We start from the raw sequence: 144179 nt of genomic DNA on the forward strand, positions 1-144179 counted from the left end.
TGTTAAGTAGGCTACAAGGATGTTACATTCTCTTCAGATAGGCCCCTGTGGTGACCACTGTGATGCAATGCAGTTAACCCCACCATAAGTGAACATGCACATAAAGCAATATGGCTATGAGTGACAGTTTTGTGCATGGTACATTGCATGGCCTTCACATGCCTGACGTATTTAGCAAACTACAACAGAGCAATTCCATACTCACCAGCTTCAGGCTGCCATCCCACATACAGACCAGATGGACCTAGGTAGCTGTGGGAGGGAAGTATTGTCAGCAGATTCACATGTGGCATTGGTACAGGATGGATGCAGCATGTCTGCACATTTACTGTACAACTCCCAATACTACACAATTTTCTGTCCTTCACCATAGATGTGCACTTCTGTGCATTAGAAAACCCCATCCACAACTGCAATCTGACCAGACACATGCATGTAGATACTCTACAAATACAAGTATGTCTGCTACACAAGTCTAGTAATCTCCACTGGGGCCTTACCTCACACTCCTTGTCCATTGTCTGGGTACCACCCACCTTCAGCATGTGGGGGGTCTGTACCCTAATGTTGTACTGGGATGGGTGCCCCAAGGTTGCCGAGGAGCTCCTCAGTGGGTGTCAGTGGGGGCTGCATGGCTGGGCCCCCACCTGTGGCTGTGTGGTCCCTGGCCACTGTAGCGGCCCTTTGCCAGGCATGGCATATGAGGTCATTTGCACGATGCTGGATGTGCTCGTATGTATGTGCATGCAGGCTGACATCATTTACCCTGTAGACTAGGTTGTCCCACAGGCCAGTCCTCTCCCGCAGAGATTGCTGTCTCCAGCCAAACATTATGACATGGTTCTGTAGTATGGCTTCTATGATTATATTTTCTCAGCCGCTGAGAAAGTAGACTTTTGCTGATGTGACATTGCACCTGGAAGACATAAAAAGGGAAACACATCACAGGACCTCATACATTTGGCAACAGTATGTACAGAACCTGCACAGCTACATTGAATACCAGTAGCCACCCCTCACAACCACAACATACCCCTGTAATCTATCAGCACTGTATCTGCTTGCATTGCACTGCTGGTCCTGATGTGTCATATTCCCAATAATGAGGGCTAGTTAATTTCATAATCCTCTACTCCTCATTCATGTCTGTGTAGAGGGATGACATTGGTCATCTTCAATGTGGATGGGGTGTGCATGTTGCTAAGGCTTGGTGTGACTACAGTGTGTAATGGAGCTGGGAGCACATGCCTGAGTTCATGTAGGATGCGGACAGGTATGTTATCAGGTCCCATGGATACTTATGTTTGTTGCCTTTCAGTAGGCAATATGTACCTGTATGCTGTGCATATCCACCTATAGTGATGCTGAGCCAAAGGGTGATGCTTGCCCTAAACCTATCTTCAGCAGGTTGTCTGTAGCTATGTTGTGTGTGTATGTGGTCTGATTGACCACCATTACAGGGTGGCTTGGTTTGTTGCCTGTGAGACTGCAGACATATATGAAGATGGCCTTGTGATTGGCCTTCGTGGATTTGTCCAATTGTTACTCATAGTTAGCTTTACAGTACTCCACATGTGACTTTATATGCTTGAACAGACAAAGGCTAATTTGATGCCAAGTTGGTGCCAGCTCCTAATTTGCCCTGTCCAGCCAATATAGGGACCAAGTCTGTGGTTTGTGTATTGCTGCTGTCCAGCAAAGGGGGTTACTCTACTTTGGTGGAGGTAGGTTATACGAGTAAGGTATTGCTGAGTCCATACAGCTATGTTGGTGTTCATATAGGTGTTTGTAGTAGGCATGGACACACAGTCATAACACAGCTGTATACCTCTCCAATTTCAAACAGATACTCATGCTTATTGTAGTACCCATGGCTGTGTCAGGGCAATGCAACAACCAGTAGCTGTAGAAATGTCACTCATTTGGATGCACAGTAACTAAGATTACACGTGTACAACATGTGCAGCTTATTTAACTGACATTTTGCATCCCATGCCTGTTGTTATGAGGTGGCCAGATACACCTACTCATAATGGCATGTACACAGGCAATACCTGATATACATTTCTGTTCTATGTCAGTATGGCACACTGTATTTACACTCTTGCTGCCCAGTCATCCCTCTCAACCTGTTAGAGCAGAACATCTGTTGGACTCCACTCATACAAGGGGGCAATGGGACAAAATTAATGACACTGTCTTAATATTGCTGTAACACACTTGAGTCATTCAATAGCACAGTAGCCTTTGCACTAACAGACATACTCTGGAGGATGTCCAACACTCATATAGCAGGAAGAGAGGAGAAAGGCTAGGAGTGTGGTAGTGAGGGCAAGAACTTGGCAGTATGACTGGTATAGGGACAGAGCTAGCTGATATGATGGCCATAGGAAGGTGGATATATTCTGTGTGCAAGAGACCAGATGAAAGGGGAGAATGGCTAGGTGTATTGGAATCAGGTCACAATTGTTCTATCAGGGTGTAGATGGGAGGGAAAAGGGAGTAGGGGTTATCCTGATGGAACAGTATGCCAAGGGTGTTTTTGGAGAATGACAAGTGTCTGATATAGTGATGTTTATGAATCTGGAAATGGATGGTGTAATGATGAATTTTGTTAGTGCATATGCTATGCAAGTTGCTTGTGTGATGGATGAGAAATAGAAATGTATAGTCAATTGGATAACGTGGTGATGACTGTACCTGAGGGTGAGAGAGTAGTGATTGCAGCAGATTTCGATGGCCATGTTAATGCAGGGAAGAGAGGGGATGAGGAAGGAATGGGTATGTATGGTGTTAAACAAAGGAATGCAGACATTGAGATGGTAGTGGATTTTGCAAAAAGGATGGATATGGCTGTGGTGAATACATACTATAATGAGAGGGAGGAGCATAGGATGAAATACAAGAGTGGAGGGAGATGCACACAGGTGGAATATATCCAAGGGCCAGTTTGAAGGATATCGGAGACTGTAAAGTGGTGACAGGGGAAAGTGTAGTTAGGCAGCAGAGACTGTTGGTCTGTAAGATGACGTTGATGATCAAGAAGAGGAGGAGTGAGAGGGCAGCACCAAGGATCAGATGGTGGGAACTGGAAAAGGGTGATTGTGAGGTGGAGTTCAGGGAAGAGTTAAGACAGGCACTGGGTGGCAGTGCCGATTTACCAAATATCTGGGTAAGTACAGCAGAGCTAGTAAGGGAGACAGCTAGAAAGGTGCTTGATGTGACTTGTGGCTGGATGAAGGAGTACAAGGACACCTGGTAGTGGACTGAGGAAGTACAAGACAGTATACAGAGAAAGAGGTTGGGGATGAAGAAGTGGAATTGTCAGAGAGATGAGGAAAATAGAGAGGAGTATGAGGAGATGAGGTGCATGGCAAAGAGAGAGGTGGCAAAGCCTAAAGATGAGGAATATGATGACTTCTATGACAGGTTGGACACTAAGGAGGAATGACAGGACTTGTACCGGTTGACTAGACAGAGGGACTGAGCTAGGAAAGCTGTGCATCAGATAAGGGTGATAAAGGATAATGAGGGAAACATACTTACAAGTGAGGAGAGTGTGTTGAGAAGATGGACAGAGTACTTTGAGAGGCAGATGAATGAAGAGAATGAGAGAGAGAGAGTTGGGTGATGTGGGTATGGTGAATCAGGAAGTGCAATGGCTTACCAAGGAGAAACTAATGATACCTATTAAGATATAAACACTGGAAAGCCTGTTGGTCCACATGACATACCTGTGGTAGTATGGAGGTGTTTAGGGGAAATGGCAGTGGTGTTTTTCACCAGATTGTTTAATGATATCTTGGAAAGTGAGATGTTGCATGTGGAGTGGAGAGAAAGTGTTTATGTACCATTTTAAGAAAAAGGTTGATGTGCAGAGCTGTAATAACTACAGAGGGATAATGTTAATTAGTCACAGCATGAAGTAATGAGAAAGAGTAGTGGAAGCTAGGTTAAGCAGGGTGGTGATGAGTGGTGGTCAGCAGTATGTTGTCATGTCAGGTAAGGGCACTACAGATGCGATGTTTGCTCTGAGAGTGTTGATTGAGTAGTACAGAGAAGGTTAGGAGTTGCTTTGTGTCTTTCTGGATGTAGAGAAAGCATATGACAGGATGCCTAGAGGGGAGCTATGGTATTGTATGAGGAAGTCATGAGTGGCAGAGATATATGTAAGACTGGTACAGGATATGTACAAGGGTGGTGTGACAGCAGTGAGGTATGCGGCGGGAGTGACAGATGCATTTAAGGTGGAGGTGGGATGACATCAGGAATCAGCTGTGAGCCCTTTCTTATTTGCAATGGTGATAGACAGGTTGAAAAACAAGATCATACAGGAGTCCCTGTTGACTGTGATGTTTGCAGATGACATTGTGATCTGTACTGAGAGTAGGGTACAGATTTAGGAGACCCTGTATAGGTGGAGATATGTCCTAGAGAGGAGAGGAATGAAGGTCAGCAGGAAAAGACAGAATATCTGTGTGTGAATGAGAGGGAGGGTAGTGGAATGTTGAGGATGCAAGGAGTAGAGTTGGCAATGGGGGATGAGTATAAATGATTGGGATCAACATTTCAGAGTAATGATGATTGTAGAGGACAGGTGAAGAAGAGACAGGCAAGATGGAGAAGGTGGAGAAGAGTGTCAGTACTGATTTGTGACAGACGAGTACCAGTAACAGTGAAAGGGAAGGTCTATAACAGGGGCATTAGACCACCTATGTTATATGGGTTGGGGACAGTGTCATTGACAAAAAGGCAGGAGTCACAATTGGACATGGCAGAGTTACAAATGTTATGATTTGTACTGGTTGTGACGACAGTGGACAGGATTAGCAATGTTTATATGACAGTCAGCCCATGTTGGATGGTTTTGAGACAAAGCCAGAAAGGCAGGATTACACCAGCTTGGACATGTGCTGCAGAGCGATGCTGAGTATATTGGGAAAAGGATGGTAAGGATGAAGCTGCCAGGTAAGAGGAAAAGAGGAAGGCCTCAGATAAGGTTCCTGGATGTGGTGAGAGAGGACATGCAGGTGGTTGGTCTGACAGAGCAGGATGCAGAAGACAGGCAGAAATGGCAATAGATGATCCACTGTGGTCACCCCTAGTGGGAACAGCCAGAAGAAAAAGAAGGAGATGTTGTAATGTCAGTCTTCACAGATTTGCCAGTGATTTGCCAGACATAACACAACTGTATGAGTAAATGACTACAAATATGAGGCACACATATGGTCAGTGTGCATAACACTGGACAGTTTAATGGTATGAGCTCAGTGTATCACATGAAGTTCAACACACACATGTGCAACAGTACTTTACTATGCAAATACCATGTATAGGTCTCTCACATTTCTGAGAAACCAAGTATATCATAGTTGTAGTCACAAGTAAGATATGGATATGTACGAAATCCCAGTAGCTGACCTAGATTGTCACAGTCAGTATTGTTCAACACACAATGCAGTAGTAGCCATATGTGAGCCATCCTTTCCTGGGGTGACTCAGGGGCCTGACTTATGATCTACGTCACTGCAGACAGACTCAGATGCTATGGCCATAGGTTCTGATCAGCAATATATTAGTACACTAAGTCGGGTCTATATTACATAGTTGAAGTTCCGTAACTTCGAATACCTAATGGTCGAACCATTATGTTCGAAGTTGCAGAACTTCGAGTATGTAAAAAAAAAAACTACACAACAGACAAAACAATAATTTGTTGTAAACGGGGGGGCAAGCCCCCCTGCACCCCCCACATGAGGAGGCTGCACCCCCCCACATCCCCCACTACTTAAATATACCAACTCCGAGATCGCACCACATTGAAGTGAATGGAAACCTCTGCTTATGGAGATTTCCGTTCAAACTCTCGAACTTTTACAAATTCGAATGTATGGTCTCGACCATATGTGGTTCAAACTTGTAAAAGTTCGACAACGCAATAGGAACCCTAGCAAGTCTTGTTGAGACATATATGCTACAGTTCCTATTTCCCATTCTTACATACCCCCTACTGCAGTCCATTACATGCTTTCTTGTTTGACATACCTGTTTGTTTTATTCAAGTGTAGGTGGTTATGTCCTGCTTGGTTTTTCTTTTTGCTGTTTCTCTCTCTCTCTCTCTCTCTCTGAAGGATGTATGGTGTACATATGTTTTGCATAGGCAGCAGCTTGCATTTTATAGGTAATGCTCATGAGCAGCTGATGGCCTGTGCACCAATTGGTGTCCCTCACTTTATAATTGCATGCAGGACAGCTGTGCTGTTATTCATATAGCCAATGGCATGGCAACACACTCCTATCATTGAGTATGTCATGTGAACGTTGGCCATACCTCCCAACCATACCGATTTACTCAGTTTATACTGAGTTTTGGGGTCCAAATGAAGGGGTGCCACGATTCCCGAGTGGCACCCCTTCAATTCCGATTTTTGTCTTTTTTTTTTCCCATTTTCAAATTTCGGCGCTTTCAGAGCTGACGTCATCACGTGCGCAATGACGTCAGCTCCATCAGGGCTATCAGCCAGTCGGAATTGAGCTTCCGGCTACAAATCTGCAAATGCGAGCGAGTGGGAAATCATATTTTAGCACTCAGTGTAGTAACAGTCAGGAAAGGTTTGCAAAGAAATTGGCTTGTTTGGCATTTGGGGACTTAACAGACGTGAAAGCTTTACAGGACTCGTTACAGCTGGGAAATCTTTACAGTAAGAAAATCGGATTGTTTGGTTTGATTTTGGTAAGTGTGCTTTTATGCTTCTGCCTCCCCAGTTATGATAACTGAATTTGAAACAGTTAGTAGTGCTGGGTGAGGGTTCTGATATAACTACTCATGCCATCTACAGCATTTTCAACGTAGATGTAACTATCATTGTTTTTTTTTTTTTTTTGCAAACTGTATTGATGGAGTATGTACAGTAAGTTCCGTGTTCCCTACTTGCAGTTCATAGTATTTATAAAGCAGCCAGTGTCAACCATAACCCATATAACTGAAACTCTGCAATCTGACCTAGTATGTTATCACCTTCTGACCACATCGACTCATCTGGCCATCAGCATCATGTGAAGTCAGCTCTGTTCTAGATTTCTGGACAGGAATATTTGTAATTGTCCACGCTTTAGCCACTAAAGCTAAATTATATTTTGAATGTAACAGGTAATAATGTATAATCTGAAAGCAGCTCGCAGTCGCAGAATGTGTATAAATCTATCGCATCTAGTAGCAGTGTGTGACATGAGCCATTAAGCTACAGAGTTATTGGGCTTACTTTTTTTTAGTGAGTGTTCAGGTGGTTTTCTGAAGGCCAGATGTCAAGTTTGTCTTACTAAGTTGGTTTAGTTCGTAAATGTAGTGCTTGACCTTTGTATCCACTTTAGTTGGCATGGCATATGCATTTTCTATTGAACTTTGAAGTTTTTCCCCTTCTCATTGGAACTTTTCTTCGCGAGCACTTCACTAAAAGGGTCATGGATTTCTTTCTGTGTTATGTGTAGGGTCTGCATATTAGAGACCAAATACTGCAAAGGGGGTGCAAAGGTGTGGATTACACAGATTTGAGTAATTTATTTCCAGTCCAGAAACACAAAAGAAGTGTGCAATTTTATGGTATAGTGATTGCTGGCAGCACCATATGAAAGCAGAAGACAATAGGTACAGAAGCACAGACACAACTGTGGACCTGCTAAACAAAAATGCAGCTGCATAAACCCATAGATTAGAAGCAAAGCTCCCACACTGTAGATATGGTGCAAGGTGCTGAGATTTGTATACATTTGCCCTAGGTAAGTAATAGCAACTAAACAGTTTGTAAAGCTTGGAACTAGGATACTAAATGGGAAAAGCTAAATAATGTCTACATTACCTCATTCTGTAGCCATTTAATGGAAATTCTTAACATTGTTTGTAACTTGTATGATTCAAAAGTTCCAGATCTTAGCCTGAGTCTTGAAGTATAATGAATCTTTGTGTCTGCTTTGCAAGACTGAGTTGGTATATATCCACACAGGCACAGAAAAGTTTGCCCCAAGGTCAACTTTCTTTGTTAGCAGTAAGATAAGTAAAGTATATTAGTAGTTTGTTATTTGCTGCACTTATTGCTATACTGAATGTAACTGCACAGTGTGAAGACACTTCAGCTTAAATGAGTAATATCTGGAGGACAGGTTAGGTGCAATCATTTTTCAAATTATTGATGTATGTACTGTTGCTATGAGGTAAGTCAGAACAGCAGTGAAATGATGCCACTCCATTCCCTATTACAATATTACTAGCTTATCTTTTTTTTTTATGTAACATAGGCAATTTATTTCTCAAGGACAAGAGGCACTTTATTTGTAGATAAAACAATGAAATATAAAGTTGTTTGCTAGCAACAACCTCTTAGTTAGTTACAGATCTCTTTAATATGGAATTATTTTGATGACTTTTACTTCTGCAGAGATTGTGCATTTTATTGATACTGGTGGATTGTAGATGTTTGAGCAGACTTTTATGTTGGAAATATTCTGAATTGGGCAGTTTTGTCATTATTGGTTCATGCATTTTGTTTCTCTGCTTACTGGAAAAATGTTCAAACAATAAATTTAAAATGTGCTCTAACAAGTGTGTTGTATTATACAAGGAATATAATTTAAAGTCAGGAAGGTGCATCAAAGAACACATGTATGTTTCTTGTTTTGTGTGCAAAGGGGCCTATGATTTGAAAACAGCACAAAATTAATCTTTATCTGCCACTGGCCAGATGCTGCATTTTTCTTTGGATGTGTGTTTCAAGTCTGTTAAAATTAATGTGAGTTTCAAGGGCAGAGAAGTTTTAATGCTAAGTCTATTTTCAATGTGAGACTGTATTGCTTTGTTTAGCAGACGTCTGTTAGTGTTTGTGCTATAAAATGTAAAATAAAATCCAAGTAATCATTGCAGAAGTAAAGCAGTATGTACATTAGTGTTTATGGTAAATGGAGCGAAATAGCCAGGTAATGGGACACTGGAATGGCTGCAGGGGGGCTCTGGGGCCATATTATGGTTGTCTCGTCTTCAGTTTGCATCTGAATGTTGGTATCCCACAATTCCTTTGGTGTGGGCTAGGTTACAAAATTATGTATGCAAATTTTATGTTAACCAGTGTACAGATTTGTACCTATTTTTCACGGGCCTTGTCCAGATTTTTGATGTTTCCAGGTTGAGAGGTATGACGTTGGCCCTTTTCCTTGCCAGTGAGGTCGGCTTCATGGAGGTGTGTGAACCACAGCATCAGAGAGGGTATTTGGAAATACCTCTTACAAACAAAACTGTGGAGACAGGCCAACAGAATGGGGGAGAATGTTCCAGACATAGGGACAGAATGAAAGTATTGCTGTTATACATTTGGATTAATGCTAGGGTTTGTGTGGACATGGAGTTCCTTTGTGATTTTAACTCTGACAATGTTATGTGTTTGACATAACTCTCACCTGTAGGGCTATCCCCAGAATGGCTAGAATTTGGACTCCTATGTTTGGTGTGTTCCTCAGACATTTTTTATCTTTGGAAAATCAGTAGTATACTCTGGGGATTGCAGTCAGTAACTGCTAACATCCATTTGTGTTTCTGACCTCCTATCCCTCAGAAAAGATATGATACAACTAACCCTGTTACAACAGCAACATTCTCAGTTTATAACAGCAATATTTCAAATTATGCCCCAGTTTTGGGGCTTCTGTCCCAGAATTATGTCAGGCTTTGGCCAGATGTCATGTAGTAAGAGGTTGATAGGTATGGTATATGATTATTTAGTGCCTACATTCCTGACATTATGCCAGTGATGTAGCAGACTGCCAGACATGTTATGTGGAAGAGGCCTTATATATGAGGGGAAAGCCTGGACATTCTGTGGGACTGTGTAAAGTTGAGAGGTTTGTGTATTTCTGGCAATTGTTGACAGACTTTCAGGATTGTGTAGCAGTGCATTCTGTCAATGTTATTTGGCCTGTATAGGGAGGGGCATGGATGTATGTGTTACGGCTCCTTTTCTGTTTGCCTGTGCATGCTGCTCCTGTTTCTGGTGGTCCATCAGCTGTATATGTTTGTAGAGGCAGACTGAGACATGTCCCATACCACAGTCAGCCATCATAGTACACTGTGAATTGGGCCAGTATATGTGGGGGCAGTGTGTAAATGGCAAACATGTTGAGTTGTTTTTGTTCACACAGTCCTTATACTGAACTGTTCCTTTGGCTTACTGGTATGTCACTGTGCCTGTGGTTGAATTGGTTGTGGGCATGCATTTTCACACTGGTGTCTGTTTTTCAGTGCTGTGACATCCCTTAAGTGCCTGATATATTTTCCAATACATGTGTAATTCCCCCTAACACATTTGGATTAGTGTTATGTCAGTCTGACTGTAGTTTGGACAGTGCTTGGTGACATGCTTAGCAGCCGAGTGTAGTTTCCCTAATGTGATATGTCCAGATATTTGTAGGGTGTAGTGCTGCCTGCCCCCCATAAGTGTTGTGTATTTCTGACACATCAGTGGGCTGATGTGAGGATTTCAGTCATTAACTAGTGGGAAGTAATTGAGTGTTAGACATGCTATTTCAGTCAATATATGTTAGGATAGACATGAGGGTGTTACTGCAGCAACTGTGACAGCTTATCTACTCCAGTATTTCAGATATGTCCCTATTTCCATGGCTTTCTCCTCACACTTTGTTAGGCTTGGCCCAGGTTCTTGGCACTAAGGGGTTCTGAGCCTACTTCAGGGCTCTCTGAATTGTTGCAGTATGTCCAGGTTTATTGCTCATATTTCTGGTCTGTTCAACAGATGCATTATTTTCATATCCCTAGTAAATAACTGTGAGGATCTAAGGGCTTCTGACAGTAAATGATGACATACATTTCAGTTTCAGAACTCACATCCTTCATAACATGTCTGCTGAAACAAACCCTGTCACTCTGGCAACATTTTACATTTATAAGAGCGATATTTGAAATATGTCCCTAGTTTTGTCTCATTGTCCCCCGATTTGGACAGCCTTGGGCCAGATTTCTTGCAGTAAGGGGTTGGTAGGTATGGTTCTGAGGTATGACTCCCCTACATGTTATGAGCTTATATATATATATATATATATATATATATATATGTGTGTGTGTGTGTGTGTGTGTGTGTGTGTGTGTGTGTATTTTAGATGTAAATCACTATTTATATTATGGATATATTTGTCCATATATATGCATTTCCATGCATATATACATGTGTATATGTATAAATATGAGGCCTGACTGATTCTACAAAATCTTTTCCCTACTGTTGAATGAGCATATGTTGGAAAAAGCATCAGCAATCCCTCCAACTCAAATGGTGTATTGGTGCATTGCTCTAGCTATGGTGTACAGAGCTGTAGGAACTGGGCAGCACTGGTAATTTTGTTGCACTTACTCCTGTTTATAACCGCTTACTCACACTTATACCTGCACTAATTCTTTAAAAGAAAAGAGAAAGGGGTGATAGGAAAGTGGTAGAAAAGTGGCATGCAAAGGGAAGAACAACATGGAAGATAGCTACAGATGTGCAGGATGGGTGTACAGAAGGTCCATAGCTGTCCATTTCTTATACAGCAACAGCTGTGCATTTGTACAGACTTTGGAGGTGAATTTGGACACTCAAACCCCATAGAGAGGGGTGAGGACAACAGAAATGTGTTGTTAAACTTGCTAAGCATAGCTGAGCATTGCTAACCGTTGCTCAAAGTTGATTTTCATAATATAACACACTAATGACTTCATTTAGTAAGTGTATATGATTTCCCTTACATGACATGGCTGTATGTGCTTTCATTACAGTAGCAAGGGGTGCAACTATACTGTATGGGACATGTGTATACATAGGTGTTTTCATGTTATATGCACTCATATATCCATTTTATACCAGCTACACTACCCTGGGTGACAAAAATAACTTACCACCTATTTTAATATGAACATAGCATTTTTAACACTGGTTTCCCATGTAAATTTGGATTGCCTGTTGTATTACTTGAACTGTGTACACCTGCATGTAAAGCTGGGACTCTGACCACTACACTATCTTGGTTTGGGGATTTGAGCTGTAAATTTTTATTTATTGCCTATTGGATATTAATATTATATTACTATATTAAATGGAGAGTATTGCAGTTTTTGGCCATGTCATTGAGGACTGCTGCCATGACATTATGGCATACATTTCAGTTTCAGACTTGTATCTTTCTGAACATTAATGCTAATGCATAACCTGTTTTTTATCAACTTTCTGTCTGTCCTCTGTGCAGATGGGAAGACACCAGTGTACAGGCTGTGGTTGACTACATTGCAGAATAGGTCTGAGAGCCCATGCCTGTGTTCATGTTGGATGCAGCCAGCAATGGTATCAAGCCTATGGAGACCTCTATGTGTTGCCTTTGAGTAGGCATTACAGACCTGCTTCCTAATCATGAGGGGAGGGGGGCAGGTACTGTACATGCACATGTGTACCTATAGGGGGACAAGGGGTGATGTTTACACTTCACCTGTCTGCAGCCGGTTGCCTATATCCATGGCATGTGTATGTGGTGTTATTGACCACCACTACAGAGCAGATATGTGTGTTGCCTCTGGAATTGCAGACACACATCTGGAAGATCTAGTGATTGGCATTGGTGGATGTCTCCAGTTTGCACTCAAAGACAGCCTTAGGATACATCACATGTGACCTTATTTGCTTGTGCAGAACAAGATGACATGGCTTCCAATGAAGCACCTGTTCCTTCTTGACCTGTCCTGCGATTATTTCCACCTATGATGGTAATTGTGTATTGCTGCTGTCCACTACAGGCATTCAGCCTATCTTGAGGGGGTTAATGTTGTCTTGTCAGGTATTTCTGAGGCCATAAAGCTATGTAGGTGCCCATATAGTATTGTGATGTGGGCCTGAACACTGCTGCTAGTTCCAACATATGGGATGCCCTTCATGTGGGCCTTGCCCATTTCCCTTGCCTGTGTGGGGGACATTATGGAGGTGTGGGGGCTACAGCTTCACAGACAGTAGGTGGAAATACCTCACAGGACAGGACATATGGAGACAGGCCAACAACATGGAGGACAAAGCTCCAGAATTGGGTACAGATTGTATGTCATTAGTGCTGTTATACACATGGAGAGTTACTAGATTGACAGGGTTAGTCTGGACCTGCATTTACTGGGTGACTTGACATCTGACAGTGGTATGCCTCTGACATACCTCTTAACTGGCATGTTGTCCATAGACTGGCCAGATGTTTTCCTGTTATGCTTGGTCTGTTCCTCAAACAATTTCTGTTTCTGTGGGGTTGGTAGGATAATATGAGAAATGTAGTCAGTAACTGTTGACATTCATTGGTGTTCCAGACATCATATCCTTCAGGGATGTTATGTTACAACAACACATGTAACATGAGCTACTGTTTCAGTTTGTAACACCATTATGTGTGATATGTCCCTCTTTCCAGCCCCCTGTACCACAAGTACATCATGCATTGTCCAGATGTCCTGCACTATGAGGTGCAGAGGTATGGTATATCATTAATTACCAACTGCACTCCAGTTATCATGCCAATGACCTGGCAGACTCCTGGCCATGGTATGCAGAGGTGGCCAGGATTATGGTTCCGCACCCTGACTGTCTGGTCATTGTGAACAGACTGCAAAGATTGTGTAGCATTGTTGTGTATAGATGTTTGTTGGGCTGGGTAGGGATAGTAGAATATGTGAGTGCTATACATCCTTTACCTATCTGACTCTGCGTTCTGCTACAGCTGCTGGTGGTCTATCATGTCTGTATGTTAGTAGGGGCTGACTGTGAAATGTCCTGTAACACTTCAGGATTCCCAGTACACTGTGAATTGGGCCAGTATATGTTGGTGTAGTGTGTAACTGGCAATCGGGATATGTTTGTTAAGACAGTCATTCTACTCTATTGTTCATTTTGGGTACTGGTATGTTGCTGTGACTGTGGTGCAAATGTTTTTGGGTGGACATTTTTGCACCACTCTCTGTTTTTCACTACAGTTCCATCCCTGTAATGCCTGCTATATTTGAATATGCATGGGTAATTGCCCAGAGGTGATGTGGAGGAGTGTCATGTTGGTCTTGCTGTGCTTCATAAGGTGCTGGGTGACATGTTTGGCAGCTGTCAGGGGATTTCCATTCTGTTACATCACTGTGGTCATACCTCATACTGTCCAGAGGCCTAGACCCTGTCCAGATGCATGGCTCATATGTTTGGTCTGTTCCCCAGACAGTTGTTGTCCTTGTCTAATCTATAGGATACTCTGGGTAATGCAGTCAGTAAATGCTAACATCCATTGGTGTTACTAACTTCATATCCCTCAGAAAAGATATGTTACAACAAAGCCAGTAACATCAGCAAGTGTCTACATTTATCACAGCAATATGTCCAATATTTATTTATTTATTATAAGTTTGATGACCGGGGATGTCCACTGAGCCACAAAGAGACCCTTTTCAGTGGAGGCCCAGGGAGAAAAGCTCCAAGACATTCCAAGTTAAATGTTACAAAAAAAATAACAAAGAGTTCATACAGAACAATTAAACATTCCAGAAGAATAATACATTATGTAATAAGCACTTAGAGAGTTAACACTGAAGAACATAAGGATTACTAGACCTTTGCAGGTTAGGTAAACTCAACATTAACAGAAGATCAAAACGTGACTTAAGCTCTAAGTGAGTTAACTTTTAAAACATAGCTACAATCCATTTGTGGTTCGATGAACCATTATTTATGAAAGAAGCACCAAAACTATTTGTTATTGAAAGTATAGTACATTAGATAACAGAGAAATTCAGTCCCAGATAGGGGATGAGAATGATTTAGGATGACAAGAGACAATAGTAGTGATAACAGGTGATGATTTCAGTGCAGGGATGAAAGAAAGGGTAGAGAGGGGTTTATGTTGGAGCGTGACATGGGCATTCCCATTTAACTGTTAGATGAAAGAGTAGCTGAGATTTGAAATTAGTATAGTTTGGTAGGTTGCATATGTGAGGGGGGAGAGAGTTCCACAGTTTAGCTAAGGAGTAGGAAATTAGTAGATGGCCAGGAGGTCATATGGGTTTGTGGAACAGGAGATTTTGGTTTGTGGGTCTCAGTGGATGGTTGGTTTTATAGGGCTTTAAGGATGTAGCAAGAGATGGGCAGTTTGTAGGTTTAAATGTTTGGGCCTCTGTCCCGCAGTTATGCCAGGCTTTGTCCAGATGTCATGCACTAAGAGGTTCAGAGGTATGTAGTATCATTATTTATTGCATTCATTCCTGCTACCATCCCAGTGATGTCATAGACCCCAGACATGTAACAAGGAAGCAGCCATAGATATCAGTCCTGTGCCTATACATTCTGTGGGAAACTGTACATTTGAGAGGTCTGTGTATATCTGCCCATTGTTAAAAGACTGTAAAAAAATTGTGTAGCAGTGTAATGTGTACATGTTATTTGGGCTGTGTAGGGGGGGGTACATGTGAGTGTCATGAGCCCTTTCTATCTGACTGTGTATGTTGTTCCAGTTTCTGTTTCCCTATTGCCTGTATATGTTTAGACATGCAGACCGTGGCATGTCCTGTAATACCTCATGAGTCCCAGTACACTGTGACTTGGGGCAGTATATGCAGGGGTAATGTGTGAGTGGCAAACGGGATTTTGTTGCTCACACAGTCATTATACTGTAGTGTTCAGTTTGCTTACTGGTATGTCGCTGTGACTGTGGTGCAATTTATTTGGGGGGTATGCACTTTCATACCAGTGTCTGTTTTCCGCTAGTGTTACATCCCTGTAGTGCCTGTTATATTTGCTAATACATGTGTACAGCCCCAGAGCTAGACTTGGGTAGTGTTATGTCAGTCTGATTGTCGTTTGGACATTGCTTGGTAGCTCAGTGTAGTTTCCCTACTGTTGTGTTATGTCCACATATTTGTAGGATGTCCAGGTGTCTGGCTGATATCTTTGGTCTGGTCCCCATAACTGTTGTGTATTCCTGACACATCAGTGGGATTATGTGTGGACTGAGGTCACTAACTAATGAGAAGCAATTGAGTCCTGGAATTGTGATATTTCAGTTAATATATGTTAGGACATACAGTGTTACTACATCAACTTTCTCAGCTTATCTACTGATGTACTTTGGATATGTCCCTATTTTTATGCCTTTGTCCCCCCACTTTGACAGGCTTGGTCCAAATTCTGTGCACTAAGGGGTTCTGAGCATACCTCTGCACTGCCAGGAGTTTCACAGAATGTTCGGATGTTTTGCCCATACTTTTGTTCAGTTCCACAATTTATTTGTATTTGTCTGGTAAATCACGGTGATGATCCAAGGATTTATGTCAGTAAATAATGACATAACATTTCAGTTTCCATCATCACATCCTTCAGTAACTGTCTGCTGAAATGCATCCTGTTGCTGGAGCAAATGTCTTCATTTGTAACAGCAATATTTGAAATATGTCCCTATATGTGGCCCATCCCCCCTTTACAGCCTTTGTACAGGTTTCTTGCACTAACAGGTTGAGAGGGATGGTTCTAAGGTATAACTGCACTGCATGTTATATACATACACACACACACACACACACACACACATATATATATATATATATATATATATATATATATATATATATATATATATATATATATATATATATATATATATATATATATATATATATATATATATATATATGAACATTTTTCCTTCTTTTATATTTTTATATATGTATATCTATATTATGGCTCTACTTTTTCATATATATATATATATATATATATATATATATATATATATATACATACACGTTTCATTTGTGTATGTGTGTGTGTGTGTGTGTGTGTGTGTGTGTGTGTGTGTGTGTATGTGTGTATGTGTGTGTGTGTGTGTCTATATACAGCACATGACTGGTTCCAAAAAGCTTTCTCCCTAATGTTGTATGCCTCTATTGCATGATATGTTTGAAAAAGCAACGTTACTTCTTACAGCTCAGATGATGTAGTGGTGCATTATTTTGACTATAGTGCCCAGGATCATGGGTTTGACACTTGGGACTGTTGTTTTTTCATTAATGTTAAATGACCAGAATGCATGATATGTTTGTTAAAGCATTGTAGGCTCTCACAGCTCAGATGGTGTAGTGATGTTTTCCTGTGATTGTAGAGGACAGCATCCTGGATTCAAGTCTTGGCAAGGCTGACTATTTTGTTGCTGGGCAGAACGAGGTCTGATGGATACAGAGTGATTAAGGCATGTTTAAGCATATTATACTTATAATTTTTTTATTATAAAATAATATTTATATACACATTATAATTTTACGTTTACCTTCCATGAATCCCCCTATGTGCTTTCCTTAAATTATATTCTTGTGTGACTATACTGTATGGGGCACTTGTGTTTATGTAGGAGTTTCACATCTTTTCTACACTGACATCTAACTTTTGGAACTGCTACACTACCCTGATTGACAAAAAAGTTACTACATAATTTAAGTTTACTAAAATAATTTTAACAATACTTTCACATAGGAAAATAAGTTGCCTGTCTTGGGGCTCAAACCATAAACACCTTCATGTAAAGTGGCATCTCTAACCACTACACTACCTCAGCTTAGAAATTTAGCTTGTCTATTTGCATTTAGCTCCTATGAGATGTTTAAGCTATGCTAAGTGGATGGGCCATAATGTGCATGCCCACTTAGCTACACTTAAACATTCCTTAGGCTACTGGAAAACAGTTATATATTATTATGATATTGTTAGGTTATATGGGTGTGTATTGTGGTATTCTGACATCTACTTTGGACTGCAATCATGAAATACTGGCATTGATTTGGCTTTCAGGCTTTTATCCTTCAGGGACTCCTGCTAATACATATCCTGTTATCTATCAACTTTCTAAGTGTGTGATGGCAATTTCTCAGGTGTGTCCCTAATGTAGTTTTACCCCCCCCCCATCATTTGTGCCTTTGTTAACATGAACTGCTGTGAGGGAATGTTGCCATACATTTGCTTTCAGACTTCTACCCTTACATGATTCATGCTGTTGTATGACCTGTTTTCCATCAACTTTCTATATTAGTGGGGCTCTGCTTGTGCTTTTTCAATTTTGGGGGATTTATCCCCCATTATTTGTGCATTTGCACACATTTACTGCTTTAGCAGGTTGCAAAAGTGTTGTATAGCACTTTAGCAATGCAGGGGGTATGTCACAGAACCTGTAACACACCCCCTACATTGCTTTCTTATTGCCATTTTTATTTCAGTGCCCACGGACACTGAATTGATCGTTTTATCATTTCAGTGCCCGTGGATACTGAAATACTGGCACAATATTAGAGCAAAGCTCTAATATTATGCCATTTTGGCTTAGAAAGTGCTGTATGGCACTTTCTGAGTGCAGGGGATGTGTTTAGTATCCGTGCACCACTCAGACACTCCCCCTGCACTTGTTCACAGTTTGTGTCCATATAGATTAAAGAGCAGCATGCCTTCATGCATATTCAAGGTGCACTGTTGTTCTAAACGGACATGAACCACTCTGTGCAAGAATAGTTTTATTCTTGCATGGAGTTTCGTGAATCAGGGGGATTAATATTGCAGAGAACTGGAGAGTGTTTGAGCAAGAGTACAACATTTTCATACAGGCTGAATTTATTCTGTTTAATTTAGCTGGGTCAGAAGCCATTGAAAGGGAGTGTTCATTTGTGTGTGTACCTGCTATCTTTGGAGGACAGGGGGAAAACCATCATATTGTTGTTCCAGCTGAGTCAAGGGAGGAACCTGAATGCTTAAAACATAAATTTAGATAAATGTGTAACCCCCAGACAAATGTTACAATGGAAAAGCCCTTATTTTATACAAGGCATCAAAAGTCTGGTAAAACATTTGCAGCACATATAACTGACTGGAGGAATAAGGCTAAAACATGCAGACTTGGTGATTTAATGGATGAGTTGATAAAAGACTTGTGTGTGGTATTAAAGATGATGCTGTGAGAAATATTTTACTTTGTGACAGAGATTTAACCTTGAATAAGGCCATTGAGATTTGTCAGATATATGAGCTCACAGAAGAGCACACAAATATGCTTACAAATGAGAGATGCATGCTTCCAGTAACTTCTAGGGCTTATGCTGACAGTATGCAGCACATGGTTAAAAGAAACAGGCCCAAACACATGGCAGCAACTGCAGCCCCTGCAGCACCCACTAGTAAACCCCAGAGCTTTCCAGCAAATTGCAGAGTTTGCGAGTCTCACTGAAGCATAAGAGCGAGTCAGCAAACTCAGAGCATGGGCCCCCACTCAGTTTCATTGTCAACTGTCATAATTGTGTTTGAAATCATGAATCTAAAAGGGAAAAATGTTTAGCTTTTTGGTCAGCAGTGCCACAAATGCAATAAGTGGAATCATTTCAAAAGGTTTTGTAAATCAAAAGGCCCACATTCTTTCATAAAAAGAGAACATTTTAAGAAATGAGTTGATCAGTTAGAAAGCTGCAACCCTACTCTTTATATTGATGGTGTGTCGGTGCTTTATGAAACAGTCAATGCAGTAGATTTAAGAGTAAAAAATGAAGTATTTTGTACTGTTCAGATAAATGGAAAACCAATAGAGCTCAAAGCTGACACAGGTTCCAAGTGCAATGTTATGCCAGCAGAAACATTTGTTAGAGTGTATCATGGTGAAAGGCTTGATTTGGGAAACTGTGTGAAGCTTATTGTTTATGGTGGTGAAGAAATTCAGACTGAAGGCTCGGTAGTAATTTCATGTTACTCTGCTGAGAGAAGTTACAACTTGTTATTTTTTGTGGTCAAGAGGCACGTCCAGTCATTATTAGGGCTCAGAGACAGTTTGAAAATGGGACTGCTTTCATTTAATAAGGAAGTCCATCATGTCAGCTTTAAAGACCACTACTCTAATTTTTCCCAGTATATTTTTTCTACCTATACTGATCTTTTTGAAGACAAACTAGGGAAGCTTCCAGTTGTGTACTCCATGAAGTTAGACCAAGATGTTAGTCCAGTTATCAGGCCACCTCAAAAAGTCAAAGTCGAGTTAGATAAAATGGTGTAACAAGGTGTGATTTGTCCAGTTAGTTCATCTACTCCTATTGAATGGGTATCTTCCATGGTGGTAGCTCATACGAAAAGCTCAGATGACATCAGAATATGTATTGATCCATGAGATTTGAACAAAGCCCTAAAAAGATCTCAACATCCAATGAGCACAGTCGAAGAAGTCACAGCTCTGATACCAAATGCCACTGTTTTTTTCTGTCTTAGATGCAAAGAGTTCATTTTGGCAAATTCAGCTTGACAAGAAATCATCATTGCTCACTACATTCAGTACTCCACTTGGCAGATATAGATTTTTGAGAATGCCATTTGGGATAAATTCTGCAACTGAAGTCTTTCAATGTGCAATGAAGAAAATTTTTTCTGGGTATCCTTGTGCTATTATAGTAGACGACATACTAGTAGGAGGTAATGGTGAAGCTAAGCATTACAGAAACCTCAGAAAAGTTCTTGACAGAGCACATCAAGTTAATCCTAAGCTCAATCCACAGAAATGCAAATTCAGACTACAAGAAGTTACTTATGTTGGTCATTTATTTACTAGTTCAAGCCTACAACCTGACCCCTCTAAACAAACAGCCATTCTCAAGATGTCATCTCCAGACAACGTTCAAGACCTGCAACGTTTTCTTGGCATGGTTAACTACATAGGCAAGTTCATTCTAGACTCAAGCCAAGTTTCAGCACTGCTTAGAGAGCTGACATGTAAAGATGTATCATGGCCTTGGTTAGAGCAATGCCAATGAGCATTTGATGTCTTGAAACAGAGAATTGCTAGTCCACCAACTCTCAGATATTATGATGTTCACAAGCCAGTTATTCTTTCATGTGATGCTACAAGATTTGGTCTAGGTGCAGTCATTGTACAAGAGGGTCAACCTGTTCCTATGCATCGAGAACGCTTACCCAAACTGAAATTCAGTATGCTCAGATCAAGAAAGAGCTTTTGGCAATTGTATTTGCATGTTTGAACTTTCATGATTATTTTTATGGTAGAACTATCCAGATCAAAACAGACCACCAAATTCTAGTCACTGTCTTGAGAAAGTTTATGCATACAGCTCCAGCCAGATTGCAACATATTATGTTGAGGTAGCAAAAGTATAATTTCACTCTTGTCTACAAGAAGGGCAAACTTCTTTATCTTGCTGATACATTGTCCAGATTGCCCAGAAACACCACTGAACAGCATGAGAATGAGAACCTTGATTTTGATTTTTGATTTTGAAGTCTTGGAAGTGAGAAATTTTTCTTCCACAAATTTTAATGAGTTGAGAGATCACACAGCCACAGGTCCAGTTTTCCAAAGGTTCAACCACTTTATCAATCAAGGATGGCCATCAAAGCAATCTAGTTTACCTAAAGAAGCGCAACCTTATTTTCCATACAGAGATGAGATTTTGTCTGACAAACGTATCATCATGAAATGTCCAAAAGTGATTGTTCCAAAGTCCTTGCAACAAGAGTACATTACTATCTTGCATCGAGGTCACCCAGGAACACAGTCTACCAAAAGAAGGGCGAGAGATCTAGTATTTTGGCCTTCTATGTCGTAAGACATTGACAGAGTACTTTCATCTTGTTCTGTGTGTAATAGTACAAAGCCACATCAACAGAAAAAAATACCACTTCAGCTAAACCAGATTCCTGAACTACCTTGGTCAACAGTAGCTACTGACATTTTTGACATTTATTTGGAATTAACAGACTTATTCTAATCGGTTCGAGATTGACCTACTTCCTAACCTAGTATCCAGTACTGTCATTACTAATATTAAGCATAATTTTGCAGTCCATGGTAGTCCGCACAAAGTTATTTCTGACGATGGCAAGCAGTTTACAAGGCAACAATTCAAAAGATTTGCTGAAGAGTGGGACTTTACTCATATCACGAGTAGCCCAGCAATCAAATTCTTTGACAAAACATGCAGTTCAAAGTGCAAAACAGTTACTCAAGAAGTCAAAATGAAACAATAGTGATGTTTTCTTGAATCTCTTGACTCTCAGAAGTATTCCTCATGATAAACAACTTGGTTCACCTGCTCAGAGACGTCTGTCAAGACAAACCAGAACCACGTTACCAATCAGTAGTTAATTGTTGGTTCCATGTGTTAAGAACAACAGGTCAGTGAAAAAGAATCTGTTGAAGACGCATTTTACCCAGAAGTCCTACTACGATAAGCCCAGCAAACCACTTAATCCATTACAAGAAGGAGAAGTGGTAAGGATGGAAATGTCCAAAAGTTATGATCAGATTAGAGTCATGAAGAATATTTACCCAGAGCTGAGATCATACATTGTAGAATCACAAGGAGTAGAGTTTAGGTGGAATCGGAAACATTTGATGCCGGTGTCCAAGCCTATATCACAGTACATAGCCTGTGAGAAAGACTCTATCTCAGAATGAGTCCAGTGTTCCAGTTCCAGAAGAAGTTCCAGAGAATATTCCCATGCCTGTGATGAATACAGACATTCCTGATACAAGTTATTTACCGAAGAATGTCCTTGTTGTTATACCCAGTCCAGATTGTTATGTTACCAGATCAGGTCGCATTTCCAGACCATGTTATAGATACATGGCAAGTTGGACATAAACATTGTGTTTGTTTCTAATGTGTATAATAATGCATGTCTAACTCCAATGTTATTTTTACTAAGGGCAACCTTTCTAAGAGGGAGGATGTAAATCAATGTGTGTGTATGTACCTTTAAGAAGCTATCCAAGGGCTTGCACAAGTGTATAAATATTGAGCACGTGCAAGTCTGACTACCATTTTGTAGTAAGCTGTTGCGATATAAGGTTCATCTGTTAATCATTTCATTTATATTTTATGTTGCTGCAATCCATCCTGATGTGTTTCTATGTAATAAAGCATCTAAACAAACTACCCCACCTGCTTGTCATCTATGTTAGAGAGGGACGGGTGACACTACAAATATAACAATCATCTTGATATGGTCAAACTTCTGTACACTGAGTATTTTGGCAGTTCAACTATGACTAAAAATGCAATACTAGCATTTCATAAACACCTGCTGATCACAGTTCCTGACAAGTTCGGGAATAAAAAAAAACAAGGTTATCACTTTGAAGACCAAATGAAAAAAATAAACTTTTCTGCTTAGAGTTCATAGCAAGCTGCTTGATTAAAAATAGTAAACAGCTTGCTACAATTGAAATAACTCATGCTGTCCCTTTTTTGCAAAATCCCTGATTGATTTTGCGTCATATTTATGCCCTGTCTCTCAAAGAAATTTTGATTTTTAATTTTCTGCTCGATTACTTTGGATTACAGTCAGACAATGATGGCAAACTTTAGGGTTATATACTTTGTATTGCTCAGAAAATGCATGTTGATGTAAAACCTGTTAATTGAGTTAACTTTTTAAGTGAATTGATATTAAATTGTAAGTTTAATTTAATTTTGATTTAATTTTAATTTCAATTTTAAGTGAATCAGTATTTAAGTGAGTAATATTTAATATTGTCCCCGATTCTGGAGATTTGTTTCCCCACAATTTTTGCCTTTGTTCAACATTCTTTATAAAGAAGTTGAGAGGTGCATCACAATGCAGTATCAGTATTCATAAATAAATGCCATACCACACCTCTCGACTGTCCATAAGGTAACAAAATGTCCAGATTTTTGTCTCTGATTTTCAGTCTGTTCCTTATAAAATTAGTGGTTTCCAGGCAAATCATTTGAAATTAAGGGGGTGGGGGGTAGGGTTGGGTGATGAGAGGGTTGTGCATATGTTTCCAGAATTTTCCAAAATATCTCTGATTTTGACTCCATGCAATGCCAGACTTTAGTGTTGTTCTATTAGCTTTTAAGTGAATTAGAGTAATATATTAAAGCTATCCCTGATCTTAGGCTTTTGCTCCCTCAACATTTTTCACTTTGTTCAGAATTCTTGAGCAAAGAAGTTAAGAGATCTGGTTGTAGCTTGTGGAGACCCTAGATATGTCGAAAATTGAGTCCAAAAGTTGCTAAGGCTGGCCCTGAAGAGGAGGATGCTCAGAAGGTAGCCAAAGGTGAAAAAAAGTTCAAACCATAGCAGAGGAGTAAAGAAGGGTAATCTGGAGTGTGTCTGAGTAGAATTACTTTGCAAAGCAAAGAACATGGGTAGGAAGATGGGGAGCTACAAACAGTGATGCCAGAATGGAGGCTGAGCATTGCTGACACCACAGAAACATGAAACAGTGTCAGCAGAGGGAGGACATAGAGGTGATTTGGTATAGGTTGTTCAAGAGTGATAGCAAAGGAAAAGAGAGACAGAAAGGTGGACAGACAATCTACATACATACAGGATATCAGAACATTCAGGCAGCTGTTTGACAAAGGCCACTGTGAGATGGTAGAGGATATGAGGTTTGCAAGAGAATGGAAGATCTTCATGGCAGAATATATGAGTTACAGATGGTAGTGAATTGGTTAATACGATAAGAAAGCAGAGAGTAGAACTGGATAGGAGAAGGAATCAGGAAGTTAGTATACAAAATGGGTTGAGAAAAAGCTATGAGAAGAATGACGAAGGACAGGTCGACATGAACAGAGGTTGTCAGAGCAGGACAGGCAAGTGTGCAAAACATAGTAAGATGACGGAGGAATATGGAAGGTTCAATCCCAACAGAAGATGAGGAGAAGCAAGCTAAGGGGGAAAGACAGGTGCCTAGTTTTTAGGGAAAGGAAAAAGAAGAAGATAAAACCAGAGAGGTCATGCAGAAGTCAGTACCACAAGGAAACTGATGGAAGTAGGCAGGGAGGGGCACTCGGCCAGATGAGAAGTACAGAGGGCAAAATAAACAAAACAGTAAAGAAGGTTTTCATGAAAAGTAGAAGTAGAACCAGAAAGGATTCTGATGCAACAGTGGAAAGAAGGCAAGCAGCAGAGAAAGAGAGAATATACAGAAGAGGTAGTGACATAGGAAAACAAATGAGAGAAGGAGACAACAGCAGTGTAGGAAGAAAGAGAAGAGGGTATTTGGTGCCTGAGGACTCAATAACAAAGTGAATTAAGAGTCTTGACAAGGGACAAAGAAGAGACTTAGGTTACAGTGAAACAAGTCTCAGGGTGTAGACTTAGTAAGACACGAGAGAAGGTGACCAAGGTGACTATCAAGGGTGGGTGGTTGATGTATGTTTCAGTGTACAGAAGTATCAATAACCTATCAAGCAGAACAACTGAAGTGGTAGCAATCAGGACCAAAGAGGTGTAGCAAGATGCCAGGATGGGGAGTGCTAGATAGAGTTTGTCTCTACTTTCTCAATTGCATATTGTCTCAATGTTACAAGTATCAAAACTACACACTCTATTGAAATGTGTTTTATTTATTTGATTTGTTTACCAAGTAGGTGGGCTGAGTTAAGAACCCTTTGCAACAGTGACCAGGGGAAAAAGGCAATAGAGTGCTAAAACTATACATTACACACAATTTTCAATATACATACAAATAAATTCCTGCATGTTTGCAGAATAATACATACAAATTAAACATCAATTATTGTTTGCTTGTTTATTTATTTATTTATTTATTTATTTATTTATTTATACATACATAAATTGTTGACCAGGGCAGAGAACTAATTTCAATGGACCATTTTCAGGATCATCCCAAGCTATCCAACTAAAAGAGAACACAGAAAACAAACAAATGCAATCATTTTGGGTTCACGATGGGTATGAGATATTTAGAATTGTAATAGTCTATAGTAAATTAACTCTGAAGGTTACACTATTGTTTTGGGGTATTTACTCTGAGCTGAATGGAAGTATTAAGGTATAAGCAAGATGCATAGGAGGTAGAAAGAGAGGAAAGGTGATACAACAAGAGTCAAAATGGGAGCAATCTGGAGATACAGAGTGAGAAGGGGTGATACAAAGGCATCACAAACAATGCAAATCTGCAATATTTACCTATACATATAGTCACAAATATTTACTAATATATATTGCTCACTCATATGTCACTCTCATTTGCATAAGTAAAGTAAAAATAATGAAGAAACAGATACATATAGGAAAGCTAATGTGAAGGATCAAACTAAGAAAGATAGTTATATCAACACTACCTGTGCTAGGAAACAAAGCACCTTCCCCCTTGCTTTCATTTAGGAAGATGGGAGTGAAGAGAGCAGTGACAATGAAAGGCATAAAGATAATCAGAAGGAGAAAGACTAGCTGCTTTCCGGTAAAACAACAATCTCCAAGGCAGCAACTAACCATAGATCATTGCCAAAAAGAACTCTCAAACAAACCCGATCCATTTTTTTGACTGGTTACAGGAACATCTGATCTGATAATACTGGCAAAGATGATCTACCTGGACTTCACAAAGGTCCTTAATGCAGTGCTAGCACATGGGCAGCTGCTGCACAAATTGGATGGGCTGGAGATGGGCACAGGATTAGAGAAGTGGACTGATGCATAGTTGAAGGACAAGATAGAGCAGGGTGTGTTTAGAGAGATGATGTCTGAAATTAAGAAAGTAGTTGTTGGAGTACTGCAGAAGTAAGTCAAGGTCCATTAATCTTAGTGTGTTTGTTTTAAATATATCCGAGAAAAGAAATAACAAGATCAGCCTCTTCAATGCTGGTAAATCAACAGATGCAGCAGTGAACAGGTTAAGTAAAGCCTAGGGAAGGATTTGGAAACGCTGACCAACTGAGCAAAAAGAATGTCAGGGAGGTTCATTGCATAGAAATGCAAAATAATTCACCAGAACCATAACAACCCTGTTGTGAAAGGCAAAAGCTGCCAAAAGAGTATATGTGATGAAGGGGAAAGGATATTATCAATGTCTAGATGAGCTGAAACTCTTCTTATTAGAGTGGATGGGGGTGGGGGGATGATATGGGTACACAATATGATGCCTGAGAGATATCAAGGGATCATCCTGAGCAAAAAGGTCAGAGGAAGGGAAGAGGTGCTGGCAGCTGATTTACAAAAATAAACTAATCCTTGGATTGGTCAGAATACTTCTCCTAGAAGAAGTTTGTGGACGCATGGAAATAATTATCAGATTGGTTGGTGGAGATGGAATCCATGGAAGCATTCAGGGCAGCACATGACAGAAGACAGTTAGAAAAAATGTAAGGTGGAAGGTAGGGAGAGAATGGCAGTAGAAATCTGAATACAATTAAAAAAGAGATTTTTTTGCAGTTTTTACTGAATGGTTTGCCTGTGTGGCTTTTTTACCATTTGTTTATTCCAGTCTCTACCTACACACACACACACACACACACACACACACACACATATATATATATATATATATATATATATATATATATATATATATATATATATATATATATATATATATATATATATATATATATATATATATATACCCCACTCCTCAACATAATTTCCCCCTCTAGGCACTCACTTTACCACTTCTACTACTGCTACTTCACATACCTACTACAACAACTCAATTATACCTTTTCAGGACAGTCACCTACTGCACGCACCCACTATCTCTCTGATATGAACTTTGTCTCGGGGAAAAAAATATATATATATATATATATATATATATATATATATATATATATATATATATATATATATATATATAATTATTACATCAGTCTTTTCATTTGTCTGTATAAATACTATGTTATCATATTCATTTTATTGTAAGTTAGTCTGTATTTCTCCGAAAATCAAGTGTATGATTTCACATTGTTTGTTTGCTGTATTTCAATGAAAATTTGATTGGAAGATTAATTTGCCGGGCCTCCACTGAAAATGGGCTCCCTAGTTACCAAATGGAAATAAAAAAAAAAATATATATATATATATATATATATATATATATATATATATATATATATGTATTTATATACATGTGTGTGTGTGTGTGTGTGTGTGTGTGTGTTTTCCTGTAACGTTTACTTCTTTATCAAGCTCATCCAAACCCACAGATGCCCTTCCTTTGTCATGAATGTCTGAATTTCTACTGGGATGGGAACTCTGCTGTCAATTGTTCCCTACCAGGGTGAGAATCCCCAAAGCCCATTCATTCTCCTATCATATGAGATCTAGCCAAGACACAACAACTGCCTAGGCAGCCACAAGAAGAGTTTCTAAATTTCCCTAACCCCTCTCTTTCTCTCTGTGATGAAGTGAGCACCTGCATCAAAGCAGGAGACACTTACATACTCTCTCATATATACACCCAGCAAGGGCTACCTTCCCCAGCTTGGGTGGTCATGCCCAACATCCTACCATGACCAGTGAGCTGATTCAAGCAACAGTTGATCGTCTCCACATTACAGTGACATATCTACTGGCCAGAAGCCACCAAATCCCTCCTACTTGGGTGTGCACCCCAGCTCTTCCAGTGCCTGTGCCACTATACAAATTCTAGTTATCTGGGGTCATAGTCAAAGCTTTATCACTTTGTGCCAGTGTTTTTTGTACTTTTTAAACATTATTTACTGATCAAAAACTATTATCTACCTGGCTTTTGCTTTTTTAAACCTTATTATTCATAAAGAGCTCGGAACGCAAATGATGGGAACTAACGTCGGGCGGCACGATGCTAGGGCACTTCTATGGGCTAGGCTTATAAAGGCTCCAGGGCCATTAGCCTAGTACACACCTATGAACCTATGAACCTATGTACATAGACTGCTAGAAGTATAATTTTCTATAGCTACAGAATATGAATAACTTATATGCAAGTCAATTTTTCGTCCATTCCGTCTCCATATTTCATGACTCGATAAAGCAGGTTCTGAAGCTAGTTTTATTGAAAATCAGAGGTAAGACCCCCCCTCATGCTACCCCATGAATGAAATAAAATATGAATTAAGGAAGTAACTCTTAAAGCAAAGTGAATTTGAAATAAAACTGGTATGAATATAAATCAGACACATGAGTGCATAAAACAGACAAGTGTGTAAAATCCAGCACTCAGTTTAGTTCAGTTGAACAATTCACAACAGTTCATTTATGAGGAAACAAAGAAAAGAAAACAGAATAATAAGGAAGACCATTCGTTCTAATACAATGATCTGTTTTTGAACTCTGATAATGCCACCTGACAAGTCATGCAGTGGTTGGTAAATTCCCAGCCCTAACAACTTAGACAGAATAGTTACACACCCAATGTATGTTAAATAAGGTGAAGCAAATGAGTAAGTAATAAAGCAAGTAAATAGCAACCAAAATTTAGATTATGACCCTCATATAAAATGATGCAATTGATGTTTTAGGATTAACTAGTCTATGCGTGGCAGTTTCACTCAGTTTATCACAGTGGAACCCAAATGCATAAGCTAATGACACTTTTCCACTGTACCATTAAACTACAGTGTGTCACTGACTATGTATAAATAGTTGTCTTCATTCTGTAGAAGAACTATTTAATGCAGAGAAATGTATAAAATAAATTATATTTTTTCATTAACAATTTAAAAATCGAGACTATTGTCTCCGGAAGTTTCCATTCAAAAATGCCAATAGATCAAGATGAACTTTGGAGGAACAAAGGGACTCTCTGTTTATTTAGTTACTTACTGATTTATAGTCGACCAGACCACAAGGAACATTAAAAAGTAATAAAAAGTTTAATATTAAGTGTACAATTGTAGAATTGCACTTTTCATCGAGTGGGACTCACTCAACTTCTTCAGATGAAAAAGATAAAATGACAACCATTTCCAAATACAAATGCCTTATATAGGTTTCAGGTGTAGTCACATGAGTAACCTAGTAACATTATAACCAGAAATCATTTAAAGGTATATGTGATCATACTCACAAATTGTGAGATAACAAAACGTTATACCAAAATATTATTTACATAAATATGTAGAAAAACATTGTTTATATATATAAGAAAAAACGCTGACTTAGTTACTCATCTGGCAGTAACAAAAAATATATGACCTTTACTGACTAAAACGTAAAATAACAGTTATTCTTACAAACTCATTTTAACTTACTCCCTCACAATGGTTCTCCCAAACTACGAACCACAATGAAAATTAGTGTGTAGTGTGTAGTAAACACAAGGGTAAGGATAACATCCATAAATGAAGAAACATCCATAAATGAAGAAACAGCCATAAATGGAGAAATATCCGTGATTGAGAAAACTACGAAAAGCCGAATACTTATCTTGTTAACACGAATGGTTTAACAAGATAAATATTCGGCTTTTTGTAGTTTTCTCAAGCTGTTTCTTCATTTATGAATATTTAGAAAGGAAGGGTAATAAATAAAAAAAGCACCTAGGTGCACAGGTCCCAAGATAAAAAAAAGTGCCCAGTCCTGGTGTATGCCATGGTGCCAGGACTAGAAAAGAAGACAGCATAGTATCCTCAGGACACAGAAACATTCCTTCAGTATGGGAACGCCAGGCTCAAGAGAAAGATGGCCGCCTGTTGTAAAAGGAAGTTGTAGTCCACAAAAAACACAAAAATTGACAGGCCAAAAAAGAGCCAATAAAGATGACAATGTGGACTATTGAGGATAAGAGAGAAGTTATGCATTGCTGCTATTACGCAAGAAGTCCAGAATTTCCAGATAGAAGATATTTAGAAAGATTAATAGAGAAATTAAAGGAAATGAAAATACTTGCACAAGAAAAACTGTTAAAGGCTTCAAAGGGAAATTTGTATTCAGTAGTACAAGTGATTTATAAAAAAACATTACACAGACAAAGGAAGTTTGGGATGCCTGGAAAAAGAAGCAACAGAGGATGTGTGGTGATATAAAGAACAAAACCCAGAAATTTTTGGAAAGTATAAAAAAATAAACATGGACATGAGAAAGAAAACAGACCTGGTATGGTTCAATATTTATGCAAAGGAGAAAGCTGAACTAATAAATACAAAAAAAAAACAGCTCCAAAGATACTTGAAGAGAAATACAGCCAAAGCCATCCAGATATGGAAAAGATCACAACGCAAAAAAATAAGAAAGCAAAGTGGGAATGTAGAAATGAAGATTAGTAAGGCAGGAATTAAACAAATAGAAATTAATGTTATGGATTATCTGCAAAAGTGAAGGATTTAGTGCGGAAAATCCAACACCGTCAATGCTGTAGCATGATGGGACTGCAGGTCCCCAGATTAAGGAGCAGCAGGTGGAGCAGGGGGATTCTGAAGATTTGCAACATGATTATGTCCTGGAGCCTTCTGTAGGAGAATGGCACAAAAGTTCCATTGAAGGTAGATAGCAAAGGGAGAAGCAGGAAACAGTGGTAACCCCAACACAAGTAATGCTGCAGAGTAATGGGCAAAAGGGTAGTCCCATGAAGGAGCAGCAAATGAAGCAGGGTGTATCAGAAGAGGATATGGTACAGGAAGATTGTCTGGGACTCACTGTAGAGTACTCACAGGGAACAGAGAGCAAAGAAGACACAGTCCAGAAGAAAATGATTTAAGGGAAGACCTATTTGATTTAATAACAATGGATAGACACAGTAAGACAAAGGAAGGAAAAAGATTACAGAAAGTAAATAAGGCCCAAAATGTTAGAGGACTGAAGAAACAGATGAACTCAGTAATTAAAACTATAAAGAAAACTTTTTGTGATATAACAGAAATAAATAGAATATCTTACTGCACAGCTACACTAATAACAGATAACGTGTTACCACAAAAGCATAGAGTAACAGAGGAAAGGGAGCAGGTAAAATACTACCATGGGATCATCAAATAGAGAAAACTATAAAGCAGTTAAGACAAGAAGTATCACTGTTAGAAGAATATAGAAGAGATAATAGATCATCAAAAGCAACACACAGTATCAACACAGATCAAGGTGTGTCATATACTATTGCTAATAATAAACTAAAACTATCAGTACAGGCAGAAAAACATAGAAGGTATACAGATAATATAAAGAAAAAGTACAAAATATGCAATTTGCGGATGATCCAAAAAGAGTTTAGGTAACCATTTGAAATGTTGGGAGCAGCTAGAGTGAGTCCTGAAACATGGAGACTGAATGGCTGAAAGAACAAACTTAAATATTCTAAGTCTGTGATGCCATTTCTCAAAATATTCCCTTTTCTCTGAGGTATGGTAATCTTGGAGTTGGTATATATATGTTTTGAGGGGGGGCTTGGCCCCCACATGGGTGGGATGCAGTGGGGCTTATACCCCCTGCAAAAAAAGTTTAAAGGAGAAGAATGATTTTTAAAATTTGCTCTTCTCCTGTGTTTTAGGTCTTTTTTTCGGCTTGTCAGCACTCAGCATTTTGAGTGCCCTCATTTCAATAGGGAGCCAAGGTTTTATAGGGAAATGGGAAACAAAGCAAAATGAATAGAAACATCACTTAAAAAAGAAGTGATAAGCACATTTTGAGGAAGTATTTATGAAGACCCTAATGAACATAACAAAAATACCGAATGGACAGAAGAATTAAAAAGAAAATAGTAAGGAGCACTAATGGAGAGCATTTGAAATTTGATGATCCCGTGGCCAGTAAAACTGAAACAAAATTAAGAAAAGCCCTTAAATGGAAAATACTAGGTCCAGATGCAGTACCTAACTTCTGGCTAAAAGCATTACTCAAATATTTTTCCCTGATTAACAATTACTTATGAACATATCCCAAATATATACCAAACCGGTTAACAACAGGAAAAAGCAATGCTTTTTCCTAAGAGTGAACCTGCAAGCCATTCCAAAAACTATAGACCAGTAACTTGCCTCCTAACAATGTACACATTTTTTTACTGGAATTGATGCAGACAAGGTTTATAGTCATTTAGAAAAAAAATCAGTTATGGCTAAAGAACAAAAGGGTAACAAAGGAAGGTCATATGGAGCAAAGGATGATTTTTTTTTTTTTTTTTTTTGCTAAATAAAGCCATAACAGATAATTGTGAAAAGAAAAAAAATCTAAGTATGGTATGGATAGATTACAAAAAAGCATTTGACAGCATTCTTCCTTCATGGATAAAGGAGTGCTTACAGATGTATGAGATATGCTCTACATTGCTCAGTTACTTTACAGTGTCCTTAAAACAGTGGCAGATCACTCTGCAGTTGAGCCATGACAAATAGCAAATTACTATCCCAGGGATAAAAATTCAAAGGGGGATATTCCAGGGTGATTCTCCGTTAGTGCTGCTGTTTTGCCTTGCACTTAACCCATTAGCTATTTTCTAAACAAATTATGTTATGATTACAATTTTGTTCCCAGAAACCAACTTTATTTAAAGACATCTCATCTACTTTTTGTGACTGACTTAAAATGATAAGGAGTTGAAAGCCCAACTACAAAAGGTTAACACTTTCTCGAATAATATAAGAATGTCATTTGGTCTTGACGAATGTGCAAAAGCAACTTTTAAAACAGGAATGCTGCAGCACCGAGAAAATATTAATCTAGGACAGGAATGTGATATAAAAGAACCTGAACAGGAGGGAGTGTGTAAATATTTGAGAATAGATAATCTGCAATAAAACATGACCAGATGAGAATAAAACTCAATAAAAAAATACATCAGAAGACTAAAAGTAATACTGAAAACTGATTTGACATCTAGCTGTAAACCAGTTTGCTCTTCCTTTTCTTACTTACAGTTTTGGGGTGACTGATTGTCCCCACAAAATATTGGATCAGTTGGACAGGCAAACATGAAAAATACTTCATGCTTATCAAATGTTATATAAAAATCAGTGTATACCAAGATTATATATTACCCGCTCTGTAGGAAGTATGAACCTCAAGAGAAATTAATTACACGTATAGATCTACATACATATATGCTGTCCTCACCAGATCCAAACATAATGACAGTTTTAAAACATGAGGAAAAGAAGTGTAAGATATCATCCTTGCTCCTTGCTTAGTTTAGTAGAAGCAGTCTGGTGTGAAATGAAAATGGAAATCAAAGTAGAATTAGACAAAAATCAAACAGCAACTGAATGTGCCAAAAAAAAACTTAAAAAAAGAAAGAATATAAGGAAAAGGATCAGATGAGAAGGAAATAAAATTGGAAAATCCTTAAATATAGTGGCAAGTACTGATATCTCCTGGAACAACCTCATGTTGACCAAGATTTGATGCAGAAATGGTTAAAGACAGGTGAATACAAACCAAAAGATGAAAGGCTAATGATGGCTGGCCAAGATAGTGGACTACATAAATGTTGGTTTACAAAATGTGTTGAACATGTGGGAGAAACAGACAAGTGCAGGTTATGTCAAGAAATAACTGGAAACAGTTGCATATCTTATTGCTGTATGTGAATCACTCATGGCAGAGGGACTATACACTGAAAGGCATAATAATGTGACAAGACTGTTGCACTGAGATTGTGCAAACACCACAATATCGAAGTAGCTGAGAAGCATTGGAAACATGGAACACAAATCATTATAGAGAGTTTATATCACGTGGGATCACCCATTACCAACAGTTCAAAAATAAATTTGAGAAAAACAGATGTAGTAGTCCACAAAAAGAAGACAAAACCCAGTGATTACAGTGTCTTAATTACAGAGAAACTCAAACTCATAAAATATCAAGATTTGCAACCAGAATGAAAGCAGTGTGGAAGAAAGATACCAAGAGAGCTCCAATAGTAGTAGGAGCAGCAGGCATAATAAAAAATAATTTGCAGTCGTTCTTAGATATGATACCCGTACATGTAACTCCATTTAAATTACAGAAGGAGTCAGTTCTGGGATAATTTTAGATGCTGAGAAGAGCACTTTTAGCTAACATCAAAGACTGAAACAATTCTAAGTTTATGAACTTTAATTGTACCAACTTGGGAATGGGATCCATTCTCATCATGGTATTAGAAAGAACTTTGAGAAGAAAACATACTGGAAGGAAATAAATATGCAAACAGAGATATAAACAAAATAAAAATGGACAGGAGTGACGAAATCACTGACAATCAGATTTTTTTGCATTTTGTAAATGCATTTTGTAAATTCAGCCATGTAGAATTGGGTCTATATCAGAACATCAAAGTTTTAAAACTTTGAATGTTCTAATACTGACCCGTTTTAATCGAACACTAAAAATAGCGAAGCTGCAGAACACCAAATTCTTTCCTAGGGAAATAATTTGGTTGGCTGGTTCTGTGGCTTTGCTATTTTCAGCACTGAGGTGGAGATTTACGGGTCGGGTTCAGGTAAATGTGCAATGGTTGTTAGGATTAGGGCACGGGTTAGGTGAGTTAGGGTTAGGGCGCGGGTTAGGTGACTGTGCGATAGTGACGGACCTTAGGGTTAGGGTTAGGGTTTGGGTTAAGGTAAGTGGATAGATAGTAGTGTATGTATAGTTTAGTGTAGGGTTAGTTGTAGGATTATAAGTGTATGTGTGTGTGTATTGATGTTTTTTAGGTGTGCTTGTGTTGTGTGGATGTGTTTCGGAATAGCGAATTTTTTCCAAAGGAAAAAATTTGCTGTTCTGAATGTTCGATATTATGTGGTTTAGATATTTTAGGTTCGATGAAATAGCGTTCGCTATTTTCATCTTTTGATAATGTGATATAAATGCGTAGAATTACTGTTTTTATCTAATGTTCTAATTGTTCTTAGGAACAAGAGTAACTGCTATTTGCACATTTTGCATGATCATATGACTAATTCAGTGAGATATCTAAGAATATATTTTTGAAGGCATAGATTGCTACTTATACTCTTCATCTTGGGGGAGACAGTCCCAGGTGTTACCTTCACAGTTTCTAAACATGGCATCATAATAAGTATTATTGCTTATTATATTTGTTATAAGGAGGTTACCTACTGACCTTAGTTTCCTAGGAGGACTGTATCATTCAGTGACATGATGGGTAGGAGTAGATAGTGCAAAGTGTAGAAACTGGCATGCTTTTGGTACCTGGTCACATCATAATTCCTAATAGCCTAGTACTCTCCATAGCATATATACTTCCAGTGATTATTGCTATACATTGAATGGTGGAACGTGTGCACACAACAAAATAGAATAAGTTAATTCCATTTTTGACTGTAAGTATCCATAACAGAGATATAAGTCCTTCAGATTAATAAGACTCACCACAACATGCATGTGTAAGATCCATATGCAAGTGTAAACTAACAGCGAAAAAGTGAACAAGACAGGTAATGGGTGGCAATAAATTATCAGGGAAGCACACACATAATCTTTTACAGGGATGCCTCCTCCTCATCAGATATATGCATATACCATGTCTTTTCAAACAAACAGAGGGAATGGGCTGCCAGGTGATCATCAGTTGGTGGTGAGTTGTGTCATATGGCTAGACCAGTGGCTACATAGACTTGCAAAGCCCAGAATGAAGTGAGGCTGTCCTAGGAATGCCTAGCTGATACTTCTGAGTGAAATGAATTCAACTCTTATTACAGAATAGATTTTTCTATACACCTAGGTAAGTCTTGGCTGTATAATCTAAATGGACTCTTTTCAAGATCTTGTTCAAGGTAGTGGTGATGAGCAATGACTAAAAGATGTTCTGTGTCTGTAAGCTACCATGTTAATGAAAAAAAAATACTTCTGTGCAATGCTAGCCACTGGGAGTGCTCCATATGCATTAGCAAGCCATGACGACAGCAGCTGTGGCAAGGAACTGAAGACCTAAGTGTGGAAGACATTTGGAGAGGTCATAAAGAATTACTTCTATACAGCCGTAAAAGAGGTCCTGGCAAATTGGACACAGGTGACAGAGGAGATGTAGGCAAGATATTTCCCAGACTGTTTTCAGCAAGGGAAGTGAAATGCTGACATCAACTGGTAGCCTTTGATGTAAGGTGGAAGGAAAGTTTCAGGAACTCCTTAATGCAGTGTGTATCCTGTCCCTTTCTCTGAAGGTGCAGTGCCAGAAGCAGATAATGAGACTGGATCCATCTGAAGGTGCAGTACAAAAATCAGATGATGAGAGTGGATCCATTTGAAGGTGCAGTGCCAGAAGCGGATGATGAGACTGGATCCATCTGAAGGTGCACTGCCAGAAGTGGATGATGAGACTGGAGCTATCTGAAGGTGCAGTGCCAGAAGCAGATGATGAGACTGGATCCATCTGAAGGTGCAGTGCCAGAAGTGATGATGAGTCTAGATACAATTTCTGTAGATGAGGTCACTGCAAAGTTAAATAGTTCTGTTGTGGCACAGGTGCATGACTGGGTAAGATCTGTCCAGAAATGTTGAAGGTACTGGATGCTGTTGAAGTATCATGATTAATATGCCTTTGCAATATTATGCAGAAAGTTGGGATAGGACTTCTGAGTCATCTAAATGGGGTAATAGTCCCCATTTTCAAAAAAGGGGAACAGGAGGCTGTGCTCCATTTAAAGACAGATCACACTTCTCATCCTCCTTGCAGAAAGCTTATGCCAAGGTGCTGTAAAGGAGACTATGTTCAACAGTCAAGCCTTTGATTCATGAAATGTAATGCGGTTTCCTGGCCATGGAACAGTAGATCAACTGTCATTACACAGATACTGGAGGATCATGGGAGGTTGTCAATACTGTCTACATATGTTTGGTGAACCCATCAAGGCATCTGACAGTTCACCTCAAAATGTCTTCTGCGAGGTGCTGTAAGACTAGGGGAGTAGGGATGCTGCCACATGCCATTTGGTCCATGTATAAGAAGGTGAAAGCTGTGTACACATCTCTGGCATTAAGATGAATATTTTCACAGTGGTATAGGAATTTACCAAGGGTGTGCCCTGCCTTCCTTATTACTTGTGATTTTGATGGGCTGGATAGCAAGACAGCCTGTTTTTAATTCCCATGATCAGGATATCAAGAAACAGTGATGGTCTGGAGAGTGTTCATTTTTGGATACAAAAAGGCTGCATCTTTGTGATTTCCAGGTGAGGTTGTCCACTTTGTCTTAATTCACATGATCCTCGATGTGTATTGCTGAGTGTGAAACAGCTGGCACATCCCAATCAAAGGTCATAGATTTCTTCCATGAAAGAGTAGATTTCAGATTAGGGGGAGACAGAGCAGCAATTCCCATGTACTGAAGTTTCTAATTATCTTAAGGTCTTATTCATACACAAAGGTAGAGGGGGATCAGGAGATTGGTCATAAGATGGGTACAATCGCAGCAATATCATAGGAGTTGTACTGCATTGTGGTAATTAAGGGAGAGACAAGTCATAATGTAAAACTTTCAGTTTACCTTTCAGTTTATATCCCACCCTAGCTGTTGGCAGTAACTGAAAGGATGGAATAGTAGATAAACAGATGATGGGGCTCCCTCTCCCTGATAAAGTGGGGAGCTCAGCAATCTGGCAGAGTATTACAGTACAGCCTCTGCTCCTCCAGATTGAAAGGATTCAGTAAATATGATCTGGGTACTCTGTGAAGATGCCCCATGGGGGCCTCCCACAGGAGGTGTACCTGGCAGAGCCCATTAAGAGGACAGCCTGGGGTAAACCAAGGGAATGTTGGAGGGATTACGTCTTTCAGCTGATCTGAGCACAGCTGGTTGCTCCACATGATGAGATGGAAACTGTAATTGTAGATAGGGGTGACTGGTTTACCATGTTCAGTTTGCTCTAATAAACACCCCTCAACATGGCAAGCTGTTTAGAAATGAACTGCCTATATAAACCATTCAGCTAGATCTTTCACTCTGTTACCAGTTAACACTGGTAACTTCAATAGCTTCATTTACAGAGTCATTTTAAATTATAAGGCAACACCCCAAGCTGTTAACAGAATACTGATGTCTGAATATTATTCCTTTACTGTTAAACTAAAGATTCCAGCAGCATTCCTTCAAAAATAATGCACATTACTCTGTGTGTTTCAAGCAGAGACAGGACATATCGACATACAACAGTTCATCCCTTTATTCAGTAATTCAGAACATCTGCTAGTGTTTTTTCTGTGTGTGTGTGTGTGTGTGTGTGTGTGTGTGTGTGTGTGTGTGTGTGTGTGTGTGTGTGTGTGTGTGTGTGTGTGTGTGTGTGTGTGTGTGTGTGTGTGTGTGTGTGTGTGTGTGTGTGTGTGTGTGTGTGTGTGTGTGCGCACGCGCGTGTGTGTGTGTGTGTGTGTGTGTGTGTGTGTGTGTGTGTGTGTGTGTGCGAGAGTTATATAAAATAAATAATTAAAACCTATTGCTAAGCAGCTATGATTGCAGCTTATGTCTAACATGAAAAAGCTTGGTGTGTAAAAAGGTGAGGAAAACTGTGTGTAACCTAACAATGAATTTTTACAGGTCAGTTATTATGCTTTAAAAAGTCCATATGGTATGGCTGCAGGAGGGAGGAGCATGGGAGTTTGATACTTCATTATATAGGATTGTTACCGCTTCCAAGACATCTTAAATATAATTTCTTACAGAAACACAATTATTCGCAGCAGTCTTTCAACTTGACTATGAGTGACGCCTCCAGGTGCATCTGCAGTTACCTCCTACTGCTCCTCTAGGCATCAAATGTTACTTGTTCATACTTGCATTAATAATTCCAAAATCATGCTACATACAAGGTATCAGAATATTTTATCTTAAAGAATACATGATGGCAAACATATCTGACCTCTGTCAGTGAGTATTTGTTAGAATTGTAAGGTGATAACTTCATTTTTAAAGGCTCAGGCCACCCCCACTAGGAGTTAAAGGTACACATTCAAAAGAGATGTACTGGAGGGAATGAGTTAAAGGACTTGCTTATTTTTTCAATGAAGACTTAATATTTCAGCACTTTAGGTGTTGCCAGTCTTCATCATATATAGGTTTCTCTTATATCTTAACCAATCAGCAGAAAACTAGAAACTGTTCCCATCACAAAAGTCCAAAGCCATATACCATTTCTTACATACCCCCCCCCCAAAATAAAATTAACTGTCTAAATCAGGATTGATGCCAGCTCTAGTTGTTCTAATTCATGCTTATGAAAAAAAAAATCAGTTTAAAACAAATATAGACTGAAAGTCTCAAATCAAAACTCAGTTCTCTTTCTGCTCATACAGATGCACACCAAGTGTATCCTGAAACCAGACACAGATATTATTGGAATTTCCAACCTTATGACAGTAAACAACCTCTGTTGGCTTCTAGGTCATGCTGTCATCATTTACCTACAACTGCCTTGACAATACGATGTATGGTTCCTATACTTGGGCTAATCCTCTTTGCACTGACTTTGCATCAACATCTTGCAATACTATTAGGTACTGTTTTACTAGCAGTATTGTCAGAAGATACATTAACAGTGCTGATGTTTGACAACAACTTTTATTTACTTTGTTCACCACAGTTTTCAGCTGTCCTAAGCTGCTCCTTCAAATGATAATTTCCTGATTACACATAAACATGAGAAAGCATTTACAGTCAGGATGCACAGCAATGACTGCAGACAAAATTAGATTTGATAAAGAATTTGATACCATTCCTTTTCTGACAAGTTTATTTATCCCAATTGCTTTTGTGGAATTAACCAGAAGCCCAATAGCTTCAGCTGCCAGCCTCACCTAAACCTGTAAATCCAGAATCCATCTGCTAGCCATACAGAGATAACCACATTCTCATTTGTGCTTGTGCATACATATGTGTACATGGTTCTACCTCACTTCAACGACACGCCGGAACATCGACACGGAAATCGCGAGCCCCAGAAGATCGACAGCGCAGAAGACCGACGCGACGGGACCTAGAAGATCGACAAGCAGAAGACCGACCCGACGGATGAAAGCACCGATGCCGAGGATGCCGAAATGGGAAAAGGCTGTGTAAGTATGCGGTAGTGACGGACGTTAGGGTGCGAGTAAGGTAAGTGTGGATAGGGGTGGGTTAAGTGAGTTAGGGTTAGGGACCGGGTCAGGTAAGTGTGCGGTAGTGATTGTGTTTGGGTTAGGGGCAGGATAAGTGAGTTAGGGTTAGGGAGCGGGTCAGGTAAGTGTGCGGTAGTGATTGTGTTTGGGTTAGGGGTGGGATAAGTGAGTTAGGGTTAGGAGCGGGTCAGGTAAGTGTCGGTAGTGACGGACCTTAGGGTTAGGGTTTGGGTTAGGGTTGTAGGTAGTTGTGTATGTGAGGTTTAGTGTGGGTTTGTAGGGATTTTGGTGTGCTTGTGTTGTGTATGTGGTTTTGGACGGGAATGTGTTTTGTGTGTTGATTGTGGTGTGTGAATTGTATGAGGTTTCGTGTTTGTGTACCGTCGGTTATTTCGTTGTCGGGCATGTGGAATGTCGTGGTTTTGTACTGTCGGTTATGTGGTTTCGGTGATTGCGTTGTCGGTGTTATGGTGTTTCGTTTATGTGAGGTAGAACCGTGTACATATATAAATATATATATATTTATATTTGTATATCTAGCTATATATCTATCTATCTATATATATATATATATATATATATATATATATATATATATATATATATACATATATAGATAGATAGATATATACATGGGAATGATACAGACTTGTAATATTAAATGCATTGTAATGCCAGTAGAAGTGAGTGAAAAGTCAAATGACTGTTGACTGTTGACATTACTTCATGGAATGTTGTGGTACAGCGAGTCCTGGGAATTTGCTCTTGCCCTGCTGTTGAACAATCTCGGATTGGTATATATTAATAGCAGGTGTGTATAGGGCACAAACTCCATGCAAAAAAAAAAAAACAAAACAAACAAAAAAAAAAAACAGTTTCTTTTTATATTTTGAGTTTCAGTCATTTTAGATTGATGATTTGGTGTTCAGATTTTTGGGTCTTCAATTTTTTGCAGTACGCTGCTCAGATATATATATATATATATATATATATATATATATGTGTGTGTGTGTGTGTGTGTGTGTGTGTATATATATATATATATATATATATATATATATATATATATATATATATATATATATATATATATATATATATACACACACATGCACAGATATATATATATATATATACAGACGCACACACATATATACAATTTGTAGTTCTTCTGAAAGGAATGGTGTATAACTACAGTAGTATGACCTTGAATGAAGTCCATAGATGAGGTATCCTGCCAATGGAGTATGAGGGTTGTGGCTATACCCAATAAGTGATGGTGGACCATAATACCCATCCAGATGCATGTGAGGTCTGTGTACCTCATGATGCCCTCCCCTACATGGTCATCCTGGTACATGCCCTCCCCTGACCTTGAGCAAAGCTGCCAGTCACTGCTTTGATGCTGTTACTGGTAATTCTTTGCATGCAGATGGACATGGCAGTGGTGTGTGACTTCATTAGACTAATCAGTACTGTGTCTCTGGCCTCCATGTTATCCAAGATGCCACTCAACACAACAATTAGGACAATTCTGTCCTGATTTTAAGTGAATTGGGGCCAAGTGATATTGTAAGAGATCTGTTGATCGACTCCCAAGTGCTGCCTGCATGTCATGGGCCACTTGTGGCATGTGACAGCTTCAGAAACCCTTGTGAGGCAGTAAAATAGTGGGTATCTGCATATCAGATGTTGTGTATGCATCTGCTGCAGCAATAGAAAGAGCATCTCTGGTGTTTGAAGACCCAGAGGAGTCATTCCCCACTGGAGGTGGTGCACACCTGTACTGTACAGAAACATTCTTGCGTGGATGAGGCAATACCTTCTGCCTCTATTGAAGCTGGATGCTCACTTAGGCTGGAACCAGTGCTACTGTGTCATCAGACTGTGCCTTGTATATCAGCATCTAATCATCATTATCAGCCCTGGCACATGTACCAAGATCAGCCTGTTGCTGCATCACTACATGTGTCACCATATCAGTGCCCCACCCTTTGAATGTACAACAAAATGGCCTAATGGTTAAGGTGTTTGCCTTGCAAACACAAGGTGCAGGGTTTGAGTCTCACAAAGGATTATTGGCTAGGCTTAAAATGGCTCGCAAGGGCAGTTAGCTTAGTACTAATCTATGAACCTAAAAGACACACGTGTGCCATTATTATGACTCTGCGACATGCATGCCAAGGGTGCCACAGCAAAATGTGCCACAGAAATCTGACATAGCTGTATGCCCGATACTCCTAAAGTAATACATAGCCAGCAGGTGCTCTGGTTAGCCTACAATGACAATGGGAAATACCACTGTATATAAATCTGGCATTAAAGGTACAAATCTGGTGCATCATCCACTGAGATATGAGAATAAGTCCATCCTGATGGCTGCAGAAGGAGTGGGAGGTGTGCACTGTTAAGTGCTTCAAAAGAGATGTTTAAGTACACCTGCTTAAAGGTGTAAATGGTTAGGCATCTTTTTGTCATCATGATTGCTTAGCTAGTATTGCTCCCATGTTGTATGTTCCTGCCAGTGTCTTCTTGCAGGGACACCAAAAACCTTCTCTACCTTTTTCAGCCTGTTGTCCTCAACTGCCCCCACTGCAGCTGATCTCTCAATGCTATAGGTAATGTCTTTGCCTTGGAATGGCATATTATGTCAGCAACATGCTTACAACACTGCTGTAAAATGTGCTTGCTTCCCTCCATGGCATTTATGCTATGGACCACTTTCTGCCACACCTGGTCATATAAAGGCTGGTCAGTACCCCCTTTCCCCAACAGACACCATCTATATGTCCTAAATACTTTTAATAAAAATAAATCATTTTCAGCTAGGACGAAAGTGTCCAGCCTCTTCTATCTACTTTGCCCTCTGGACATGTAAACACCTGTGAACACATGGCACACAGCTGTAGACTATGTGCTATTGGAACTGGTTGAATGACAGTTGCAGATAAAAGTATAAGCTGTTTAGGCCATGTTATAATGAAAGGACTGGTTGGGTAAGTATGCCATATGGCAGCTGTAGAGACATATAGGAATACATGCAGCAAGTGTGCATGCCAAAAGGTATGTCTAGGGTAAGGTATTATTCCTACTGCAGAAAGTTGGGGTCAACTTGGTAACATCCGGTGGCATGACTCTTATAGCACGTTGGGGTGTACATGTGTAGGCAATTGACTGCTGTGCTTGCCGCCATAGCCCAAAACATTAAGTAGACAAACCGTAAGGATATAGTAACACTGACATGCATGCACGGGGACATGTTGTCTTGATATTGTGAGCTACCTTGTTGTTAGTACCTTCTACAAACATGAGATATATGCAGGTAAATCTATAGCTGTTGCTAGACTTTGTACTGTGAATTTCAGAGGAAGGGTGCACATTCTTAGCAATGTGGCCAGAAACAGTTCAGCACACATTTATTCTTGTGTGCCACAAGTGACTATTATACATCCAAACAATGATGCTATTCCTCATAATCTTCTTCTTCTTTCGGCTTTTCCCAGTTAGGGGTCGCCACAGCGGATCATCTGTCCGCTCATGATTGGCAGTAGAGTTTTACGGTGTCGAGTTGCCAGCCCGGCACCCAGCCTTCCACAGAAGGCACACACACTCACACCTAGGGCCAATTTAAAGTGTCCAGTCCACCTACTGCATGTCTTTGGGATGTGGGAGGAAACCGGAGCACCCAGAGGAAACCCACGTGACCACAAGGAGGACAGGCAGACTCCACACAGAAGGCACCCCATCCAAGAATCGAACCAGAGAACCTCTTGCTGTGAGGCAGCAACATTAACCGCTGCACTACCGTGGCCACCTGATGCTATTCCTCATAATAATGATGCCCAAATATACAGTATTGCTTCCCTAATCTGTACAGCTTAGCCTAGAAAATGGTAGCATGTCTCTAAGGCTAATAAAGTTTCTGCTTGTGTACTACACAGGCAAATTAAGTGGGGATGTATGAATGTCTATGAATCACTATATTTTGCTACAGTGTGCACCTGTGGCATAAAGCACAGACTACTGTTAATGCTCAACTCAGACAGCTCATGTCCATGAGATAATACTGGAGTCCTGTATGTGCATGAGCATTATGCTGCTTCATAGGTAACTACACTGTAGAAATCCAATTGCAAGCATGATACACAGGCTGCCATTTTGTGTTGATGAGCTGATTCCTGTTGTATGGATGCAGGATTTAGATATTACTACCTTCATTTACCTACTGTGTGACACTGACCAAGTCACTTAACCAGAGAGTGCTTTAGCGCAATTGGGAATTAGGGCTTGGCTCCTTAATGGTCTCCAGGACTGCACGCCTAGTAAACATGAACTTGAACCTGTTAAACCTGTTCTTTGTGAAAGTGACTCCATTTTAGGGGGAATTCAGAAAAATGGCAGCTTCTGTTAGTGCTTGCCAGAGAGCACCTCCATGACACATGATTATGCTTTATTTCTTTCACAGACGTTTCAGGAAGCACATACAGGGTCCATATGATGGTACATTTGAAAAAGTGGATGCTTGTTATGACCTGTCTGAGGAACTGTCTGCAGCATTAAGCATAAACTTGATGTGTGAACAATGCAGACAAGTTTGAGAAACAGAAGCTAGGCAGGAAAAACCTGAGTGGTGTAGTAAATATGTATTATTATTGTTACTATTATTATTATTGCATTTTTTTATGTTTTCTCTTTTATCCTGTTGTATGTTTGGATGGTTTCTGTTGCTGGCAAGTATTTTTCAAGATCAACTTAGAAATGAGCTCTGTTACTCTCTGGATCTACCACATTAGGTGGTGCTGGCACTGCAAGTAATATGCCTGCTACATTTCATGTGGGTTTCTACTAGACCCTCTTCTGGGGTGGAATTATGCTGCACTGTGTTACAGTAACTGCACACTTCCAGGTTATATACCACTGTCATATTGTTTTTAGCATGCAGTAATGCCCAATGGAGTGGTTAGGTGTTATCAGGAAAATAACACTCTCCTAGGGGTGTTATGAGGCCCATTGCTGGTGCTGGGGGGGGCAGCATCACCCCTGGAAGGGCATTGTTTCTATGTTAATGCTCACCCTGAAGGGCATTATTGCTTAGAGAATGGGACAAATGTTAAATTGTTTTGTATTTTTTATTACTATATATCTTTTTGATGTAAAATAGTTCTTCCACCTAATGTTTCATACTTGCTGTAACATTTGTAATCATTGTTGGAGGAAGTATTTTACGTCCAAATTATAATGTATGCAAGTATTTAATCTCCAAACACACACACACACACACACACACACACACACACTCACATTCTGATGCACAATAAGTCAGACAGAAACACACATATACGTAGAAGCATACAGACACACGTGTGTGCCCAACAATTACATCCACTCTGTTGACTGAATATACCTCAGATGTTCCATTGTGATCAAATGAATTAAGAAAAAAAATCATACAAGCATTGCAACCCCCTTCTGCATGCCTCTTAACTCTCTCAGATTTTACTACATAGTTTTGTATTGTCCATCATACAATATTCAGTTTTTTGGTAAATATCTGAGAAGTACAGTTAGTCAAGAATGCCAAACTTTAAAGTTTCCTACTTCCTGATACAATGCATCCTAATAGAAAGCATCTTGCCATGGAAAATTAAGAGATATGCACTGTTTCTCTCTCTCACTGTCTCTTGCCTTCTCTCTCTCTCTCTCACACACACACACACCCACACACACACACACACACACACACACACACACACACACACACACACACACACACACACACACACACACACACACACACACACACACACACCACACACACACTCTCAGACACACAGAATTGCCTTACTTTTTTCTTTATTTTTTTTGTCTAGCTAAACCCAAGCCATGCTTAGTGATGGAAAACTAAAATGGCAAACTTTTAGAACTGCTAGTGCAGTTAGTTTTCCTAAGTTTTTATAGTGATTTATTGACCAATCACCTCTGTCACCTTTTGCCCCCCCCTTGGTTTGGCTCTGTCCACCAAATGACTTGCCATCCTAATGCATGCACGTCCAACCCTGCTTATCTGTCCTGTTCTGTTTTTGTATGTTTGCTTCAACACACTATCTTAACTCCCTTTACTACCCTGCTTTCCCCATTTTAGACTTCAATCTGTTCCATTCTCAATACATAAAGAAAAATATAGCCCTATACCCTCAAACATGTTGCCCTCCATTCCTGTATCATGCATACTCCCATATAGTTTAGAAGAGCTACAGTTTGTTACATAGTATTTAATGAGTCTCAAAACATCACAGAAAGATCACACGGTCTTTGTAACCATATTCTAGATGCTGGGCCTTCAGTTTTGGTTCACAGGACTTGGAAAGGAGCGAGGTGGTAAGTTTTATTTTTATGTTTCACCTTTTCCCTTTTCTCTGAGTTTATATGACATCAGAATTTGTTATATAAAGATGGGAGATGTGAGGGGTTGCCAGTGCATTGGAATGTACGGGGGGGGCTGCCCCCTACAAAAAAGAATTAGCTATAAGTGCTGTGTGACATTTGGTGTGTCACTGTTTGCAGTATGTAATGTATTAACTCATTAATACCTATGTGATGTGGAATGTCACACCTCTAGCAGCCTACACGTATCTTGCTTTCCACAGCATTTTCTAAAACTAAACTCAAAAAAGCATAAGATAAACAAGTGTCAATATTTTGTGAACAGTTAAAGCTATTAAAACTGTAGAAATAGCAATGCTATTAGTAAGAGGTATTCTTTATGGTGACAATGCGCACAAATCCCAAATTCAATTTTTTGTTAAACGTTTGCAAACAAATTACTATATCTTGGAAAATGTACTAGCTAGACATGCAAGCAATAATACCTGACAGGGTGTGTGTTAATGTGTAATTAATGCCTCCTCAGGGGTGTTCTGATGCCTGATGCTGCAGGTGGAGGGCCCCCACACCCCTGGAAGAGCATTAATTACACATTAACACACACCCTGGAGGGCATTATTGTGCTTAGAGAATGGGCATTCTGTAAAATTGTTGTTTTACTTATTTATATTTTTTCATTACTATATTTTTTTAAATATATTTTTGATGTAAAATACTTCCTCTGTCTAATGTTTCAAAGTTGCTGTAATATATGCAAATGGTGTTAGAGGAAGCATTTTACATCCAAAATATATGAAATGTTTTTTTTTTTTTTTTCTACATCTGATTTGGGACTTGGGCTTTCATTTTGGTGCTGATAGTGAGAAAAGGTGGCCAAACTCTAGCCTCCCAGTTTGATTGACAGCCTACTCCCATACTGATTATATCAGCCTCTTACATCATCCAACCCCACCCCTGCCCCTCTCTCAGGAGATTCGTTAACTGCCCTTCCACCTGATCCTGTCACTTTCCAGCCCATTAGCTAGCTAGACACAGAGCTATGTAGCCCTCTTTTGCACTAACTTTACCACGTGGAACCTGAATAGAGGAAGAATCTGAACAGAATAGACCTGACTTCGCCACCTGAAACCTGGAGAGAGGAAGAATCTGAACATAAGAACCCTCAGTAACTGCTATATTCAGGAAGAAGCTTGACAGTGAAGACCCCAGACTGGAGTACCATAAAACCATGCTCTAGGACCAGGAACATTCTACCTGTCACTACAGCTACCCCACAGCAACCAGGTATAGATTTTGTAGCCACTGGGCCTGCATTTAACAAAATTTCTATAATCAGCAGTACAATAAAAATTGTTATTCCAAGGCACCACTCCACATTGCTATATTTCTTACACCATAGGCACAATTTGCCTATGCTCAAAGATGATCTGAGATTCTTATACTTATTAAAAGTTTTTGTATATTCTGCAGTTTATCACATGAAAGATTTTTATTCTATGGGAACAGAAAGTCTATACAATAGGTTCTAAAGTCTCAAACTTTGCTTACTTTTGTCCTCCGAGTTGTGCACTTCCACAAGTTCTGTAAAAACTGACCCCTGTGACTTGTTTTACACTATATGCTATTTCTTTGGATGCATGCATTGTTCAAAAATGGGAAACACCTGGTGTAGCTTCAAGTGACTACCTCCCCCCTGCATATAAAAATGGCTGTCCTCATCATGAGGAAGAAGAGCGGGGACGGGTCACATTAATCACATAAATGAGCCTCTTATAAGCAGGCGCTGTAAACCTTTTTTTTATATATACAAGAGAATGTTAGCCTTTCATATTGTATGTCAGGAGATAATGAAAAGTGGGCACAGCCTCCCATATTACATGTGATAGACTGGAAAGAGATCTGTAATAAAGCTTTCATACTTGGCTCCAAGGAATATGAGTCCCACTGATGCAGACACAGCCTCTCATATTACATGTGATAGACTGGAAAGAGATCTGTAATAAAGCTTTCATACTTGGCTCCAAGGAATATGAGTTCCACTGATGCAGACACAGCCTCTCATATTACATGTGATAGACTGGAAAGAGATCTGTAAAAAAGCTTTCATACTTGGCTCCAAGGAATATGAGTCCCACTGATGCAGACACAGCCTCTCATATTACATGTGATAGACTGGAAAGAGATCTGTAATAAAGCTTTCATACTTGGCTCCAAGGAATATGAGTTCCACTGATGCAGACACAGCCTCTCATATTACATGTGATAGACTGGAAAGAGATCTGTAATAAAGCTTTCATACTTGGCTCCAAGGAATATGAGTTCCACTGATGCAGACACAGCCTCTCATATTACATGTGATAGACTGGAAAGAGATCTGTAATAAAGCTTTCATACTTGGCTCCAAGGAATATGAGTTCCACTGATGCAGACACAGCCTCTCATATTACATGTGATAGACTGGAAAGAGATCTGTAATAAAGCTTTCATACTTGGCTCCAAGGAATATGAGTTCCACTGATGCAGACACAGCCTCTCATATTACTTGTGATAGACTGGAAAGAGATCTATAATAAAGCTTTCATACTTGGCTCCAAGGAATATGAGTTCCACTGATGCAGACACAGCCTCTCATATTACATGTGATAGACTGGAAAGAGATCTGTAATAAAGCTTTCATACTTGGCTCCAAGGAATATGAGTTCCACTGATGCAGACACAGCCTCTCATATTACATGTGATAGACTGGAAAGAGATCTGTAATAAAGCTTTCATACTTGGCTCCAAGGAATATGAGTTCCACTGATGCAGACACAGCCTCTCATATTACATGTGATAGACTGGAAAGAGATCTGTAATAAAGCTTTCATACTTGGCTCCAAGGAATATGAGTTCCACTGATGCAGACACAGCCTCTCATATTACATGTGATAGACTGGAAAGAGATCTGTAATAAAGCTTTCATACTTGGCTCCAAGGAATATGAGTTCCACTGATGTAGACACAACCTCTCATTTTACATGCGTTACAAAACAGACTAAAGAGTCTGGTGATAGCCTAGTAAAAGCAGGCGTTTTCAATGTTCAAAGTGTAAAACACTCTATTAGATGGATCTGATAAACTCAGGCGAAACTGTTTTCTTAAATATAGCTCTACAGTTGTAAATCATAGTATGCTGTCATGTTTTGTTTGTCAGAAGTTAAAAATAAAAATAAAACCTTTTAACTAAGAATGAGATTCCACAGGCTACTGATCTGGTAAATCATTGAGTCTTTCAGGAATATTCAAATAAGGGACTAACCTCAAAGATCTGGGATTGGCTCCTTGTTTTTCCATCTCCCAGATTTTCTTCCAATCATCTCCCGTGGACCCTCCCCCCACGGTCTGTAGCTGCCTTTAAATAACTGACCTGTTGAATGTAACATATTAGAATAAGAACACTCATCCATCTACCTACTTAACTGAATAAACTGCTGGAAAAAAGAACAAGGTGTGTTTATTCCTTCATCACTGGGAGAGTATCAGAGACACAGTCTCCTAGATCTGCTAGCTAACGTGATTTTATCTGGGCTAATCCTTTCTACATTGTTTCTTGTTAGTCCTGTCAGCCTCTGGGTCATATGTGGGACACCAGACTTCACTCAAGCCCTTGATTACCTCAAATTAACAACCATAGTGACAGTTTTTTTAATAACTTTTTGCAGTTTCTAATACTGCCTATTACTATCTGATAAGTCATCTGGTTAAAGAAGCAAGGCCAAAAAAAGGTCTGAATGCCATAAGGGGCTATGGGTATGAATTGGAAGTATACAAAAATGGCATTATAGGCTTGAGTGAGTTAAAAATATAGATTTTTTGCTATGATTATATTTTCTACCTGTAAAATTAAAGGGTTTTAGTATGAGAATTGTATTCTACATTCTGCACTTTTAATTTAATATCTAGGATATATTCTTTAAAGCAAACAACATTTATTTTGAATTGGGACAACAAAGTCTGGAATTCAGTGCATATGTATATATATATATATATATATATATATATATATATATATATATGTGTATATGTATATATATATATATATATATATATATATATATATAGGGTTACCATTGAAATGTCGCCATGCAATTGCACGGCTATGAAGTATTCAAACAACAGATGTTTGAATACTTCATATGTGTGCAGGTTACATGAGTGAATGTCATTTTTGTGAATGGGCTGTGCATTCGCAAATATAATGTTCGCTCATGTAAAGGGATTGCGGTACAGTGCTGTTAGGGAAATACATCCCTTTCTTCACTGTAGTGCGATCTTGGAGTTGGAATATTAAGTTAGGGGGTGTGGGGGGTGCAGGGGGGCTTGCCCCCCTGCATAAAAGGGATGTTAGGTTAGCTAGTTAGGGAGTTACAGGAAGGGTGGGATTGCTGTTAAGTGCTGAAAATGTCATGATCAACATTTTCGGTATTAACAGCTATTTTACGACATTAGGGACATTCGGTAATGTGTACTTTCGGCAAAACACTTCACTAATAAGTACACTTTTTTTTTTATTTCGAGATTATGATAGTAAACCTATATATATATATATATATATATATATATATATATATATATATATATATCATTTCTTCATCTGTCCTACTGTGTGTTTATAGCCTGCTACCTATCTCAGGCACTTCATTTCCATCTCCTAAAACTTCTCAAACTGCTCTGACTTCACTGCCCAACTTTCTGTGACATATAGAAGAATGGTCAGACCACTGTTTTGTGCACTTTACATTTTAGCCTCTTCTTCATTCATTTGTCACATCCTACCCCTGCACTCTGTGCATTTGGCTGCAGAACATCTGATTCTAGCTTTGACCTCCTCATTCTTACTTCCATTGTCTTCAAAAAGCTCTCTCAGATACGTGAAGCTTTTAACCTGCTCCACTATTTTCCCTTCTATCTCAACCCATTTCCTGCCATACTGTCATGTCTGCACTCGGTTTCATCCCATGTGCCGTCAGTTTTGCATTTCAGCCCCATATCATAGGCAAATCATTTATTTTTGAAAAATACCATACAATTATGGCGTATGATAAGGCTCCAGAGGAACAAGGTATGTAGTGTAAAAAGAACAACCATCCCATTTTGTCATCCTGCATTGAGAACATTTTTTGAAGCAAAGGATTAATCAACTATAATGTCCTGACAGGGAAACACAAGTAAAACTAAGCCATCATCTTACAAATACCTGCCATAAATCTCTTGTGATACAAAATTATATCCTGCAAATTAGGATATTTCCCTGACAGTAAGCTAATATACCATACAGTCCTGGTGGGGGAAACTAGTTGATCAAGTCCAATATTACCATTTGGCAGTCTTATACAAGTCTGAATATTACCGTTTGGTAATCTTGTACAAGGCTTATAAATGTGTGACTACTGCTACCATTTGGTAATCTATACATTTGTTATACAAGTCTTATATACATCTGAGCATTACCATTTGTTGCCCTTATTTGTTTATCATATACAAGCCTCATACAAGTCTGATATTTATTTATTTATTTATTTATTGACATTTGTTAACTGGGTTTGTCCAACTGGGCTTGTGGCCCATTTTCAGGGGAGACCCGAGGAGAAAAGCTCCAGTAATACATTTTAAAACAAGTACAATTTTAAACAATATTGATATAATAGCAGTTATAGCAAAACGATTCACATATGTTGGGTTACATGCATAAAGTTAAAGTTGCATTAAAAAGAAGCTAAGTAACAATTTTACATTGATATAGTTCAATAGGTCAACAATAAACATTTTTTGTTTGTATAAAATTGTGCAAATGCATAGTAGACACACTGGAGAGAGAGGTGTAATGAGGTACTAAGTATGGACCTTTTGAGGGTACATAAAGGAAAGGAAGACTAGGTAGGGACATGGCAAGGGCAGGTTCTGGAATTGAGAAAATAAGCTTTTAGTTCATTTTTAAAGTGTGAGGTGTGGGAGATTGAACGTAAGTCAAGGGGAAGTTTGTTCCAAGCATGGGCAAGGGAGTGTTTGTAGATTAGTTTGCCTACTGACCTTTTTGGGTGGTAGATATCAAGTAATTGTTGGTTAGAAGTACGGAGGGTCTGGGATGGGATGTAGATGGAGAATAAGGAAGATAGAGATGGACAGAAGGAGGGTTTATAAAGAATAGCATATGAAACTGATAAGATAGCAGAAACAGGGGAAGTTCAAGCCATTGAAGAGAGTTTAAAGAAATGCAGTGGTGTGAGCTGTATGGGGAGTTAGTAATGAATCTGGCTATTTTATGGTAAGTCTGTTGCAGTTTGTTTAGAGTGGAGGCCTGGATATTGGTAAGAAATGGGGCGGTGTATAGGAGGGAAGGGAGGTCCAGGGTAAGTCTAGATTCAGGGGTTAGGAATTTTTTGTTCCGATATAGCAGACCTAGTTTCTGGTTTGTTTGTTTTTATACATTGGAGTATGTGTAGGTTGGATTTGAGTTTGTCATCGATAATGACCCCTAGGAGTTTTGTGTGGGTGTCAGGTTGGATGTTTCTATTGTTAGAAGATGTAATAAAAAAGGAGGTTTTGTGATGAGGAAGAGAACGGGGAAGGAAAAGTAGGAGTTTGTTTTTTTTTGGGATTTAGGATCAATAGGTTGTGAGAGAGCCATTGTTCAGTGGATAGTAGGGCCTGTTGGGTCAGGGAGTGTAGTTCAGGAATGTTATTTTAGATGGATATAAGTGTGGAGTTGTTGGCATACTGAATAAGGGAGGATTCTTTGCATGAGGTGTAAAGATTATTGGTGAAGATGTTAAACAAAAGGGATCCCAAGATGGAGCCTTGGGGAACACCAGTGAAGATGGGAAGGAAAGATGAGGAGGATGAGAGCCATTTAACAGATTGTTCCCTGCCTGATAGGTAACTATTAAACCAGGCAAGTGCGGAGGGGGATAGGTGGAGATTTGTGAGTTTGGATAGTAGTAGAGGATGAGAGACAGTATTGAAGGCTTTGGAGAGATCTAGGAAGAGACAGGAAATGAGTTTATTGTTGTCTAGGGCCTCTGCAATGATATGAGTGAAGGAGAGGAGGGCAGTGGTGGTGCTGTGGTGAGGACGAAATCCATGTTGGGTAGGGGTAAGTAAGTGGTGTGTGAGGAGGTGACTGTGAAGATGTGAGTGAATACATTTTTCTAATATCTTGGAGAGGGGGGACAGAATGGCAATGGGTCGGTAGTTTGAGGGGTCAGTGGAGTTTCCACCTTTATGAAGAGGGATAGTGAAGAAAGATTTCCAAAGGGTGGGGCAGTTGATTCCAGAATAGATCGATTAATTAGTATAGATACAGGATAGGCAATTGAGTCAGCAGCAAGTTTGAGGAATGTAGGAGATAGATTGTCAGTGGAAGGAGAGCAAGGTTTTAGCTTGAGTAGTAGAGATTTGATGTAAGTAATGGGAACTGGCTCAAAAGAAAACAAAGTTGTGTTAGTGGGACTTGGAGAGGTGGGTGTCGAAGTAGAGTTTGGCTTAGAGGTTACCAGATTTTGGATGGAAGAGATAAAGTGTTTATTCAGGAGGGTAGCTGTTTTCTGAGAGGAAGAGTTAGGGTATGGGGAGGGATTAGAGGGCTTTCCAGGATAGAGGATGTTGTTGAGAGTTGACAAAAATTTTCGAGGATTGGATTTGTTGTTAAGCTGAGCAGAGTTGTAGTATAACTTTTTGTCATTGGTTGTATGTTTTTTTGCAAGGTTCCTCAGTTGCCTGTATTTTTGAAGAAAAGGTGGTTGATTAGTTTTAGTCCAGGTTTTCCAAGCGTAATCTCTTTGTTTCATAAGGGACCAGGTCTCTTTGGAGAGCCAGGGAGCATGGTTTGATTTTACTCTGATCTTCCTAGAGGGAGCTAAGGAGTTTAGAGTATTCATGAAGATGCTATTGAAAGTGCTTACAGCATCATTTAGGGGGAGGTGTTTTAGGGTGGACCAATCTATGTTGTGGAGAATGGAGTTAAATTGGGATGAATTGAAAGTCGATAGTTTTCGACAGTCTTTGATAAGGTGGGGTTTAGGAATATGGGAGTAGTGTCTTAAGATGGTGGTAGGGAGATGATCACTGAGGGAGTCAGGTAAGGTGGTGGGATTGTGGTATTGGTGGGGGGAATTGGTAAGGATCCAGTCTATGATGGAGCTGGAAGAGGAATTTTTATGGAAGCAAGTGGGAGATGTTATAAGTTGGTGGAAGCTGTGTAAGTGGATACTGAGTTGGGAGGAGTCAGTTGTGAGTTTGGACCAATCAATGTTAACATCACCAAGGATAAGTGTCTCATATGGTATGTTGTGGGAGAACCAGGATAGGATGTTTTCAAGAATGGGCAGATTGCTCCCAGGAGGAAGGTAGATAGAGGCAATTGCAAGTTTTTTGTGGGGATTCAGATGGCAGTTAAGGATGATGATGATTTCAGCTGGGAGGAAGTCAGGAATTGGGGAAGGGTATGGTGAGAGGTTAAGAATGTTTGAGTAGAGGATGGCCATGCCACCACCTTTTTTTACAGGTCCATCAGATCAGAAGATATTTACCATTTAGTAGTCTTATACAAGCTTTATATAAGTCTGAGTATTACCACAAAATCGTAACTGACTCTAAGGGCAACCACAAAGCATTCTATAGCAATGTCAAGAATCTCAGTGGCAACACCCAGATCTGCTCTGAGTTACAGCACAACGGCATGAAAATTACAGAAACAACTGATATTGCCAACATCCTGGCAGAGACGTTCAGTGCTAACTTTACCCCCCTCTCACTCCCTAAAGGACACATATCTATGCGGGAAGAATGCAGAGTCCCTGTAATCACATCTATGCAGATAAAAGCTGCACTCTCTAAAACCAAAAACACAGCATCCATGGGACTGGACAACATCCCAGGCTGCATTTTACACAAACTTCAGAACGAACTGGCTCCCCACCTAAGCACCATGTTCAATCATAGTCTCACGTCAGGCTTTGTGCCCACTGAATGGCGCACGGCAACAGTTATCCCACTCCACAAAGGGGGAGCCACCACTGATCCTGGGAACTATCGCCCTATTAGCCTGACGAGCCTAGTCTGCAAGGCCATGGAACGTATCATCATAGAACTCATAAACAAAGACATCGGTAGCCTCCAAACTCTGGACCCCACCCAGTTCGAGTTTGTGAAAGGCAGATCATGCCTTCTGAACCTGATTGACTTCTTTGAGGCAGTCACCAAAGCCATAGACGAGGGTAAGATGGTTCACACAGCCTATCTTGACCTCGCCAAGGCTTTCAACACCATCCCCCATTCTGGAATTATAGTTAAACTCACTAAACTAGGTATAAATCAATACATCACAAGTTGGATTGCCAACTGACTCACTGACAGAACCCACACTGTAAAAGTTGCAGACTCCAAATCTGACTTCAAACCAGTGACAAGTAGAGTACCACAGGGTTCATTCCTGGGATCTCTCCTGTTTGGTATCTACTTCTCTGAAGTACAGGCTAACACAGAAGGCCTCTGGCTAATGAAGTTCACAGATGACTGCAAGCTAGGAGCCATAGTCAAGTCCCCAAATGATGTGGACATCCTACAGAAGAGCCTCACTGAGACAGATGCCTGGTGTCAGAGGCATGGTCTCAATTCAATGCCAAAAAGTGCATTGTCATCCCCTTTGGTAAAAACTCTGTACCCATGAACTACCACATAAATGGCAGTCAACGTAACGCTGAATGTGTGATGAGACCTTGGGACCCAGGTGGATGGTAGTCTCTCCTTTGATAATCACATTGCCACAGTAGTCAGGAAATCCTTCTATGTGGCACACCTCATCACAAAAGGGTTCTCATCCAGGAAAAAAGAGGTAATTGTTCCCCTCTACTCGGCACTCATTACACTCATTATAGAGTACAACGCCCCTTTTGGAATGTACCTCGCAAGACATCTGCAGCAGCTGGAAAGGCCACAGAAGTACCTCACAAAGAAGATTATTGGCCTCAAACAGATGCCCTACACTGACATTTGCAAAAAACTCCAGCTTTATTCTGTAGCATATCGCCTACTCCAAAGAGATCTCAGCCTAAAATATAAAGCTATGTTAAACTCAGAGCTGTTGGACGTGCTACACCTAAAGAAATCCCAATCCCTCCAAGCTACATGCTCTAGGGACCTAAAACTTGTCACCACAATGAACAGGACTTGCTGGAGGGATAGATTCCTGTCCCAGAGACTTCCTATACACTGGAATAAGCTACCCATCTATGTCAAGCAAAGTTCCTCATTAGCACTCTTCAAGAAAAATCTTGATGAGTGGATGGGAAATAGGAAATACACCCCGGGGATCATCTCTGTGCCTCTGCTCGACAGGGGCAAAGGAAATTAACTTTCTTGGGTGGCGTAAGCCAGGGAACCTTGTTGGCTAGGCTTACATAGGCCCTTGGGCCGATAGCCTAGTACCTACCTATGAACCTATGAACCTATGAACCATTTAGTAGTCTTATACAAGTCTGAGTATTATTATTTTGTAGTCATACAAGTCTTATACACGTCTGAGTATTACCATTTAATGGTCTTATACAAGCCTTATATAAGTCTGAATATTACCATTTAGTAGTCTTATACAAGCCTTATACAAGTCTGAGTATTATCATTTAGTAGCCTTATATAAGTCTGAGTATTACCATTTTGTAGTCACACAAGTCTTATACAAGTCTGAGTATTATCATTTAGTGGTCTTATACAAGCCTTATATAAGTCTGGGTATTACCATTTAGTAGTCTTATTTAAGTCTGAGTATTACCATTTAGTAGTCTTATACAAGCCTTATACAAGTATGAGTATTACCATTTAAAAGTCTGAGTATTACCATTTGGTAGAGTCCTATGCCAAAAGAGCACAAGGGCTGACAGTTCAGAAAAAAAAAATATTCCAGAAAAGAATGGGAGTGAAATGTGGGCAGGATAACATTTCAGTCATTTCTATGGAAATCTTGTGACACAGATGTACAGTGGCACTTAATGGTTTCTGTCTTTATAGTATTGTGTGGGTTGAATTCCAGTTTACATATTCAAAATTTCCAGAAAGCATGTTTTGGGCAAATGATGCAAACACATTTTGCCTTGCAGACACCATCTAGCTTGTAGTTATTGAATATATATGTTAAATAAAATAAATAAATTAATTAAATGAATATATGGACCACAAATCAAATGCCAGCTTTCCAAATTGTCCCTGAGCTTATTCCTCTGAAATATGGAGTTGATGCCTACATTATTTTGGACAAATTCCCTCTTTTTGCTCCCTAAAGCAGTCTTTCTCTAGAATTATAACAGAATCCAGTTTAAACTGCTATTCATTGTACATGCGTTGATTCTATGCAGTGGCAGTCATCCTATTGGTTGCAAAACAAATAAAAATTAATTACAGCAATAGATGAATAAAGCCCCACCTTATCATTAGCTCTTTAGCACATCTGATGTAAGTCATTCAGAGGAATCAGTGCAAGGCACAGGTGCTACAAGTGAACACATACACAGGACACTATCCAAGAAACAAGGGAAGTCACACACACCAAGAACGGGTCACAGTTATTTTAACATGGCTTTTCATCTTGAAGGTCCATCACTGGTAAAATAAATCTAGTAGAGTGAACACACAGGATGAATTTAATATTGATACTGTGAAACTGCAGTATGTACAATACCGCATGCATATCTAGTACTTTATTAATTCCTCCCTAGAAACTCTACAGTGAGAAGCGACTGAAGAAAAACAAGGTTATTGCAGACAACTGCACTATTTTAAACAAGTTAAGGCATTTTTTTCTATACTTAATACCATTGTGCACTTGCACAACAGCTTACCTGTGGTAGGGGCTATATTTTACTACACAGGCTTCATCCTTCTGATCAGATCATGCCCCCCTCCATTTTGTGTAAAATGTGACTTACCCCCATAGTGTCTCATCTTACTGAACTATACCACCCTCAGAGACACAGCCATTAGGCTGGATAATGGAGCTGTGAAACTTTTTCCAAGATTTGCAGCAGTAGAGTCATTTACAACTTTAGCGTATAATCTCTTTGTACTGCAGGAGATGAGAAGGACAGAACATGATCACAAACTGATCTAGCAAAGGGGTATTTTACAGAATGGGATTATTTTGCAAAGTTAGATTTGTATAACATAGCATACTAACATTCACATGGTGGAACATGAGTAGAGAGGGGAATCTTAGTTGTTACTTCCATACTGCTTGACCACTTTGGTAAGGTGGAGGGGGCTCTCATGCTTGTGGGAGGCTGGAACAGTTTCATATATCAGGACACTATAGTTTCACTCCCAACTGTGGTGTGAAAGACAAATCATCTAGATAACAAATTGCTGAGATTTATAGAGGGTACAAAGGTATTGTTTGGGCACCTGCTGACTATTGTTAATGAAAAACACTGTAAAACTATAAGTGATACTCAAATATTTATAGGCCTAAATACTTCAGGGAGCTACATGGAGTGGGATATTGCCACTACTAGAAGAGTGATATTTTGTTTACTTTGCATGTACAAAAGAGAAAGAGAATTAGTTTTTCTTTAATTATTAACACAAAGAACTTGTGCAGAAATGGTCACATTCACATTTTTGATTTGTGAGTTTTGCACATGATATACCAATTTGTAAGCCAACTACATTGGCATAGAAGGATAAAGTCCTGACTATGACCCAATTGGAGTAGCTCAGGCACCTGTTGCAGGTGTCAGGGAGTAAGGAGGGAATGGCAAGGTTGAGCATTCTTAACTTTCCCAAAGCAGATGATCAGGAGTTGATTTGCTGGCAAGGCTATGCCATTCATAATAGGTCTAGTGGACACTGCAGCAGAGAACAGCAGCTTGTTGAAGTAATTGAGTGAGACTGAAGACATATCCATCCTTCAGGGGTCCAGGAGAGAGGTGGTGGTCATAAACCCTACCCTCATTGTTCAGTTCTACCTTAAATGCCATGTCAGCACACAGAGGTGGAGAGGGACAACACTCGGTAAGCCACTTCTTCCCATGTGCAGTCATGGTATTTCCTTGACTAGCCTGCCTCCTGTATACCATGCTTCACCATCTCGGAGGGGGACTGGTAATACTGACCATCAGGGTATAACTGGGCAACAGGATTAAATAAAGCAGCTTGAAGAAAAGGTTCATGGAAGGGTTCCGCACCACCACCACAGGAAGATCACCCCAACCCAAGCATAATATGGATTTGTGATAGAATGAAGATATGTCATTTTATTTATTTATTTTTTTGTACTTTACGCCTAGGTCTTTCCTGTAAGAGGGGACTTGACTGGTCCAGTAAAATCTATCAGTTGGCCATAGAGTTACAGTTATGAGCTTTAGTTCTTGTGGTACAAGCTTTGATTCTGTCAGCCCTCATTTGCCTACTGTGTGACCTTGAGCAAGTCACTTAACCAAACACTGCAACAAGGTCACCCCTGAAAAGGGTCTGTGTGTCTAGTGGGCCTACCTGGTTAAATGTGTGTTATTATTATTATTATTATTATTATTATTATTATTATTATTATTATTTTATTATTTTATTATTATTATTATTATTATTTTATTATTATTATTATTATTATTATTATTATTATTATTATTATTACTATGATACCTAGCTAACTCTCATTGGTGCAGTGGTAGATTGTCTAGTAGGCTTTAGTGACTGATACCAACTCCAAGATTGCCATACCTATCTCAGAGGGAGTGTGCGTGTTTTTTATGCCTCAGCGCTGCTCTCTGGCAGATGGTTGAGAACAGGATTATTATCACACAATGCACACATGTGCAGAGACAGGAGGACAGACATCAGTGTGTCATGGGTGGCAGTGCTCATGAGTGTGTATATATGTTATTTCATGCCCCTCCCCTCAGAAAGGTTTAGGGCACAGAAAAAAATCCTTGCATTTAAGAACAGATGTTGCAGGGTCAAGATGCCTCAATCTCCCTCCCAAAGATGGTTAAAAATGTACCACTAGCCGTGAACAGGTTATCAGCCCTGGTCATTGAGGTAAGTTCTTTGGTTAAAGGGGGACTATGGGCAGATAAAGTACCAATCCCTGCAGATTGTCAGCCTGGCCAGTGGCCAGAAATGATTACCTTGTTATCTACATGTAAACCTGAAAATAAATAGATGGATAGACAGACAGACCATGGCGGTTCAGTGCCCACTGAAAAGTGAACAGCTGGAATTAATGATTCTGCAACAAAAAGTAAGCTGGCAATCTACATATCTGCCTAGATTGCTAAACAAGGAAAGCTGTTTCCACATGTCTACACTAGCCTATAGATGTGTACTAAGGCCTAATCTTGTAATGCTGAGTATGCCATGATTACTGTGACTGTCTTGCAGGAATATTGCACAATATTGCTTTGATATGCCTGTCTGGTAAATCCAGTTTATATTTAAATAATACAATTTTGTATTTCTTACACAGAAGTAAAAAGAAACTCATTTAAAACTCGCAGGGCGATAATTGATCTTAGTAATAACTTTAAATCGTAATACAAATGTTGCTTAATGTAGGTCTGCCCTCTTGCCCTCTTCCTTATATATATATATATATATATATATATATATATATATATATATATATATATATATATATATTGCTTATAGCTCACCTTAGAACATGAACATCTCTTCAGTAGGGTTCTTTGGTCATAGTTTCCAGCTGGATGTAAGTTTTCTTTGTCTCCTACTTTTTATTTCTTTTAGCATTCTATCACTTTCATCTCTAAATCTTAATGTCACTTAATTCCATTTTCAGTTTGATAAAGTCACCTTTTCCAAGTAAATTGATATTTTCTGCACCTCAGGATTGTTATCTCTCTTAGATCTAGCATCATGTTCTCGTATTATTTATACTGCACACACAACTGCTGGTCCTTCCCACATGCTCCATCATCATTACCCATCACCCCAGACAAACTGTACACTCAGATGATTCCGACATGACATCCAAGGGCTGTATTCTAGTTGGACATAATGAGAGTCACTGTGGCTGTTGATGGGTGTCACCTGCAGACAGCTGATCTCCTTGATTAATGTATAACAGGTTTAGATCGTTATGAATGGGATGTCATCCTGTAGTTTGTTGGAATACTGTTGGCTGATGTTTATGCATTGTTTTTACTGCTCATGCTTGTCAGCTAGGAAGAAACCAGGCCGAAGGACACTCTGTGCTATTCCTTGATTTATTTATGATTAGGCTACCCTTCGAAGAGCCAGTCTGAAGGACAGATGGATTAAAATGGTATTATGTGATCTACATTAGCTTACCTTCATGTTGTCTATAATTTGTTACTTATTGCTTCAAATGCAACTTGTCTGTAGAAGGAAAGAAATCTGGAAATAAGAGGCTTTGAACCCCTGACCCTAGACTCTACAGTAGACCTTTAGTCACACAGACATGAACAGATGTTACTAACACAAACTGCATAACAATCACAGTTGTACCTTACAAGCCAAAAAAAATCATGCTGCCGACAACCACACAATCCTGGCTTTGCTTGTGTTCTTCCTTGTGTATGCAGTTCCTTCATCTTCTTACCACAAGCTCACACACACTTTGTTTATTTGGAGTGGACCAGCACAGTTCTTGCTCTGATAAATTCTATTGTGTGCCTTGTTCTTGCCATCTCATCTTTTGAGGTAGAGGGATATATTTTGACTGGAATTAATAATTAGGGGTGCTACTACAAGGTTGTGCCAGCAATTATAATACTTAAGACCTTGGTATCTCTAACTGTTGGGATAATTTAACCACATGGCATGCATTCATTAGTAAACTTCTAAGTTCTTCTGTGACTACTGACCCTTGTTATTATTTTTGCATGGTGATCTTTTGACCATAGCTTTAGCATATAGGTTTTAAAACTCTGGGCAAGTGGACCACACTACCATGAATGTATATATCTATTTGTTTGTGTGACCATTACATTTGATGACTGAGTGGTTATACATTGTCACTGGTAGAAACAGTGCAGGAACTAGAAAGATAATGCTGGAGAAAGATTTTAATAAATGACTGTAAAGTTCAGGAGAATTTGCATGGTCATTTTTAAAAAGGTGAAACACTAAGCAAGGTACATGTACCCATTTTATATATAACACTGATGTTGTGTGCAGTGTCAGCTAGGAAAAAGATTAACAATTACATGCAACAGGACTAAAAGAAAAGTGAACTGCTTTTACAAACAGAAGTTAAGGGAACATGCAATAACACTCCTGCATGCCTGTGACTCATTTCCCTTTGCATAAGACACCTAAACAGTGTGTCACCCAGTTTTAATAAGTCAGGAACTGTGCATCCTTATCAAAGCCAGCAGATGCAGGCTGTCATCAGATATGATGGCTCTTTGATTCAGAACTAGTACTTCAGTCTTCTTGGATGGATGCAAGTGACTATTCATGCCATGGTCAGGCACTCTCCATTTCTCGTCCCCCCTTTCTCAAATAGCTTTAGCATTTGTCTATCTGCTACTGAGAAACTAAGCAAGTACTCCAAACAGAATCTTGCATTTTACGTATAACCCTAGTGATTACATATACTAAAGACTGATGGAAAAAGAAGCATCTCTAGTAGCAAATGAGAAGTTGTTATCCTTCTTTTTCAGATGTTTGGTAATATACCATCTAGACTACTCTATCTTCTTCTAGAAATCTAATAATTGCAAAAAAAACACAAGATACAATAACCATTTGAAAGTTCAGAATCCACATGAGCGAATCCTGTAATATAGAGACCAAGTGGCTGAAAAATGGACCTATGTATACCAAGTTTGGGATTTCTTGGAGTATTACTTCATCTCTGAGACATGACAGTCTTGGAGTTGGTATATATAAGTTTGGTGTAGGCAAGTTCCTAGAAGAGAGATGTTAGCAATTCCTCTTCTCTTTGATTTCGAGTCTTTTTTGGTGTGTTGGCACTTGATTGTATGAGTGATAGCATTTCAATAGGGAGCCACTAGATACAGGTAGTTCAAAGAAAGGCAAATAAATGGAGCAACATCTGCAGCTGTAGCCATATAATGAGAGTAAAGCTTAACATGAATAGTCTCAAGGAAAGAATGCAAATAAGGATAACAACAAAAATTTTAAGTATCTCATGGAATCCATAGCATATATTCCAAATAAGTACCATTGTAAAAATTGATAGGACTGTAGAATACTGCAAAGAAACTAGAAATAACTGGAAGAAACTGGAATGAGGCTTGAATGAATGTCTTTATCTTTTAATTACCCAAAACTGTGTTGGACAGGTGCTAGTCTGTCCTTTATGTGAAAAATGTTATTGTACCTTTCAGAATAAACATCTGCATACACTGTAGTTTGATTAAGAATGCATTATTACGTACAGTGAAAGTAGATGTCAGTAATAACTGTATCATACCTTACTGTCTCCAATAACAGTGCTGATAACCTGAAATAAACTGAATTATAATGTCTGTAGCTTCTGCACTCATTACACTGTCTGTACATTCTGTACTCATAATGTTAAATATTACTGTCTCCAATAACATTGCTGATAAACTTTAATAGACTGCATTATAATGTCCATAGCTTCTTCACTCATTATGCTCAGAATTACTTCTTTTCTACTGAATAATGTAATTAATATTCTGGAATGCTGGATATTTAACCTAACGTCTGCACTCACTCTTGAGTGTCTGTACCCAGTTTGAGGACTGCAATAAATTTCTGCTTACCAGTCCAAACAAAGTGACTAACTTCTGTGTCTGAAATATGTTTTCTAACAATACCAAAACTCTGTAAATTTCTGTACACCGCTTTATCCTTGGTTCCCAAGTCTGTCTGCACTTATTGTACTGCTCATTTTGTTCTTGTCAGTAATCTTGACTGAAGGTTACTGAAGCATTCCTTTCTGTTGTATCTGCATGTAAAATGAAATATGTTTGCTTTCATATGGCTGCATTTCTAGGCCTTTAAAGGAAACCTAATCTTACAACTCCAACTGAGACCCCTAAACAAGGTTCTAGTTTTGTAGTGACTTTAAAATATGAAATATAAAATGAACGCATGAGCCTGACCTTGCATTTTTAGGCCTATGCAAGGTCTGTTTTACTAACTATATTTCTGTAGGATTTATTGTGCAACAATTGTTTCTGAGATTACAGAACTGGGATTTGTTTCAGTAATTACTGTATAAATTTATTAATATAGTCTGCAAAGGATACTAGAATGATCACTAGAATTAATATATTTTTCCTTATCTGGTAAATCAATCTGCAACCTTAATTTTGACCACTAGGTGTCACTTAAGCACTCATGGTCTGTTTGAAAATCTTTTGGATTGACTATAATTTAATTATAACTGGGCAATTATTTAACGTGTTATAACTGGTATTAAGTATTTCATGTAGCCATTTATAAATTCTCTTTTTACACCTATAATGTATGTGTCTTGAGCAATAATAACCATAATACTGTGTAAACTTGATTCTGTAAATCTTCAGCTAGATTTGTTACTAATAGGCCTGTCCATTTTTAATTGTTATGTCCTGTAATAGATGTCTGCCTTTTAAATTTATGGCTCAAATATCTTGTAAACATTTACATGTTGTAATAATAGAAGTGCATTTACTAAAACCTATGCTTTCTGCATTTCAGATCTATACCTCTGCATTCCCTGTCAGTGTCTTTTTAACTTTCAGTCTAATATACAACAATTATTATGTACTATGCACTGTATTCTGTAAATTAATTAACAAATTAAGCCTGACCTATCATGTCTTGAGTATATTAAATAACTATTACTACTTATTCTTTAGATATCTTATCTTAATAATCCTGTTACAAATAATTTTGTCACTTTACCCTTAAAACTAATGACTGACTAATGTAATGTGTGATGCAACTGCATGTCGTAAACTGTTTAGTAATGCTATTAGGAAAGTATAACTATGAATGATATAAATGTTATATTCTGAAATCTGACTGAAACGTACTGTACTGAACTCGTAACTGAGTATGAATGTCATATTCTGATACTTGACTGAAATTTACACTAAAGTGATACTTATTTTTACTGAACATCTAAAGTAGATGAGTATAAATATTATACTCTAGAATCTATCTAAACTAATACTAAAGGAATACCTTTTTATCAGTATTATCTGATCACATATAAAAGCATCAACAGAAATCTGGTAATGTTATATTCTGGAAACTAAACTATTAGTAATAGAATACCTTTTTCTGTCGGTATCACTTGAACACAGATAAAAACATAAACTGAAAACTAGTACTATTGCAGTTGTCTGGAAACATAAATTGAAATTCTGCACACTTGCTTTAACTCTAATCTGGATAAATGCACATCTGTTGTATACACATTTTAACTCTAAAGAATGCTTTTTTAGATAACTGAAACACATTTACTGCATACGTACCGAATTAGCAAACAGTGAAGAAAAAACAATAATATTTACTTCTGGCTTTGGTGGTCTTGTTTTTCTGTCTATACTTGACTTGTATAACACTTGCCAAATTTAGGCCTTACTCTGCATTGTCCTAGTCACTGCTGAGGTACTGGAAGAGCTGTCTTAATGTCCAAGGGTCCCTTGATGTGTATTTTGTATAATTAGGCTCTCCAATCTCCCCACTCATCTCTGGTGCAAGTGTGGATGGCAGATGTAATGATTCTTCCTGAAAAACATACATTCTGGAATACCAAACTGGAAATTACTCAAATATCCAAAACTGACAGAATATATATTTTTTGTAGCAATATCTTCTGCAAAGCACCAGAAAAGCAGTATCAGGTCCTCAAAATAACATTTGCAGCTTTAACAGTTATAAACCAATAGCACTGCTTGTTGTCCTGACTTCATTTACTTTTTTCTTCTGCATGAAGTAAACCTATGTTACAAATAAATAAACTCTTGTAAGTCTGTAAGCAAACTGGTAATATACTGTTGTGAAATACACATATGTTACTAATAATTTCTTGTAAATCTGTAACTAAACTGATAATCATACCCCTCAAGTGTACCTCATTACGAGGAACGTACCTCATTTGCGGTCTTAAAAAGTTGATGTTCCTCGAAGTTCCTCAAAGTTCCACATTGAAAGAGTCTGTCACACATTCAGTGTTAGGAATATTGAAAGAGTCTGTCACACATTCAGTGTTAGGAATTTATTTAAGTGAAATCCATGCTAAATAGAAATTAATCATATTAATTCATTAAAAGATATTCTTTGTAAGTAAAACCAGCATATTTTTAACCATCCTATGACCTTCCTAGTTGAAGTTGTTAGTAAGCCAATAGTATATGTTCCACATTTTGCCCATTTGTTCCACATTATGAGGGCTAGTGCTCCTCATTTTGGAGATGGAAGGTTGAGAGCTATGCTGATAATGTACTACAGTGAAATGGAAAGGCTGTAACTTCATTAGTAAATCAGATGGAAACTTCAGTGGTATTGTTTTACGATGTCATAGACTCAAATGAAACTAAAATAGTAATCTGACACTGCATTCATTTTTTTATCATTTTTTGCATTTCTGCAACTTTATACAATTAATTTTAACTGTTGAATTTTCAGCGTTTACTCTGTGACCCTCAGGTTGCAATTTACAAAATACTTTCTTCAGTGTGCAGGTCACTGCCCACTGCCTTAGCTGTAGCAGTTCTTTTATGTATCTGTCCAAGTGTTTTTTTTTTTACAAACATCTCTTTAATGAAGTGGGAGAACAGTCTATATTTTCAGGAATGGAAATTATGTTGCTGTTTTTTTTTTCTTTTTATAAAGGCAGACATTTCATTTAGATTATTAAATGTTCTTATTCCATTGGAAAGATGTATTTTGATTCTTGCAGGATATATCATTTGAGCCTTAACATTATTCTGATTTAAAAGTTTAACAAGGGCCCAGCATTTTTTTTCCTTATTTCAAGAACCTTAGTGAAGTAGTCATTGTCAGATCTGATGTCATTTTGATTGAATTTTAAAGGGGCTTTTCTCCAAGCAGTTTTTAAAACAAGTTATTCATCTATGAATGATATAAATTTTATAACTATAGATCTTGGTTGAGATGAGGAAGACGTTGGTGCTAGCTTTCCTATTGCTCTGTGGGCTGTCTCTATTCCATAAGAAAATCCTTCTTGACGATCTAAAATTTAAGGGATCCAATGGTTTAGGAAAGAAATTATGTCCTCCCCTTCTGTTTTTTTCAGGGAGACCGCAAATTCTTATATTATCTCTTCTTTCCTTGTTTTCTAGGTCATCAAGCTTATTCTGGAACCAGGTGTTTTGTTTGAGGAGAAATTAAGTTTGTAGTTCCTTTTCTTTAAGTCTCCCATTAATGTCAGTTAAAGTAGTTTCTATCTCCAGTCATTTATTTTGGTGTTGTTGAAGTAGTTCTTTGAATATTTTAGTTTGTTTTATACTGTTTTCTCTGAGGGGTTCAAGGTTTTGCTGAAAATCCCCTATTTTAAGGACAGTGCCTGAAGAGTTGAAGTCACCAGCTGCATTTCTTTTCTCAGTGCCAAGTCTGTTTGGGAATGCTTGGAGCTGTTCGTGTTCATATAGATAAAGCCTCCAATAATTTGACAGGAATTTCTTTGAGAAGGTCCACCAAAATTTGTAATCTTGAAGTTTAAACTTTTATTAAGTCCTTATAAAAATGATTTGCAATCTTTAAATTCCTGTATAAATAAATAGTTTTACAGAGCTCTAAAATTGTGCTGCGTTCAGATGGCTATCTTGGCTCTTCCACATAGCAGTTAATGCAGCAAGGATTTATCACTACAGTCTACAATTTCCTTGGATGAATAGTAAGAACTGTTACTGCATAAAACTGCCACTAATTTTATTTAACTGTTCTTCATAGTTCATAGGTAGGTACTAGGCTATCTGCCCAAGGGCATTTATAAGCCTAGCCAGAGTGTGTCGGCTTACCCAACCCCATTGATTGATTAACTGATCCTCTGTCAAGCAGAGCCAATGAAGTGATCCCCGGGGTGTATTTTCTGTTACCCATCCACTTGTCAAGGTTTCTCTTGAAGAGTGCTAGTGAGGGGCTCTGCCTAATGTAGTTTGGAATTTTGTTCCAAAGCATGGGGAGTCTCTGTGACAGAAATCTATCCCTCCAGCATGTTCTATTTATAGTTGTGGTGAGGTTTAGCTCACTAGTGCTTGTGGCTCGCAGTGACTTGGATTTTTTTAGGTGGAGCATGTCCATCAATTCTGAGTTGGACATGGCTTTGCAAGTCAGGCAGAGATCACCTCTGAGTAAGCGATATGCCGCTGAGTACAGCCAGAGATTTTTCAGTCGGGCTGCATAGGGCTTACGTTTGAGGTCAGTAATCCTCTTGGTGAGGTACTTTTCTGGTCTCTCCAGCTGTTGGAAGTGTCTTGTGAGGTACATCCCAAATGGGGCATTGTACTCTATGATGGGTCTGATGAGTGATGAGTAGAGGGGCAGTATAACCTCTTTATTTCTAGATGTGAACCCTTTAGTAATTAGATGGGCCACATAGAAGGATTTCCTAACTACTTTGGCAATATGATTGTCAAAGGAGAGATTATTATCTACCTGGGTCCCCAGATCTTTTATTACCTCTTCTGTATTAAGGGGGCTGCCACCTATGTGGTAATTCGTGGGTGTTTTGTTTTTCCCAAATGGGATGACTATGCATTTTTTGGAATTTAGCTTGAGGCCATGACTTTGACACCAGGTGTCCATCTCAGTAAGGCCCTTTTGGAGGATGTCCGTGTCAGCCGGAGAGTCAGTTATGGCTCCTAGTTTGCAGTCATCGGCTAACTTGGTTAGCCATAGTCCTCCTGTGTTTGCCTGTACTTCTGAGAAGTATATGCCAAACAGTAGGGGTCCCAGGACCGAGCCATGCAGGACACCTCTTGTGACTGGTTTAGAATCGGACCTGGAGCCCGCTATTCTTACCGTGTGAGTTCTGTCTGTAAGCCAGTTGGCAACCCATCTCGTGACATAGGGGTTTATGTTCAGGCTGGTGAGTTTTTCTGTAATACTCGAGTGGGGAATGGTGTTGAAATCCTTGGCAAGGTCAAAGTAGGCTGTGTGAACAACTTTTCCCTCATCTATGGCCTTGCTGACGGTCTCGCAGAAGTCAACCAGGTTTAGTAGGCATGATCTGCCCTTAACAAAGCTGAACTGGGTCGGGTCAAGTGTTTGGGGGTTCCCAATGTCTTTGTTAATGAGTTCCATGATTATGTGCTCCATAGACTTGCAGACCAGGCTAGTCAGGCTTATGGGGCAATAGTTACCAGGGTCAGTTATGGCCCCTCCTTTGTGGAGTAGAATAACCATTGCTGTGCGCCATTCTATGGGCATGTAGCCTGTGGAAAGGCTGAGGGTGAACAGCGTGTTTAGGTGGGGGGTTAGTTTGTTCTGTAGTTCGTGCAAGATGCAGCCTGGGACACCATCTGGCCCCATTGACGCTGTGTTTTTGTCTTTTGAAAGGGCTATTTTCACCTGTGCCTCTGTGATTTCCAGGACACTACACTTTTCCGGTATTGTTGTGGGCCCTTTTGGGGGTGAGAGGGGGGTGAAGTTTGCACTGAATCTATCTGCCAGGATGTTGGAAATATCAGTAGGTTCAGTATATTTTGTGCTATTTTGCACTAGTTCAGTGCATATCTGCGAGTTTCCACTTAGATTCTTAACATAGCTAAAGAAGGCTTTGTGGTTATCTTTTGAATCCTTGGCTATACTAAGCATACAGTTTTATGTTATGCAGTACTGTCTTTAATTCAGTTAGCACATTTTATTCTTGTTAGTATTCTTGACTGAAGTCAAACATTCCTTTCTGCTGTATCTGCATGTAAAATGTAAAATTAAGATGTACGTCTGCTTTAATATGGTTGCATTTCTAGGGCTTTAAATGAAATCTAATCTTACACCATATTTCAAAAAATGATGAGTGAGAAGAGCAATCCACTATTCATAGATCCAAAGTGGGTGGATCAATGGAAATACGAAGAGGTTATTAATTATTATTTTTTTAATCTACTGTGCTTGCAGGCCATCAAGTGTCTCCCACTTGGACTCGAGACATTTAATTTCTCCATACTGGGTACCTGCAGCACGCGAGGAAGAGTAATGTGGAGGGTAATTATCTAATCAGCCCTGATGCTAGTTTTTTAGCTTTGATGGCATCCTGGCAAAGACAGTGAGTGTGTTAGGCTCTAAGTCCATCCATAAGTGAGGGACATGAGACCTGCACAACAACAGGGAGTCAAACGAATCGAACATTGGAGCAATGGTCTTAGCAGGCTAGGGGACTGGCTTATTATAAGCTTCTGTTGTTATTGTGTATGAACTGAAGAAATAGATTTAAAAATACCTGAAAATACTGAAGCTATCTCTCTGGTTTGAAAACACTCGCTTAGCTTCTTTCAGCAATTCATTTATTTAATTTTTGAAATTTAAATCCTTCATTCTGACTCTTGAACTGAATGAAAACTTTTACAACGCTTGCTACTTTGGCTAATTCAGGATCTCCTCTTCTGCTTGAAGGCTGTGGCAATTAAAAAGTATGTTCCAGTCTTTTACCAGTCCAGTCTTAGCTTAGTCCTGCTAATATTCACAAATAGCGTGTCATTGTCTCTTAAGACGTAGCTGTCAGGGTTTAGTTAAACTGACACTTGAAGTTTTCTTGACTACAGATGACTGCTGCAGAAAATGAACCACAGTATATGCCATTTGCTGCCAGAAAGCATAAGAATATGATGACTTTTCATCCCTTCACCCCTACCCTCACACTATTACTATCTTCATCATGGATAGATTCACCTGACAACAGAAAATCAACAAGTCCTGTAATTCAGCAGGGCCAGAAATATTCTGACCTATAATTCAGATTAGGGTTAAAAACAGCATGTTGCTATATAGTAGAAGAATAAGGGGGCAGCTAGGCAATAACATGTCATATAAATGACCCATTAATATAATTTTAAAGATGTACCAGCTAGGATGAATGGCACATTCAAGCATACCTCTCAACCTGCAGACACTGAAAATAGTTACAAACAGGAGCAGCCTTAGGTCAACTGGTGCCCTAGGCAAAGGGGCTCCACGGCACCCCCCATCACACCACCCAGTGCCCCCATCCTAGTCAATGTACACCAAATAAACACTGAAAAAGTGCCCCTGCTAGAGTGGCGCCCTAGGCGGCCGCCTAGTTGGCCTATGCCTAATGCCGGCTATGGTTACAAAGGCCTTTGAAGAGTAGACACATCAAACCAATAACCTTAACATGCATTTACCATACATTTTAAATACCAAATAGCATATAACTCTTCCTACTTCCAGTAGGAATGTGAGATAATACTCAGAAACACATTTAAAAATGAGAGTAACAAAAATAAGCACACTGTCAAAGAGACAGTATAAAATCTATAGTCTTTCACACAATATGAGAGGAGAGTTGTAGGATGTGTGTCCTCTTTCTTTAAATAATTGGTGCCACTAGTATGTTGGCTAAATAGCATGATTTTCTGTGTACTAGACAGCTTCAAAATCATATGTAATGGGGGGAGGGGGTCAGAAAATTGTCTGAAAGGGTAAATCAAGCCTGAAAATATAAAACAAAAAGACCCTGGAACAAAGACATGATATTACATCTTTTATTGGAGAAACATAGGATTTGCAATTAATCAAGCTTTTGAGCATGGAAATAGGGACATAACTTCCAAATTAAAAACAGTTCAGAGGTCTGCATTCAAGGGGCACTTAAAAAGTGTCTATAAAGTTGGCTTATGATGCAGACGTAAGATGCCCAATCATGCTACCAGTGATCTGGATTTATGAATGAATCTATTGCACCAGAAGAGTCAACCAGGAGAGCAAGGAAAGATGTTGCAGTGAGTAACCCTCCTTAATGGGAGTCTCTTGTTTCTCTCTCAGCACCTTAGAGCTTATGATGTTTTGCCATGCAAGCCCACCAGCACAACTGCATTGCCCCATGGAGGCAAATAAAGAGTGTGAACCATAGTGATGTGGTCAATCTGCCATGGCATCACTGCACATGTGGAAGGGCATGGCTTAAACTGAAATAGATACCCTTATCAAATTGATGGCTACCTGCAAGTACCTACTCTATTGGGTGCCATCACAATAAATTGCCAACCAAAGATCCCTACAATCTGACTAGAGTCTGAGGCATCCTCAGTCTTCTCCACCCAAAAATAATCCTGCTAAAATGCATTCAGAGGATGTTGCTATAACAAAGGTAGGGTTGCCTATATTGATGGAGCCAAGGAAGACTGGGTCCTAAACATGTGTACAAGATTAAAGATGATGAGGCCAGAAAACCTGATGTGGGAGACACCATGGCAAGGCAAACCTCCATCTTTTTCTTACATGTGTATGTGAGGAGGGGGTAAGGCCTGGCACTGCCCCCCCCCACTCCTCAATTCTAACATCTTGAACAGAACCTTACAGTCTTTTTCTTTCAGCTTTTCCCAGTTAGGGGTCACCACAGCAGATCACCTGTCTGCTCATGATTGGCAGTGGAGTTTTACAGTGTCGAGTTGCCAGCCTGGTGCCCAACCTTCCACAGAAGGCACACACACACATGCTCACACCTAGGGCCAATTTGGAGTGTCCAATCCACCTACAGCATGTCTTTGGGATGTGGGAGGAAACTGGAGCACCTGGAGAAAACCCATGCGACCACAGGGAGGACACGCAGACTCCGCATAGAAGGCACCCCAGCCGAGGATCGAACTGGAGAACCTCTTGCTGTGAGGTGACAATGCTAACCACTGCACCACCGTGGCCGCCCTTGAACAGAACCTTACAGTACACTACTCATAACTCCCTGTTTCTATCAGCTTCATGCACTGTGACTCATTTTACCTTGTTTATGAACGCATTTTCACTCATAATCAGCCTGAGTCCCACCCAAGGCTGGCTAACCTTGTGCAAGTAAAAAAAAAAAAAAAAAAAAACCTTAAAAACATCTGAATGGTGTTAAATGACTATGAGATCATTCTGTTACTATGTCTATGTTCTGCACTATTTATTTAAAAGATGTAATATAAGCATTCAACTTTCCTTTTTAATTGTTTATTTACATAGATTTCATCATAACCATTTCTTATGCCAGTTTCCACATTTATATCTATTCAAGTGAAGCAAATAAAATGTTTTAAGACCTAGTTTCCCAATCAAATTATGTGCAGCAGCAGCTTTAACAGCAAATGAATCTTAAAATAATACATATCAAAGAGCTTAAGCAACAAACAGCTATTTTTAGACAACAGCTCTGCAAACACAAACTTTTCAACCTTTGCCCGTATCAGATGAATAGACAAATAACTCAGCATTTCAGAAACACTACAGAAAACTAAATCACAAAATCCTGAAACCAAAAGGCTGCAGCCTTGAAGCCAGTATATTAACTTTGCAGTTTTAGTTTTAAAGGAGAACCGCATCCACAGACTGATAAAAACATGGTTATTTCATCGTGTCTGGATGTTTCCTACATTTTAACACCACTTTTGGACTCTATATACTTTTTTTATATTTTAAATGTAATTCCAGATTTTGCCTACACGGGGCCTGCATCTTGATTTTTCAGTCTACCTCTAGGTATCCCACAATGCAGTGTTTGGCTTTAAAATATTATATCATACCTCCTAAGTTCCTGCCAATGCATTGACTTTACATGTGTTTTCACAAATAACCTGTTTCTTTTAGTCAGTGAGGTATGTTAGGTTGACAGTATGTGGATGTAAAGCATCCTTAAGTAAAATATATTTTCACTCTTATGTTTTCAACACTTTGGCACTCAGTATTTTGTGTTTTTTTTCATTCAACTGTTATATTTTTTTGTTTGTTTTAAAGGAGAAACACACCCACAGACTGAAAAAAACATGCTTATTTCATCATGTCTTGATGTTTCCTACATTTTAACACCACTTTTGGCACCACTTAGGCATAACAAATGAATGAAAATTTTCCACTTTAGAAAGAAAAAGAAGTAACAGGCACTGAGAATACTGTTCTATGTGATTATCCCTGTTTGTCTTTTAAGTAGTCATGAAAAGCAAGAAATAGTAATTAAACCTGACTAACTAAGAGAAAGCAGGGTATATGTGAAAACACATGTAAAGTCAATGCATTGATAAGAACTTAGGGGCTATGATGTAATATTTTAAAGACAAACACTGCAATGTGGGATACCTACAGGTATGCTAAAAAATCAAGATGGTGGATCCCATTTGGGCAGAGTCTCAAATTACATTTAAAAATATAAAAAAAACTACATAGAGTCCAAACGTGGTGTTAAACTGTAGGAAACATCAAGATATGATGAAATAAACAATTTTATTGTCTATGGGTGAAGTTCTCCTTTTAAAGCCCCATGTTGACACCTTGCAGTATGAATGATGTCTAAAGTATTACTGTTTGACTTTCTTTGGGGTACAGGTGTATAAACATACTTGTTTCGCATATATATGGTATCATTAGTACAACATATTCTCTTAAAAATACACTATTTCATATTACTGCTATGAGTACTTCTCCAACATTGAATAATATGCAGCAAATCTCTAACTTTTGGCATTTTTATAGATCAAATATAAAAAGATGTGAACATGCAGCCTTTCCACATTTCTAGCAGCTTGCAAGTCTTGCTAATGTTCTTCTGAATGTTTAAGCAGCTATCTAAAGTGCATTAAATACAAATAATCATTTTCCCAGTTAAAACCAGAGGAACTAATCCTGAATGGGGTCTTGACCTGTCACAAGACACATACACATACACACACACACACACACACACACACACACACACACACACACACACACACACACACACACACACACAGTATCTCTCTCTCTTTCACTGTTAGCATACACACCTGTGAGAAATTGGATAAATGCCAATTAACCTATGAGATGTTTTGAGATATAGCAGTAATGTGGAACAATGGAATACCCAGTAAACACCCACTCAGACACAAGAGAATGCACAGACTCCTCAAAGAAGGCAACCCAGATGAGAAGCAAACTAGCAAACTAAGTGCTGTGAGTCAACAATGCTACCCACTGTGCAGTTAACATTTAAAAGCTTATTAGTATAAGTGAATCGGGCAGTGCATTTTGTCACTTAACAACTGCTTCTTCAATTAAAAAATAGGTGGAAATAATTTTTCACCACTGATAGGTTACTGAATTGTGAAGCATTTTCTAAAGCCCATATAGTGGGCTTATCTAGGCTCAATTTATAATCAAAAACTGCACTGTAAATAGTCTGGCAGTTAGAACAGGGAATTAAGACTTTCAGTTGCTAATAAGCTGCTAATTGTAGTCCAGGGTTTGATTCTTGCAGCCTCTATTTGTCTAATGTGGGATTTCAAAAATACATTAACCAGACAGTGTTCTGGGACAATTGTAAAATTTGTCTTGGTTCTCAATGGTTTTCTCAACTATTTGCCTAGTGATTACTATAGACGTATGATAATATAATAATTTACAAAACTGGAAGTGGAAAGATGAACAGGTTTTCTAGATACAGAAGAATGCCACTATCAGTGGCACAGTGGCTATTTCACTTACATTATATTTTATGTCAGTAATCTGTCAATAATTTGAGACAGCATGAAATAAAGGTTCCAATGAAAGATTAAACAGTTAAGGTGAGTGGAAATCCCTGTTTGGTACCAGTTAACTATATTAATGGGAAGGAAAGTGATTCCATTAATAAACAAACACACTGAGGATATTTTGTAATGATAAGCTATAACACTGATATAAGATAATAGGAAGTTAAGGGTTTGCAGAATTCCACTTATAGAGAACATGTATTTGGTCAAAGCCTTCAAGGTGTCTAAAATGTATACAGCTCCTTTTCTGTTTATTGCTGCCGTGCTAAGTAAGATTGGAGGTCTACAGTATTATTGTTACCTTGAGTTTGCCAGACTGATAATTGGAAATTATACTTCAGCAATGGGCTTTACTAGTGAAACAGGTCTATATTTTTATATAACTCAAATCAGAACCAGGTTTGTATTTAAATATTGTATTGACCCTCTATCCTGATATGCTTATATGGGGCAATCAGAATTGGTCAGGAATTATTTTGATTTTCCTTTATAGAATGGTGCAGTGAATCCATCAGGCTTTGGGGATTTAGCAGATTTAAGTTTCTCAATGGTGGATATCACCTCATCCTTTAATATATCTCTGTCAAGCAGTATATTAATTTCAGACAATAATGTTGGTCAGTTGAGCATTTCAGTAAATCAGTTGTCATGTAATAATTTCTTGACTGGTATTTATTTTTATGAATCTATGCTAAGGTTTAAAGTAGCTTCTGGCATGGTGTATGTCTGATTATTGTAGTTAATAATACCAATATAATTTTCAAGTTTTTCTAGTATGATTGTTGGAAAGAATCCAGGACAGGGAGTACCCCACTCTGTTTATTTTGCTTTCTTTTAAAGAGAGGTACATGAAGCTTGTGTAGTATTATCAGTCTGATTTAAAGACCCTACAGGTCACCGAGTTTTATTTGATTATATTTCGTGTAGATTTCAGCATTTAATCATGTGTACATGTATGGATGTATGTAATTAGGTAAATTTGTTAACCAGGATTGAACTCTGATCTTAAGCAGGGTAAGTCCTTTCCTGAACAGTGAATCCTCCTTCTAGACATGAGAATGAGCTTAAACTCAGAAGTGTGAAAAGCACTGAGCCTAGAAGAAGGCCTGATCTTTGCTGGGTTGCTAACCATCTGGACTTTCTGAGAACAAAGCAACATTTTTAATTTAATTTCTTTTTAGAGACAGAGGCTATGATTAAAAGACCATTTTCTAATTGAGGTTGTGGAATCCCTTTTCCAACTGGGGCATTTTCCAGGACTGGAAAGATAATTATTGAATGTTGGACCTAGTTTGATCAATGTGATGTTGGAAGGTAAGATTTTGTATAGCTATGTTCCATTGTATCTAAAAGTGGTAGTAGAATTTTATTATACTGAGAAAGATACAGTTAAGGGAAGCTCAGGATAACGTTGGAGCTGTTTCAAATCGCATGGGATTTGTTTTTTGTAGCGATAAGGATGCGCTTTCTTGAACTTGACCAATTCACAACAGAAGAATGGTTGATTTCTAGTTAGGATTTGTATTTCTGCTTGTGAAGTGACTGACCTGTGGATTACATATCAGCTGTGTGCAAGAGGGGTGACAATCTGTTTATGGTAACAACACTTACTGCAGATGAAACTCGGCAAAAAATGAGTGTCCCCACCCTCTGTTTTTCCCCTTTCTCTAATGTTGTTTGACCCAGATTTGGCTTATGTGAGTCAGGGAATATGGGAGATTCGGGTCTATACTAGATCAGCGAACGCTTAAAGAAGCGAACGCTGATTGATCGACCTTAAGTAAGTGAAATATTAAAATATCGAAGCAACAGAAACCCAAATTTTTTCCTAGGGGAAAGAATTTGGTTGTCCGTTTCTGTTGCTTCGGTATTTTCAGTGCTGTGGTGGAAAGTTATGGGTCGGGTTCAGGTAAGTGTGCGATTGTGTGGATGTGAGTGTTAGGGCAGGTTAGGTGAGTTAGGGTTAGGGCGTGGGTTAGGTATGTGTGCGATTGTGTGGACGTGAGGGTTAGGGCAGGTTAGGTGAGTTAGGGTTAGGGAGCGGGTGAGGTGAGTGTGCAATAGTGACGGACCTTAGGGTTAGGGTTTGGGTTAAGGTAAGTGGATAGTTAGTGGTGTGTGTATAGTTAAGTGTAGGGTTAGGTGTCAGATTTTAGGTGTGTGTGTGTGGATTGCTATTTGTTTGGTGTGCTTGTGTTGTGTGCATGTGTTTTGGATCAGCAAATTTTTTCCCTAGGAAAAAAAACGCTGTTCTGACAGTTCAAGATTGTAAGCTTTCACTTACATTAGTTTGATCAATCAGCGTTCACTTTTTTAAGCATTTGCTGATCTAATATAGACCCGGGAAATTCAACCTCCATCATACACAGGGCAGGAGTTTTTTTTTTTTTTCATTACAGAGTAGATGTCGGACAACTGATCATTTCGGTGACTTTCGTTCATGGTGAATTTTGCCGTGATCAAGCAATAAGTAGACATATATAGAAGAATGGGAAGAGTGGGGTAGCAATTTGGAAGTTTACCTAAATCTTAATTTTGAGGTCCTTTACCTCTTCTGAACTTTGTGTTTTGTAATATGCAAAGATGCTCAGTTTATGCTAGTTGTTTGACACTAAGGTTGATGATGTTATTGTTTAGGTTTTTAGTCAAGTCCAATTTCTCATGCCCTCAAGGACTTTAGCACACCAGACCTGTCTGTCATGAACTGTTTTTTTTAAGTTCTTCAAAACCCATTTTCATTACTTCAGTATATGATAATGTACTAGTTTGAAAAAACATTAGAATAATCTTCAATAGTTTAAACAGTCATGCAAACATAGGAATGACTCATTCATTTGCCATCTGCTTTACTGACTTATGCCTAGCTGTTAATGAATGATACTCTGGGACCCAGTCTGATTTCTTTATTTCCACAATGGGAAAGTTATATAAGGAGAAAAGTCAATATTTGACCCAGACCTATGTATTACCAAGCAAAAGAGTTCTATCAGGTTTGGAAATTTACAATGAAATGGATCACACACATCACGTCCAATATAACTTACCTGAGAATATCTAAGCCAGTAATGCCAGAGTTTATCAATATTAATGTCAAGGGCAATACTCCAACCTCTAACCAGAATAAGCAAATGAGTTGTAAATGTTTCCAAACTTAACTGTTGGAGAAATAAAGTTTTACTGTGGCAGTAAGCATAAACAGATGTCTCCCTATTGAAATGTGTGCACTTGAAATGCTGTGTGATGACAAGCTGAAAAAAAGACCAAAAGCACAGGAGAAGAGGGAATCTTGAAAATTGTTCTTTGCCTTTACATTTCTTTTTGCAGGAGAGGCAGGCCCCCCTGCACCCCCATATTGTGGACAAGCCCCCACACCCCTGAACTTATAGGCTAACTCTGAGATCACCATACATCTCAGAAAAGGGAATATGCCAAGAAATGACACCTCAGACTTACTATATTTAAGTCCCGTCTTTCAGCCATTCAGTCTCCATATCTAGGGACTCATTCTAGCAAGTCCTGACATTTCAAATGCTTACCTAAATGGATACATCTAAAAGTTGTTCACATAACTGTTGTACTTTGCACTCTCTCTGGACATCCACCATCTTCATCAAAGACTAACCTGGATATGTGGGCTTTAAGAGTGTTCTTATTAATTACTGCCTGCCCCCCAGAAATATTACAGGATGTTTAGGTCTGACTGATCCATTTTTTATTGTTTTCAAGAATTTTAGCTTTCTTGTAGGGGGTCTACTACAGGTGCTTACTTGCAACTAGCTCATGATATACCTGCACCAAAATTCAAGTGCTCAAACTCCCAGTACGCCAATCTCCTGTTTCTATGTAGCCATGCCAACACTGGACCTTACAAAATGATGTAGCCCTATCAGAATCTAAAGTCTAACCCTACAACTCCCACAGTTCCCAAACTGAGTCCTTGCTCCTTTACCCTAAACATCCACCCCCTCCTTAACCCTAATGTCATTTACTAAGCCTAAAACTGCAACCCCAAGCCTAAATTCCCCAGTCATTCCATAACCTTAAAACTCCTCACCCACTCCCTAAACCTCAAACTCCCTTCATGCTCTCTAATCCTAAAATCCTGCCCATGCTTCCAAAGCCTAAAATTCCCCTCAGTCCGTAAACCTATAGCTCCCTTCATGCTGTCCAATTCTAAAATCCCATTCATGCTTCCAAAGCCTAAAGTTCCCCTCCCTCTCCCTAAACCTATAACTCCCTTCATGTCCTCTAATCCTAAAATCCCATTTGTACTTCCAAAGCCTAAAGTTACCCTCCCACTTCCTAAACCTATAACTCTCTTCACAATCTCTAATCCTAAAATCCCATTCATGCTTCCAAAGCCTAAAATTCTCCTCCCACTCCCTAAACCTATAACTCAATTCATGTTGTCTAATCCTGAAATCCCATTCATTTTTTCAAAGCCTGAAGTTCCCCTGCCACTCCCTAAACCTATAGCTCCCTTCATGCTGTCTAATTCTAAACTCCCCTTTAAGCTTCCAAAGCTCAAAGTTCCCCTCCCTCTCCGTAAACCTATAACTCCCTTCATGCTCTCTAATCCTAAAATCTGTTTATGCTTCCAAAGCCTAAAGTCCCCCTCCCACTCCCTAAATCTTTAACCCCCTTCATGATCTGTAATCCTAAAATCCCATTCATGCTTCCAAAGCCTAAAATTCCCCTCCCACTCCCTAAACCTATAACTTCTTTCATGCTGTCTAATCCTAAAATCTCATTCATGCTTCCAGAGCCTAAATTTCCCCTCCCACTCCCTAAACCTATAACTCCCTTCATGCTCTCTAATCCTGAAATCCCATTCATGCTTCCAAAGCCTAAAGTTCCCCTCTCGCTCCCTCCCTACAGTTGCTTGTCAAAACTCATATATGGGTTTGCAGGAGTAGCGGCCTTCATGAGCTACAAGAGGCTTGAGTGTCTTGCTTCAAGACAGTGGTTTTTGAACACTTGGGACTCAAGTGCCAATAGTGTTTCCTTTATGTGGGTTTTCTGCTCACAAGCTTTATGAAATTGCTGATTAAAATTGCTGCTTAAAAAGCATATCTCATACCCATTTTCATTTTTTAAACAAATGACTCTATAATTAAAGTTCATGAACAATTAAGATATAGAAAGAAACATGTAAAATTGTATGCAATCCTCCAGGCTTAGAAATCTTACAAACAAATGCAGCCATTTCTCCAGAAACATACAGCTAATCAGAAAAATATATATATACCTAGCATGCATCTAAAGGGAAACAATTACAATAAAACAAAGTCCACACAAAGATAAGATATGTCCTAAATCCAGGGTGAACACTTACTCATCAGTTCCTGTCGTTATTTTGGCATTCACTGTAGGTGTCTTCAAAACATAATCTTCTCTTCCTCAATCACTGGGAAGAGGATCAATTTCTTCCAGTGATGTGTAATCACCTTTTGAAAGTGTAACATCATTAGATTTAACAATGCTTTCTCATTATTACTAAATTATGTAGGGTAAACCAGAGACAATAGAAACAGAGAAGGTGTAACCAGCACCACATCAGGACATAATCTAATACAAATATTTTAAACACCTTACTTGAAATTGCCAGTTTGTCATATTCCCAAAATATATGAATCCAAGCTTAAAAATGCACCTACACAAGTGTTTATAGCTATAAACATACACAATAGACTGGAAAGAGTATAAAATAGATGAATAAACATTTTCATTTAAATTATGAATTTCCTGGAACTGTCTCTATATCTTAGTGCTAAAAGTAGAACCAGGCCTAATGAGATAGCTGTATCTGAAGATCCATGTGCCATCCTAATCTATACTTAACTCATTTTTAGATCTTGTCCCTATCCCAATTTCAGAAATAGTACTTTTTTTACACATTTCTTTTAATATTGAATCTCTGTGTAACTCTTCAACCATATGTTCTGATTCGTATTCTACCCGGGCTGGGAGTTAGCATAATGGTTACGGTGTTTACCTCATAAATCTAAAGTACAGGGTTTGATTCTTAACTTTTCAATGAGAAATTTGGCAAGGCTTAAAATGGTCTGCAAGAGCAGATAGTCTAGTACTAATCTATAAACTGTCTGAAAAAATGTCCATCACTTTACCATCTTATCTTTAAAAAGTTGCTCCCAATATAAAATAGCACTGGAGTACAAAATAAATACATTGATTATTGCATAGTGCACTCTTCAAATCCTAAAACTCTAATCAAGATTAGTTTTTATAAGCAATTAGCTTTCTCCATATTATTAAAGACTCACTTGATCAATTGATCCTTTTCTGATAAGATGAGAGATTACAGAGAAATACCTTGATTCCTCTTTTCCCTAATAATGTTATACAACTCTTCCTCAGCAAAGGTGCCTTTAAAGCAGCTTGATAAGCAGAATTAAAACCTCAGCGTAAACTTTACCACTTTGGAATAATGCTTAAAAATCATTGACCCAAAGGCCAATGGTATACTTGGCAAGATGAGAACATTCTAACATATTCTGTCTTTCTCCACAACCCCAACAAAATCAGCTGCCATCCCCTAAATTTAAAACTCTGCTGAAACAATCAGGAGAATACATTGAAAAGCATACCAGATCAAGGAAGAACAAATCAATGCAGAGCCTGGATTCTCTATTGACTGTCCAGATACAATCCTTTTTATCTCTTAAAATTATCCATAAACTTTCACATCTTCAGTAATAAGGCCAATGTTGCGGGTAATTTTAAATCTAAATAATTCAGTTGGTCCCCTTCAACTAAAAATGGAGCTGTTATAGAAACTCCAAGGCAGGGCATGGAATTAATGCTGATAGCCTTTAATTTTGAAATATTAGTTTTATATTCTGAATATCTTCCAGACTTTTACATTTTCTGAAGGGTAATATGTACATCATTTTCTGGATGTGAAAGAATAGAGATTATACAATGACCCCCCCCATTAATATTCCAAAACTTGCACGCTTATTAGTCAGTGTGCCCATTGTACATCCGACTTATGGAAAAAGGTCTGATCACCCAGACTTTTCCATTAGTATAAGTCTTTACTTTTTTTGTGTTAGGCAGCAATGGAGAACGGAAGAGCTCTGTTGCTGTAATCTCGCTATGTTAAATGAGTTTAACATAACGAGATATCTTAAAAAAAAAAAAGCAACGGACATATTCCTTTCTCCGTTCCTTTTTTTAAAGCTGTCTCGCTAGGTTAAACTCAGTTAACATAGCAAGACAGCTTTAAAAAAGGGAATGGAGATCTTCCTTTCTCTGTTGCTTCCTCTACACACAGTTCTGATGTACTGCGTAAGCATACACATGCGCAGTACATTAGAACTGCTCCAGGATACTGGACAGCTGCGAAAGGGCAGCACAGAGGTATTATACAATGCCATTATTTAAGAAAAGTAAGTATTTTTTTTCTTAAATAATGTCATTGTATAATAGCAATAACCCACTTCTGGGTGTGGGTAATGCTGGATTTACCCACGGTTGTCTTTGATTGGCCACTCAGGCTTCGCCCTCGTGACCAAACCACACCAACTGTGAGTAAATCCAGCATTACCCACACCCAGGTGTGGGTTATTGCTTAAATATTGTCATCTGTGTAAACTGAAATTTTAACTTGTTGTTTCCCCAAACAGCATTTCCTAGCAGGTAACAACTTAATCCTTACAACTAGTCGTTCTAAGTAGGAGGAAAATATTACTGTTTCATACCTCTTTGCAACTGAATTTTAGATGAAAGCTTGGATCCTAATTATATTCTTTGTGTAGCACATCTGTAAACAGCAAAAAAACACCAAAGCCAAGGAAGGCAGCCAACCAGTAAACTCCAATGGTGATGACCAGTTTCTTGTGTTAAAACTCTTTTAATCCAGTAACGTCTTGTCCTCTATGTTATATAATATATGCTGATTGTAAAAGTACTGATGTGGTTTATTATGGTTTCTGCAAGAGATGTCCTGTTTTCTATGTTGGCAAGACTAATAGATCTTTTAAAGATAGAATTTTGGAACATCTTTGTGATATCTGGAATAGAAAACATACAAATGCATTAGCTAATCATGTCATGAACACTGATCCCTCATATTCCTTCCAGTTTTTTGTCTTACAACAGATACATAAAAATTTGAGAGGAGGGGATATAGAAAATAGAAAATATTACTGAAGGTTTTGAACAAAAATGGATAATGAAACTTAATGCAGACAAATATCCAGGTCTTAATGGTACCACATCTCTGGTCCCTTTTTTGAAAGCCAGATGCCTTAAACACAAATAAATTTAAGCATAATATTTATTGCCTCTTACTTATGAATGAATTTTACATAATTGATTTTTTAAAAAGATTTTTTATGCTTAGTAGAAGCTTATGTTATGTATTTTATCTGATTTATGTTTAGTTTTTGTCTGTGCCTTTAAATGCTCCTTCGGGTATGACATCACTAATTATGCTAATTGGTTTCAAGAGTATTTAAGAAATGAGCTGTTTTAACATTTTGTCTGAAGAAGCAACTGAGTGTTGCGAAAGCGCTTACCACTGTTTTCTTTTGTTTATTTTATTAAAGACGCTATTGTGTGCTACCTTGGTGCATTGTTCTTTTGTTCTTACTGTGTTTATATGCCTGCCCCAGGACATGATGCAGAACTGAATTGAATAAAATAAAGCAACATTTTTTGCAGTTTTTTTTTTTATGCTCATTCCCATCAAGGTGAGCTTCATGAAACAAGCAAAAAAAAATTATAAAATATGCAACAACTTAGTTATATTTGTCTGGATTGTTCAGCCTATTAATATTCTGAGAGTAATTTACACACTTGCCTTTATCAAGGAGTTCCTTCCCTAAATAGTTTCCTTCCTACAGAATTTGCATGCATGCTATGAACATATAGGTGAAGTAAGCTAACTATTCTCTAACACAGCATCTCAAATGTAACTAGCCAACCATATTTTAAGCATTTCCACATTTCAAAATTCTCAGAGTAAAAAAACAAATAAATTAATATGATCCCCAAAATTTCACAACACTTAGGTGCTAGCCCTCATAAAAATTATTTACATCCAAAACCCGTGTCATAAAACTTCCATAGAGGAGACAAAAATATTTTACTTACAATTAAGACCAGGATGGAATTGTGTGACTGAAAAAGCTGTGTTCTGGAGTTAAAAGTCCCTCAAGTCACCATTGAGTAATGGGTCATGCACAGGGGTGAATATGATTACTGACATCTTATAGAGCAGTTAAGTATATACCACAGCAGCTCTGAATTGCTCACTTCTATATTATATATAGTTACCTGTGACACAGCTATGTCACAGTCCTGTTCCAGACACAATCACATCAAATGAAACCATGTAAAATATTTTTAACTCTCAATGCTGGACAAAATGATTCTGTTAATAATAAAAATGCATAACACAACAGGCTATTTTCTCACATTCCTTCTGCCTTTTCCACTACTACATAATCATAACAATGCATCATTTATGCCATTTAACGAGCTGCTTTTAGTAGCAAGCACTGGGGTTTTAAATAAAATGACTGTCTGCTACTCTGGTCATCCCAGCCACTCAGTTTAGGGCAAATGATCAGATAATCAGGGCTGAGTACTGCTTTCAGTGTGGCAATTATCACAAACTAAGAAATGTGCATTAGAGTGATGCAGATAACTGACAGGATCATACATTTCAACTGTACAGATTTTCACAGAATGTTCAGATTTTTGCTTCATATTTTTGGTGTGTTCCTCCTAAAATCTGTACTTTCCTGGCAAATAGTTGAGGATTGAAGTTATTAAATAATAAACATTTGAGTTTAAGACTACACATCCTTCAGAAAATTCATGCTAATGCAAAATCTATTATTATATCAACGTTCTAAGTTTGTAAGAGCAATATTTAAAATCTGCCCTATTTGTCCCCCATCATTTTAGTGTATGTCCAGATTTTTTGCTCTAAGATGTTGAGAGGTATGGACAGGATCTAGTACTTCTCAAGAAAGATGGAAATAATGCTTCATCTCAAAGTATTAACAAATCCACTCAAAACCAGGATCAAATAACACTACTAGACAAGTAGAAATAGACACTGAAAGGATGTTTAATAAAAAATAATAAAATAACAAATAAGCACTTTTGTCTCCTTTACAAATCACAAAAGGCTAGAGAGTTCATCAGATAACTTTCTAATTCTAATCACTTTCTTTATATATTCCTATATTTAGGTCACATTACATTAATCATGTGACTAAATTAATCTTTTAGTTTTTTAAGATAACTAGTACAATGTATTGCATTATTTAAACCTTTTTATCTACTAGCATCCACTTTGACTTGCCATGCATACTCAAGATAATCCAAACATTATTTGTTACTAATAGTTATACTTTTTTGGAGTTCTAGCCAATGAAAATTTTGATTCCAAGGATCAAGGATTATTTGTACATAAACCTTAGAAAAATTTTCAGTCAGGAAAAGAGGGAAAATAAAAATAAACATTTAATAATATTTCCCCTAAGCTTAAAAATAAGGAAAATCAGCAACTTTAGAGTACTTTCAGTAAATGTGAACAGTATTATTAACTCTGCAAGAAGGAGAAAGATACTAAAATGATGTGCCAATGTGATATTGATGGTATTCTGTTAGAAGATGTAAGACTTCCTGGCAAGTGAGGAAAGACTCCAAACAGAAAAACTGTGAGGTGGAAATAAAATATGGAACTTAGTAAGTGAGTAACATCTCAGAGTGGCTGTGTTGTGTAAAAAAAAAATTGAAACTACTAGCTATAACATTGGGAAGGTTAATTGTTATAGATATGAGGTGGAGGAAACATGTTTATAGAATTATAGCATTACATGTTATAAAACTAGCAAGGAAAGAGGGAATCTGTTTCATCAAATATTAGACTATGTAGTGATTAATATGAAAATTATAATTACTTGGGGCTTTAATTATGATTTAAGGGGGAATGTAAAAAGAAAGGGAAAGATGTAACAAAATACAGGGAGTATTAAAATGTGGTAAATTAACTGTGTGGAACAGAAGTCAATGGACTTATAGAAGGTGAGGCACTTGCATCTGAAATTTGATTAGTTTATATGATCAGAAGGTAGCAGATGGTGGTGATATAGCTGTGGTGGGTGTTTCAGACCATTTAGCAATATGCACGGAGGTGATGGGAGAAAGGGGGTATATACATAGGAAAGGAAATAAAATGACTAAATGATAGATTAGGGAATGAAATTGGAGAATGGAAAGTATTGCAGTTATGTATAACCATGAAGGGCTTCTATAAAATCTGGTCTGAATGGTGGATTGAATTTAAAAAAAAATAGTATAAAAAATATTTTTTCAATGGCAGAATGATGTAGGAAAGGAGTCTATATTACAACATCGAACTGACATAAGTTTGAACATTGTAATATCGAACCCAAAAGTCCGAAACCCAATAATAATGAAAACACAGAACAGCATTTTTTTCCAGGGAAAAAAATCACTGTTCCATGACAAAAAAAAAATTAAACCTTAAATTTAAACTAAAGTGGGGGGCTTTTCCCCCACACCCCTCAACAAGGGGGCTGTGCCCCCCACACCCTACTTAAATATACCAACTCCAAGATCACACCACAGTGGAGGAAATAGCAAAGCCCTGAAAATGGCCCACCAATTTTTTTCCCTGGGAAAAAATCGATGTGCCGTGGCTTCGCTATTTTTGGATTTTGGACTTTTGGGTTCGATATTACAACATTTAAACTTATGCAAGTTCAACATTGTTATATAGACCCATAGGAAAGGAAGAGAAAGTGAAGTATGGGGAAATGTATAGAAATGTATTAGATTATTTAGAGAATAATAAGAGTATTATGATATGAAAAAATATATAAAAGAAATTGTTTATGCATAAATATTTTTTACAAGGAAGAATGGAGGAAGTATCTACATTTTAGGTAATTACTGTTTAGGCAGAAATATTTTTACAAGGAAGAATGGAGGAAATATCTACACTTGGGGTAAAATAGTAAAGGAGGATATAAGTGTAATGAGGTAAATGAAAAATGTAAAAGGAGAGAGAAAAAGAACTCAAGAGCAAATTATGAGTATTGTTGTACAGCATATACAAAATATGTATAAGATTAAAAAGAAGGAAAATAAGAGTAAATAGAAAGTAAAAAAAATCAGAATGAGATAAGGAAGAATTTATTAAAGAAATTACTATCAGTGAATTGGATGAAGTACTTAGGAAAGTAAATGCTGATTCAGTCTTAGCATATATGGTACAAGGTATAGAATATACAAGAAATTAGTGGATTGGCAAAGAGAGTATTTTGTCGATGTACTAAATGATTGGTTGAATGAAGAGTTTGTTTATGAAGAGTTATGTAGTGAAATATTAAAATTTGAATGGAAGGAAAATGAGAAAAATTAAATAAAACATTGGATACCCATCATACCAAGTAACACAGATTATAACATTTTTATGAGAGTAATGCAGATGAGAATAGAATGAAGGATTAGTGATATTATAGAATAAAGTATAAAAGGAAAGGGATGTCAAGAATTGTTACTAGTTGTAAGAGAAATTGTGGAAGAAATTATAAGTAAAGAGGATTATGTGAAATGTATGGCAAGTGATATTAGTAAGGCATTTGATATAGTAGAACATAGTGCTTTGTAGTGTATTATGGAGAAGTATGGAATAGGTAATAGGACTAGGACAATGTGCATGCCAGCATATCAAAATAAATGAGTGTAAGTCAATGGATGTCTGAGTAAAGAAATATGCATGAAGTGTCCTATAAGACAAGGATGTCCCATGAGTGAAATATTGTTTGCACTGGTAATGAATGCAATAGTGAACAAAGTAACACAAAACGAAAAATGCTAGATATGTGGTGTAAAAAGAGATGGTGATTCCAGTAGTATTGACATATGCAGGCAATATAGTTGTAATTGTTAAGAGCAAAGTATGGATGCAGGAAGTGTTGGTTTGTCTGAACAGATGTTTAAAGGAAATGGGAATTATCTTAAATAAAGATAAAAGTAAGGGTTTGGGTGATGTGGTGAAAACTGGGGATGCATATTTTTCAATGAATGACGTGTTTTTGCTAAGGATAAAATTTGGGGAAATGTTATGATACAATGAGATGGTCTGAGAAAAGAAATGAAAGAAATATATCTTCTGTGGAGGACATATAGAATAGCATTCAGGAAAAAGGTGTATCTGGTGAATCTGTATTAATGGTAAAAATAGCATCTATATCAAATGTTTATATGATCCCACAAAAATATGAAAACATTATGCAAGTGGTGTTTTCTTTCAAACCCAGTGAAAAGAGTTGTGCTGTGTATTAGTAAAGATGAAGGGGGACTGAGGTTACTTAATCCATTATTTATTCTGCTTCTTTAAACTTGTTTAGAATATTAAAGTGGGTAAAGGAAGAGAATGGGAAATTAGTAGTGAGAATGTTTCACCATAAGTACAACATGTTCTGGGAGATGATGAGAATAAGAACAAGAAAAAAAGGAATATACAAATGAAGAAATTAAAAACTATCAAAAAAAAATACTAACATGGAAAATAAAAATTGATGTTATAGAGAAGATAAATGGATGTGATATAATAATGTGATGTAACAATATTATTATGCAAATTCATGGGACAATTTACCAGAAGTTATTAAAGCCATTAAAGTCAGGAGAAAGTGGTGTACCAAGATAGTAGAGTGTCAGTATTTCCTATGGAAACTGGTAATAAATAAGTAACCAGTAAAGATGAATATGCCAAACAAAAAGAAGTTGAAAGAGTGTGTTTATTTTGTGTGGAGGAAGATACAGTTAATGTAAAAGAGTGGGAAAATTCTGGGAAAAGTTGTGTGAAGAAAAATTTTTGGAGAATATTAATGATATAAACAATATAGATATGAATATGATTATGCATGGATATTATAAGAACAAGAAGAAAGAATATGAAGAAAGATAGATAATTTATTTTATGAAATATGGGTGATTTGGAATGAAATATTGAACAAAATTTGTTTAATGGAAAATGGATTTTGAAAGCTATACTGCGAAAAATTAGATTATGGTTGCAGAAGAAGTAGTAGGGGTCAGTTATGGAAGAATAACAATAACAATGTTATAAGAAAAACAATAAATAGTAAAAAAATAGAAATGTGTTTTTATGTGCTTGTAATTATGTACATTTTGTAAATATGTAAATAATGTGTTTTTTTATATTGTATAAAATAAAAGACTTCTACTTTTTTCTGTCATGGGATCTTTTACATCCACCTGAACTACCACCAACTCAGGCAGATGGGACCTTGGTCTAATGTCTTATCCAAAGGACACACTCAGGAGTGCACTGTCAGCAATTGATGTACCTGGTGTGAGAATGGGACTCACAGCCTTCTGCACCAAAGGTGAGTGTGCTGCCTGCTGTGCTACTGACACTACATCAATAATGGAATCTAAATTGTCTATGGAGGCAAGTCTTTAGGTCAAGCTTTATACTGCTTTGGATTCCATTGCACAAAAATGACCAAGACTTTATCATCCACTCATGAAAACAATGGGAACAACTCTCATGCTCCTGATAAATGCATATACTTTCTTACAGCCTCTCGCAGATGAGGTGTACTAATAACTTAGAACACTTCTCTACCACTCCATGTGATGAAGGATACAGATTTTCATCATTTTGTATAATGGTTAATATTTATACCTTTCCTCATGAGGATATCCAACAGAATATCAAGTTACAGAACAATACAGCCATTCAGTACTGACTGCATGTCTTCCAGATATATTAATAAAAATACAGGTTCAAGTAACTAGGGAATGATGCTGGATCCATGGAAAATGCTTAGCAAAGAAAGCAAAGTATTTGTTTATTTTTGTAAAATGCTGCCATATGATATAGAGTCAAGATGTGTATTTGCTTTATCCCAAATTGTTTAAGCCTTTTCTAGATCAGGCACATGTGCAAACATATTTGCAAACTTCCTTTTATAATGACATTTTGGAATACATGCTGATTTGTTCTAAAATAATAAGGTTTCAGCTTATAAATGTACAATGATGCAAAATGCTTTAATAACATATTCAGATCACTAGCTATAGGTGTGTTTTACCCTGTTAGGGGTTCATCATTATAGTATTTTATGAAACATTCAGCTTTGCAAGAAGACCTTGATGCATTTACCTGTGGATTAGGTTCCAAATAAGGTGAAACTGAAAGTGCAAGTGCTGCAGTGATAGCGTTGTTGCCTCACAGCAAGATGTTCTCCTGTTCGATTCTTGGCTGGAGTGTCTTCTGTGTGGAGTCTGCATGTCCTCCCCGTGGTTGAGTGGCATTCAAAAGACATGCATGAATGGGCATTCCTTCATTGAAGGTTGGGTGTTGAGTTGGCAACTTGGCACCATAAAAATCTACTGCCAATCATTAGCAGACCAGAGTTCCGCTGTGGCGACCCCTAACCGGGAAAAGTCAAAAAGACTTATGTAGAAGACCCTGGCAAAATACATAAATATGTGTCCAAAGATATTTGCAAACTTCCTTTTAGAAAAGCACTGGCACAGTGTAGAGCATCCGTGATTATGTAGCCAGTGATGATGTGTAATACACGAAGTTCAAAAATAACATTTCCTACATGACTTCACCGGCAGAATAAATTCTCAGATGTCATCACACTGATGCATTTCTGTTTCAAGTTATTTTAGAGGATGTTACAAATCCAAATGTCAATGTGGCATCAGAAACAAATATTAGCTGGCCTGAGTCAAATAACAAGGGCAAGGTTGATGACTGGGATATCTTCAAACTGCTTCACTCAGGCAATGGTTTCTTTGTTACAGAAATGTCATGTCTGTGTTTTTAAATCACAGAAAAGATAATATCTGTAAAATAATTTGTGATACTGTTTTCTCTTTCATTCACTTCCTGTTTGAGTCTTCACAGACAAAACAATACATAAAGATATATACATACAAAACAATATATGCAGATAGTGTGAAACATTGACCAGGTATATGCTGCAGAAATATGTAGTATAACTGTGTGTAACAGCTGGCTAGAGTATTTTAAATGACCTATTTTACCATTTCTTGGAAGTTTGGTTATACAGAATCATTTTAAGGCTGACAAATGTGTTACAGAAGAATACTGAAGAATTGTTTCAGTCTTTGTCTCCCTCGTAAGTGATTTGCTTTGCTTGGATCCTAAAATATTCTCCTGTACACACAAAACAGCTCTTGATGGGAGCCTTGTAACACACATGTACACATTGTCATTTATGATAATGAACTTAAAATGCTTTTGAATTCCAAGCAGTGGCAGTTGTGAACAAGATATCACCTACAATGTATGGCCACAGTCCCAGCACTATGGCTTCATTGTTTCAAGAAATGTCACATGTCTCAAGGGTGAGCGTCTTATAGGAAGATGTTGGATGTTAATGAGAAATGGCTGCTATTGAAGACCAAATTCTCCTTTGAAATGGAAAAAATAACATCCCAGTGGTAGGTTACTTAAAGATTGAATGGATACACTTCAACAGTTGGTGCAGGCAAAGACTACTTGTCAAAAACAAGCAGTGTCAGACATCACATTAACCATGGTCTTGCATGGTACATATCTCAGCAGCTTTTTATTCTGATTTTGCCATTTGCTGTACCCTTTTTGCTACAAATTTCACCCAGAGTTGCAGTTATAATATTTCTAAAACTAATATATGCATTTGCACCATTACATTTCTGCTGTTGCAACTCGGATACTGTTTGTAAATCTCTCATGTTGTAATACTGTTTCCTGTCTGACAAGAATACAGAAGTGATTTTGAAACCAGCAGTGTTTGATTTTTATTCCATGACTGATGTACACCACTGGCTGTATAAAAAGCAGCTACATTTTCAATATGGTAATGTGGCCCCCTGAACCTCTCCAAGTACCATAAGTGGTCCAAGGACTAAAATGGTTGGATACTCCTGATCAAAATAGTTTGACAATTCACTTTTTGAGCAGTGCCATAGTTGGATTTATGAGATTGTGGTGCAATGGAAACCAGAAATTTCTCCTTTCTCCTCTGTAGTTCGATGTCAGAGTTGGTATGTATAAGTAGCACTGGTTGTGTGGGGGTGGAGGGGGTGCACGCACCCCTGCAAAAAATATTTTCTTTTTGCTTAATTTTTTTTATCAAATCTTTTTGAGTCAAACTTATTTTTTCAATATATAGGTGCTTGAATTTTTTATTGTTTGAACACTTGACATACACTTATGCAGGCATAAATCTCAAGTGCTACTAGACAAACTAGCCACTCTAAGCTCATGAAAAATGTGTGTGTGTGTGTGTGTGTGTGTGTGTGTGTGTGTGTGTGTGTGTGTGTGTGTGTGTGTGTGTGTGTGTGTGTGTGTGTGTGTGTCTGTGTGTGTATGGGATCACTACTGAATCCCAAACATGCGGAATACCGAACTTTAAAATACCAAGACCAAAAAAACGAAAATACAGAATTTAGAAAATTTAAAAAACGAGTTACACAATACTGAAATAAAAGCACAAAAACACATGTTAAAGTACTTTCCGTTTAGGTATAAAACACGTACTATACCTTTAACAAACTGTTCAATAGCAAGCGTCATCGCAATGTCTGACGATCATTCTGATGCGTCTGGCTTTCTAGGTGAACTCTATCCTAGGGTGCAATCGCAAAAGAATAAGCATGTTTTGATTATTTAAGGTTATGTATACCACCTGGAAAAAGGAGGAACGGAAAGGCGCTATTGGTGCTGTAAATTATAGTGGTGTGGGGGTTGCAAAGGAAGAGTAGTAACTGATTCACTGTCTGAAGGTGAGAAGCTACTAAAAAGTATGCCACACAATCATACAGGGGATCCATTTGAAGTTCAGAAATACTCTGTGTATGGTAGTTTGAGAGATAGGGCAGCAAAATCCGGAGATCCACCCTGTATGTTAGTGGATGATGCTACAGCTTCCACTGCAATAGAATGTGCTCCCAGTTTACCAAATAAAAAGGCAATGCTCCAGCAAATTAGAAGAGTGAGGTGTAAAAGAAGCTCAGAGAGTCATATTTACAATCTGACTCTAGCTACTATAGATATGTGTATGTTTCCATTTCAGTCTGGCACTTTTATTGAGAAACGGCTGTCAGATTCTATTGGACTTTCGGTATTGCGGTATTCGCGTTTCTGACATTTCGGTATTTCATCACTTCGGTATTCTGGTCTCGGTATTTTAAAGTTCGGTATTCCGCATGTTTGGGATTCAGTAGTGATCCCGTGTATACACCTATATCAATATCTATATCTATATCTCTGTATCTATATCTGTATCTATATGGCTATAATTCTGGAGGTAGACTATACATAAAAACACAGATTTGTTTAATAATCCACAAACTAAAATATTAGCCCTCTTGACCTTGTGATTTCAAAATGAAGCAAATGGTTAACCTTCATAAGTGTCCAGTCCCCTACTCACCACAGCCCTTCTAGGGTACATGCTCCCTTATAACCCAAAGAAAGACCCAGGCTGCAAGTCTCTCCCAGGCTGAAATGATACTGTACATAACACCCTTCCCTCATCTGAGTGGACCTACAGTGTCTTCTTGGGGCAATTGTTGACATTTCATGCAAGTTTGCAATACCAAGTACTTCACATCTGTTAATACCACTAAAATATTTGAGATTCACCATCTAATAACTTGCAGTACTGCACGGATTATATATATCTGATAATACATGGTTGTAGCACATTTTATGTGAGTGAAACCACAAGACATTGGAAACAGTATATTTCATTTCATATAAATGATATAAATTCTAAGACAAACTACAGCCTTTTCATAAAGCATATGAAAAACACCAGAGTGCATTGTTTGCTTTCATGTTTATCAGCAAATTAATAATGGAAGGTAGTCATAAGAGTGTATGGCACCCGATCCTTTTACATCTTTGGGTGCATTACATCTACCTGGTATAAATGAAATTTTAACACTGTTAATCAGTTGAGAATTTAGCTGTTTTATAGAGCTCATACTACAGTGGTACAGACTATGTTATAATTACCAATTTGGATGCATCATACTGCACTTCAGATATTTTCATTTAGGGGAACTAAATTACATAATTTGTATTTATTAATAATTTTTGAGCATAAGTTCTCAGATGCAATATATCACATTGATTTTATACTATTTATTACACAATATTTAGTCAGTGGATCCAATAAATATTTATTGTACTCTCCTTGCAATCCTGAGTAGTTGATGTTTATTGTTTTTTTTGCTGACAGGTTCCAAATGTTTTTATAATACCTTTTACTATGGGAGGTAGTGAGGATTTCAATTTTTTTTTTCTTTCATCATATTTGGATCGCTTGGAAAGTCTGACTCACATTTAGATCTATTTTGTTAGACAATTTGTTTTATTATAATATTTGATTGACATAGTGCAAGGATTAATTTAAGTATGCATGAGTTGAAATGTAGCTGTTTATGCATGCAACATATAGTTAGTGCAGAATAAATGTAAGGTATCGTGCTTTCTTCTTTTTGCTTTTGTGATGAGATACTATGTTTATAGTGACGAGAAGCCACATCTTTCTGATGTCCTTCATTTAGTATTTATATACTTTTTTAGAGTATGTGACTGCTAGTAATATACATTACCCATAAAAATGTATTATGGAGTTTAGATCATAGGAGTTACAAGCCAACTGGCCTTTGAAGGATGTATCTGTCTTGTTAGTACCCACCCTTAGGCCTTGCCTCCCTTTTCATGGAGGGCCATGGCAGTCATACCACAGGTGAATTTATGATTACCCATCTGGTTGTCCAGCTCCTTTATAATGTCAGACAGTGTGTCACTCTGCATAACATGGACTGGAAATTTGTTCCAGAGAACAGGTAGACTATGCATGACAAACATATCCCTCCTCTTTGTCTAATTTATTTGTTGATGTAATTTAAATCACTGGCCTCAGTGCTAGCTGAATTATTTGATTTATTGAGGAATAAGAGCTCTTGGTCTACTAAAACCCCATAGCCATGTAAGCAAGACAAAGATCTCCACTAAGAAATCTATATGAAACTGAGCATAGAGATAAAGCTGCTAGTCTTTCTTTGTAGTTTAGGTATTTTTTGGCCCATGATCTTTAAGTTGCAAATATCTGGAGTCTTTGCAATTGCTTGATATGCTTAGTAAAGTGCATCCCAAAGGGAGCAATGAGGGGTCTAATCGAAGCAGAGTACAATGAGTTAAGGACTTCTTTTCATCTGAATGAAATGCCTTTTGTTATGAGTTGTGCAAGGTAAAAAGATTTCTTAACCACCATTGCATCATGATAATTATATGTAAGGGAGCTGTCCACCCAAGAGTCCAGGTCCCTTGTGGCCTTTTAGTTTTGTGGTACATTATCTATACTAGGGGTGCTTGCCAAATGCTACACTGATGAACATTTTGGCATTGAGCTTGATCCCATTTTTAGTCCACCAGCTATTGACAAATGTAAGCTCCTGCTAGAATTTATGCACATCAGAGGTGGACTTGACAACTCCTGCCTTGCAATTATCCAAAACTGGCAAGTGAAGATCCTCATTTGATATGTGAAGATCTGAAAAGTCATTGTCAAACAGCAGAGGTTCTAGGACAGATCCCTGTGAAACTCCATTTGTCACCTTCATACTCTCAGAAAACACATCTCTAACTCTTACTTTGTGAATCCTGTCTCTAAGCCTGTGGATATCTGTCTAACCACGTATGGGTCAATTTGGAGCTCCTTCAAATTGCTTATTATATTTGTATGTAGTACTGTACTGAATGCTTTGGTGATGTCAAAGCTTGCTGTGTGGATACCTTGTCCACAGTCTACAGCCTAAGTAACCCGCACAAAAGAAGTTCACAAGATTCATTAGGCAGGATCAACCCTTGGGAAAGCCAAACTACTGAGGATCGAGTCTGATAAGATTTTTGATATCATAGTTAATTAGGTCCGTTAGAATACATTCCATGGCCTTAGATGTAAGACTCATTAAGCTTATGGATTTATGATTCCTAAGGTCTGTGTTGGGACTTCCCTTGTGGAGTGGGATCACAACAGCAGTGCAGCACTCACATGGGACAAAGTCAATTGCTTGGCTCACAGTGAATAGGTCAAGGAGTCGATCTACTGGTACTTGCTTAGTGTTATTAATTAGGCAACAGGTATGTTGTCAGGCCCCATGGATGAGTTATTCTTCATTTTGGAGAGTATCTTCAGTACAAGCTCTTTTATGATGGTTGGTGGCTTGATTCCTTCAGGGGTAAGCTGGTTTGGAACAGATGTCTCTGGAGTGAATCTTGCACTAAATTTATTTGCCAGTAAGTTGGTAATATCTGCTGGATTGGAGTCGTTAGTACCATTATGAATAAACTCGGAGCAATGCTGGGTATTATTTTTTCTGATGTAACTAAAGAAGTATTTGTAGTTGTCTTTGACTTCTGTAGCTGACACTGAGGAAGCTGCAAAGTGCAACCAATCTGCAGTGTGAGTCTTGCAGCCTGAATAAAAGACAGTATTAAAACAACTCTCGCTCTTTCTCTAAGTTTCAAAAGACTGGAGGCAAGCCATACATAACTACAATATTAGCCCTCTTGATCTTGCAGTTCATAGGTTCATAGGTTCATAGGTAGGTACTAGGCTATCGACCCTGGGGTCTATACAAGCCCAGCCAAAAAGGTACCCTGGCTTTTGCCACCCAAGAAAATTATTTTCCTGTGCCACTGTCAAGCAGAGCCACAGAGGTGATCCCTGGGGTGAATTTCCTATTTCCCATCCAATCATCAAGATTTTTCTTGAAGAGTGTTAATGAGGAGCTTTGTTTGATATAGATAGGTAGTTTATTCCAGAGTATGGGAAGTCTCTGGGACAGAAATCTATCCCTCAGGCATGTTCTGTTTATTGTGGTGACAAGGTTTAGGTCCCTAGAGCATGTAGCTCAGAGGGATTGGGATTTCTTTAAGTGCAGCATGTCCAACAGCTCTGGGTTTGACATAGCTTTGTATGTTAGGTAGAGATCCCCTCTGAGTAGGCGATATGCGACGGGATAAAGCTGGAGTTTTTTGAGACGGTCTGCATAGGGCATCTGTTTGAGGCTGGTAATCCTCTTTGTGAGGTATTTCTGCGGCCTTTCCAGTTGTTGTAGATGTCTTGTGAGGTACATACCAAAAGGGGCGTTGTACACTATAATGGGTCTAATGAGTGATGAGTAGAGGGGAACAATGACCTCTTTTTTTCTGGATGAGAAACCTTTTGTGATGAGGTGTGCCACGTAGAAGGATTTCCTGACTACTGTGGCAATGTGATTATCAAAGGAGAGATTACTGTCCACCTGTGTCCCAAGGTCTCTTGTCACACTTTCGGTGTTAAGTATACTACTGCCTATGTTGTAGTTCATGGGTACAGAGTTTTTACCAAAGGGAATGACAATACACTTTTTGGCATTGAGCTTGAGGCCATGGCCTTGACACCAGGCATCTGTCTCAGTGAGGCCCTTTTGTAGGATGTCCACATCGTTAAGAGTTTTGATTATGGCTCCTAGTTTGCAGTCATCTGTGAACTTCATTAGCCAAAGACCTTCTGTCTCAGCCTGTACTTCAGAGAAGCAGATACCAGATAGGAGAGGACCCAGGACTGAACCCTGTGGTACTCCACTTGTCACTGGTCTGAAGTCGGATTTGGAGTCAGCTACTTTCACGGTGTGGATTCTGTCAGTGAGCCAGTTGGAAACCCATCTTGTGAAATAGGGATTTATACCTAGTTTAGTGAGTTTATCTATAATTCCAGATTGGGGGATGGTGTTGAAAGCCTTGGCAAGATCTAGATAGGCTGTGTGAACCACCTTACCCTTGTCTACGGCTTTGGTAACTGCTTCAAAGAAGTCTATCAGGTTTAGGAGACATGATCTGCCTTTTACAAACCTGAACTGGGTGGGATCCAGAGTTTGGAGATTACCAATGTCTTTGTTTATAAGTTCCATGATGATACTTTCCATGGCCTTGCAGACCAGGCTCATCAGGCTAATGGGGCTGTAGTTCCCGGAGTCCGTGGTGGCTCCCCCCTTGTGGAGTGGGATAACCGTTGCTGTGCGCCATTCAGCAAGCACAAAGCCTGAGGTGAGGCTATGATTGAATATGGTACTTAGGTGGGGTGCCAGTTCATTCTGTAGTTCATGTAGAACGCAGCCTGGGATGTTGTCTGGTCCCATGGATGCTGTGTTCTTGGCTTTGGAGAGTGTGGTTTTTACCTGTGCAGCCATGATTACAGGAACTTTGCATTCTTCCGGTATTGAGATGGGCTCTTTATGGGAGAGAGGGGGGTAAAGTTAGCACTGAACCTATCTGCCAGGATGTTGGCAATATCAGTTGGGTCTGTATATTTAGTTGAAAAAATATGGTGAGCTGAGAATAATCCAAAAAAAAAACCACACGAAATGTTGAGTAAAACACTTTATAAAACGCAAAGCTTTCGGGAATAACCCTTTCTCAATACTGAATACATGCATGCAGATAAATTCCTACATATATACAAGCCAATAATCACATGACCGCAGCCAAGATCAGGTGACAAATTCAAAAAACATAAAATATCAAGATACAAAAAATCAAACTTTAAAAAATGTATATACAAAAAAACATACTATAGTAATTGTTTCATATTACGCTGTAATCTAACAAGAATGGGCTTGATGCTAACGGTATTATTAATACCAGGGGTGCGATCAGCCCCCAAACGTATAATCCATTGATATTCCTTAGTTTCAAGGTAATTGTTAATGTCACCACCCCGTTTCAGAGGAACTACTAGATCTATAACCCTAAATTTAAACTGATGTGCATCACCACTGGACTCTATATGCTTAAATAGGGCATTATTGACACAATGTCTCCTTATTTCCGATTTGTGTTCAATGATCCTATCTTTAAGTCTACGTGTGGTTTTACCAATGTAGTAGGAAGAACAGGCAACACATGTTGCCATATACACTACGTTGGTAGAGGTACAAGTCGCTCTAAGACTAAATTTATATATATATATACACTTTGTTTTCGGATGAATATACATATTGGAACTCAAACTGTCAATCAAATCAGAGCAACAAGAACAATTGTGACACCTAAAGGTGCCATGGTGAGAATTAATACATATAGGCCTATCAAAACACGGAGAAATAGAGGGATGAAAATCCTTATAGCATAACATTCTCTTAAGGTTTCTCATATTTTTATAGCTAAAGAATGGTTTATTACCTAATATTTTGAGAATATCAGAAGATGCCATTAAAATAGGCCAATATTTATATATTGTTCGTTTAACAAAAGCAGTCTTATTGCCAAAACTGGTAACATACCTAATTTTATTACATATAGTGGTACTATGTGTTGTAACAACTTGGACTTCACTTCCCAAGTGTTGTATATTCCTAAAATAGGGTAAAAATAGGGAATGTCTATTACAAATAACATGATCTTTAAATTCCATCAAAATGGTATCATCATAACCACAATTGAGAAAATCCTGATACATTTCAGATAGTTGTATATTAAATATAGCGTCATCAGTGTTAAGTCTACTAGCCCTAATGAACTGGGATTTAACTACGCCCCGAAAAACATGTGGGGCGTGTATACTACTAGCATGTAAATATCTTCAAATATATGTCTCCTTCTTATAGATAGTAGTATTAAGTGATCCATTACTTAAAAAAATTTTAACATCCAAAAATGAAGCCTCACTTCTAGTTATGATTGATTTGAACTTTAGAAAAGAAGTAGTGGAATTTAAGCGTAATAGGTACTGTTCTAAACTAGTAATAGAACCTTTCCAAATTAAAAAACAATCATCAACAAAACGTTGATAAAATACAACATGCATATCAAAAAAATTATTTCCATCATGCAAGTTTTGCAGTTCCCACTGGTATAACACTAAGTTGGCATACGTGTTTGCTACAGGGGTGCCCATTGCAACCCCATTGACCTGTAGGTATTGTTGTTGATTAAATTTGAACACATTATTGTTAAGTACTAAATCTAGGAGAAGACATATATTTTGTACAGAATCAGTGGTTAAGGATTTGTCAGCTGTTAAAAATTCCCTAATGGACTCTATGCCATATGAATTAGGAATGACAGTGAATAACGAAACAATGTCTAGTGTGAAAAACAGGTATTCATCCATGTTATATAGATTAGTATTAGAGAAATACCAAGTAGACAATTTGGTCAAGAAGTCACCAGTGTCCTTAAGAACAAAATTACATTTCTCCAGGAATGGAAATAGTTGTTTTTGGAGGTACACTGATATAGGCTCAGTGACCCATCCATTGCCAGAGACAATAGGCCTCATTGGGGGGGTCTAACATACATTTATGTACTTTTGGAAGCCCATATATTTGTGGTATAGTTGGACACATGTTTTTCATTGGAATTTAAAGATCATGTTATTTGTAATAGACATTCCCTATTTTTACCCTATTTTAGGAATATACAACACTTGGGAAGTGAAGTCCAAGTTGTTACAACACATGGTACCACTATATGTAATAAAATTAGGTATGTTACCAGTTTTGGCAATAAGACTGCTTTTGTTAAACGAACAATATATAAATATTGGCCTATTTTAATGGCTTCTGATATTCTCAAAATATTAGGTAATAAACCATTCTTTAGCTATAAAAATATGAGAAACCTTAAGAGCATGTTATGCTATAAGGATTTTCATCCCTCTATTTCTCTGTGTTTTGATAGGCCTATATGTATTAATTCTCTCCATGGCACCTTTAGGTGTCACAATTGTTCTTGTTGCTCTGATTTGATTGACAGTTTGAGTTCCAATATGTATATTCATCCGAAAACAAAGTGTATATATAAATTTAGTCTTAGAGCGACTTGTACCTCTACCAACGTAGTGTATATGGCAACATGTGTTGCCTGTTCTTCCTACTACATTGGTAAAACCACACGTAGACTTAAAGATAGGATCATTGAACACAAATCGGAAATAAGGAGACATTGTGTCAATAATGCCCTATTTAAGCATATAGAGTCCAGTGGTGATGCACATCAGTTTAAATTTAGGGTTATAGATCTAGTAGTTCCTCTGAAACGGGGTGGTGACATTAATAATTACCTTGAAACTAAGGAGTACCAATGGATTGTACGCTTGGAGGCTGATTGCCCCCCTGGTATTAATAATACCGTTAGTATTAAACCTATTCTTGTTGGATTACAGCGTAATATGAAACAATTACTATAGTATGTTTTTTTATATATACATTTTTTAAAGTTTGATTTTTTGTATCTTGATATTTTATGTTTTTTGAATTTGTCACCTGATCTTGGCTGCGGTCATGTGATTATTGGCTTGTATATAAGTAGGAATTTATCTGTATGTATGTATGTATTCAGTATTGAGAAAGGGTTATTCCCGAAAGCTTTGCGTTTTATAAAGTGTTTTACTCAACATTTCGTGTGTTTTTTTTCTGTATATTTAGTGCCATTGTGCTGTAACTCAAAGCAGATCTGAGTGTTGCCATTGAGATTCTTGACATAGCTATAGAATGCTTTGTGGTTGTCTTTAGAATCAGTGGCAATTTTGTTTTCATAACTAGCTTTGGTGTATTTTATCAGGGATCGCAGCTTCTTACTGAGGCTGACCTGGGAGCTCCTCCACTCGTGGGATTTTACTCTCTTTTGCAAGAGTTTCTTCCTTCTGTTGTACAGTTTATTTATGGCAGGGGACCACGAGCTTGGCTTCCTTTTTTTGGAGGACAGCATCTTGGTTCTGTTTGGGATAGCATGCTCCATGCACTTATGTAAGTGCTTATAAACTGCAATTGTGTAGGATTCAGTAGTCATAACTGTATTGTCCATTTGCATGGGTGTCATGAAGTTCACCACTTCTGTCCTAAGAAGCATGAAGTTGGCTTTAGAGAAATTTTTTATCATGGTTTCCTTAATGGGGTGGAGGCAGGATGTGGATATCTAGGGTAATTAGCTTATGGTGGGATCGGACCAATGAGGCGTTGACTTCAGGTGTGGAACACCGGTCACTCATATTGGTAATGACTAGATCTAGGATATGGTTGCCCCTGGTGGGGGTGTTAATAAGTTGATCCAGGGCATTGGAGTTTATGAATTCCAGAAAGCGTTGAGCGAAGGAGTTGGCACATGAGTAGTTTTCCCAGTTAATGGTGCGGTAGTTGAAATCGCCCATTATTAGGGTGTTTGGTTGAACCCTAATATTTTCCAGTACATCAAGAAAAGAGGAGTGGGAATCCTGGGGCATGGTGGGCGATCTGTAGCAAGCTACAATTTGGATTGCAGTTTTGCCCAGAGTTAGTTGCACTTGGATAACCTCGGCTGCATTATGTTGAGCAACTAGCCTGGAGATGTGGATATCCTTAATGAATATGGGCACACCTCTGCTTTTGGTGTTCCGGTCCAGGTTACATGGCCAAAAAGTGTGGTATGAGTTATAACCTGGTAGTGCAGGGGTGCTCTCTGGAGCCTTGAACCAGGTCTCAGTCACTGCACAGATATCGATGTTCTCCATTTTAAGAAGTGCCTCAAGTGAGTGCATTTTGAGATTTAGACTTCTAGCATTGAGTAGCATCACCCTCAGTTTTTGCTTGCCTGTTTCTGTTACGGTGGTGAATTTGTCATTTGAACCTTGCCTAAAAAAGGCACTATAGGGGTGGCAAGAACCTTAGCCAGTAGCCAGAATCCCAGGGGTGACAGGTGCAGGCCATCTCTGGCAAAGCATCATGTTCTGTCGACCATGTCATCCCAGGCAGACAGATACTGGATCCCTTTAGAATGGCACCAGAAGCTTAGCCAATTGTTGAAGTTGATAATTTTGTCCTTGTACTGCGGCATCATTCTGGGTGATGGCAGAATGCTACTCAGGCCTAGGGTCATACCTGCCTGGGCTACAAGATCGGAGAGCTCTTCCATGTCTCTTTTCATGTAGTCCAGGGAGGTACGTCTCAGGTCGTTCACACCAACATGGACAATGACAGTCATATTTTTATTTGTTGTGGAGTGACCCGAGTGCATGGGTTATGTGTTGGATCCTGGCACCCAACAGGCAGCTGACAGTAACCTTCTCCTTGTTTAGCCTGGTGAGTGGGACATCAGTGTGCCTGACTATAGAGTCACCTATGACTAGTGTGTTGGGTACGTTGTTTTGCCTTATTGGCTGTGGTTGAGTGGCACACTGAGTCTGCAGGCTATGTGTCATTTAGGTTGTGTTGGGGGGTGGAGGTTGCTTGCATTTCTGCTTTGGAGGTCTCTGTTGCTTGAGCAGATTATTATTGAGAGCCTCCGCGAATGTTTTTGTGTTTCTATGTGTGGATTTTGGTGCTGTAGATTTAGTGAGACTATGTGATGAGTGTGGTGTGGTGCAAGTGTTTACCTTCTCCTCTTGACTGTCAAGTTCAGTCTTGATTGGAGAGAGCTTTACCTCCAATTTGACTAGATAAGTGCATCTCTCACAGGTTGTAGTGTTGGGTGGTAGGAGGAGAGGGTTGTCTGTGTACATGAGGCAATTTCTACATTGCCCCAAGATGCCCAGATTCATCAGATAGACAGTAGAGAACACTGGGAGCTGACCCTCGGACATGCCTGAAGAAAAAAACTATTTTCCTCTAGATAAGTGAGGAAAGTGAGTACAAGAGCTGTTTTTCTCTAAGCAAGTGAGGAAAGTAAGTACCAAAACTGTTTTCCTCTAGGTAATGAGGAAGGTTGAGTGCTGTCGTAATTAGTAGGTTATTTAGTGCTTACAAGTTCTGAACAAGTGCTGATTATGAATAAGCAAATTCAAGTGCTAAAACTAAGAATCTGTATCTGGACCAAACTAGTTACAGGAAAGGGGGGAAACAAGTGCAAATGTGGGCTTTTAAATCAAAAAGTTGAGAGAGATGGAAAAACTGCCCAAACGGCCAATAACTACAATTTCTGGGCCAGAACCACTCCTTATGTGGTAGATAGGTTACCTAGTGCTTACCACTCCCACTGATAAGCTAGAAGACTTCCTTCTAACACAGAAAGCTTGGGGGGGCTCAGAAGCTTACATACAGTCCTGGATACAGCAAATCTGAATCTGGACTACATTAGTTACAGGAAAGGTTTTTTTTTTTTTATATATACAGAAAAGTAGCTAAAACAGCAGTCAAAACAATTCAAATGCAGTGCAAGCTAACACACTTGAGTATGTAGCAATGTTAGACCAAACAGTTTAAAAAATGCAATTAAATTAAAAATGACTAAAAACAATACAGGAGGAGTCTATTAGGTAGAATGAGGTAAAGAGATGGGACTGGGGGGAGTGTCCCAGATCAAATCTGCAGTGGGGGCGGGCAACTGCAAAAACCTCCAAATTTAAACAACAACACAGGAATAGGAAGGGTGGGTATGGGAAAACCAACACCTTCAGCAGAGATCTGAAAAACTATACAGTGAAGCAAAAATAACAGTGCAGAACTCTGAAGTCAGCCAGCAATGATATAAAATTAGTCAAACAACAAAAATATTATTTATTAATTTATTTATTAGTGTTTGTTTACAGGAAAAGTCTGACTGGACACAAGGCCCCTTTTCAATGAAGACCTGTGAAGAAAAACTCTGCATAAAATATATGCATTAAGTTTACATAAGGTTACAGGAAGAAACAGGAGTACAAATCTAGTAAAAACATTACAAACAACTATCTGTTAATGGTTAGAAGACATAAGTACATGTAACAGAAAAGAGTAGGCAGTCCTAACTATTAAATGAAAAGAGAAAAGAAATAAAATATTTTTTTTAAATTAAGAACAAGCAATATATTTCTGCTTCTCCCTTTAGGGGTTGCCACAGCAGATCACCAGTCCACAGGTTGATTGGCAGGTGAGTTTTTATGGTGTTGAGTTGCCAGACCCCTGCCCAACCTTCACAGAGGGCACATGCACACACAGACACACCCATCTGCATGTCTTTTAAAACTTACTTGGCCGCAGGGAGGACATGCAGACTCCGCACAGAAGGGGCTCCAGCCGAGAATCATCTAAGGCCATGGAATGTATTCTAACGGACCTAATTAACTATGATAACAAAAATCTTATCCGACTCGATCCTCAGTAGTTTGGCTTTCCCAAGGGTTGATCCTGCCTAATGAATCTTGTGAACTTCTTTTGTGCGGGTTACTTAGGCTGTAGACTGTGGACAAGGTATCCACACAGCAAGCTTTGACATCACCAAAGCATTCAGTGCAGTACTGCAATCTTGCCTGTAAGTTGACAACACTAACTGCTGCACCACTGCGGTCAATAAAATTAAGAACAGCTAAGCAGAATTTACAGTTTGCATGAATAAAAGTAAGATTTTACTGTCCAAAATGAGAGTTCTTACTCTCATACAGAAATACCTTATTTGCATTGCACATGTTACAGACATGGCTAAAGGCCTTAAATAATCAGCAACAAGAGGGTAAGTAAGTGTGAGCAATCAATAACAAATAAATAGAGAAGCTACAGTACAGTGTCCATTGTTAACATTTGTTTCTAGGTTTAGGGTTGCATATGTCGTTTATGGATGAGTGATATCTCTGCTATAGATGGGGTGATAGAGATGCTAGGAGTAGTTTAAAAGGTGCAGATGGTGCTGGTTAGTAGATGGCAGGGCTACTGAGTTGTAAGAAAGAAGAGTACATTGTGAACTAGAGTAGATTGGCAGTTAATACATGCAAATATATTTAGGTGAAACATAGAAGAGTATAGGGAACTAAGTTTTATGAAGTGTGTGAAAGAGATGGTTTAATGGAGGAGGAAAGAGAAAAGGTACAGGAAAGGTAGCTAGAGAGGTTTCATAGGTAGCTGGCAGGCAGCCAGAAGATGCCAGGTTAAAAACTGCCCATAAGAATTATTTTGTGTGGGTGGATATTTATAGTATTTGGAAAATGCAGATTAGTGGAATAAATAACATAATATAACATAAATAAAGCAAACAGTACCTTTGCAGCAATGTCCAAGCCACATAATCTTTCCATGGTAGTGACTGTCTTACAACCAAAAAGAAAGTCAGCAGCTGCAGTCCTCTCCCAAACTCAAAGGAAAGTCCATGACTGCAGGCCTCTGTGAGGCCCAACTTTCATTTCTAAAAATAAGTACTCCCACAAGGTATAATCAATAGGATACACTCCACACGTTAACAGTAATTTGACAGTTAAGACCTTGTGCTCTAGCTAATTGCTGTGAGAATATCCCTGTACTTCATATATATGGCTGTATTATGTTTTGTCGAATGTGCACAATATCATCATCTGGATGACACCAGTTGGTTAACAGAAACAGATGGTCAACATGTGCATGAGATCAGTTCACTATATATTCTCATAGTGACACAACAATTGGGATTGTTATTCACACAAAATTACTGGGAGTAATTATAGACGAGCACTTGAAATTTGGCCTGCACATATAACATAGCATCTGCAAAACTCGCCAAAAGTTAGGCATTCTCTACAGGCATACATTATAGGCAAAACACTTCCTGAGCCCCTCCACTAAACAAACCTTTGCTACCACTTACCAACTACCCCTCTCATGTATAGTGCCCCTCTACTTACTAACCACCAATCCTCCCTAAAAATTAAACTTGAGACAGGTTATAACAAAATCGCCAAGTTTGCTACGAACGCCAAACATTCTAGAACCACCATGCTACTTCTCCTACCTACAAATAACAGTAGCACACAAAATACTCTTTAAAACATCAGACTGTCCTGCTCTTAGTTTGATATTTAGTTACTTTCATCCAAAGAGGCCTCTCAGATCTGAGAATCAGCACCTTTTGCAGGAACACAAACCAAACGTACCAGCTGGCCAGCTTCTTTACTCATGCTCTGTAGACAAAAACTGGAATGCCCTACCATTAATTATTAGGACTATCAGAACCTTGCTTTTTTCAAAACTTCTCTATGAGATTACTTATTTTCTATCTGAAGCTGCACTTGCACCAAGTCTCCACCCTTCAAAACCTAACTGTCTTTGTTTAATGGTGACATTGATGTTTCCATATCCACAATCCAATAACATTGGGTGTAAACCTCACTACTCATAGGTTCTTAGGTTCATACCAGGCTATCTGCCCTAGGGCATTTACAAGCCTAGCCAGAGTGTGTTTGGCTTTCGCCACCCATTTTGAATTAATTTTGCTATGCCCTTTTTCGAGGTTGGTATACTGTGCCTCTGTCTAACAGTGACACAGAAGTGATACCCGGAGTAAATCTACGATCTCCCATCCACTCATCAAGATTCCTCTTGAAGAGAGTCAATGAGGGACTCTGCCTAACCTGGACTGGGATTTTATTCCAGAGTGAAGGGAGCCTCTGGGTTATGAATCTGTCCCTCCAGCATATCCTATTTATTTCAGTGCTGAGGTTCAAGTCTCTCAAGTGCGTAGCTCGATGGGATTTGGATTTTCTGAGGTGCAGCATGCCCATTAATTCCAGGTTGGACATGGCTTTATACGTCAGGCACAGATCGTCTCTGAGCAGGCGGTATGCCACTGAGTAGATCTGGAGTTTCTTTAACCAGGCAGCATATGGCATCTGTTTGAGCCCTTTGATTCTCTTGGTGAGGTAGTTTTGGGGTCTTTCCAGTTGCTGCAGGTGTCTGGTAAGGTACATTCCAAAAGGGGCATTGTACTCAATTATGGGCCTGATGAGGGATGAGTAGAGGCACGATGACCTCCCCTGATCTAGATACTCTAGTACCAGAAAGATTTATGTGATGTTAAACTTTTTAATTATTTGTTTTTCAGTTGTTCCCTATTTGTAAATATTTGATTTACCATTAATTTAATTATTGTTAACTATTTGCCTATGATGTTGCATATACTCTTGAAACTTATTCACATTGTATGTATTATCTTTATGTTCATGCTATTGTGTAGCTTTTCTCCCCAGCCTCCACTGAACATGGGCTCTTAATGGCCCAGTGGACTATCCCGGTAAACAAATAAAAATAAATAAATCATCAATCTGCGGCTAAGGGAAATTCCCTTTCCCCAGGGATTGTGCAATATTTGAGTTAGTATATATAATTAGCAGGGGGTGTGGGGGCACAGCCCCCAACATGCAGGGTGCAGGTGGGCCTTACTCTCTCCAAAAATACTAGGTGATGGTTTAATCTGGTCCAGGGTAATCCTCAGGGCATATGCAATACATGTCAGCATCTATTATATACCTGTTCTTTTCCATGTGTTACAATAAAGCAGTTTCTTATTTTTGTTACACCTTATCCTTTTACATAATTCTGAAATCTGCCTAACACTTTCTTTCATTGCAAATTAAAACATTGAATCTCACAATCTTTTTTCAATACTGGCAAGTCAGTTCCATATACAGCTTACTCATTTTTACCTGTTGATACTTTACATTTATTTTGTTATTCTATATCTTTCTGTTCTGAGTATTCCTGTAGTTTTTGATTTTTTTTTTAATCAAGAGCCATGTAGCTTTGACATATTCACCTGACTATAATATTATATTATATTATAGTCCTTGTTCTTCTGTAAAATTAAAATTACTTGAAACCATATAGAATTATAAAGGACACTTTTCCTGCCTTATCGCATTTCTTTCTAGTGAATAAAATGCCTCATTGTCATTTTCCATGTGTGGTTATGTCTGTGGATTTGAAGGTTCTACAGAACACCATAGTCTACAAACCATGATTTGTTACATGTAAAATATACCATAAAACTGAAAAATACATTTTACTACATCTTGATACTATATGCAGCAGTAACACACAAGAATTACTTTACACTTTTCTTATTATTTTTACTTTCTTTTAACACTGATGTGATTTTGTTTTCAACGTTCTTTATCTTGATCCCACAACATATTTGGTGTCTCCATCATATGGCACAGCCTAGACATAACAACCAAGGTGCTTTTATTTCTCCATTTAGTTGCATTGACAGTACTGTGACTCACTGATGACTCAGAAAGTAGTGCCAGGATGTTTTATTTTTTTTAACTGGACTGTCAGATCTACTCTTACTATAACCTACAAAGTCTTTCATGGTTCTTTCACATTTTCTTCAACTTAAAGTAAGTGAACACATTTTACTAACTGTGCAGAGTTGTGGTCCTTAAAGAAATTTTTCAGAACCTCCACTGCATTCTTGCTTAGATGTGAAAGCTGTCTGCCTATCATAGAAGATCTGCTCATTCGTTTGACTGAGAGCTGTCACTTCACAGAGCAGCAGAAAAAAGGTTAGTTGTATTTCATTACACTTTTCTTAATTTTCTAATTACATGAATAAAAGCAACATTTTACTGTCCTAAATGAGAGTTCTTGCCCTCTCACTTATGTAGTTCTACAATATAATTCATCCATGCTCGCCATATTAAAGTTTTACCAGTAACTAGCTCTTTGCAAAATAGTTCCACTTTGGCTCTTTATGGGTACTTTATAGAACTCAAATGACATCAGCGAGATATGATAGCAGGATGTAAGGTTCCGGGAGGTAACTCAGCAGTGAAAAATATAGAAGGTTCAAGTACCTGAAATACAGGATGAAAAAAATTCCTTTCCAAAATACAGCAGTCTCTATACAGGAAATGGTGGTATCCAGATAGTCTGTGTCAGAGAAGCAAGTCAAAATGGAAAAACTGAAAGATAACAGAAGTAATGTTGCCCATATTGTTATGCTTGTGTGTGTGTGTGTGTGTGTGTGTGTGTGCGCGCGTGTGTGTGTGTGTGTGTGTGTGTGTGTGTGTGTGTGTGTGTGTGTGTGTGTGTGGTGAGTGCGTGTGTGTGTGTGTGCATACCCTTGCCTGCATATGTACATATGTGTATGAGATGACAAACTGACCAAAATACCACATGCAAAAAAGTCACAGGCCATGTGACATGACAATTAATTGCAAATAATTATACAACCAAGCCAGATCTGATGAACCTTTCCTGGTGCTTAGGAGAAATGAATTTTTTTGGTGTAACAAAGTCTTACTGCTTAAGATAAAAAGGTCACAAAATAAAGCCGCTTCCTCAAATACCAAACCTTGTTATTTTTTAAACATAAAGTGTTTTATTAATTGTTTATAGCTGGATAGCTATAAAAATGCACTCTAGATTCAAGTTAATTTAAATAAAAGTCTAGCATTAAGATTTTATCAACATTTTAAGAGCTGCACATAATAGCAGTTAACACACTAAATAAAGCCGCTTCCTCAAATACCAAACCTTGTTATTTTTTAAACATAAAGTGTTTTATTAATTGTTTATAGCTGGATAGCTATAAAAATGCACTCCAGATTCAAGTTAATTTAAATAAAAGTCTAGCATTAAGATTTTATCAACATTTTAAGAGCTGCACATAATAGCAGTTAACACACTATGGCTGTACTTTAAAAAGAGTATTTTATGCATGCAATTATATAATGCATTAAACATTTCACATGATGAAACATCAAAACACAAGGTTTCGTACAATATAATATTTATTGTATTTCTTCTATATCAGATTTCAAATACTCAAAATCTTTTAAAAAATTAAATGCATAGCTAAAGCATTACTTAAATCAATTCAATGAAGGAATGCCCATGCCCACAACAGTAATACAAAAAAGACAGGGGTATACTAATTACCCTGCTCTAAAAAGAACTCATCCTCATTTTTTATTATTTCTCAGAAGACAACAACATGCAGATGATATACACATCAGCAAACTCACATCAAAAGGCAAGAGTGTTCCACACACCCAAAAAACTATGCTGAGTGGCTTATTTGTCTGCTAATCAGATGATGTTTTTAATGCCTTCATTACTCTACAAGTTTGTTTTCCTAGAGAACTGATCTTTGCTTTTGTTTTGATACCTTCCAAATTCAGCTTTCATACTAATAAAGAAATCAAAAATAAACAGGCGCATCCTGCAACCATAACCTTTACTCAGAAAATTCCCTCTAATCACAATAAGGAGTTCTTTAATGCTATAAGCATTCTTTCAGCTCACTAAGGCAGATAACTAAAACTGAGAGTAGGCAGAAATACACAGGATAGAAAGACTTCAAGATAATGTAATCCAAGCAGTAGGATAGCCAGAGAAGAGGCAGATAAAATGCTAATGCAAAAATACTAATACAGTCAGTTATGACTGAGCTAATTCTGTACAATGGGAACTTCATAGTAAGGGGAAAATTTCGTTTATAGAACCCACATGGACCCATGGATGGCACGTGTTGCATTTCCATTGAGAGTTGTGGTATAAAATGTTGAATTACATCTCCTTTCTTTGATGACCATTCCTTCTACTGAATTGGACAGAAAAACATTCAAATGGGATACATGTAGAGATGCAGTGGCACCTTAGAATTAATGTAATTATTAGTTTTAATATATTAATGCAACCTCATTGGAATTAACAAGGTGCTAAATGCATGACCATTTCAGCTATATAGAAGCCCAAGAAGCTGTAGCATGTTTTTTCACTTCTCTCAAATGTGACTAACTGACTCCATTTAATATAATTATCAAAGGTGAAACTGGATTAAAGTTTAGTTGCACAGAAGTGCAGGGCTATGCAGCTGATGTGTGCAGCAGTCCTGTTGGGTGTGTGCTCCTCTGCACATCTATAGCTTAAACAGAACACTGACTAAAGGGTTTGAGGCCACATAACTACAAATAGATGATATTATATGGATAAAAATATTGGATAAGGTTAATTATATAAGAAGGTAGAATTTTCCTTTAAAGGAGATCCACAGACACAAGCTGTAAGTAGCTATGGTGGTGTCTGGAATGAGGATTATTGCACAGAAGGGTATAGCATTTTGCAAGCATATAAGTACAAAACTTTTTTGTGGACAAGCAAAATTGCAGGGTCCACTTTACATGATAAACAACTCTCTAACTTTTGTAATGTCAACTGATTGAAACACCATCTCAAAAACATTAACATTTTTTACTTTGGAACAGCATATCAGATTCTGATATAGAGCAAAAAATATACTGATAGATCAATACATGAAGAAACTACTGATCATCAATATATATATATATATATATATATATGGTTCTACCTGACATAATCGAAACCACACAACACCGACAACCACATCACCGACACCACATATTCGAAAACAAAACACATCCCCATTCCACAAACCACACACAACACCGGTCTTCTCAGCTGTCGACGAAGTCAGGTAGAACCATATATATATATATATATATATATATGCTGCATAACTCATGAATTTTCATTTCCTGGATTTGCTTTCTAATTTGTTTCTAACCAATTGTCATTTTGCACTGACTTTCTGAGTTAGTCACAAAACATCAGTGCATTTCTATGGACAGCATAGATTCCCAGACTGCTGAGAGTCTTCTATGATTTCCTAGAGCAGGCTTAGTTTTAGAAGACGGTAAGAGAGAATACACTTTTAACATGAAGATGAAAGGAATTATTTTTATTTTAAATATAAACAAAATGTAAGGAAAAGAAAGACTAGTCAATCCGCAGTCCCCAAAACTTCAACTGATTTTTTACATATTACGATGCCTCTCTACATGTAGAAGGGGCAAGTCATAGTTTAGTATGGTTATATAGCCTTAGTTTTTTTAAAGATTCGGAACAGCTTTTACTGGAACTAACTACTGGTGATTGACAGATCTATTTCAGTGTGAAAATATATGGGATAGCCATGAATACACTCATGTCATATGAATAAAAAAGGATGACAGTAAAAAGTTAAGTGTTAGTAATTTGATTTGATAATAATGATTGAAAAAGTCAAAGGGCCAAACACAGATCCCGAGGGATACTTCATGCAACTGAAATAAGCTTAGGAAGTGCTCATTCTGCAAGAATTCTGAGTACACAAATCTCTGGCTACTTAAAAACCAGGAAATTTTGTCTGAATGAAGGACATATTTTCATAATAAATCCATCAGCTTGAGTGGGAGTGGGGCTCTTACTCATTTGTCAAGTTTATAACAGCCCATTGGTCCTAGTCCTTATATAGTATTAATTAGGCATAGTCCCTAAATAGTAGTAATTGGGAAGAGTCCCTATAGACATACCACTAAATTGTCCAGATTTTTGCAGGATGTCTGGATTTTTATCTCATATTTTTGGTCTGTTTCTCATAAAATTTGTGGTTTTCTGGCAAATCACTGAGGATTGCAGTCACTAAATAATGACATTCCTTCAAAGGTCAGGCTTCACATCCTTTAGAAAATGTAAAGTAAGGGACATGGCCTAGATGGCAAGCAGTTAACAGCACAATCATTTTGTTTTGCTTCTCCTATACATTTTTGACAGGGTTTACATTTTAATTTAACTAAAAAAAACTTCTAAAAAGGTTAAATAAAGAATTGGAAACTATTTTTGGACTGTCTGCTGAAAAAAATCTGCTCTTTTTAAAATTTTCCTGCCAAAACTTCATGTTGAAAATATCAAATGAAAATGAGTCACTCTAATGCAACACTCCAAGAAGTCAGTATGAAAAAGGAGCTACAATATGTCATCAGTAGTATTCAGGACTTATTGTTAAAATTGGATAAACTAGACTCTAAGGTAGACACCATCACAAAAGACTGTAAAAAGCAGATATAATTAATACATGAAGTAGGTAAACAGCAGAAACTTCAGATATCTGCTGTGGAAGATTCACTGACTGATTTAGATGGTAAACTGACTGAAGGCGAATGTAACATTAAATTAATTTAAAACAAAACAAGTTCCTGGAGAAGACAAATGATCTTGAAAGCAGGGCAAGAAGAAAAAATATCATGATATATGGAGTGCCTGAGAAGCAAGAGGGAGAAAATATGGTAAATGTTTTAACTACATAAATTCCAAACATTTTAAACCTCCCTGAAGCCCTATCATATGATATAGAGGAGGCACACAGATCCCTATCAACAATAAATTCAAACAAGAAAACTTGAAATCCAAGATCTGTAATAGTGAAATTCATTTCCATTCAGGACAAAGACTTAGTTCTAAAAACTGCCTGGTCTGCATCAGCTATCAAAATAGGTGCTAACCTTATCAGATTTGACAATGACTTTTCTTGTTTACTTGTTTCAAAAAGGAAAGCATGTATCCTCTTCCTGAAAAGTCTAAAGAAATCTGGAATAAAAACACGTCTAGTTTACCCAGCAAAATTACGACTTTTTTGCCAGAAGGAAGAAAAGCATTTGAAACACTGGACGATGCTGTTTCTTTTGTACAGAAAAACAATTTACTTAATCCCACTGAAAAAAAAATGGAGTGGAACTCATCTCTGAAAAGACATGCTACAAGGGCAAATGAAAATACTACATGTTGTTGTACAGTGCATAGGTTTATAATAACTTGTTTTTCAAGCATTTCTGAATGGATTTCATCAAAAGGTAAAACTTTTCATCTTTTCATTTTTTCATATTAAAATATAGTTTCAGTAAGCAATAATTTCCTGCTTATTGAAATACATGTGATTCTCCAGTAGATGGGGTAAAAGTATAACTAATAGTTATATTAATAGTTTAAACAACTGATTAAAGTTTTATAGTTCAATTTATCTAAATATCAATAAGAAGACATATAAGTAATGATAATTAGTCTGGGTTTGAAATAGCATGAATGTTTTATTTAAAATAACGTACTAAATGAAGGAAAATGAGCAGATATGTTCTGTCATGGTTATCAGTTAAATTTAAACATTTTAATAATCAATGGCAGCCTTATTAAATGTTAGGGAAATGCATAAATAACATGTACTTGATGAATTTTACTTTAAATTGAGCTTCTTTGAATTCTTTTCTTTATTTCTTCACTAAAACTTTTAAAGATGTCATTTTCTAAATAGATTGTGGCTACTCCAGCGTGATCGCAATTGCTTTTAATTTTTTTCATCTTTCTTTTACCACATTTTCTAACCTGAAAGTCTAAACATGTTTCAAAAGTGTTTTTTTCTTAATGGCACAATACTATATAAGTTTCCACAGCAGCCTGCTTTCATTTTGAGCAGCACATGAGAAAGGAAGTGTTACAAAACCACTAACCCCTCCAGAAACAGGAAATGAATGAAACTTTTGAATGGAACATTAAAATGGACATTATTAGAAAGTTTTGAAAACTTCTTTACATTAATCATTGAGTTTAGAAATTATTTTCTAAGTTAAAACATGCTTTTTTAATTTTATACTCAATATTACTACATCAGTAAAACAAAAAAAGCCTCTAAGGAAGCTTGTGATAGAAAATGCATGACTGGGTGGACATGATACATAATGGAAATATCTCTGAAGTTGGGTTGCTCAAAAGCAACCTTTATAAACCATATAATACTGCTCCAAATGGATTATGTGAAAGCTTCTTTAATAAGATCAGTATACATTTTAAATTACAGAAAGTGATATTCATTTTGAATACACAGAGTTTCCACACAATCATTTTAAACAGCAATTTTACTGAGTTTTAAAACATCTGTAAAAAATAAACTGTTGCATGACTTCTTTTTTATAAGATATTAAACAAAGTATAAGCTGTTAGTACATTATCTGAATGAAAATAACATCAAAGATATATGATTAGGTAGAGCTATGGGGTTGTTAATGTGTGGTTTGTATGAAATTTTCATCAAACTAGGATTTTTTTGTTCCATGTTAGAGGATAATTTAACTGTTTTTTTTTAAAGTAAACAACATTCCAGCATCAGAAGCCTATCCTATATTGTGTCATGATGACTGCTAGACATGGGTGTGTATGTTTATGCTTGCATACTCACATTCGATTGCAACTATATGGAGAAGGTGAGGTTTAGATACATATATGTATGTGGTCACGTAGCTCTGTGGAGAGAAATGTGCAGTTCATTATGATAGTGTTGAGCTAAAGGGAAAGTACACACATAAACCTGAAATCCCTTAGTAGTATAACTTGCATAAACATAAATATCATTTTAACCTATAGACAACATACATTTGCAATGTGGCTATGTATAATTGATTAAATGTAAGTACAGATAATTAAATTAAGTTTATCTCACCAACAGATAACACTTATTTCAGACACTTTACATTTGCATGCTTGATAACATTGACTTAAACAGCAAGATACAATATACAGGATTGCTTAAGTAAAAGGTTATCCCACATACCATAAATAACAGTTCAGCAATAAAGTATAATAGTGTAGTATGATATATATATATATATATATATATATATATATATATATATATATATATGTATATATAATATGTATATATATATATATATATATATATATATATATATATATATATATATATATATATATATTGTAGATAAGATATAAAAGTCCTAGAATTAGGGGAATTGTGTTTTAAGAAAGAAATGAATTACACATTAGTAAGTAATATGAACACACTTAACAAAGCAATAAGACAACTATTATAAGTCAAGTGGCTTCCTCTCTCAAATGTGATTTTATAAGATTAAGCTAATTGTTTAGTTCTTTGTTATGTCTATTAGAAGCACAACTTATATAGTTAGGGTATATTCTATTTTATTCAAGTTGTTTTATTATAGCTACATAAGCAGTAGCAAAGAGTTGTGATTAGGTATGGAGTTGTTAGTGTGTGGTTTGTATGAAATTTTCATCAAACCAGGATTTTTTTATTCCATTTTAGAGGATAAAATATTTTTTACTTAGATTTTTAATACTAGTTTCAGAATGTTCATCCATAACAAGTTGTACATATGTTAGATCTGTATTCATTCTACTAAACCATCGTTCATTAGTTTATAAACCACTTGTTCTCAAAGATGCCAAGATATAAATGTCTTTAATGTCTAAAAAAAAACTGTTTAACTAGGTATTTAACGTTACATAAAGCAGATATTGTCTTCTTGCAAGAAACACATCTTTTGACTGAAGATTTAGGCAGGTTGCCAATAAGGACAGTTTAAGTCTAGCTAGTTCTCGTTTTAGTTCAAAAAGAAGAGGTATTCTTATCCTTTTGAAGAAAACATTAGGTTTACCTAAAATAGTTGGTACTTATTCTGATAATAATGGTATGCTGGGACTGTTGGTAATAGAGATAGATAAAAAGCATTATACTCTCATAAATAATTATTGGATTCTTGGAATAGGAATAGGATCTAAAACAGCAAAGAAGTATCTAGACATTATGACATTACATTAAAAAAAAACTGAAAAAACAACAGCTACTACTCCCCAGGTATCTCCGTTGCAGAAAAACAAGGAATCCTATAATAAAAAACAACCAACGCAGGCAAAGCTCCAGGTTCACAGACAATCTTTTAATAAAAACACACAAGCGCTTTCACCAAATGCTTCTTCAAGTATAACATAAAAACTAAGTACCAAAGCACCATATTTAACTATTCAACTAGGATCACATGACAAAACAAATTCCAACTTAAAGATACACATTATGAAATTCATTCAAAAACAATTAAAAAAAAAAAAAAATATATATATATATATATATATATATATAATTGATACAAAAAATGTATATCAATGAAAGTATATGAAACATACATCATTCTAAAGACAAATACAAATGTATTTGATCACAAATACAAATGTATTGATCACAGAGGTAGCAAAAAAAATTAAAAAAAAAAAAAAAAAAAATATATATATATATATATATATATATATATATATATATATATATATGCTACCTTCATGAATTAATACATATACATTTGCTTTTAGTATGATGTGTATGTTTTATATATTTTAGATATATATATATTTTAAATGTTTTTTGAATGAATTTCAGGATGTGTATCTTTAAGTTGGAATTTATTTTGTCACGTGATCTTAGTTTAATAGTTAAATATGGTGCCTTGGTACTTAGTTTTTATGTTACACCTGAAGAAGCATTTGGTGAAAGCGCTTTTGTGTTTTTATTAAAAGATTGGCCGTGAACCTGGAGCTTTCCTTGCGTTGGTCGTTTTTTATTATTACATTCAAAAGGAAATGTGATGATAGCTGGAGACTTTAATTGTATTTTATCAAGTAAAGACACCACTAATGAGAAAAAAGTCAGGCTATCTTCTACAGCAAAACACTTAAATCACTATACAGGTTTAATGAATATAAGCAATATATAAGAAATATTTTAGACTTAAAACTACAAAGCTCTTTAATGTATAAACACTATTCCTTAAGATATGGAACACAAACCAGTATTGACAATGTTTTTGTATCAAATGAGCTTTATTCAAAAACCAAAGCTGTATTAATAGTCTTGTGCTCTTTGTCTGACCATAATGCCATTACATTCACTCTAATATTTAGCTCAAATGTCTTAATTCATTGTCAAAGGTTACCTGCATACATAATTAAAATACAAGGTTTTAATAATTGATGTTTCAGAGAAATTAGTCAATTCATGGAATTTAATATCAGTGGGGAGGTAATAGATGCTTTATTATAGGACATTGTAAAAGTCTATTTATTTGGTAAAGTTGAACACTGGTATATATGTAGAAGGAAAGAATGATACAATGACTTAATTGATCTATAATCTAATATAGATAAATTAAAGTTAAACTTAAGACAAAGCCACAAATATGGAGTTTAAAAAGCTGAATCAGGAATATCAGGAAATACTTCAATACAAGATCGCAATCAATCTGGAAAAAAAAATTAAACTACAGTCTTATTCAGTGAACCTGAGGAATCTGCATAGCATAGATATTAGATAAAAAATATTAACAAAATAAATCACATTAAAGAGATTGTATATATATATATATATATATATATATATATATATATATATCTAAGGGAAAAACATCAAAATAATGAATCTAAGTTACATATTACAATGTTTTAGTAAATATTATGAAAAAAATAATAAAATGAAAACAACAGATAATAATGAACTGATAGTTTTTTGAAGATAATATACATAATAAATTAACTAATGAACAGAAAATTAAAATTGATAAGTATTTTTCTTTTAAAGAACTAAAAGACCAAATTAAAAGCCTCAAGCCAACAAGGCTCCAGGATTAAATTGTGTCATCCCAGACTTGTATAAACTGCTATCTGACAATACTTTAAAAACCTTATTGGACATCTTTGAAGAAGTCAAAAGCTCTGCTAATAGTCCTCCCTATTGGAGATACACTATAATAGCACCCATTTTAAAATCAGATAAAGATCTTGTATCATGTGCTTCTTATCATTCTATCTCACTTTTGAATGTAGACTACAAAATTTTCATGTCTATACAAGCAAAAAGGCTAAACCATATACTTCCAGGCTTAATAAATGAAGATCAGTTGGCTTTATAATAAACAAAAGAGTACAAGACAATATTATTAATTGATATAAGAAATAAAAATAAAAAGAATTATTGATAATAAGTCTAGATATTGATAAAGCTTTTGATTTAGTGAACTGGCCTTATTTGTTTAAAATATTAAATGAATATAACTTTTCCCCTAGTTTTACAACACTAATTAAACCACTTTATAGCAATTCTGTATCTTTTGTCAAGACAGGTTCCTTTCTATCTAGTCCCTTTAATATAGCAAAAGGTACAAAACAAGGATGCTTTCTTTCCACTTTATTATTTGCTCTAACTGTATAACCACTAGCTAACTATATAAGATCGAACATAAATATTAAAGGCTTCAAAATAAATGAAGACTTTTCATCAAAAATCCAGCTTTTTGCTGATGACATGCTGTTGACATGTAGTGACATGTAGTGACATAGAACAGGACAGACATGCAGCCCCAGACATGCACCAGTATTTGTGCAGTCACTATTCAGGTCGCTGCCTATATGAGATGACATGTTGGCCACTGTATATCTAGATACAATGAAATGATGCTGGAGAGTTGTCTGTGGTCGGGTGATATCGACTTATTAGAACTATTTTCTAAAAACTGACAGGATATAGTTGGTCAACCAATGCTAGAGACTTTGCAGCTGAGGTTCCAAAATTATTTGCTAATAAAGCACTGAAAGTGTAGTTTTCAGATATCCTGACAATACAAGGAAAAGATAGATACTGGAGGACTTTGCTTCCCTGCCACACCTTGCTCATGCATGCTGACCCTAACTCTGAACCTACCCATAACACTAATCCTAACCCTACACATTAATTTATGAAAGCCCCTTTCATCTACATTACCACTACTCAAAACATTTTTACACACTCTCACACAAATGCATGTGAGCGCTCGCACATGTGCACACATGACCTAACAAACATGTGAAATTCTACATCTGTCCCCTAATCTAGCCCTTACTCTACCACTAACCTGGAAACATCCTCTCATGTACTTAACAACTTTCATCAGCGCACTGATGAGCAAATTGCATTTGACAAACTCAGTCACGTATTACAAAACACACATATACACACATGTATACACACACACACACACACACACACACACACACACACACACACACACACACACACACACACACAAAACACACACACACATGCACCACTAAATCTAATGCCTTACCTAGCCCTTATTCTCCTCTTAACCCACGAATGCGCTCATGTGCTCACACCACTAAATTTATCCCTTTACTTACCTTTTATCTAACCCAAACATGCAAGCACTTGGAAATGCTTCCAATCCACTTAGAATAAACATATCTTCAAACTTCCTCTAGTCATCATTAAACAAACTCAGTACCTCTCAACCTCTTACCACAAAACATGTGGACAAAGCCAAAAATAATTGGGGGACAAAGCCCCAAAAACAGGGTCAAATTTTAAATATTGTTCTTTAAACTTAGAAAGTAGCTAGAATGAAAGGTCTTGTGTTACCATGCATTTTCTGAAGGATATAAAGTATGAAACTCAAATGCTTATCATCATTTAGTAAATTCAGCCCTCACTGATTTGCCACAAAAATCCAGAAAACCACAAATTTTATGAGGAACAGACCAAAAATATGAGGCAAAAATCTGGACATTCAATGAACATCTGGACAGTTGAGAGGTATGTATTCGATGTGTACTTAACCATCTGAAAGCACTGTCAAGCACACTGTTGTTTGATAGGTTTCCTGGCACATATACATATATATATATATTTATATATATATATATATATATATATATATATATATATATATATTTATATATATATATATATATATATATATATATATATATATATATATATATATATATATATATATATATATATGTGTGTGTGCGTGCGTGCGTGTGTGTGTGTGTGTGTGTGTGTGTGAGCCCCATGAATTTAGTCATATGTTTTGGTCAACATCTGTTTAGCGACAAACTTTTATCGACTAAGCAGATGGTCAATAGGTGTGCAAAAATGGCACAATTCTTGGGGTTGGGGAATATGCCCTTTACCAGATACTATGTGATCTTGCAGTTGGTATATATAATTGGCAGGGAATGGATGCAGGTTGGCTTACCTCCTTGCAAAAAATAAAAATTTTCTGTCTTTTTTTATTTTGCATGTGCCAATAGTATTGCTCGCTACATGCATAACAGAGCATTGACGTTTACGTTGTCAGTGTTTTGTGGTCAATGTTATGAACATCAGCATTTGTGTCTTTTTGCTCTTTTTCATTAGACCTGTATACATACACTCACACACACACACTCACACAAACACACACACATAGTATCTGTAACACATACAGATAACACAGTCAAGCCATTTTGTAGATGGTAGAGCACAGCAGATAGCAGGAAAAGAAGCCCTGCTGAACCACAGAGCTGCAGAACTACTAAATGGCAGCCAGTTAACACAAAGGATTAATGTTATAAATTAGCTGCTTATTGCAGTGCAAAATTTGATTCCATCAGCTTCCATTTGCCTACTGTGTCACTCTGAGCAAGTCACTTAAACAGAGAGAACTCCTGGATTGCCGCTGAAAAAGAGTACTTGCATCCAGAGGGCTAACCTGGTCAACAATTTAAAATAAATTAATACAAAAAAAAATATGCCCATCACGCTACAACATAAACTGTTTCTCATTTATTGTTGTATAACAAATACCTTCCAGTCATGTACCCACTTCCCTTCCATTGCAGGTGTACTTCAGTCAACAAATACTACCAGTATCTGCTAAGCCCCACAACCAGCCACTAAGAAACACTGAATAAACATATGTCCAGCACCAAAGATGTGCCCATTCCCAAAGATTCACTTAGTGACTTCCTGCAACAGATTGAAGAGAGCAGTGCCTTTCAGTGATAGCATGCCACACAATACTGACCTTCCTATGGATAGCACCAAAAATGTACCCATTCCCAGAGCTTGAGTCAGTCATTGTCTGTAGCAGAGATTCAAGCACGGGCATTAATGCTCTTCTAGCTTGCCAATATATCAAAACACTTGTTCTCATAATAAGTGCCCAGGCTATTATAAAAATATCTAAACTAGAATTTGCTTTAATGTAATTTGTTAGTCTGTTTCATGCATCAGCTACTCTGTCAGAGAACCAAGTAGTACATTTCTCATTCCTATATAATCTTCTACATAGGTTGTCTGATGATTCCCTAGTATTTTTTAACAACCCCAAACATTCCTACATGTAGCTGTCTCTAAATGCCCTATATACCTGAATAAGATCTCCTCTTAGATATCTATAGGAGACACTGTACAAGTTCAGATATTTTAGTCTTTCATAATAACTTAAATTTACACATCCATTGATGCCCTTGGTATATTTCCACTGTACTCTTTCCAGTTTACTCTTGCTTGTTTTCTTATAGGGTTTCCATATTGTTATTCCATACTCAAGTTTGGGTCTAATGTAACTAACAAACAATGACTTCATCTTTTTTGATTTGCTAGACCTTATATGTCTTTTTATACAACCTATAATTCTATAATTATCATTAACCAATTTAGTGATATGATTAGAAAAAACTCATAGCTGAATCTACCTGTATACCAAGATCCTTAAATGAGTCTACAGTTTCAATCACTGTGTGATGTATTAAATATTCATCTTTCAATTTATGTCTCCCAAATCTCATATGCTTAGTTTTTGATGTATTTATCAGCATGTTATTCTCCTGTCCCCAAATGGTCAATTTAGTCAAGTTATTTTTCAGACATGCCTTATCTGTAACACATGTAATCAGTTTACCCAATTTCAGGTCGTTTGCATATAGACTGTAGAATACCTCAGATGAAAAAGTTAGGTCTGAAAGATACAATCTAAACAAGTAAGGGCCAAGGACAGAGCCCTGTGGGACACCTTGACTGCAACCAAGGATTTCACCTGTCCAGTTGCTGTATGATACTTGCTATGTCCTGTTTGTAAGCCATCCAGCTATCCATCTTATTAAGAGTACATCAATACCTAGTTGTTCTAATTTATTGATCAGTGTTTTGTGTATGACCCTGTCAAATGCTGAAGTTAAATCTATATAAATTACACCACAACACAATTTTTCATTCACAGCTGTTATTATGTTGTTATAGAACATCATATTACAGGTGGTACTAGATCTATTTTCAACATATGCATGCTGATACATGGTTTCAAGTCCCAACCTATCCAATTCTGACAATAAATTATCCAATATTACCTTCTCCATTATTTGTCCACAACATGAAAGTAGACATAAGGGTCTATATGACTCTGGGTTTGCCATGCTCCACTTTCCCTTAAAGACAGGTTTAATAAGCATGTCTTCAGTCTTAAGGAATCTCCCCATATTTATATAACATAGTGAATAATAGATATAATGGTATCTCCCTGTTTAATTTCTCCAAATTTTTGGGGTTTCTAATACCATGATGGGAATGGACCGCATTCTTAAGTCAAAGTACGATTAAAGTTCATGTAATTAGCATTGTTTCACTCTTTGATGTCAGCCAAAAGTGCTGTTTGCAGCATCAGCAATGTGCCCAGTGATGACTCCTGCAATTTGTACAGAGTTACATGTATTTGTAGCATATCTAAATATGATTGTAGACTCTTTTTATAAGACCTGTTGCTCCTGCTACTATTGGAACTATCTGGGTATCTTTCTTCCACATTGCTCTCATTTTTGCTTGCAAATTCTGATATTTTATGACACTGTGTCTCAGTCTGTATGTAGGACATTGTAGTCACTGGGTGTGGTGATTTCAATGATCAATGCTACTTCTGTCTTCTTTTCTTGGACCACTATATCTGGTTTTCTAGCATCTATCTTTTGAACTGTTGGTAATGGATGATCCCATGTGATGTAGACTTCATCATTTTCTATGATGCATTGTGGCTCATGTTTCCAGTGTTTTTCAGTCACTTCAATACCATAATGTTTGCACAATGCCCAGTGCAGCAGTCTCACCACATTATTATGCCTTTCAGTATACAGTCCTTCTGCCACTAGTATGTTGCAACCAGCAATGAGGAGTCCAGCTGTTTCCAATTCTGTTTTGCAAAACCTACATTTGTCTGTTTTTCCCACATGTTCAATGGACTTTGTAAAGCAATGTGTACCTAGCCCACTGTCTTGTGCCACCAATATTAACCTTTCGTCTCTTGGTTTGAATTTGCCTCTCCAATAACCATTCCTGCATTCGCTCCTGATCAACATGAGGCTCTTCCAGAAGTTTTCTATACTTGCAATGATATTTATGAATTTTCCATATTTCTTGCCTTTTTATCTGGTCCTTCACCTTATATTCTTTCTTTTGTTTTTTGGCACATTCAGTTGCTGCTTGGTTTTTATCTACTTCTGGTTTGATTTCCATTCCTGCTTGATGCCAATATGCTTCTGCTAGATTAAGAAGAGAAGTCATCTTAGATTTATCCTCCTCATGTTTCAAAACTTTCACTACTTTTGGGTCTTGTGAGGTCAGCAGATATGTGTGGAGTCCTACAATTGCAGATCTGTACATGTAATCAATTTCAAGGAGGCCCATCCTTCCTTCGGAACGGAGACTATATAATCTTGGAATGCATTGGTTTTTAAAAATCATTTGGTGAGCATTAAGCATCCTTCTTGTTTTGCTATCTAATCTATCCAACATGTTTTGGGGCCAGTCATTCACTCCAAAGCTTTAAGTTAGGACAGGAACAGCAACTTGGTTTATAGCTTGGATTTTGTTCCTAGATGTCAACACTGTTTTCACAATTAATTTAGTTTTCTAAAGTACTCCTTATTAAGTTTTATTCACATTTGTTCATGTTTTATTGTTGACCTTTCATCATTTCCCAAATATTTATACACTCCCTCTTGCTCAAGTTCTTTTATATCTCATTCTTGTCCCAAATTGATGGTGCTGCAGTTTTCCTGTTTTAAAGTTTGTTTTTGCACATTTATCAAGACCAAATGACATTCTTATATCATCTGAAACAGTTTTGACAACTTGCAGTTGTACTTTCAGTTCCTCATCTGATGAGTTACAGTTTCAAATCACAGACAAAGAGAAGATTAGAAGTCTTTACATTTCGTTGTTTTCTTGGAGCCAAATTATAGCCATGGCTTAATCTGTTAAATAGACATCTTAATGGGCTGAGGGTAAGGCAGAATAGCAACAGTGACTGAGTCACCCTGGAATATCTCCCTTTGATTTTTTATCCCTGGAATAATAATCTGTCTTTTATCATGCCTTAACTGCAAAGTGGTCTGCCACTGTTTTATAGTCACTGTAAATTAGTCGATCAGTGTAGGGTGTGTCTTACATATTTTTAAGCACTCTTTTATTCATGAATGTAGGATACTATCAAATGCTTTTTTGCATTCAATCCATGCCATACTTAAATTCTTCCCCTTTTTACAGTTCTCCACTATGACTTTATTTAACAGCAAATGATCCTTTGCTCCATATGACTTTCTTTTATTGCCCTTTTGTTCTATTGCTATAATTGAGTTTTCTTCTAATAGACTCTGTCAGCATCAATTCCAGTTTATAGTTTATGCATCGTTGGAAGGCAAGTTATCAGTCTATAATTTTTAGTGTAGCTTGCAGGTTCACTCTTAAGTAGGAGCATTGTTTTTTCTGTTGTTAGCCAGGTTGGTGTCTGTTCAGGGTGCGCATATAAATAGTTCTTACTCATGGCTAAATCTTCATGCAAAGATGTTAATACTTTTAACCAGAAGTTAGGTACTGCATCTGGCTCTGTGGTTTTCCAATTTGAGGCTTTTTTTAACTATGTTTCAATCTTTGTGGCTGTTACTTCATCCCATTTCATATCCTGTACCTTTAAACTTTTTATTCTTTATTTTACTTCTTCTATCCATTTAGCATCTTTGTTATGTTCCACAGGATCTTCATAGATACTTCTCCAAAAATTATCTATTTCTTCTTTTTTTGGTGGTCTTTCAATTCCTTTTACCTTGTTTCTCAATTCTCTATAAAACTTTTTTGGGTCCTCAATAAATTGTTTATTTTGTACTTTTCCTTTATATTTATCTTCATATCTTCTAATTTTTTCCACATGTGCTGAGATTTTTAGTTTATTTGCAATAGCGCATGATAGATCCTGATCTGTTCTAATACTGCACATTGCTTTTATCGTGTCTATCTTTCTAAGTATTTTCATTAATCTGTTCCCTCTTCTGTACTCTCCTAACAGTGACACTTCTTGTCTTAGTTGCTTTATAGTTTTCTTTATTCGATACTTCCTCAGTGGTGCAACAGTAGCATTGCCACCTCATAGCAAGAGGTTCTCCAGTTCGATTCTTGGCTGAAGTGCCTTCTGTGCGGAGTCTGCATGTCCTCCCTGCATTCATGTGGATTTTTTCCAGGTACTCCGGTTTCCTCCCACATTACAAAGACATGCGTCTGGAGTTTTTCTCACCGAGCCTCTGCTGAAAATTGGCTTCATTCCAAGTTGGACTTTCCCAGTAGACAAATGTTAAATAAAAATAAATTAAATTAAATAAAAATACTTCCATGATGGTATTCAATTTCTCCCCTTTTTCTCCCTCCCTACCCTGTGTTCTTGTGGTAGAACTTTATCAGTTATTAATTTAGCTGTACAGTAATATATCCTGTTTACTTCTATTATATCGCATGGATCTTTATGTACAGTCCTAATTATTGTGTTCATTTGTTTTATCAAACTTCTGACTTTTTGGGTTTTATTGACCTTCTGCAGTCTATTTCTTTCAGTGATCTTAATATGGCTGTCTATCTCTATTACGTCAAGCAACTCTTCTCTTAACTCATTTTCTTCTAAACTGAGGGCACAGTTTTTGTTTTCCATCTCCTGCGGGCATTCTATAGAACGTTTTATTGCATCTTCCTGTGGCACATTCTCTTCAGTTTCATCCTGTGCCATCCATTGCTCTGTCATATGAGAACTCACTGACCTATCACTCCTCAACATTAACTGTGTCAGAGTTTCCACAGTTTCTTGTTTCTTCCCTTGCCGTCCAGCTTCAAGAGAATCTTTATACTCATTTCCTGTGGAAGGCTCCAAAATATCTTCATATGGCACCTGACCAATTACTTCCCATTCTATTGGTTTCCCCTTAATATGGAGTTCCATTGCTCTTTCCTTTTGTGGTGCTTTCTGAATTATATTTTCTACACTGAATGCTTCACTTTAGAGTAACCTTAGTTCATATTTCTTTAATCACTCCATTACTGATCTCCTTTTCTACTTTTCCTCTTTGTCTTCTCATTTTTTGTTTTGTAAAGTTTTCCATGTCCAGATTCCTTTGCCTGTATTTCTCTTCAAATATCTTTGGTACTGCTCTTTTTGTATTGATTAGTTTTGCTTTGTCCTTTGCATAGATATTACACCATATTAACTTTTTCTTTCCCATGTCCATATTTCTTCTTCAGATGTCTCCTGATGTCCTTGCTTCTCCTTACTTTGTGGACTCATTCCATCATACTGTGCTGTAACCTGTGTTAGACCTTCTACATCAAATCCTTCACTTTGCAGGCTCTCCATAACTTCACCTTCTGTTTTTTTAAGTTCTACTTTACTAATCTGCTTTTCTACATTCCTTCTTTGTGATATTATGTTTTTTTATTGTGAAATTTTCCATATCTGGATGCCTTTGCCTGTATTTTTTTTAATATCTTTGTGGCTACCTTCTTTATATTGATTACTTTTGCTTTTTTCTTTGCATAAATATTGCACCATATCAAATTTCTCTTTCTTTCCCATGTCCATATTTCTTTTTTAGACTTTTGAAAAATATCTAGGTTTTGTTGTTTATATTTTTGCACTTCCTCAGATGCATCTTTTTTTCAAACAGATCAAAGTCTCTTGGTCTATATACTGTTTTTCAAAAATCAGTTGTATTAACGACCAGAAATTTTTATTTGAAGCTTCAGTTTTTCTTGTGGAAGTATTTTTCTTTCCTCTAATTTTTCTCTTAATTATTTTGTATATACTGTGACTGGAAATTCTAGGCTTTTTGCGTAAGAGTAACAATACATAATTTCTTTCTTGTCCTCAATAGTCCAGTCTGTCGTCTTTATGGCTCTTCTTTGGCCTATCAGTTTTTGTGATTTTTGTGGACTGCTATTTCCTTCTACAACAAGGTGGCCATCCTCCCCTTGGGAGTGGCCTGGCCCCATTGTAGGAATGTTTCCGTATTTTGAGGATTCTACACTGTCATTTTTTTTCCAGTTCTGGCACCAGTGCACCCAGCTATCTTTTTTTAATTTTTGACCTACTTCTGTCCATGATATATGCCATATAAATACAGTCTATATATCAGTGTTGCCTTGGCGAGATTTTGTAGAAAACAGGGTCCATCTCGTGAAGGTACTCATCAAGACTTGAGGATGAATTCAATTTTCAGCACTACTACTCTCCTTTGCTTGCTGACTTTTCATCTCTCCATTCAGACCCCTAATGGTAGAGAAAGTTCTTGATGAAGTGTTCTCAGGTCATTGTTACTTATTCTGTCTCCTCCCTGTGCTTTGTTTGGATCCAGTTTGTCCAGTTCTTTTTCGATAGTATCTCATCTAATTCCAGTATCTGAGGTTACCTTGATGTCACTAGGATAACCTATCACCCCTTTTGTGGAGCCAAACTGTTTTGCATAAGATTTTGTAAATATATCTATAATCTGTTGTGTGTGAGAATAAATTTTAGAATCTGCATACATTTTATCACTTGTATGTCTTTATTCCTTTCACATCTTATGTATCTATAAAAACGTTTCCTATTATGCTCAATATCTTTATGCAAATTTTCTTCAAATTTATTTTGATCTTGTCTCACACTATAAATAAAAATGACCACCAGTGAAAAAAAAAATAAAACCAAACACTGGAGCAGCAGAGGAAGACACCAACCAGGAATTAGTGTAAAAAAACTATTTGCTTAATGCTTTTGTCAGAATGACTTCTTCAGAAATACAATTACAACCATTTTTACACAGACTTATATACTTGCACTCTCGTGTCCCTCCCACTAATCAAACTACATTAAATTACTTAATTGACAATCGACTTTTCAGATAAAAATCTTAGATAAAAATCTTAAAGTGTGTAGCAACAGACCATAACACAATGAACACATTTAAACACAAAAAATAAAAAAAATGTGTATATATTAAGCCAGAAAATATGAATATACATCAACATTCTATCTACTATCTGATAAAAAACATTTAATATTAATAGATTCATTAAGGCCTGGAAAACTATCAGTACCCAGTCTAAGCTGCCATAATGATTCTTTTCTCTCTACTCTGTTTTTTATATTGCCACCTCTTAAATCAATGTCAACTTGTCTGAACACACTGAAAGTAATTTTTTTATAAGAACTACAAATTACAGAGTGTTTGAGCAAAGCAGTTTTGTCATTTTTAGTTCTGATGGCATAGTAATGCTCCTTTATATGTGTATTAAGATTCCTGGTAATCATACCTATATAAAAAGCAGAACAGCCTGAACATAAAGCAACATACTCTAAGTTGAATCTTCCTTGTACACTAATAGTTCTATCTAAATGGGGTAAATTTATGAAAGATCCCTCATGAATATATCTACAGGCACTGCAACAGAAGCATTTAAACATTACCCTAGGTTTATTTGATATGGGCATAGATTTCAAATTGTCATTCTTTTCTAACAAGTTCTTAATAGTGTCTGATTTCTTTGACACAAAACTGGGTTTATTACCCAAAATAGTAGATAATTCGTTATTTCCAGAAATAATCTTCTAGTTGTCTGTTACTGCCTTAATTTTATTACTATCAACAGACATATTAATAATACATCTAGGCACAGATGGTAAAGCAGTAAGACCTACACTAGAACTAGGTATAGACTGACAGTTAATGTTCTTAACTTGCAACCCTTTTAATAATATTGGGGAAAATTCAGTATTCCTTCTGTTTGCAATATCAGTGCTGATTTCACAAAGTAAAGATAAGGGGTAACTTCTAACCACAAACAATTCAGTAATAAAGCCAACTTCTTCATGAAATGCCTTATCAGTTGTCATACGAGATGCTCTTATGTATTGACCTTTAGGTACTTACTTCTTAATATACATAGGATGATTACTACCAAATGCAGATAATTATTTACATAAGTAGCTTTCCTATAAATGCTACTTGCAAAGCATTTATTAATAGGATCCCATTCTAAACTTACATCCAGGTAGTTTATTTTATTACCAAAACCACTTAAAGTAAATTTAAAAAAAATCACAACTAGCATTTAATTGTGTCAAAATTTTGATGTGGTTAGCTAAAGGGCCCTTTATAACAAAAAACAAATTGTCTATATATTGACAATAAAATAGTATATCAGTAGAGAGACCCATGGTAGGTAAAATTTCTTTCTCCCAAAAAGCTGGGGCCACCGTTGCCCCCATTACTACCCCTCTTAACTGTTTATAAGTTCTTTTGTTAAAAATAAAAAAAAATATCTAATAACAATTCTAATAAGGAGCAGCATGTTTTCATTGTTGAACTACACCAGCTAGTATATTTAGTAAGAAAATTAGACACAAATTCTAACCCTTCTACTTGTGGAAAACAAGTGTATAAAGAAACTACATCAGCAGTTAGAATAAAAAAATATTCTGTACTATGACAACTAGAATCTAAAAATTGTTTATGAAGCAATCTAATTTGTTCCAAAAAGGACCAAGAGTCCTTAATGAAGGAAGGAAGTTTCTGAACTAGAGGGTTTAAAAATTTGTCCAAATACAATGACAAACCCTCAGTAATACTTCCTGATGAAGAGACAATGGGCCTAAAAGGTGGATGAGATGCATTCTTATGAATTTTGGGTATACCAAATAGTATACCCAACCTAGGACTATCATTGACCAAAAAATCATAAATGTCAGCTGTGATTTCACCACTTATTAAATGGTCATACAGAGGATATTTAACAAATTTATAACTTCTATCTATGAAGTCTCCATTAATTTCCATGTACTCATGTTTATTATTTAAAAGTTGTTCCATTGTCTTAATATAATCAACTGTAGACATCACTACTACACCACCTGCTTTGTCGGCTTTCATAAACCTGACACTATCAATGTGTTGTAGTTCATATAAAGCTTTCTTTTCTTCATTACTTAAATTAAAGTATACTTTATCAGGCTTACTGTTTAACATTGCCCTAATGTCTTTACTACAAAAAGCTTCAAACACTTTTAACGTGCTATGTAAAGCAGGATTATAAGTGGATGGTTTTCTAAGGGTAGTTATGTAAGATGCACTTACATCTTTAAAAATGTATGTTAAGTTTAATTTTCTGACGTATAACTTTAAATTAAGCAATGTATTTGCTAAAGCAGCTCTATTACCAGGAATGTAGTTGAGTCCTAGTTTAAGTACCCTTAAATGAAATGAACATCATTAAGAACAAAATTTGAAAGGTTATAAACTTTTAGGTCACAATGTGCATTAGAAATAGGTTTAAAACCTGCAAAATTGTTCATAACTATTTCCGAAACCAACTCTGTCCATGTCCCTGCTTCATTCATGTTGTCGTTGTTGCTCCATTGCCATTTTTTTAAGTTTCTTTGTATTTATTAGACCCAGAAGCAATTGCTGAAGATGTATTTACATTCATGATGTTGTTCTTTGGCATAGTGGAATTGTTAGAACCATTGCCATTGTCTTGTGAATGACGTACCTCATCAGATGTAAGAGAAACAGTTCTGGTGGCTGTAGCAGCAGATTTTAAGGTGGAATGCCCAGTTTTTAAGGCAGAACTATACGAACATCTATTAGTAGTAGTAAAAGAGGGTTTATATTGTAATTTCTTTACAGCTTTATCATTATTAAAGAAAAATGCATTACCCTCATCATAAGCTGTTAAGTCTCTGTTGATCATTTTAAATTTTCTTTCAATAACTAAACATTCATACTTGTCAACAAATTCCAACATTTCTACATATGGAATGGCATTATTGTCAAAATTAAGAAATTGTTTACATTCATTGTCTAGGACGTCTAACTCTGCTTTTAAAGCAGCTAGTGTATCTTTATTACGCTTAATCAATAATTTCAAGAAATCAAGTCCTGCCAGATTGAAAAAGGAAACAAGCTCTTTAAAAAACGGATCTTCCTTAAGAATTCCATTCGGAGCCTTAAAGAGCCTTAATCCTATCGGAACTGTTTGTAAAGCCATGCAGCGCTCAGAGTACTTGTTTTCAAAGACTAGGGCTCTATATTTTTTAAGCCCCTTTTCCAAATGAAACAGTTTATCAGAAATGTCACCATTATTATTTGTCTCAGTCACTTCTTCTTCACTAAGTGAAGTGAAGGGATCACCTTCTGAAACTAATGCAGCTTTGACATCTTTATAAAGCATAAATTTACTGTTGGCAGGACATCCTTCGTCCATATTAGACAAAACAGTACCTTTATTACTAGCTGCTTGATTTGATGAAATAAGCCCTTGCTGTGTGGACAAAATGCCATTTCTGTTGATCTTTTTCATCAGTGCAGCCAAAGAAGCCTGTAAGCGTTGAAGCTCTGCAAACAGACCTCCCAGCTCACCTTGCTGGCTCTTATCAATGAGATGTAAGGACATGTTTAGCAGGTCGTACTCTGGAGCTTGAGCCATACCAAAATCACAAATACAAATGACCACCAGTGAAAAAAAAAAAACAAATAAAACCAAACACTGGAGCAGCAGAGGAAGACACCAGCCAGGAATTAACGTAAAAAACTCTTTACTTAACGCTTTCGTCAGAATGACTTCTTCAGAAATACAAAGTAATTTAATATAATTTGATTAGTGGGAGGGACATGAGAGTGTAAGTATATAAGTCTGTGTAAAAATGTTTTTAATTGTATTTCTGAAGGGTTAAGTAAATAGTTTTTTTTATGCTAATTCCTGGTTGGTGTCTTCCTCTGCTGCTCCAGTGTTTGGTTTTTATTGTCTCACACTATACTTAATCTGTTTGTCCAGCTTGTTTATTTCAGTTTTCAAAGCTGTAGTTCAACCTCTCTTCCATTTCTTACATTTTTGTCTCTCACCTTAATCAGGTATCTTGTTCTTATGGAAATATATCCCCTGACGTTGTATGCCTAGATACTGATGTTAAACATTTTTTGATTTTCTGAAATCGAACAATTTCTCCTTCAAAACATTCCACATTCCATCTACAGTTTTTCCACTGAAGACCTCACTCCAGTTAGTTTTACATAGTGACTGTGCTGCTTCCATATAATCTCTAATTAACCTTCTGTGCATTGGTTTAGATTTCAGTTTGGCAAAATTATCTACCAACAAATTAACCTTTATAACCCCATGATTACTGCACATCAATAGTGGTAAAACTTGACTTGAAGTAACAGTAATTTCTTTAGGAACACAATGTCTAGTATGTTCCATCCTCTTGTAGGTTTTTTAACAATCTGAAGCAATTGTTGTTCCTGATTATACATTGTGAATAATTTCCTTACTAATGTTGTTGAATCAATATTATTCCAGTCTGTTTCTGGTAAATTTAAGTCCCCAGTTAATATTATTCTTTCCTCCTGTGTTTCATACAAGAAATGTATGGATTCCTCTAGGTCATCTGCACTTGACTTTGGTGGGTCTGTACACTCCAACAATTGTTATATATTCCAGGGTTGACTTTATTGTCACAGTTATGCAGTCTATAGTATTGGTGTTATCATTGAGCATGTAATAATCACAGGTCTCATAAATAACTTTAATCCCTATCATAACACCTCAACCTGATTTTTTGTTAGAACACCTGTTACAGTAAAAACATTTATACCCTGACAGAACTGGTTTCCAGTCATTGTTCTTTAACCATGTTTCACAAACAATAACAACATCAATCTTGTGGGAACATAGCAAATTTTTTCAATAAAACACTTTATTCTTAATGCTCCTAACATTAACAACCATCAGAGGTACATCAAATGTTGTCATCTGTGAAATGTTACATTTTTGAACTGGCAAAAATTATGCCTAGTGATTGTCAAATATTGCAAAATATCTGCTGTAAAAATTCTCTCCCGGCATTCATAATCTGATTTTACCTGCATTTTCATCTGTTTCACTTATATTTTCTTTATCCAGTTTTCACTTAAGTCAGCATTTCTTTCTCAGTACTATTCTAGATATATCTATATTTTCTAACCCAAAATGTTTTTACCACAGGACTGCTGCATGTGTTAGTAGTGGAGAGAGGCAGCTCCTAAATGCTTCATCCCATGCACGGGTCCCCACAAATTATCTATGATATGATCCCAGTTATTCTTATTAGTGGTAATATATAATTATCATCCATGCAACAGGTAAAGCCATTCTCAAACCAAATGGGATAAGTTAGTTTAAGCACTAAAAGGGAAACTGGTTACATTTAAAACTGCCTGCAAATGCAGCTAGCCAAGTATTTACCTATGAATTTCTGAACCTAGGAAACAAATGTAAAGATGAGAAATACATCACGGGGGTTTATCTTTTCCTTAATACAACAACTGACTTTTAGAGGAATTCAGCATAGAGCCCCAAATAACAGTAAATAGGGTTTCCAGCAATTCTTTTTCTTTTCTTTGGCTATTAGAAAGGAGTACACACATCCCACATGTGCTAGTTTCACCAATACCTACAAATTTGTTAAGTAAACTTCTGAAATGCTTTCCGGGTCACTGTAGTCTTCATTTCTCCTGTCACCTTTCTCCATTGCTGCACAATCATTTCTTGTTTCTCAAACTTTATTCTTACCACACATATCTCCTGCATCAAAAAGTGCACTCCCCCTATCTCCAAAACCTTTACTTTTCTCCTCAACTAGAGAAATTGTCAGATATCCTAGCTAGATTTCCTATAGTCTCAATAAACGTTGAACTGGATCTATCCAGAAAAATAGACCATGCCAGACTATAACTAAACTGGCAAACAAAAAAAAAAATAAGTAAATAAATAATAAATTCTGGTAACATACACAGCGGATGCATTACGTGCATAACTGACATTTAGGACCATTGTACATCTAGGAAACCCCTGAAATGAAAGGGTTAAGGTGTTTGCCTTACAAACACAAGTTGCAGGGTTTGAGTCTCACAAGGGATAATTGGCTAGGCTTAAAATGGCTCGCAAGGGCAGTTAGCTTAGTACTAATCTATGAACCTATTTCCTTATTTTTGTCAATATTTTCAGAGTAGTTTTTTTCCCACCCATCTTTAGCAGCTTGTTGTATGTCTTGTTTTATCCATACTTTCAAATACCTCATTTTGCTATATCCCCACAAAAAGGATAACTCTTCCTCAACTGACATGTTACAGTGTAGTTTAATACTATGGCTTTTTTCTTCACATTATTTATCCTACTTTATATCCTGCAAGTTCATTGTAATTATTTAATTTTCCAAACCATCTCCTTAAGGTCTTAGTATGGCTTTGTTCTACATGATGTTACGTGCTCAACAAATAGCACTGTTTTTTCCTGCAGGTCTTTCCATGCATATCTAGTTATCTCTGAAGTTCTTTGCTAAAGGCTTTAATTTAAGAGTAAACAGCAAAGACAAGATAGTGCATCTTGTATAGTCCCTCTCTACACACCTACTGAGTCTGAACAATCCCCCTCGACACTTTACAGCTGATTTAGATCCTCATATATCTTAAAAATAACTGTTATCTATTCTTCTGGGACCATATTTCCTCAGAGCTTCCTTCATAACTCCTCATCTAACCAACAAAAGCCTTTCCTGCATCTATACCTATCAACATTAACAGTGTTTTACTGTTCACAGCATCTTTCTGAATCATTAGAATCCTGTTTATATTATCTATGGTCTGTTTGCCCCTTATAAAGCCACACTGATCTGGCTCTGTCATTTTTGATAAGAGCATTACTAATTTCCTGTACAGTATTGTCATAAAGACTTTATAGTCATGACTAAGGATCGAGATAAGTCTGTGAGCCAGGATAAATCAAAAGTTTCCTCTTCTTCAGTATAACCACTAGCACTACCCACTTCTAGAAGGGGGTACATCCCCATCCCTAAATCTGTTATCAGATAGGATTCCACACTTTAAATTGAAGCAGGTTCATAGGTTCATAGGATGATACTAGGCTATTGGGGTGGAGGCCATTACAAGCCTAGCAAAGAATTTCGCCCATGTTCCTACAGAGTCAGCACCTGTTTCCTCTGTCCAGCAGGGGCACATGTGACATCCCAAGGGTGTATTTTCTGTTTCCCATCCAGTCATCCAGGTTCCTCACAGAGAGGGCTACAGAGGTACTCTGCTTGACATGGAGAGGGAATCTATTCTACAGATGGGGGAGACTTTGGGACACAAATCTATCCCACCAACAAATTCTATTAATGTCAGAGAGTAGGTCGAGGGCTTGCATGTGGGTTGTACGAGTGGAGTTTGACTTACAGATATGCAACAACTCCATCAAAGCTGGGTCTAAGATGGCCTTGTATGCCACACACAGTCTGTATGAGACTGAGTAGAGGGACAGGACTTTTAGCCTATCTGTATAGGATAGGTGTTTGAGACCCTGGATTTTCCTGGTCAGGAATTTGTGTGGTCTCTCCAGCTGCTGCAGGTGCTTGGCAAGGTACGTGCTGAAGGAGGCATTGTACTCAATAATGGGTCTGATAATGGAGGAGTACAGGGATGTTATGACCTCCTTGTTCCTGGATGAAATACCCTTATTTATCAAGTGGGCCATGTAGAAAGGCTTCCAACCAAAGGCGGCAACTTGGTGGTAAAAAATCAGGCTGCTATCAACCTGGGTGGCCAAGTTCCTCATGACTGATTGATTGCTTAGTACATTGTTATTAATGTGATAATTAGTGGGGATGTCATTTTCCCCAAAGAGGACAATGATGCATTTCTTGTCATTCAGTTTGAGGCCATGCTTCTAGCACCAGTCATTAGTTTGGGTAAGGCCCTCTTAGAGGATGTTCACATCACTAGGGGAATTTAAGACAGCACCCAGCTTGTAGTCATCTGCAAACCTGGTCAGCCACAGACCACTGGTTTTAGCTTGCACCTCAGAAAATTATATCCTAAACAGTAGAGGCCCCAAGACTGATCCTTGAGGTACACTGTTCATTATGAGTCTAGTACTAGAGGTGGCTTCCCCCTATTTTGACTGAGTGGGTTCTATCAGTGAGCCAGTTAGCTACCCATCTGATAACATATGGGTTGATGCCTAGCTGGGAGAGTTTATCAGTTATGCGCAAGTGGGGAATAGTGTTGAAGGCTTTGGCTAGGTCAAGGTAGGAGGTGTGCACTGTCTTCCCCTCATCCATGGCTTTGGTGACTGTTTTGAAAAAGTCAACCAAGTTTAACAGGCATGATCTCCCTTTGACAAAAAACAAACTGTGCGGTCAAGTGTTTAGAGGTTGCCAATGTCCTTGTTTATAAGGTCCATGATAATGTGTTCCATGGCCTTGCAGAACAGGCTAGTTAGGCTGATGGGTCTATAATTGCCTGGGTCAGTGGATGATCCACCTTTGTGTAGAGGGATGACAGCGGCTGTCCTCCATTCAGCTGGGATTAAGCTGGTGCTCAGGCTTTGGTTGAATAGGGTGCCTAATGGTTCTGTACGTTCCTGCCTGAGTTCATGTAGGATGCAGCCTGGGATGTTATTGGGTCCCATGGAGGCTGTTTTTTTGCTTTTGAGAGAGCAGTGATGATCTGTTCCCTAGATATAAGGGGAAGGGGGCAGGTATTGGGGATGTCCTGATTTACTGATGGGGGGACAGAGGGGTAAAGTTTTTACTGAATCTGTCAGCCAGCAAGTTTTCTATATTTGTATATGTTGTGTCCTTGGCCATCATTTCTGAACAGATCTGAGTGCTGCCTTTGAGGTTGCAGACATCTGTGAAGAAGGCCTTATGACTGTCTCTAGTAGACGTGGCCAATTTGGACTCGAAGTTTGCTTTGGAGGATTTCACTAGTGTTGTTATTTGCTTGTTCAGCCTATGGAGACATTGCTTCCAATTGGGCACCTGCTCCTTCTTGGTCTTGGACAGCAATGTTTTTCCTTTTGTTATAGAGTTTATTTGCCCACCAGACAGGTTTACTCTTCCTTGTGGAGGATGATTTAGTTCGGGTGGGTATTCCTGATTCCATGCATCTATAATAATGCTCGTATAGTGCTTTGGTGCAGTTTTGGTTATTGGTGCCATTTCCTACAGTACCTTTGTCTTAATCTCTTTGACTTATAGTTTGGAGTATTTATCCGACTGTGATGATAAGGTATCTTTGATTTCTTGCATTTTGTTTGGTTATTTGCAATAAAGTATCTGCATAGCTCTATGTACATTTGATCAATCCTTTTTTCCAGTACATTAGCAATCTCCTTTCCCAATTTTTCCATAACTGATGCAGTCTTCCACCTATTCTCAACACTTTCTCTCTTGTGCTGTCATACTGGCTACTTCTGTTTATTTTTCTTTTCTGCATCAATGTTTTCTTTTGTTCTATCCTCATGGAATATATAAGCTGTTGTGCAAATATTTTGAGTGTCCAGTTTCCAAAAAGTACTGTCTTATTTTATTGATAGACTAGGCCAGGACACAAATTTTTGCAGTTTACAGTCCTACTGCCATACTAGAAGTCCATAAGTTAATAGCATCAGTACTGAAACCAAAAAGACACAGCATTTTAACAAGAATGATGGTAAGTAAAAATCTCAATTAAGAAACAATATGATCTAAGAAAATAAAATGAGTGGCGGCAAAAACTGCTCTTCCAAAGAATTTTTTATTGACTGTTCATTCTTACTTCTTCAGCATAATTGCTTTCAAGCAAAATAAAAATCTCTGGTGCCTGCTGAAATTCTGAGGACCACAAATGCAGTCCTGGATATAAGACTGCTCGGTTTACTATCATAATCTCGAACTTAAAAAAAAAAAAGTGTACTTATTAGCGAAGTGTTTTGCTGAAAGTACACATTACCGAACATCCCTAATGTCGGAAAATAGCTGTTAATGCCAAAAATGTCGATCATGACATTTTCAGCACTTAACAGCAATCCTACCCTTCCCGTAACTCCCTAACTAACTAACCTAGCATCCCATTTATGCAGGGGGGCAGCCCCCCTGCACCCCCATGTGGGGGGCTGCATCCCCCACACCCCCCCAACTTAATATTCCAACTCCAAGATCGCACTACAGTGAGGAAAGGGATGTATTTCCCTAACCATACTGTACTGCGATCCCTTTACATGAGCGATCATTATATTTGCTAATACACAGTCCATTCGCAAAAATGCTGTTTGCTCATGTAACCTGCACACATATGAAGTATTCGAACATCTGTTGTTCGAATACTTCATAGCCGTGCAATTGCATGGTGACATTTCAATGGTAAACCAGACTGCTCATATGAATAAGAAGAAATATATACGGAAAATGACCTGTACCGATTGGCTAGCCAGAGGGACCGAGCTAAGAAAAATGTGCAGCAGGTAAAGGTGATAAAGGATAATGAGGGAAACATACTTACAAGTAAGGAGAGTGTGCTGAGCAGATGGAAAGAGTACTTTGAGGGGTTGAATAATGAAGAGAATGAGAGGAAGAGAAGGTTGGATGATATGGGGGCAGTGAATCATGAAGTGCAATGGATTAGCAAGGAGGAAGTAAGGATAGCTATGAAGAGAATGAAGATTATAAAGGCTGTTGGTCCAGATTACATACCTGTGTAAGCAAGCATGGAGGTGTTTAGGTGAAATGGCAGTGGAGTTTTTAACCAGATTGTTTAATGAAATTTTGGAAAGTGAGAGGATGCCTGAGGAATGGAGAAAAAGTGTTTTGGTACTAATTTTTAAGAATAAGGGTGATATTCAGAGCTGTAGTAACTACAGAGGGATTAATTTGATCAGTCACAGCATGAAAATATGGGAAAGAGTAGTGGAAGCTAGGTTAAGAAGGGACATGATGATTAGTGATCAGCAGTATGGTTTCATGCCGGGAAAGAGCACTACAGATGTGATGTTTGCTCTGAGAGTGTTGATGGAGAAGTACAGAGAAGGTCAGAAGGAGCTGCATTGTGTCTTTGTGGACTTAGAGAAAGCATATGACAGGGTGCCTAGAGAGGAGTTGTGCTATTGTATGAGGAAGTCGGGAGTGTCAGAGAAGTATGTAAGAGTGGTACAAGATATGTACGAGGGTAGTTTGACAGCAGTCAGGTCTGCGGTGGGACTGACAGATGCATTTAAGGTGAAGGTGGGATTACATCAAGGATCAGCTCTGTGCCCTTTCTTATTTGCAGTGGTGATGGACAGGTTGATAGACGAGATCATACAGGAGTCCCCGTGGACTATGATGTTTGCACATGACATTGTGATCTGTAGTGAGAGTAGAAAACAGGTGGAGGAGACCCTGGAGAGATGGAGATATGCTCTAGAGAGAAGAGGAATGAAGGTCAGCAGGACTAAGACAGAATATATGTGTGTGAATGAGAGGGAGGAGAGAGGAGTGGTGAGGATGCAAGGAGTAGAGGTGGCAAAGGTGGATGAGTTTAAATATTTGGGATCAATAGTTCAGAGTAATGGTGAGTGTGGAAGAGAGGTGAAGAAGAGAGTACAGGCAGGATAGAGTGGGTGAAGAAGAGTGTCAGGAGTGATTTGTGACAGACGAGTACCAGTAAGAGTGAAAGGGAAGGTCTACAAGAGGGTAGTGAGACCAGCTATGTTATATGGGTTGGCATTGACAAAAAGGCAGGAGTTAGAGCTGGATATGGCAGAGTTAAAGATGTTAAGACTTGCGCTGGGCGTGACGAGGGTGGACAGGATTAGGAATAAGTATATTAGAGGGTTAGCCCAGGTTGGAAGGTTTGGAGACAAAGCCATAGAGGTAAAATTATGTTGGTTTAGACATGTGCTGAGGAGGGATGCTGAGTAAATTGGGAAAAAGATGCTAAGGATGAAACTACCAGGTAACAGGAAAAGAGGAAGGCCTAAGATAAAGTTTATGGATGTGGTGAGAGAGGACATGCAGGTGGTTGGTGTGACAGACCAAGATGCAGAGGACAGGAAGAAATGGAAACAGATGATCCACTGTGGTGACCCCTAACGGGAACAGCCGAAAGAAGATGATGATGATGGTGATATACTAATGTCTAGACTGTAGTATTGCTGAGTATTTCCCCTTCTCTGAGCTAAATCTATCTTAATGTTAGTATACATAAGCAGCACACGTATGTCAGGGATTGCAGAAAAGTGAAGCCCTTTGCAAGCATACTTAAGAGGAATAACAATGAGTTTTAGAATTCTCTTTTTTTTGCCTGAATCACAGTTTATGTTTCAAAGGTGTCATGAACCAATAACAAATCAAGCCTTACTTGGCCAACACCAAAAATGATGATCTAATTCCTGTTGGTCATGAGGACTGATTGATGTGTCTGAGTGTGCTATAGTTTTAAGGTGGCAGAATGTGGGGGCAAAACCCTTCATTGACCTTCATACTCAGCTACCTACTGGTACTGTGTATGGTGGTATGGAGAAATACTAGTGCTCACTGTCATTTTCTCATTAATAGGTAACTATGGAAGAAGTGAACAATGGGTCATCAGACATTCACTCCCACTAATGTAACAGGCCGGTGTTTGAACAGCTGGATTTTGTGTGTTGGGAGGTAGGGTTGTATATTGGTGGGTAGTCTTTGATTATTTATTTATTTATTGACATTTGATTACCGGGAAAGTCCGACTGGGGTACAAGCTGATTTTCAGCAGAGGCCGGGGAGAAAAGTCCCAAATTATTACAAAACATTTTAAGAACAGTAATTTTACAATCTTGAAAAATAAAATAAAAACATCTACAGTTTAAAAAATTATAACAAATCAGACATAACACGAAACCATTGGTTAAGAATCTATA

The sequence above is a fragment of the Protopterus annectens genome, chromosome 8.part1 (assembly GCF_019279795.1).
Source record: "Protopterus annectens isolate FY-2018-M chromosome 8.part1, PAN1.0, whole genome shotgun sequence".
Classification (NCBI taxonomy): domain Eukaryota; kingdom Metazoa; phylum Chordata; order Ceratodontiformes; family Protopteridae; genus Protopterus; species Protopterus annectens.